The sequence below is a fragment of the Hyperolius riggenbachi genome, chromosome 8 (genome assembly GCF_040937935.1).
Source record: "Hyperolius riggenbachi isolate aHypRig1 chromosome 8, aHypRig1.pri, whole genome shotgun sequence".
Classification (NCBI taxonomy): Eukaryota; Metazoa; Chordata; class Amphibia; order Anura; family Hyperoliidae; genus Hyperolius; species Hyperolius riggenbachi.
In genome coordinates this window covers 68,331,616-68,475,794 of record NC_090653.1, presented here as the reverse complement: position 1 = coordinate 68,475,794, position 144,179 = coordinate 68,331,616, and the positions used below count along the sequence as shown (strand labels likewise).

The window sequence follows — 144,179 nt, the reverse complement described above, 5'->3', positions numbered from 1 at the left end:
GTGTTGTTTTGGCCCCGCTGTGATGTAATCTATGGTGTGTGAACTCTGAAGAAATGATTTGCATCACATTACGGTAATCCTCCCCAAACATTCAAATTTCATGAAAATTATACAACTTGAACCTGTACCACAAAAACTGACATTTATTCTCATTGGTCCAAATTCAAGCTGCATATAAAATTTACAGGACATTTGACTGTTAAGATAATTTTGCATCTCATTGATCATCCCCAGTTAACTCCACCCTTACCTAAACATTAACTCCTTCCTCTCCATGCCAGGTCAAGCTTAAAGGGAACCTAAACTGGGAGGGATATGGATGTTTCCTTTTAAACAATACCAGTTGCTTGTTGGCCCTGCTGATCTCTTTGGCTGCAGCAGTGGTTGTATCACACACCTGAAACAAGCATGCAGCTAATCCAGTCTGACTTCAGTCAGAGCACCTGATCTGCATACTTGTTGAGGGGTTGTGACTAAAAGTATTAGAGACACAGAATCAGCAGGATAAGCAGGAAACTGGTATTATTTGAAAAGGAAAAATCCATATACCTCGTGAGAGAACGCGGAAAAGCCGCCGCGTGTGCTGACAGCAAGGCGGTTGATTCCACGTCCAATGCGGCGGTTTGCACGCGGAAGCGTGCGTCTGGTAACATGGCAGAACGCGGAAAAGCCGCCGCATGTATTGACAGCAAGGCGGCTGGTTCCGCGTCCAGCGCGGCGGTTTGCACGCAGCAGCGTGTGTCTGGTGTGGCTGAGTCTGTTAGTTCACACAGGCTGAGGAATACGCACGCGCGCGCTGAAAGGCAGAACTTTTATGGTGGGCAAGGGGGGGAAATCAGCTGACCAAGCCGATCAGCTGACCAAGCCGATCAGCTGACCCCAGAGCTGGTAACTATTGGTTGATCACTTAGGGGTGGCGCCAGAGAGCACTACTCCATATATATAGTTACTGCTGGCCAGTCACAAGTTGTCTGCCGTTGCGAACACTACGGAAGCACTCAGACCTTAGTCATATCCAACAGTGTGTTTGAACCAGGAGGACCTGGGAATTCACACTGAGCCAGATTACTTGTATTATCATTCTGTTATTCTTCAGACTAGTTCCAGGGTGTAGAGACCACGGACCTCACACCCAGACTAGGCATTGTTTGATATCTGTTATGACTTATTGCTTTCCTGACTACTCCTCTGCTCACTAATAAGAAATTCCCCTTTTTATCTCTTTCTTGCTCTCAGAAGACATTTTCTTCTAGGAAAGTGTTTTATAGTTGGAATTTTTTTTTATCAGTAAGGGTTACACTGTAGTCACTTCCTGTCTGAGTCAGGACCGAGTCAGCCACTTACATACCTGATATTTAACTCCTTTAGGCAGAAGAAAAAAAAAAAAAAAAAAAAAAAAGCATAATTGTGTGCAAGGCACTGTACATACCCTTTTCTATCTCATCTCACATGTCACTTCGGGTATCCTTTAACCTTCCTGGCGGTAACCCCGAACGTAGTTCGGGGTACGCCGCGCAGGAGGTTTTCTCAGGCCCTGCTGGGCCGATTTGCTTAATTTTTTTTGCTGAACGCAGCTAGCACTTTGCTAGCTGCGTCAGCACACCGATCGCCCCTGGCCCGCGCTCGATCACCGCTATCCGCTCCACCGCGCTCCCCCTCCAGACCCCATGCGTTGCCTGGCCAGGCAGCGCTGAGGGGTGGGTTGGGACTTCCAAAGACGTCAGTGACGTCATCCCGCCCCGTCGCCATGGCGACGGGGAAGCCCTCCAGGAAATCCCGTTCTTTGAATGGGATTTCCTGATCGGAGATCGCCAAAGGCGATCGAAGCGGGCGGGGGGATGCCGCTGAGCAAGATTTAAAAAAAACTGCTACGCTGCCTCCTGGCGGAAAACATTAGACCGCCAGGAGGGTTAAAGGGCAACTGAAGTATGAAAGATATGGGGGCTGCCATATGCTTTTCCTTTTATCCAATACCAGTTGCCTGGCTGTCCTACTGACCCTCTGCCTCTAATACTCTTAACCATAGACTCTGAACACGCATGCAGCAGATTAGATGTTTTTGACATTGTCAGATCTGACAAGATTAACTGCATGCTTGTTCCTGGTGTTATTCAGACACCACTGCAGCCATATAGATCAGCAAGGCTACCAAGCAACTGGTATTGGCCTCCATATCCTTACTTCAGTTGCCCTTTAAAGGGACACTGTAGGGAGGGGGGGGGGGGTCGGGGGGAAATGAGTTTAAGTTACCCGGGGCTTCTAATGGTCCCCCACAGGCATCCCGTGCCCGCACAGCCACTCACCGATGCTCCGGCCCCTCTGGTTCACTTCTGGGATTTCAGACTTTAAAGTCTGAAAACCACTGCGCCTGCATTGCCGTGTCCTCGCTTCCCCTGATGTCACCAGGAGTGTATTGTGCAGACACAGACCATACTGGGCTTGTGCTGTACGCTCCTGGTGACATCAGCAGGAGCGAGGACACGGCAACGCAGGTGCAGTGGTTTTCAGACTTTAAAGTCTGAAATTCCAGAAGTGAACCAGAGGCGGGCCAGAGCATTTGGGAGTGGCTGCACAGGCACAGGATGTCTGTGGGGGGCCATTAGAAGCCCCGGGTAACTTCAACTCATTTAAGACTCGCATTATGTATCCGGTTAAAACCAGGGCTGTGGAGTTGGAGTATTTTTGGGTGTCTGGAGGCGGAGTCGGGAAGAGGCACAGACTCCTAATGAAATTTAAAATGTAATTAAAATAGAAAATATGATAAAATGTTCTATCAGATAATAGTCCTCTTAAATAATTTATATATACTGTAATAGCTGTGCTTAGTCCACAAAAATGAACAAAACCAATCAAAATTAGTTACTTTTGCTGCTTTAATAAAGCAGTCCCCATATTTTTAAGTCAGATATACATATCTGATTTTGACTGTACAGTATATATATATATATATATATATATATATATATATATATATATATATATATATATATATATATATATATATATATATATATATATATATATATATATATATATATATATATATATATATATATATATATATATATATATATATATATATATATATATATATATTTATTGTACACAGGAATCTCACATATACTAAACAACATCTATGCTGTAAGAATAAAGCCTGATGTGTAGCCGTGCCACTAATGTAGATGGTCAAGGAGATGGAAATAATTCTGCGCAAATGTCGATTTATGCCAATGTATGCACTCCTTTTGCTCATGAAATCAAATATTTTGATATGTTAAAATTCGGTTTGGTGACTACGAATTAAATGGTACCTGAGACGGATGAAAATAAAAGTTTTCTACATACCTGGGGCTTCCTCCAGCCCCCTTCAGGCCAATCAGTTTCTCACTGTCCTCCTCCACCACCTGGATCTTCTGCTATGAGTAGAGATGGGCCGAACCTTCGATTTTAGGGTCGCGAACCTTCGCGGAAGGTTCGGTTCGCGGAAAAGTTCGCAAACCACAATAGACTTCAACGGGGATGTGAACTTTGAAAAATAGAAAAAATGATGCTGGCCACAAAAGTGATGGAAAAGATGTTTCAAGGGGTCTAACACCTGGAGGGGGGCATGGCGGAGTGGGATACATGCCCAAAGTCCCGGGGAAAAATCTGGATGTGACGCAAAACAGCGTTTTAAGGGCAGAAATCACATTGAATGCTAAATTGCAGGCCTAAAGTGCTTTCAAACATCTTGCATGTGTATACAGCAATCAGGGAGTGTAATTAGAGTTGTGCTCCACACTGACACATCAAACTCACTGTGTAACGCACTGCAAACAGCTGTTTGCATAGTGACGGCCGTGCTGGACTGGTGCGCACCGTGGCGAGAGTGTAGGCCGTGGCGGTTTTCAAGCCCATATGGTCGCCGAGCTGTGGTAGCTCAATGATAGAACAACAGTGATTGTCCAGCTGATCAAATTTGGTCTGACCACAATGAAGCAACGACCTTATCTTTTGTGTGCCACCCCCACCCGAGACACTCAAATAGCTGGTGGTCATTGCTTCATTGTGATACGCAAGCCCCTTCACCGCGGCAAGGTAATGATCATGAAGGGGGATGGGCACATGTACATACCTTTTGTTTTTTTGTTGCAGCCGCCCGCAATGCAGCCAGAAAAATTAGGCAGGCATGTACACGCACCAGAAAAAATTAGTGTAGCGGCCGCTGCTAGCAGCAGCCTTAAAAATTCTGGAGTCCTGGACCCTGTTGCTGGTGGCGGAGAAGGCAAGTGGCCTGCAGGCAGAGATGCTGTGTGTGAGGACTGACTTAGTCTTCGGTCATGCAGTAGCCCTCCGTAATCCATTCCTCATTCATTTTGATAAAGGTCAGGTACTGAACACTGTCGTGACCAAGGGTTCATCGTCGCTGCTTGCAGTGTCTACATCCACACTCAAGGCCAGGTAGTCAGCTACCTGCCGGTCCAGGCGTTGGTGGAGGGTGGATCCGGAAGGACTATGGCGAGGAGTTGAACTAAAGAATGTCCGCATGTCCGACATCACCCTGAGATCGCTGGAGCATCCGGTCCTTGCCTGCGTGGACTTGGGAGGAGGAGGGTTACTGCCAGTGGTACCTTGATTTCGTTGTGCAGCCACATCACCCTTAAATGCATTGTAAAGCATCATCGACAGCTTGTTCTGCAAGTGCTGCATCCTTTACGCCTTCTGTTGAGTTGGTAACAGGTCCGCCACTTTGTGCCTGTACCCAGGCATGGTCGGAATAGCCCATTTCCGTTTCCGTCACAATTCCGCATTCCGTCATATAGAAATTCCGTTACCGTTCCATTCCGACGGTATACCGGGGTAATTCCGCGGAATTCCGTTTAATTCGGAATTCCGCCGGTAAAATTTTAAAATTCTCTCTCTCTCCTCCTCCTCCTCCCTCCTCCCTCCATCCATCCCATGCAGTAGGGAATTGCAGATTTTCAAAACAGCTTATATACCATAGCTGGGATTTGAACCCAGAACCTAGTGTGTAGTAGGTATGTGTCTTAACCTCTAGACCATGACCCACACTACATGTTAAAGCTGGCGGTAGCATAAACCATACTTCCATTATGATCAATTCGATAGAAAAAGTAGCATGATTAAGGATTTGTACTTTTTGAAAAGCATGCCTATATACCATAGCTGGGATTTGAACCAAGGACCTTGTGTATAGTAGGTATCTGTCTTAACCTCTAGACCATGACCCACACTACATGCTAAAGCTGGCGGTAGCATAAACCATACTTCCATTATGATCAATTCGATAGAAAAAGTAGCATGATTAAGGATTTGTACTTTCTGGCTTCCATGTGGATGGGGGGTGCTGCACTGCTATTCCATATGTGGACCACCAATATTTAAAGATGTAGCTGACTGCATTTATAAGCAATACATTTTCTGTGTGGGGGGCCGGTAAGAAAGCCTTAGGGGGCCACATTCGGCCTGCGGGCCTTAGTTTGAGGACCACTGCTCTAGACCATCAACCACACTCAGGGCCAGGCTTTAGCATGTAGTGTGGTCAGAGGTGGGACAAGGTCCTTCAGCACCCAAGGCTGAGACAGCAAAGTGCGCCCCCCCATCCCTCCCACCCCAGCTGTCACACACTGATTGCTATTACACTAAGAGGTGCCCCAGGGCCCCCCCCCACCCCCAACACCTTAATCTCTACTTATCTGGCTTGCAGTCGCTGCCATGTATCACCTTTTCTTATTTCTTTCTGCTTCAAACACAATTGGGAATGACAGCTGAATGAATTGTGCACCCCCTCCTACACTGCGCCCTGAGGCTGCAGCCTCTCCCTTACTAGTGGGTAAGACAGGTACCTACTACTATGCAGTGTGGGTCATGGTCTAGAGGTTAAGACAGATACCTACTACACACTAGGTCCTGGGTTCAAATCCCAGCTATGGTATATAGGCATGCTTTTCAAAAAGTACAAATCCTTAATCATGCTACTTTTTCTATCGAATTGATCATAATGGAAGTATGGTTTAATGGTTTATGCTACCGCCAGCTTTAGCATGTAGTGTGGGTCATGGTCTAGAGGTTAAGACAGATACCTACTATACACTAGGTCCTTGGTTCAAATCCCAGCTATGGTATATAGGCATGCTTTTCAAAAAGTACAAATCCTTAATCATGCTACTTTTTCTATCGAATTGATCATAATGGAAGTATGGTTTAATGGTTTATGCTACCGCCAGCTTTAGCATGTAGTGTGGGTCATGGTCTAGAGGTTAAGACAGATACCTACTATACACAAGGTCCTTGGTTCAAATCCCAGCTATGGTATATAGGCATGCTTTTCAAAAAGTACAAATCCTTAATCATGCTACTTTTTCTATCGAATTGATCATAATGGAAGTATGGTTTATGCTACTGCCAGCTTTAACATGTAGTGTGGGTCATGGTCTAGAGGTTAAGACACATACCTACTACACACTAGGTTCTGGGTTCAAATCCCAGCTATGGTATATAAGCTGTTTTGAAAATCTGCAATTCCCTACTGCATGAGGAGGAGGAGGAGGAGGGAGAGATTTTTGTGCTATTCCGGAAAATTCCGTCGGAATTATAAAATTTCCGCGGAATTCCGTTTGAGAGGTATAGGAATTCCGATTGACTACCGGAATCGGAATTAACCTAATTCCGGCCGGAATCACGGAATTTATAATTCCGCGGAATTTTCCGAGCATCCCTACCTGTACCGAGGGTCTAGTAGCGTGGCCACCCAGTACAAATCATTCGCCTTGAGTTTTTTGATACGGGGATCCCTCAACAGGCTGGACAACATGAAAGAGGCCATCTGCACAAAGCTGGATGCAGACGTACTCTCCATCTCCTCTTGCTCTTCCTCAGTGATGGGACACAACTCCTCTTCCTCCCCCCAGCCACAAACAATACCACGGGAACGTGGAGCAGCAGAAGCCCCCTGTGACGGCTGCCGCGGTTCTTCTTCCACTGCCTCTTCCTCCTCCACAGAAACGCCTTCCTCATCATCATCAGAGTCTGACTCCTCTCCTTCCCCACACGACTCCTCTTCTTCCTCCTCCTCCTCCTCCTCTGTTCTGCCGCAGGTGTTGTGGAAACATCTGGTTCAGATGTAAATTGCTCCCACGACTCCTGCTGCCGTAACTGTTCTCGTTTACGCTCCTCCACAGCTGTATCCACCACTCTACGCACGGCACGCTCCAGGAAGTAGGCGTAGGGGGATCAAGTCGCTGATGGTGCCCTCAGCGCGACTCACCAGTTTGGTCACCTCCTCAAAGGGCTCCATGACCCTGCATGCATTTCGCATCAGTGTCCAGTTGTTAGGCCACAACATCCCTATCCTCCCAGATTGTGTCCTTGTACTGTAATGATACAGGTACTGGGTGACGGCTTTCTACTGGCCTAGCAGGCGAGAGAACATCAGCAGGGTGGAATTCCAGTGAGTCGGGCAATCGCAAATCAGGCGTCTCACCGGCAAGTTGTTTCTACGCTGAATGTCCGCAAAGCGTGCCATGGCCTTGTAAGAGCGCCTGAAATGCCCACACTACTTCCTTGCCTGCTTCAGGACGTCCTCTAAGCCTGGGTACTTGAACACAAATCTTTGCACGACCAGATTCAGCACATGTGCCATGCAGGGTACGTGTGTCAGCTTTCCCAAATTCAACACGGAAATGAGATTGCTGCCGTTGTCACATACCACGTTGCTGATCTCAAGCTTGTGCAGGGTCAGCCATTGCTCCACCTGTTTGTTAAGAGCAGCCAGGAGAGCTGCTCCAGTGTGACTCTCCGCTTTCAGGCAAGACATGTCTAACACTGCGTGACACCGTCGTACCTGGCATGCAGCATAGGCCCTGGGGTGCGGGGGCTGTGTAGCTGGAGAGGAGATCACGACACCAGCCAAGGAGGAGGATGACGACAGCGAAGAGGTGGTAGCAGGCGGAGAGGAGGTGGCTGGAGGCCTGCCTGCAAGCCGTGGAGGTGTGACAAGTCAGTCCGCTGCGCAGCCACGTACTCCCTGCTTGCTGCCATCAGTCACCAGGTTGACCCAATGGGCTGTGTATGTAATGTAGCGGCCCTGCCCGTGCTTGGCAGACCAGGCATCCGTGGTCAGGTGTACCCTTGACCCAACGCTCTTCGCAATAGATGACACCACTTGCCTCTCAACTGCACGGTGCAGTTTGGGTATGGCCTTTCGTGAAAAATAAGTGCGGCCTGGTATCTTCCACTGCGGTGTCCCAATGGCCACAAATTTACGGAAAGACTGACTCCACCAGCTTGTATGGTAATAGCTGGAGAGCTAATAGTTCCGCCACGCCAGCTGTCAGATGCCGGGCAAGAGGGTGACTGGCAGACATTTGCTTCTTACGCTCAAATACTTCCTTTACGGACAGCTGGGTACTGCTGTGGGCAGAGGAGAAGAAACCGCTCAAGGGAAGAGGCGGTGTGGAGGAGGGTGGCTGTGAAGGTGCAAGGGAGAAAGCGGATGAAGACGATGCACCTGAAGGAGGAAGAGGAGAAGGAGGGTGGCTTGTCTTTTGGGTTCTGCTTTTCCTCAGGTGTTCTTGCCATAGCCGTTTGTGCCTTCTCTCCAGGTGCCTTCGTAAGGCACTTGTCCCTACGTGAGAGTTGTCCTTTCCACGGCTTAATTTTTGCTGCCAGAGACAGCAGATGGCTTTGCTCCGATCTGAGACACACGTTAAAAAATTTCCAAACCCTGAGCCCCCCTGGGGTGATGGCGCTACGGTGGCATCAGCAGCTGACGTTGAAGGGCATGTTGGCTGGCTGTCCATAGCTGGCGATACATGGCGCCGGACACTGCCCCCAGCTGTTTCTGAGGACGAGCTCCCTCTGATTCTATCATGGAGTAGTCTCCTCCTACTTCTCTCTGCCCTGTCCCCCTGGTCATCTCCTCTACTGGGAACATATGTGGCATCCGTATAATCGTCATCATAATCCTCCTGGCCAGCTTCGCTTTCCTCAGACACCTCCTCAACTGCACCAACTTCAGATGGTTCAACATCCCCCTCCTCACACGTTACGTCCATACTACCGCCACCTAACTCAGACGTATGAGGTGGTGTACCTGCACCTTCTTGTTGTTGCAGTAGTGGCTGGGAATCAGTGATTTCACCACCACCACCAAATAACTCCTGCGAAGTGTCAAATGCAGCAGATGTGGTGCTTGTACTAGCGCTGGTAGCACTGGCTGCGGGAGATGAGGTGTTCTGTGTTAAAAATCTCAAGCATGTCCTCACAATTTTGGGAAGTGATGGCACGTGCCTTCTTCTGAGCACTGTATTTTGGGACAGGTCCGCACGAAATCACAGCAACACCACCTCGCACAGACCTGCCGGTGCCTGGTGGCCTTCCTCTGGGTCTGCCTCTACCTCTTCCTCTACCTGGTTTATCCATCTCTGGGGGATGCTAGGTATATGCAGTGAGGTGGGTTCACTCAACACAACAGGTAGTGAGATGCAGTGAGGTGGGTTCACTGAACAGTAAAGGTACTTAGATGCAGTGAGGTGGGTTCACTCAACACAACACACAGGAGGATTCTGCAGTTTTCTTTAACATTTACATTAGTGGCTGTGGGGAGGGGAAAACAAACAAACAAAAAACAACCACCTTTTTTTACTGCATACAAACACACATGGCATGCAGAAAAACATGCTCAGAAAACTGAAAGACAAGTGTGTCCCTTTCCTTAAAGTGTACCAGAGACTAACAAATAGAACAAATCTATACTTACCCTGGGCTTCCCACAGCTCCATAAACACATCTGAGTCGCTCGCCGTCCTCTGCCATTCAGCCCCAGTAACTGGCTCAATCAGGTCCAGTCTGGGTCTTCCATGCACTGAGCCTCTTACCGGGGCTGATTGCAGCTGAACAGCAGACTGCGGCGAGGGACTCACATGTGCTTATGGGGCTGGAGGAAGTCCCAGGCAAGTATCAATTCCCTCTATTTGTTAGTCTTTGGTGTACTTTAAGGACCAATTTCAATAACAAATGTGTGCCAAGTAGTGATGTTTACTGCTGATTAATGTTCAGTGCAAGTCACCAGGATTTTTTTTTTTTTTTTTTTTTTTTAAACTTGTGGTGCGGAAAATATCCTTCATGAAATCAATCCTGTGCCCGCGTTCTGGCGTTGGGACACACTCCCACTGTGTAGGGGGAGCATAGCCAGCCTCTCACCCAGCTGAGTCACTTAGGAGTCTCCAAGTGCAGCGCTGGTTAAGAACGGTCTATGTAGGCTGGGGGAGCATACATGAATCAGCTGGGTGATTATGCTCCCCCTACACAGCAGTAGTGCATCCCAACACCAGTACAGGCACAGGATTGATTTCTGTCCACACATGAAAAAATCCTGGTGAATTGCACTCTTGTACACTTCACTGCTTGACAGTATTGTTTGTGACACTGGGCCTTTAAAGTTACATTGAATGTACACATTCACTACTACATAGAATCAGATTAAGATGTACCACCTTGCCTAGGGCCCCATTACATTTAGCACCCCTTGTGGCCTTTATGATAAGCTGTAGTGGAGAGAGGGGGGAGTGAGGTGGTGGCAGGTGGACCCCTTAACGCACATATAAATTAAGCCAGCAGGTAATTTGGGCGCAGGGTAAAAAACTGCTCACCCGCCTACTGCAAACATTCTGGCGGCATTAATTATCACTCCCCCTCCAGGTTGCAGTGGACAGTGGGGAAATACGCAACCCGGCTGCAAGCTACTGCTGACGGCCACATTTTATTACACGGTTATCAAAGTCATTTGGCCTGCGTCTTGACGGCACCCAAATTACTGTCTGAGTGCCGCTTTAGCTGTAATTCCTGTTCCGGCCTATGGCAACGCCAAAACCTCAGGCGCCATTTATACTTGCGTCACCCCTTAAAGGACAACCAAGGTGACATGTCACATGATGAGATGGACATGTGTATGTACAGTACCAAGCACACAAATAACTAGGCTGTGTTCCTTTTTTTCTTCCTTCTCTGCCTGAAAGTTAAACATCAGGTATGCAAGTGACACTTTCTGTCCGGGTCGGGACCGGGTCAGACTGGCTCAGACTATAGCATAACCCACGCTGATCGAAAAGTGTTTTATGGCTGTAATTTGTCAGTAAATGGCTTCCCGGAGCAGGAAAGAGATAAAAAGGGTCAATAATTCATAGATTTGAGCTCTAGCATACTTCAATGAAGGTGCCATTGAGCAGAGACAATGAAACAGTAAAAAACTTAAAACTAGATTTAAAATATACAATAAAAAAAACAACTGTGGAATAACAAAAAAACAAAAAAAAAACAAAAAACAAAACAAAACACTTTTAGGAGAAGGAGGATAGATACAATTGTTTTTCTCATCAGTTTATTTTCACCTTGGATGTCCTTTAAAGGGAATCTAAACTGAGAAGGATATGGATATTTCCTTTTAAAATAAATAATACCAGTTGCCTCACTCAAGCTGATCCTGTGTTTCTAATACTTGTAGCCACAGCCCCTCAACAAGCATGCAGACCAGATGCTCTGACTGAAGTCAGACTGCATTAGCTGCATGCTTGTTTCATGTGTGTGATTCAGTCACTACTGCAGCCAAAGAGATCAGCATGACTGACAAGCAACTGGTGTTTAAAGAGACACTGAAGTGAACTAAATTTCCCTATTTTACCTTATAACTCGCTTCAGTGCTCTAATGCCAAGTAATCCGCCGTGTCCCCGCCGCTAAACGAGCGCTGCAGAGCCCCCAAATCCCCAGGGGGCAATCTGTCTGGCATTTCCTGGAAGGGGCAGAGCTTTCAGTTTCAGCTCTGCCCCTCCTGACATCAATCGTGGCGATTGACGTCAGGAGGGGCAGAGCTACAGCTGGAAGCTCTGCCCCTCAGTGCAGCAAAATGCACAACCAAGTTAGACGTGGATATTTGCGGAGGGATTTGGGGGCTCTGCATCCCTCGTTTAGCGGCGGGGACACGGCAGATTACTTGGCATTAGAGTACTGAAGCAAATTATAAGGTAAAATAGGCAAAATTAGTTTGCTTCAGTGTCTCTTTAAAAGGAAACATCCATATCCCTTCTCAGATAATGTTTCCTTTAACAACCTGCCTAGGTTGCCTAGTGGAAGACCCGGTTGTGTATAGAATACTGATATTTAATGGCCTATTACATTTCCTTTTTATAAAACATATGCATGCAAATCACACCAAAACATCACAAGCAAGTGCAAGGACTGCCAGCGGCAGCATAAACATATCAAGTCTTCAAAAAAAAAAAAAAAGATGCAGAAAGTTTTGCATGCAAGTAGATGCAAGGTGTATACAGTAGCTTAAACATTTCGTTTATGGCAAGACATGACTGCAAACCAAAATACATGTCAAATTCCGCACTTGAAACATTTCTACCCCAATTGGATGGGGTGCAACTAGGAGACAAAATATAGCTCAAAATGGGAACATTGGCACCCAAAGGAATTAAAAATGGTTTTAGACCCCTATCTAACTTAAAGAGAGTCTGAAGCGAGAATAGATCTCGCTTCAGACCTCATAGCTAGCAGGGGCATGCGTGCCCCTGCTAAAACGCCGCTATAGCGCGGCTTAACGGGGGTCCCTGTCCCCCCAAACCCCCTCCGTGCAGCGGGGGAGCGCTTCCTGGTTGGGACAGGGCTAACCGCCGCAGCCCTGCCCCATGCGGGTCTGTCAGACGCGTATCTCCGCCTCTCCCCCGCCCCTCTCAGTCTTCCTTCACTGAGAGGGGCGGAGGAGAGGCGGCGATGCGCGTCTGATAGACGCGCTGGGAGGCAGGGCTGCAGCCGTTAGCCCTGCCTCCAGGAAGAAGATTACCAGCGACCATTTTACGACCAACTTTTGCGGGGGGTGGGTTGGGGGTGAAGGGACCCCCGTTAAGCCGCGGGATAGCGGCGTTTTAGCAGGGGCACACGTGCCCCTGCTATATATAAGACCTGAAGCGAGATTTAGTCTCGCTTCAGTGTCTCTTTAAGTGGGGATGAGCAAGTCTTTAAAAGGTGACCAATAATGGTACAATTTGCCACACGATTGTTTAGAAACAATTCTTCACATAAACATTCAGGAATGCTGGTTTGGGACCACTAAGACAAAAATCTCCTAACCAATTCAATCAGATTGATTGAATGGATCCAAAAATCAGATAGAGATTTAATTAACCTGATCAGATTGCTTAGGAGATTTTTTTCCATCAGTGGTCCCAAACAATCAATTTCCAGATAGAGATAATATATATTTGTTAACCTCCCTAGCGGTATTGACAGTTATACACGTCAATACAAACCATACAAAACATGCTGTGAACATTATTGATGGGGGGGGGTTGCAGCTGCCCAGAATCCCCCCTCAGACCAGGGCCAGTGCAGTGTCTGGGGACAGGCACAAGTTGAGACAACAGATTATCTGCAGGCATTTTGCAGCTCAGAGCACTGCCGCCTTTCTTTCCCAGCTACAGTTGACTTTGGATGGAGCAGCTTGTGTACAGAGCATGGAGCAGCTCTGGGGAACTTAAGAGAGTCAGGTATGAGCACAGCCCTGTGCCCTGCTGTGTGAATGCTTCACTTTCCCCTTCATTACAGATGTCAGCTGTCCTCATTATCTGTATTCAAATTGCTCCTGATCGACACAGTTGTCGATCGGTAGCAGATCGGACATTTAGGAAATAATTGTCAGATCCTTTCAGTCGGACGGGAAATTGCACTGTGTGTACCTAGCATGATGTCCTACTATATTATTATACTGTATTGTGTATGGCTGAGGGAGTCCTTTCAGGAATCCCCCAATTGAAAATCCTGGGTTTGCCCCTGGGGATGCAGAAAACACTTTTTCAGTTTCCACATGACAAGTGCCACTGTTTGGCCTTTCCCGATTACAGTGATACCTTATTTCACTACTAGCTGGGCATGCAGCAGATTATCCCAAGCATACATGTCAGTAGTGATTGGATGTAATTGCTAGGGCAACAGGTCAGGGGCCCCAGTGCTGTACATATGCATCACTAGGTAATGGCAGAGCAATGCATCTGTACAGCACTGGGTCACAAAACTATTGCCTTAGCAATAACTACTGATCACTACAGGTGGCAGTCATTAAAGGGTTATTAACAGATATAGATATTATAGGGGTAAAAAAAAAAAAATAAATAAAAAATTGTACCAACTCAAACTGATTTGCAACCACCCCCAATTAGCAGCTCTGCCAAGCAACTGGTACTGGAGAAGGGAAAAAAAATAAATTACAAAATCAAGTTACAGAATTTTGCCTGCTCATCCCTACATACAAATATGCAAGCCTGGAATATCTAAAACCAATAGAAAGTGGATTATATATCTACTAGTAAAAAAGCCGCCCAAAAATGGGCGCTAAGCTACAGGCGCTCTCCCTACACCAAGGCAACGCAAGCACAGACGTATTCCGCTTGACCGTCCTCCACCGCTGTCTGCAGTAAATGCACACAGGGAGAAGATGCATGCTTGGCTGTTGGAAAAGGTTGTTATTTTCCACAATGCAGTGAGGTTCTCCAACAGCAAACTGCCCAATGCAGTGAGGTTCTCCAACAGCAAACTGCCCAATGCAATGAGGTCCTCCGACAGCAAACTGTCAGGTCTGCACACACACACACACACACACACACACACACACACACACACACACACACACACACACACACACACACACACACACACACACACACACACACACACACACACACACACACACACACACACACACACACACACACACACACACACACACACACACACACACACACACACACACACACACACACACACACACACACACACACACACACACACACACACACACACACACACACACACACACACACACACACACACACACACACACACACACACACACACACACACACACACACACACTCTAACAGTTAGCACCCTGGTGAAAAGCCCTTTATCATGCCTAAACTGAGTTTAGGCATGATAAGTTTAGGTGTGATAAGTTTAGGCATGATAAGTTTAAGCACCAACTGCGTTAGCACTGCAGTGCACAGCTGATCAAAAGTTTTACGCTAGCAAAGACTGGTGCACTTCGTATAAAGTTTAATTGCACTGCTTTGCGTGCGGGACTTTGCAAGCGATCTAAACTTATCTAAACTTAGCATGCCTAAACTTATCACACCTAAACTGGCTTTTCACCAGAGTGGTGCAATGGTTATCATGCCTAAAGTCTCTAACTGGGTTAGCACCGCTTTGTGAATCGAGCCCTATCACTCTGACCTGTGGTTGTCCACCATGTATTCTTGATAACCTACCCCTTCCAAATAAATCCCAAGAACTTAAACACTGACAGACTGATGGTCTGTGGTCAGAAAACAGCTTACAGGCTGAGCTAATGAGCTCACCCCAGGGGCAAATGCAGGATTTTTTAAGGGGGGGGGGGGGAATTCCTGAAAGGTCCAGAAGCACTTATGTCCCCGAGTGCTTCCGAATACAGGTGGCTCCATACAGTGCAGTTTCTAGGCTAAAATGCACCCAGGGCGAGGGTGTAAAAATTGCCCCCCCCCCCCCCCCCGGAGCAAGGTATGGGTGCCCGCAGTATAGGTTAGCCAGGTCTAGTTTCACTTAGTATAGGTCCCCCCAGTATAGGAAGCCAAGAATAGGTACCCCAGTATAGGTAGCCAGGCATAGGTGAGCCAGTATAGTTGCCCCCGCTATAGGTTGGCCAGGTAGGTGCCTCCAGTATAGGTAGCCAGTATAGTTGCCCCCAGTATAGGTTAGATAGGCAGGCACCCCCGGTATAAGTTAGATAGGTAGGTGCCCCAGTACAGGTTAGCTAGGTGGGTGCCTCTAATATAGGTAGCCAGAATAGTTGCCCCCAGCATAGGTTAGATAGGTAGGTGCCCCCAGTATAAGTCATTTAGGTAGGTGTCTCCAATATAGGTAGCCAGTATAGTTGTCACCTGTATAGGCTAGCTAGGTAGGTAGGTGCCCCCAATACAGGTTAGATAAGTGCCCCCAGTATAGGTTAGATAAGTAGCTGCCCCCCCAGTATAGGTTAGATAAGTAGCTGCCCCCCCAGTATAGGTTAGATAGGTAGCTGCCCCCCAGTATAGGTTAGATAGGTAGGTTCCCCTCAGTATACGTTAGATAGGTAGGTGCCCCCCAGTATAGGTTAGATAGGTAGCTGCCCCCCAGTATAGGTTAGATAGGTAGCTGCCCCCCAGTGTAGGTTAGATTAGGTAGGTGCCCCCCAGTATAGGTTAGATTAGGTAGGTGCCCCCCAGGATAGGTTAGATTAGGTAGGTGCCCCCCAGGATAGGTTAGATAGGTAGCTGCCCCCCAGCGTAGGTTAGATAGGTAGCTACCCCCCAGTGTAGGTTAGATTAGGTAGGTGCCCCCCAGGATAGGTTAGATAGGTAGCTGCCCCCCAGCGTAGGTTAGATTAGGTAGGTGCCCCCCAGGATAGGTTAGATAGGTAGTTGCCCCCCAGGATAGGTTAGATAGGTAGTTGCCCCCCAGGATAGGTTAGATAGGTAGCTGCCCCCCAGCGTAGGTTAGATTAGGTAGGTGCCCCCCAGGATAGGTTAGATAGGTAGTTGCCCCCCAGGATAGGTTAGATAGGTAGCTGCCCCCCAGCGTAGGTTAGATTAGGTAGGTGCCCCCAGGATAGGTTAGATAGGTAGCTGTCCTCCATAATGGAGGGGGGGGGGGGGGGAAGCACCGTAGCCGCGGGGAGGCAGCCCGACCTCTCCCTCCCTCTCCCGGGCCGCCCTCCGTGCTCCCCCCTCAGATCAGGGGCGTAGCAATAGGGGGTGCAGAGGTAGCGACCACATCGGGGCCCTTGGGCCAGAGGGGCCCCGAAGGGCCCTCCCTTAACTACAGAATTAGCTCTCTATTGGTCCTATGCTCATAATAATGACTTCTGTAGATACTTTGAATAGTGGTAATCATTAACAAACTGTTCCCCATCCCCTTCTTCCACCTCTGACACTGTAGTTGCCATTGGCAGATTTTGGTGCGCCGTATAAATTGTTATGTATAGAGTGCTTGGGGGGCCCCATTGTAAAACTTGCATCGGGGCCCACAGCTCCTTAGCTACGCCACTGCCTCAGATGTATAGTGAGCAGCAGCAGCCAGGGAGGGAGCGCTGTATACAACATACCTCCCTGGCTCCAAGCGCTGTTCTCTCGTCGCCGGTCTTCTCCCATCTGCCTACACGCGTATACATACGCTGCTTCCGGCTAAACAGGAAGCAGCGTGTGTATAAGCGTGTATGCATTGCAGAGAGAAGAAGACCGGCGGCGAGAGAGCAGCGCTTGGAGCCAGGGAGGTATGTTGTATACAGCGCTCCCTCCCTGGCTGCTGCTGCTCAATATACATCTGAGGGGGGAGCACGGAGGGCGGCCCGGGAGAGGAAGGGAGAGGTCGGGCTGCCCTCCCCGTGGCTACGGTGCTTCCCCCCTGCATTACAGCGCCCCCCTCCCAACAGCGCCCCGGGCGGTGGCACGCCCCACACGGGGCTAGAAACGGCCATGGCTCCATACTGCCCATGCACAAAAGTGCGCTGGCGTATTATGGAGCTGCCTATCTTTGGAAGTACTCAAGGACACAAGTGTTTCTGAGGGCTTCTGGTATCAGCAAATTTGAACAGGGGACAGCGCTGGAACAACTCCTCGAGAGAGGAATGGGAGATAGACTTAGTTTGGACAATTCAGTGCAATATGCCACATAGGGCTTGATTCACAAAGCGGTGCTAACCTACTTAGCAAGTCTAAAGTCTTTAGACGCGCTAACCAGGGTGCTAAGTAGTTAGCACCGGATTTCTCAATCAGATCGCGCGCTAACTTTGCGCGCACAAAGTTTTACACGCGCTAAGTCCCATAGGCTTTAATGGGCACTTCACGCGGAGCGCCTTGTGCTCTGTGCAGTACGCGCGTAAAGTTTTACGCGCATAAAGTTTTGCGTGCGTAAAGTTTTATGCGTGATAAGCTTGTTTAGATGTGCTAAGGGGGTTTTCACAGGCGTGCTAACAGTTAGCACCGCTTTGTGAATCAAGCCCATAGTGTCACATAGCGCAAGCGATACCCATATGATGAAGGCATACATGCATCTGCGGAAGATGGCGGCGCTATATGAATACTAAATAATAATAATAATAATTTGCCTCACCAGGATTGCACTTTTATTTAGCTTTCCTGTATAAGAAGAAGACACAGCCAGCCAGCACTACGGGAAGAGGGGAACAAAGGTGAATGAAGGAGGGCTGGTGCACACTAAGGGCTTGATTCACAAAGCGGTGCTAACCTACTTAGCACGTCTAAAGTCTTTAGACGCGCTAACCAGGGTGCTAAGTAGGTTAGCACCGGATTTCTCAATCAGATTGCGCGCTAACTTTGCGCGCGTAAAGTGTTACGCACGCAAAGTTTTACGCGCGCTAAGTCCCATAGGCTTTAATGGGCACTTCGCGCGGTGCGCCCTGCGCTCTGTGCAGTACGCGCGTAAAGTTTTACGCGCGTAAAGTTTTATGCGCGAAAAGCTTGTTTAGACGTGCTAAGGGGGTTTTCACAGGCGTGCTAACAGTTAGCACCGCTTTGTGAATCAAGCCCTAAGAGTGCTTCTGAGCGTTTTGCAAATCGACAGTGATTTGAAAATTGCTTGGCTAATGTTACCCTATGAGGGTGTTCCCACAGCAGCGTTGTGTTTTTTTTCTAAATCACAAGTATACTGCATGTAGCATTTTTTTTTTTGAGCGATTCATTCAGAAATTGCTCTGGAAGAACAAAAAAAAAAAAAAAAAAATATACAGCAGCAGATAGCATAACAAAAACATATCAAGTGTGAGTAGAGTCCATAGAGTTCAAAGAGTTGACAGCTGAAGGGAAGAAGCTGTTCCTGTGTCTTGTGGTCCTGGTGTAGATGGACCGGAATCTCCGGCCCAAGGGAAGTTGACTGAAGAAGCGGAACCCGGGGTGAGATCGGTCCTTGATGATCCTCAGAGCTCTGGAGCGCAGTCTAGAGTTAAAAAGTTGATCCAGGGAGGGAAGAGGTTTGTGATTTTGGCGTGCACTAGCCCAGAGAGAGGAGGAGTGGAGAGAAATTGAGAATAGCCTGAGATGGAGCAGAGAGCTTACCTGTATTGCAGTCCCACATCACACAGAGGCTACTTGCCTGTAATAAGACTCCTGTCCCTGCCAGTCTCTCACACAAGTCAGAAAGCAGCCTTCCTGCAGTCTAGGGACTGTCAAAAACTTTTCACCTTGTTTAACACCTTATCCACACATGCAGTCATTATAATGATGGGGAGAGACCAGACAGATTTTTGCCCATGGACCCTCCAGGCAAGCTCTGCATCATGCTGTGTATATTTACCAGCTTGCCTGTCCTCTAATTGCACTTTTATCAGCTAGCCAAGTATTTTACATTGCCTTACAACAAACCTGAATACACCAGACAAGCCCTAAATCACTGAATGAAAGGCGGCCTGGGGGGAGATTGCCCCCTTTCAAACCCCAGAAGGGGGAAAATGATGGTGAATGCAGGAGAGAGGAGGAGTGGAGAGACTGAGATAAAGCAGAGAGCGTATCTGTATTGCAGTCCCACATCACACAGGCTACTTGCCTGTAATGTGTCTCCTGTCCCTGCCAGCCACATCCAAAAAAGCTTTATTGGCAGGACCAAATACATTTAGCATTGCCAAAGCAAAAACATTAACAATATGGTGGTGGGGGGGGGGCGGATTGTGGGAATAGGGGAAGGATATAGGTATACCGTCCATAGGGGTGTGGAGGATGTAAGGGATGGTCAGCCTCTCACATAAGCCCTCCTGTAGTTAAGGGACTGTCAAAAACTTTTCAATCTGTGAAATACCTTATGTAGCGGTCTACATGCAGTCTTTACAATAGTGAAAGAGATGAGTTTTTCCCACAGACCCTGCAGGAGGCAAGCCTCTGTATATTTACCAGCTTGCCGCCTCAGATTTCAGGGAATTTTTTGTAAAAAAAAAAAAAAAAAAAAAAAAAAAAAAAAAAAAAAAAAAAAGGTACAGGAGTCTGAAGGGGGAGGGGGGGGGGGGGGGGGGGGGGGGGGTGTGGGTCGGGCCGTTCCTTACATCCGGAACCCCCGTCTGAATACACCAGTGCACCCCCCAGTGTGCAGGGGGCAGGAACTCCCACAATGCAGTAGTAGGGATGGGCAATGAGATGCAAATACTACCAAGTTAATGCAGAATCATGCAATTTTATATGCAAATATATGCAGCTTGGAAATGGGACAAATTATTTCTGCCATGGTCCATTTTCACTCTTCATACATTTGTATGTAAAACTTGCATAATCCTGCACCAGCTTGGAATTATTTGCTTATCATTGATGATCCCTAGTCAGGGGCTCTACAACATAAACTGGCTATATTTTATTGTTTCAATTCTAAGCAGCAAACATTGCATACAATTAGCATAAAATTGACATCAGAGAATGGTTACCATTTCATTGACCAGGGGAGTTGTTAGGGTCCTGGAAGATCAGGAGCCCCTCTGCAGCGGTTTACCACTAAATAGCGGCAGTTGTGTTCCCCCACAGAAATACCATAAACGGCCACTTTCAGACAGGCGTTTCATTCACTGCCTGTCAGCTGCTCTCAAGCACCAGCTGGGCACCTGTTAGCGCCTCGGTATCAGCACTGGAGTCAGATCTAAGCGTGGCCACAGCCATGCTCAGACTCGACATGTCACGGTGCTCTGCTGCGTAACACCACTGCATGTTAGCGCTTGGCAAACGTCATCTAAGAACCGCAGCAATTCTGTGTTTGAATTGCACCTGAAATGCAATGACAGGAAGCAGATGGGAGACTGAACTACCCAACAAGCGCACGGTTCAGCCTCCTGTCTGAAAGAGGCCTAAAGGAAACCAAATAACTACAAGCATTTATACTTACCTGAGTACTTCCTCCAGCACCCCCTGTAGGCTGTGGGCTTCCTCATCATCCTCCCAGTCCCGCCCATTTTTCCACTGTCTAGCTCGGTAGTCTGGGAGTGCTGGAAATCTGCAGCCATGCACATTCTTGATCACACTCATGTGGCTAGGAGCATTCTGTGCAGGTACAGTGTGCTACTCGCCACAGAAGCACCATTAGGGGGCTGGGGAGGGGCACACACAGCCAGGTATACACATTGGATCAGGACTGCACCCGGTCATGACTTTACCCATTCCAGCCAGCGGAGGAACAAAGCAGCCCAGGAGGTCAGCGAGGGAGCCCACAAGCTTCAAGGGGCTAGAGGAAGCCCCAAGTATAAATGCTTGTACACTTGAAAGTACACCAAGCATCAGTACAGAAGAATTATTTTTTTTTTTTTCATGAACCCCGCCATAAGTGAGGTTTGCAACTCAGTATGCTGTTGGGAGGCCATAGGTTACACCATTGCTTACCTACTGGGGGCTACTCGTAAAGCCCCCATTCCATGTGATGACTGAGGCGCTACACCTGCTATTGCCGAAATTCTGTTTTGTCCCCACTTTTATTGCCTGATGCACTGTTTTTGGGGTACCTTATAATAAATGTATTTATATGAAGACAGGATCTCGTGTCTGCTTTTGAGAGGCAAGTCCACCACTTCCTCCAAGCAATTTTTAAAAATTTTATTAACTTTTATCCTGCTGGCGCCTCTGTTCTACATACAAATACCCATTCCATGTGATGTTCACTATCCCAACCAACCAGAATCCTACTGTAAAAGCACAGTCCCGGCCACAATGCATGCCAGGAGATGCAAGCGGCAATATATACTGGGAGGTGTAGTATGCATTGCGGCCAGGAGCACACTACAGCAGGATTCTTTTAGGTGCGGCCAGGTACAGCTGGGAACCATCACAGGGACAAGGGGCTACATGAACAGTCCTACAGGTAACAAATTGTGCTCCCCTAACCCCCATCAGCATACTGAGTTCCAAACCTCCCTTATGGGGAGGTTTAATTTGGCAAAGAATAAAAATTCTACAGGTGCACGTGAAGGAAACATGAGGCAAATGAAATCAGTGTAGCCTTATTTACCTGGGACTTCCTGCAGCCCCGAGAAGTCTGTGTCCCTCGCCGCAGTTCTGCTGTCACCCATTCAGCCACTCCGTATGGGTCAGCGGCTTCTGCGCATGCATGGGTGCATGCACCGCTCATGGTCACGCGTCTGGCCAGGAGTGTTCTGCACAATAGTACTGCATAGAATGCTCCAGGCAAGGCAGCACAAGCATTGCATGCACTCGTGCTTGCACAAAAGCCACCGCTATGGAGGGGACAACAGAAGAATGGGTGACAGCAGAACTGCAGAGAGGACTACACAGACTTTCAGCACTGAAGGAGGCTCCAGGTAAGTAAAGCTAAACTGATTTAAATGAACTGTAAACAAAAAATGAATAAAATTGCTTACATTCATTTATTATAGAATATTTAGTCAGCGTCTGGCCATGAAAAAAGCTTTCCTCTCTCTGATTTTTATTCTGAAATTTGTCACCGGAGGCTTTAGTTCTGCCAGGTGATCTGTATGGAATGTTAGAGAGTTCTATGCACAGAGGGAGATAGTGCTTGCTTGGCAATAGGAAGCCATTATTTCCCTCAATGCAATGAGGATCACAGACAGCAAACTGTCAGGACCATATCATGATGGCATCACACTGTGGGAGGGGTGAAACCACAATATCAGTCATACAGACAGCAGGATTTAAAAGGAAATAAACAGGTCAGCCTCCATATCCCGCTCACCTTAGCTTTGCCTCATCTATAATTTAAAAGGACAACAACTGCAACCAGTGGCGTATCTAGGCAAGACAGCGCCCATGGCAAATACTAAAATTGCGCCCCCCCACCTACAATCAACAGCATCCTGTCTAACCTTTTTGGACAGGGTAACCCCATCATGCATTCAGAACACACACAAATGCCAGAATGTAACAGTCACTATGAAATAAATGATGCTATCCTTCTGATCCTCTCCCTCTAATACTTTAAGGCAGGGAACATACTTGACTGTTTTCATACGCGTTTTCTGCACAGAAGAACTGAAAACTCATGTTAATCAAGGGGCTAGTTCACACTTAATGTGTTTTTCTTGCAATGAAAAAAAAACTGACATTCTGCATGATAATTCTACTCATTTTGTCTGTTTTCTGTATCAATTACATTAACTGTTGTGAAAAAAGCACACATTTTTCTGCATAGAAACACACTTGGTGTGCAGAAAATGTGCGCAGAAAAAGCTGAGTTGAAAACTGAAAAACAAGTGTGATCCCTGCCTTAGCCATAGACCCTGAACAAGCATGCAGATCAAATGTCTATAACACATCTGAAAAGATTAGCTGCATGCATGTTTCAGGTGTGTGATTTAGACCCTAGTGACTAGAAGGATCAGCAGGATTTCCATGCAACCAGTATTGTTTAAAAGGAAATAAATATGGCAGCCACCACTCTCATATGCATGAAAGCAATGAAAAATTTGCAGTGACAATTATAACATAATAAAGGGCTGACAACCTATTAAATATCAGTAGATCGGTACTGAGCTAGAAATATAATGCATTTTAACAACTGAGGTACACTGTACAAGAGAGGTTGTTAAATCTGGCCACAGAGATGCCAGCAGTGTAATGGTTAAAGTGCAGAGAGTGTCATAAATAAAAGTAAGTAAACAGCACACTGAGATAAGGCTGAGGAATGTGTGAATGACAGAGCTGAATGGATGTGAGATCTTGTAACCTCCAGACCAGGAGCATCTGCTGCTATCTCGGGGGACTGAGACATGGTAGGGAGTGAGGGAAAACGTCGGAGCTCACCTCTCAATAGCTTGTAATGTAGATATAAGACAAAGGCTGAGACGGGCAGGCTGCTGGATGATTGTTACTCCCTTAAGGCTCATACACACATCAGACTATGGTCTTTGGAAAATGAAAGATCACAGACCAATCTTACCACCCTTCATGTAGTATGAGAGCCATACTCTACACAGTCTTTTCTATGGAGCTGAACTCCACATCAGAAAAAAATCTTTGCAAGATGCTGCACACACAGATGCTGTACAGACACAAAAGATCAGTATCTGCAAAAGATCTGTTCCTGCCAAAAATCCATTCCTGCAAATTGCAATGATAGTCTATGAGATCTGCAGATCATCATACACACATGATTTAACTGACATTCATCTGCAGATCAAGCAATCATCCGCAGATCTGAAAATCCATCCTGGTGGATCTGATCTGCAGATGAATGTCAGTTAAATCATGTGTGTATGATGATCTGCAGATCTCATAGACTATCATTGCAATTTGCAGGAATGGATTCTTGGCAGGAACAGATCTTTTGCAGCTACAGATCTTTTGTGTCTGTACAGCATCTGTGTGTGCAGCATCTTGCAAAGATTTTTTATCTGATGGGGAGTTCAGCTCCATAGAAAAGACTGTGAAGGTATGGCTCTCATACCACATGAAGGGTGGTAAGATTGGTCTGTGATCTTTCATTTTCAAAAGACTATGGTCTGATGTGTGTATGTGGCCTTAGACTCAGGAATGCTGTCAGCAGCACTGCGCCCCCCTGATGATTGAAGAGGGAGGTCGCCTGCCCTGGGGCACGTGTCATGCCTGCATCCCTCCAGATACGCGTCTGACTGCAACAAGAGATATGGAGGCTGCAAAAAGTATTTTCCCTTTAAACAATACCATTTGCTTTTCTATACAGCTGATCTATTTGGTTGCAGTAGTGACTGAATCACACCAGAGACAAGCATCAGATAATCTTGTCAGAAGTGACAATGTCAGAAACACCTGAAATGCTGCATGCTTGTTCAGGGTCAATAGCTAAAAAGATTAAAGGGAACCTAAACTTATAAGGATATGGATTTTTTGCCTACTTTTCCGGATGATCCTGTATCTCTAATGCTGGATACACACCATGCGTTTCCGCATCAAATGTGTCCGTCGATACGATTGCCGAGCATTTCCGAGCGCATTTCGATGATTTTTAGGTTGATTGCCATGTAAAGTATGGCAAATCGACCTAACGATCCATCGAAACGTGAATCGGACATGTCGGAAATAATCGAACGCGGAAACGCCTGGTGTGTATCCAGCATAATACAGTTAGCCACAGCCCCTCAACAAGCATGCAGATCAGGTGCTCTGACTGAAGTCAGACTGGATTAGCTGCATGCTTGTTTCAGGTGTGATTCAGACACTACTGCAGCCAAAGATCAGCAGGACTGCCAGGCAACTGGTATTGTTTAAAAGGAAACATCCATATCCCTCTCAGTTAAGTTTCCCTTTAAAAGCAAGTGAGTGAGCTCAGCTACTTACTGTGAGGACAGCTGGGGCATGAGGCTGGCATCTGCTGCTGGCCCTGGTGGAGGAGGAGGAGGCATGAGGCTGCTTTTGTTGCTGGTCCTGGTGGTGGAGGAAGAGGCATGAGGCTGGCTTCTGCTGCTGGTCCTGGCGCAGGAGGAGGCATGAGGCTGCTTCCGCTGCTGGTCCTGGCGGAGGAGGAGGCATGAGGCAGGCTTCTGCTGCTGGCCCTGGTGGAGGAGGCATGAGGCTGGCTTCTGCTGCTGGCCCTGGTGGAGGAGGCATGAGGCTGGCTTCTGCTGCTGGCCCTGGTGGAGGAGGCATGAGGCTGGCTTCTGCTGCTGGCCCTGGTGGAGGAGGCATGAGGCTGGCTTCTGCTGCTGGCCCTGGTGGAGGAGGCATGAGGCTGGCTTCTGCTGCTGGCCCTGGTGGAGGAGGCATGAGGCTGGCTTCTGCTGCTGGCCCTGGTGGAGGAGGCATGAGGCTGGCTTCTGCTGCTGGCCCTGGTGGAGGAGGCATGAGGCTGGCTTCTGCTGCTGGCCCTGGTGGAGGAGGCATGAGGCTGGCTTCTGCTGCTGGCCCTGGTGGAGGAGGCATGAGGCTGGCTTCTGCTGCTGGCCCTGGTGGAGGAGGCATGAGGCTGGCTTCTGCTGCTGGCCCTGGTGGAGGAGGAATGAGGCTGGCTTCTGCTGCTGGCCCTGGTGGAGGAGGCATGAGGCTGGCTTCTGCTGCTGGCCCTGGTGGAGGAGGCATGAGGCTGGCTTCTGCTGCTGGCCCTGGTAAAGGAGGCATGAGGCTGGCTTCTGCTGCTGGTCCTGGTAAAGGAGGCATGAGGCTGGCTTCTGCTGCTGGTCCTGGTAAAGGAGGCATGAGGCTGGCTTCTGCTGCTGGCCCTGGTGGAGGAGGAGGCATGAGGCTGGCTTCTGCTGCTGGCCCTGGTGGAGGAGGAGGCATGAGGCTGGCTTCTGCTGCTGGCCCTGGTGGAGGAGGCATGAGGCTGGCAGGCAGAATGGAGGGAGGTAGGCTGTGAGCGCTCCACGCCAGACTAGATCAGCTGATACCCATGCACAGTAAGGAAGTACTACTCAAAGCTCCCACCTTTTCACATCAAATCCACGCCCCCTGCCAGTGAATGGTCAGGGGCACTGTTTCATGTGACAGGCTCAGCATCAGCCCATAAGGATAGCTGCAGGCTGAGCTAGAAGATGATGTAAGCGCCAAACCCCGCCCACAACACATTGCCAACCGTCTCTTAATTAACAAACTTTCTATAAATAGTGTTACTTTTTTGTGTCTGGGATTTCTGTATGAAACTGCAATGCCCATAAATATGCCTGCAGACAAGACAGTCCCGCCCCTCAGCCCTCCTAAACCAATCACCGCAGCCTAGCCTCAGCCTTTGTCCCTCCCATTGGCCAATGATGTCAGTTTCTTTTTCCCTCCGTATTGGCCCCGCCCCCACATGTAGTAATCTGCAAGCAGCCAGAGAGAATGGAAGGACGAGTGTGTGAAACAGGAGGATGTTATGTGAGTGACTGACTGACAACACGCTGCCCTAAGGGTTACTCTGCTCAGTATCAAAATCGTGTAGAATTACACTGCATCACGTGACATGTCCCTGGAGGCTTAGCACATGTGCAGATGCAGTATTTTTAAACTGCCCCTGAGCGCCACAGGCTGGCTGCATAGTGCTTCCTGTATTGTCGTCAGAGCCGGGACAAGGTCCTCCAGCACCCAAGGCTGAGACACCAAAGTGCACCCCTCCATCCCTCCACCCCAGCCTTCACACACTGATTGCTCTTAGACTAAGAGGCACCCCAGGGCCCCCAACACCTTAATCTCTAGTTATCTGGCTTGTAGTCACTTCCATGTATCTCCGTTTCTTATTTCTTTCTGCTTCAAACATAATTAGGAGTGACAGCTGAATGAATTGTGCGCCCCCTCCTACACTGCGCCCTGAGGCTGGAGCCTCTCCAGCCTATGCCTCGGCCCGGCCCTGATTGTCGTGTTGTATTGGCTGGCTGCAGAGTACTTTCTGTGTGGTGGAGGAGGTCACTGGTAACTGGAATGATGGCTGCAGCGCTGTTTCCTGGGATAAATGGTACAGACTGGACTGTAGCTTTTTAGAAATGTTGCTGGCAGCTTACGAGTTCAGGACATGGGATGCAATGATTCCCTCAGGGAAGGAGTCGTCCAGTCTGGCTGTGCTGGGGGTGCTCTCTGCTGCCTGTGCATCACTTCAGCAATATAGACCACATAACGTGAGTACTATGTGTACTGTGCCTGTCAGTCACTGTGGTGGTCTTACTGACATTTACCATCATAACCCCCCCCCCTCCTTCCTTCTCAGCCTGTCATCAAACACAATTACTGACACATGGATACTATATCCTGCCTAATGTGAGCACTATGGGCTCGATTCACAAAGCGGTGCTAACCCAGTTAGAGACTTTAGGCATGATAACCATTGCACCACTCTGGTGAAAAGCCAGTTTAGGTGTGATAAGTTTAGATCGCTTGCAAAGTCCCGCACGCAAAGCAGCACTATTAAACTTTATACGAAGTGCATCAGACTTTGCTAGCGTAAAAAACTTTTGATCAGCTGTGCACTGCGGTGCTAACGCAGTTGGCGCTTAAACTTATCATGCCTAAACTTATCACACCTAAACTTATCATGCCTAAACTGAGTTTAGGCATGATAAAGGGCTTTTCACCATGGTGCTAACTGTTAGCACCGCTTTGTGAATCAGGCCCTATGTGTACTGTGCATGTCTGTCCCTGTGGTAGTATTCCTGACATTCACCATCATAACACCCCCCTGCCCCCATCCCTCCCAGCCTGTCATCAAACATAATTACTGTCACATGGATACTATATCCTGCCTAATGTCCAGAATTATTTAATCTACACTTGTAAATCTCCATGCTCATCTGTAATGACCTCATGACACTCTTCTCTTCCAGGTATGCAACTGTTTCATTTTCCTGGCTGTATGCTTAAATTCTAAATTCTGCATCAATCTGCTTAATTAGAAGTGTTAATGGTACTTATCCGTTAGCCGGGCGCATCCGGCAGGTGGCGCTGTTGATGTTAATTCCAATCATAAATTACTTCACGTCAACCTGTGAATGTAAACCGCCGGATGCGCCCGGCTTAAACAGATCAAGCCGCCGGCTTGCTTCGTGTCTCGCTCTTCTCACCCTCTTGCCCTCTCTCCTATAGAACACTGGGGAGGGGACATGCGTGTCCCCCCCAGAGTCGTTCGTCGCAATGCCGCAACAAACCACTCTGGGGGGACACGCATGTCCCCTCCCCAAGGCTCATACGAGAGAGGGCAAGAGGGGGAGGAGAGCGAGACACGAAGCAAGCCGGCGGCTTGATCTGTTTAAGCCGGGCGCATCCGGCGGTTTACATTCACAGGTTGACGTGAAGTAATTTATGATTGGAATTAACATCAACAGCGCCACCTGCCGGATGCGCCCGGCTAACGGATAAGTACCGTGTTAATAATTGGGGCTTCTTCCTGTGTTACCATTTGCCTATTTCATTAGCCACAATTTGCATATCTTTAGACTGGCCCTGCCCCTGTGTGGCTACTGGCTAGAGTCTAGTGTCTAGTATATTCACAGCTGCAATCAGTCTGCTTGTTAGCATCAATCTAGTCAGGGATATATTAGCAGATCATATAGTCAGCATGACCTTGGTCAGCAGTGTATACATTTAAGGGTATAAATTTAAAGGGAATTAATTTTAAGGGTACTTTAGACAAACCGAATTATACCAGAATTGAGCCAGACGGGAACAGAAGTGAACTAGCACAAAATTCTGGGCTGCTGATTTTCTACACCCTGCATTGAAAGACCTTCAATACCATATTGAACATACACCACCTAAACATACAGCCAGCTAAATTTAAGCACTGCACACCCGCTTACCAAACTACTGATGGTTTCACCGTACCTTACCAACCACACTACTGCTGATCTTCACTGGCTGCTCCATTGCTGAACTCCCCATCAACTGATCCATCGCCGACCTCCAGACAAGCTACTTCATTACCATCCAGACACCCCATCTACCAATCACACACAGCTGGATTTTTTTTTTTTTTTTTTGCCATCATTGATGTTCTGCCAACTTCACTGCTGATCTCCTGTGGACTTCTCCTTACCAGATTGATTACTAATGCAACTTTGCTGAACCCCTTCAGCCACATCATTGGTGACATTTACCTCATTTTGGTCTAACTGCTGTCCCCCTGTCTATGCTTCCACTCTCCACACCCCATCCTACCTTACCCCATCAGTACAAAATGTTCCCTCCTGTTCACTCCCTTACCCCTCCACCATTTCCTAGCCATCTCCCTCCCCATCTCGCTCTCCCCCATCACCACATGCTCTACCTCCACCTCCTTCTACACCTTGTCCCCCTTCTGTTTCCCCGCACCCTCTCCCCTTCTGTCCTTAGACTCCCTTTTGGCCCTCAACCCCCATGCACCTCCCTTCCCCCCCCAAACTCTACCCACACACCCCCTTGGCATAACCTTATTCCTATCCATCCTACCCCTAGGCATTCGCTCAGTGTTTCCTGTGGCCTCTGGAATGCCAGGTCCACCCGCAATTAGCTGCTCTCTGGAAATCGCTCCCTCCAGCCACCAGACTCGCCCCCACTTTTAATACCTTCACACAAGCTCTCAAGACTCACCCTTTCATGCTCACATACCCCCCTACACCAGCACCATAATATGTTCTGTTAGACACCCTCTTAACAGATGCACCTATTGTCTCCACCCCCACCCTTTAGATTGTAAGCCTCTGGCAGGGCCATCTCCCTTAGTGTTTCCAGCTTGATTATGCAATTGTACTGACAATCACCCCTCTTGTGGACTAGAACAGTCTCTATTTTGACCTATGACACTATTATCAAATCATTTGCATGATCTTGTTTTGTTGTGAGTTTCCTGTATGTCCTACCTTGTATGTTAACCCTTTTATCTATTGTGCAGCGCTGCGTAATATGTTGGCGCTATATAAATACAATAAATAATAATAATGTGCGCACTATGTGTACTGTGCATGTCTGTCACTGTGGTGGTCTTACTGACATTCACCATCATACCCCCATCTCTCCCAGCCTGTCATCAAACACAGTTTCTGATATATGGAGACACCTCTGTACCCCTGTCTGATGTACATCATTACTGACAGTCCTTGTGTATCTATCATCTTATACTCTGGCTGGCACATGTAGACCCCTCTATCTTTTTTATCATACAGCCTTACTAACACATCAGTCACATCACAGTATCCCTAATTTGCCAGATGTAGCCACCAGTGTGCCCCTTATATGCCAGCAGCAGCCACCACTGTCACTACTGTGCCAGCATCAGCCACCCCAGTGGCCCTAATGTGCCAGCATCAGCCACCCCAGTGCCCCTAATGTGCCAGCATCAGCCACCCCAGTGCCCCTAATGTGCCTGCATCAGCCACCACCACTGTGTCACTACTATGCAAGCAGCAGCCACCGCTGTGCCCCTAATGTGCTAGCAGCAGCCACCACTGTGTCACTACTATGCCAGCAAATCCTGCGGCCGACCCAAGAGACTTGAACGCCAGCCTGAATGCGTGCAGTTTGACAGCAGTGCGTGACATTGTCATAACTGCCATAGACAGGGACAGATATCCCTTGCAGCGCAGAAATCTGTGTGTGTGTGTGTGTGTGTTTGTGTCTAGCAGATTTGTTCACACACAACTGGTAGTGGTGTCTGAGTCTTGCAAAGTTTGGTTGAGGGTGACAGCCTTGTTTTATCTCAAATAGGGCTGCTCCTCCTCTGGATTTGGTCAGGGCCTGTCTCTGCAGGTGTGCTGTGGGGGCAGGCTACTGGAAATCCCCATCTAATAAGGAGCTTATTATAGAGCATGGGTTAGCTACCTGTGAGCTGCAATACACTGCAGAGCTCCCCCAGCCACACACAAAGCTGCTTCTGTACAGCAGTCACTGGCACTACATGGCAGAGATCACTTTTATGCTGTAATAGAGGAATCTCATATTTCTGCCTTTCCCACCCTTGTGTTTGTTCCCTACAGGTGGATCCAGTAACAGAACCTTATCGGAGACATATACAGGTCCTCTTAATTCCCAGGATAGTACACAGGAAGATCACACCATCCCCCACCCTCTTCAGGTAGATGGAACTGAGGCTGTAAACATAACATTGACTCCATATGGAATTACTTCACTTCATCAGTGCTTGCATTGTAACAGTGTTATTTTCTGTGTTTAGGCTGAAGGAGTGACAAATGTGAAGCTGGAGGATGGAGATGATGAAGCGACACATGTGAAGGAGGAGCAGCAGTCTGCAGAGGAGAGTGACATGATGGGGACCAGTAACTCAGGGATGCCACTTCCAGGTGAACAAGCAGCCTTGCCCATTGCCATATGTAACAATGTGCTTACACCCAGGGCCATTTCCCACCTATTTAGTGCCCCAGACAAGACCATGTGCACCATCCCTCCGGCCTTCACATTGGCTTCAAATCAGAGCTATGCAGGAGAACAGAGGTGCCAAATGGATAAAAGAAAGCTAAATGAGCTTAAAAACCAAATTCTTGGTAAATAGAGGAGGTAGTGGTGGACTTACCTCCTCCAAGTAGACACACAACAACTGTAGTAAAGACTGTCGATATATTTTATTTATGAAGGATTGATCCCGCTTCATCAGGCAATAACAGAGCAATAGCTGTAAACAGAGATAATTGGCTCATAACCCATGTGTAGTCATACAGTCATTAAATTGTATAAAAATAAAATATATATATATATATATATATATATATATATATATATATATATATATATATATATATATATATATATATATATATATATATATATACACCTATAACTATAAATAAATATCAAACATTAGAGGTGAAATAAGTATTAAAAAGTGGGGGTGATTGGGATAAAGACAGTGGAAAAAGTAATTGAGAGCAGTGATGAGCAAAACTTAATATTCTTTTCGCATAAAATCTTGCAAAAATAATGTTTAATTCAAATTTCAAATAAACAATTTTGGGAAAAAAAATTCCCGTTAACTTGCGCGGTTTTCGCGTGTATTGCACATTTCCACAAAAACACACCAATCTTTCGGGCTAGAATAAAAATTATTTTAAACGGTTCGCGCTAAAATATAGTTTTGTATGTTTTCACAATAAAATATTGATCTTGTGTATTTTTGTGCTAAAAGCAAAGAATGTAAAGATAAACCTCGAATCAAAAACCGAATTCTCAATGCAAAAATTCACAAGCAATGGAAAAAAAATTGAAGGTATCATAATGAAAGAAAGCTGGGACTTACCATGTGTGGTCAGTAGAAGAGCCAGACACCTCTGTGAGGGCTCACTTCCAGGAGTGCTCATTTATACTACTTTGGGGGTTGATTGACCAATCACAGTGCTTGGTAAATGTGCTGAGTCATTCTGCACATGTGCAGATGCAACTAGAAGTTGCTGGTGCCATTTTGGAATAGGGCAAGAGTAAGGGCAAGTTCATTTTAGTGATGCAGTGCCATCTAGTGGTGGATTGTGATATATGCATAAAGGTGATTGTATGAAAAAATGCATAGCCGAGCGTAACAATTACATATTACCTGAACAGATAAAATAAGTACCTGCAAGACAGGTTAAAATGATGCGATACATGTAGAATAATAAGAAAATCAAAGAATATTAATAACACATACTATAAACATATATAAAAACATCTAAGAAAAGCATGATATAGACCACTAGGAAAGATTGTCACATCTGTGTCACTTGATGTTGTAGCATCATGATATAAAAAAACCATATTGTTGTCTATCCATCCATAGGTTTTCACAGTTTTGTGGCAATGTATTGAATGCTCATAATTTACAGTAAAAATATAAAACTGTCAAATCATAACATCAGAAATTAAAAATTCAAAACTTAAAAGAGAGGACTAGGTAAAAGTGTGAACGGAACAGTATGAATATATTGCTTAGAAAATTAATAGATTTTTTCTAGGACCTCATTTAATCCTTCTGGAGCGAGTGTCCTAAGAGTCTGGATCCAGTACATTTCTAGTTTTTTGAGTTTCTCAAATGCAGCTGGTTCTGATTCGTTAATGGTGTCTATTAAGGTGATGGAAAAAGTGTCGGGTCTGCTCTGGTGCATGAGGTGAAAGTGGCGTGAAACACTGTGCATGGGAAATGTATTAAGAATGTTCCTTTTATGTTGGCCGATTCGGCTCCGGGCTTCTTGAGTTGTTCTGCCAACATACTGGAGATGACAGGCACAAGTGATCACGTAAATAACGAATTTGGACTGGCAGGAGATGTGTTTCTTTATGGAGTAATGGGTATTGGTGACAAATGATTTAAATGAGGAGGTATTGGAGACAAAGGTGCATGCTAGTGTGAGAATCCGCTCAGCTGCCTGCGCAGGCAGGCAGCCTTTTGACCATTGTTTAGGTTTGCTTGCTGCAGGACTCTGGAAAGGAGATCTTCTGTCAGTTTTGCAGCTTGTGTTGCTGAGGAATTTGCATACATTAGTCATGCAAATCCCTTACCTGCCTTCTTTTGATGACTGGCACTATAAAAGCATTCTGCTCCCAGAATGCTTTGCTGGACATTTCCCTTTCATGGTCTGTTCCTGATGGACACTCCTGGAGTGTCAGCCATTCCCGTTTGTTAAAGTATCTTAGTGTAATTCGTGGGAATGCACTAGGCAGTTTCCCTAGTGCAGTTAGGATTGCATTATCTGTTTTGCCTGTTCCGTCTGTCTTGTGTTTGGATCGCACTCGCCCTAGCGCTAGTGCTGTGGATCCTTCTGTTCTGTCTCCTGGGATCGTGCTAGCCACTTTTCGCTAGTGCTGTGGATCCTTCTGTTCTGTCTCCTGGGATCGCGCTAGCCACTTTCCGCTAGTGCTGTGGATCCTTCTGTTCTGCTACTCTGTACCTGGATCGCGCTAGCCACTTTCGCTAGTGCTGTGGATCCTATCTCTCGCTTGTCCCTGTTTTCGTGTGTCTGTCTTGTCTGATACGAACGCTTGATGTAGGCTCGGTGAGGTAACCGTTAAGCAAGCGCTCGCGTTCCCTGTTTCGTGTTTGTCTGTCTTTGGTTAGTTAGGCGTGCTTGTCTCTGTTGTGCGTAACACGCGGAGACTGCGCACGAACGCGTGCACTGTTGCGAATGAGTGCGGTGTTCGCGTTCAGCTAGCGTTTGTTGTTTTCCTTATCTTTCTCTTTGTATGATTTTATGTGCCTTTGCTACCTGTAACAATGTGTGGTGTTTGGTGCACACTCAGAGTATTCAGATTGTTGGTGATCCGCAGTATCACCAATAATGCTGATATATCCGATTATGTGGCGATCTGCGGAATCGCCAATAATGCGGATATTTATTTGTAACTCTGGATACCGGGTATAACAACAGTGGAAAACCCACCACACTGATATCTTTAAGAGGACTGGGTACCTCTAAAAGAGAAACGCAGTGTGTGCGATTCTGCGACTAGATGACGTAACGCTAGAATCGCGTTCCCCAGCAGCAATGATATACTGGGGAACCACTGAGACCTCCGCAAGGAGGGATTCAGCAGAATAAACCCTTTAGTGGGAGAACCACTAAAGGGGGCAAAGTCAGAAATCTAGCCAATGTCAGTAACGGAAATCAGATAGGCGGAGGTACAAAGTCAGAAAGCCGAACTCGTAGTGAAATAGACAAGCAGAGGTTCGGCAACGGGAGATCAGAAAATGGCACAGATAACAATAGTGCTTGCGAATATATTGGCAAAACCAATATATGTCGCAGATCAGGAAAATAACAAATCTGACTGTTGTGGGCTAGTTACGGCAAGCCGCACTTGGCCCACGATGGTACTGACTGTCAGATCACTATCTGGCTGACTATTAGATCAACTGACTGGCTGACTATAACAGAGATCAGGTTACATACAAATATACAATAATCAGGAAAACAACAAAGACTGACTGATGAGAGACAGGAGCCTTGCTCCAGCTAGGACTGTCTCTCTCGGATCTAGCTAAGGTCTGAGGGCTATCACAAAGTAACGCTTACTGCAGACAACTTGCAACTGACAGAATGCCTGCTTTTATACTGTGCTGGGCTCAACCAGCCCGCCCAGCCAATCAGCCAATCACAACACAGTTCAAGGACCTTGCAGCACAGCTCAAGGACCTTACTGAGGTCAGCTGACCAGCTGGTCAGCTGACTCTCCTTCTAAGAGTATAAAAGGCTTTATTGCACACGCGCGCAGCCCCTACGGGGTCCAGACTGGATTGAGGATAGCGTTGGTGTGTGGCAGGCCCTGAGGCCTGTGAGGGAAGAACCGGACCACAGCCTCGACGTAAAGTACGCCGAGAGGCCTGTGACCGAACGGTGGATCGCAACGCCGATGCGGATGTTTCTCCGCGTTCCGCATGCGACCATGTGGTGGATGGTGCCGCTGATGCGGACGCGGCCAAACCTCCGCGTTCCGCTTGCTGAATGCGGTCAGGCCGCCGTCTTATTACAGTACCCCCCCTTTCAGGCGTGGCCTCCGGACATGCCTCTCCAGGCTTCCCGGGATGTGACTCATGAAACTTCTTTCTTATCTCTTTGGCATGCAGATCTCGAAGGGGAACCCATAATCTTTCCTCTGGTCCATACCCCTTCCAGTGTACCAGATACTGAACTTTATTGCGTACAATGCGAGAATCCAGGATATCCTGAACCTCATACTCCAGTTCCCCATCGACCACCACAGGAGAAGGGGGAGCCGAGTCTACCCTAACAGCAGGTTTCAATAGGGAGACATGGTATGTCCTGCCACATCTCAGACTGGCAGGTAGTTTCACCCTGTATGTCACATCATTAATCTTTCTTTCCACAGGGAAAGGCCCAATAAACCGGGGACCCAGTTTTGCCGATGGCTGTCTGAGAGAGATATGTTTGGTGGATACCCAAACAAAATCCCCCGGAACAAAGTTCCATTCAATGGAACGTCTTTTGTCCGCATACTTTTTCTGGATCTTAAAGGCCTTATTCAGATTGTACCTGACATTCTCCCAAATTTTCTTGAAGGCTCCTTGCCACTCCTGGAGAGCCGGAAGAGGTGACTCCCTGACTGGAAGCGACGAGAATTTGGGTGATCTACCGTAAACGACCTGAAATGGAGAATACCCGGAAGATGTGTTCCTGAGATTATTGTGAGCGAATTCAGCAAATGGCAAGAATTTCACCCACAGATGTTGCGCCTCCGCCACGTAACATCTCAAGAATTGTTCAAGGGATTGGTTGATTCTCTCTGTCTGCCCATTGGTCTGGGGATGGTAGCCAGACGAAAAAGACAGAGAGATGCCCAAATCTTTGCAAAAGGACCTCCAGAATTTAGATACAAACTGTACCCCTCGGTCTGAAACCACATCCACAGGAATTCCATGAAGCTTAAAGATGTTATGCACAAATAGTTCTGCCAAATCCTGAGCAGACGGCAACCCGGGCAGAGCAACAAAATGTGCCATCTTACTGAACCTGTCAGTTACGACCCAGATGACGGTCTTACCGTCAGATTCAGGCAGTTCACCCACAAAGTCCATGGAGATGTGGGACCATGGAACCTGTGGAGAAGGCAGGGGTTGGAGAGACCCGGCTGGAGCCTTCCTGGAGGATTTGCACCTGGCACAGACAGAACAGGACTTGACAAACTCCTCACAGTCGGACATGAAAGAAGGCCACCAGACAGCCCTACTCAACAGTTCCTGAGTACGGGCAATGCCCGGGTGTCCCACATTCTTGTGTTCATGAAACATACGTAGCACTTGCCCTCGGAAGCGGATGGGAACATACAGGAGACCCTCTGGTTTCCCCTTAGGAACATTAGCCTGACATGCCGAAAGCACCTTGGAAAGATCCTCCGAGATCTCAGTGGCTGCCAGAAAGTACTTTTCAGGGAGGATATTAGTGGGAGTAGCAGATGGGGCAGACTCAGGCTCAAAGCACCTAGACAAGGCATCAGCCTTAACGTTCTTGTCACCTGGCCTATACGTGATCACAAAATCAAAACGAGAAAAGAAAAGCGCCCATCTGGCCTGTCTGGGCGTTAACCTCTTAGCTTTCTCGATGTATTCGAGGTTTTTGTGATCTGTATACACTGTAAAAGGGAACTCTGCCCCTTCCAACCAATGGCGCCACTCCTCCAGTGCCAGTTTGATGGCCAACAGCTCTCGATTCCCCACATCATAATTTTTCTCCGCGGGCGCAAACCTCCTTGAGAAGTATGCACACGGATGGACCTTACCATCCGGGCCAAAAGCCTGCGATAAAACTGCGCCGACTCCTACATCGGATGCATCCACCTCCACAATAAAGGGGCGGGTGACGTCAGGATGACGCAAGATGGGAGCGGAACAGAAGGCTGCTTTCAACAACTCAAAGGCCTTAACTGCTTCAGATGGCCAGTTACTAGCATCAGCCCCCTTTCTTGTCAACTGAGTCATAGGGGCCACCACCGAAGAGTACCCCTTAATGAACCTCCTGTAATAGTTGGCGAATCCCAAAAACCTCTGCAGTGCCTTGAGGCCTGAAGGCTGTGGCCATTCCAGGACTGCTGCGACCTTACTAGGATCCATTGCCAACCCAGATGTGGAGATAATGTATCCCAGAAAGGCTACCTCCCTGACTTCGAAAATACATTTCTCCAACTTGGCGTATAATTGGTTCTCACGTAGTTTTTGGAGGACAAACCTAACATGCTGCCTATGCTGCTGCAAGTCTTTCGAAAAAATTAAAATGTCGTCAAGATAAACCACTAAGAATCTGCCTGATACATCTCTAAAGATATCATTGACAAACTCCTGAAAGACCGCCGGGGCATTGCATAACCCGAAGGGCATGACGAGGTACTCATAGTGACCGTCAGGTGTATTAAACGCGGTCTTCCACTCGTCGTCTTCTCGGATACGAATAAGGTTATATGCCCCCCTCAGGTCCAACTTGGAAAAAACACAGGCATCAGTAATCTGTGAGAATAGATCGTCGATGAGTGGGAGAGGGTACCGGTTTTTGATGGTGATCTTGTTAAGTTGTCTATAATCTATACACGGGCGAAGACCACCGTCTTTCTTCTTAACAAAGAAGAACCCCGCTCCCGCAGGGGACTTGGAAGGACGGATAAAGCCCTTCTCCAAGTTCTCCCTGATATAATCCTTCATCGCGATCTTCTCGGGACCAGAAAGATTGTACAACCGTCCCCGAGGGGGCATAGTACCTGGTCTCAGCTCAACAGGACAGTCATAGGGTCTATGGGGAGGCAACCTGTCCGCAGACCGGGCACAAAACACGTCACTGAATTCAGAATACTGAGGTGGAACCCCTTCAACGTGAACCTCAGAGGAACAGACTGATACAGACCCTAAACAATTCTCCTGACAATAGTGTGACCATGCAGACAGTTGTCCCTCTCTCCAATTTATCTGGGGAGAATGCTTCCTCAGCCAAGGGAGACCCAGGATGACTGATGAGGTGGCCATCTTTAAAACAAAGAACTGAATGTTTTCTGTGTGAAGAACCCCAATCTGGAGGGTGAGAAATGGAGTTTGACAAAGAGGTGACTTGTCTTGCAGTGGGGAGTCATCGATTGCAGTGACATAGATATGCTTCTGAATGGGGAGAATGGGGATATTGAACCTCAAAGCTAGATCACGATCTATGAAATTGGCGGCGGAGCCCGAGTCGATGAATGCAGACGTGTGACAAACTTGATTCTCCCATTGAAGGGAACAAGGCAGCAAGATCTTACTGTGATATGGAGGTAGGGTTGGCTCGCTTAGGGCGGTACCTCCAACCAGCCCTAAGCGGACAAGTTTCCCGTCCTCTTGCTGCACTTCTGCACTCGGTGACCCTTCTCCCCACAGTATAGGCATAGTCCCTCCTTCATTCTCCTAGCTCTCTCAGACCCTGTCAGATGGCCATGCCCCAATTGCATCGGTTCCTCCTCCGAGACCTCAGGAGGACTAACCGCATGGGACACCCTGGCAAGTGCTAAAGATCTGCCCTTCTTATGATATCGAATACGTCTATCAATTTTAATGGACAGTGTTATGGCCTCATCTAAACTTTTCGGTTCAGGGTGGCTTATGATGACATCAGAGATGGAATCAGATAACCCATTCATAAACGTGTCTAATAGTGTGAATTGATCCCACCTCACTGAGACTGCCCACTTCCTGAACTCTGCCGCATACTCCTCAACCATGCGACTACCTTGTTTAAGTTCCCTGAGCTTGCGCTCGGCTGTGCCGGCGATGTCGGGATCATCGTAGATAATGGCCATCGCTTTAAAGAATTCAGACACCGATGACAAGGCAGTATGACCTTCGGGAAGGCTAAATGCCCAGGTCTGGGAATCTCCCTGTAAGAGGGTCCTAATCAGAGTAACCCTCTGTGCCTCTGAACCGGACGACACAGGTTTCATCTGGAAATATGCTAAACAGCGATTTCTAAAGTTACTAAAGTCGGCCCGTGAGCCAGAAAATTTTTCCGGAAGGGGCATCTTGGGCTCGACTGTGTGAGGGGAAGGTTGAACCACTGGTGGAGACAGGGCATTAATTCTCTCTGTAAGCTGGGAGATCTGAGCTTGCTGTAAGGTCACAGTTTTGGACAGTTCTCCAATAGTGGCTGACAGCATATTCAATCGTTCCACCAGACCTTCCATATTCATAATATGGTCTGCAGTACTGTAACAATGTGTGGTGTTTGGTGCACACTCAGAGTATTCAGATTGTTGGTGATCCGCAGTATCACCAATAATGCTGATATATCCGATTATGTGGCGATCTGCGGAATCGCCAATAATGCGGATATTTATTTGTAACTCTGGATACCGGGTATAACAACAGTGGAAAACCCACCACACTGATATCTTTAAGAGGACTGGGTACCTCTAAAAGAGAAACGCAGTGTGTGCGATTCTGCGACTAGATGACGTAACGCTAGAATCGCGTTCCCCAGCAGCAATGATATACTGGGGAACCACTGAGACCTCCGCAAGGAGGGATTCAGCAGAATAAACCCTTTAGTGGGAGAACCACTAAAGGGGGCAAAGTCAGAAATCTAGCCAATGTCAGTAACGGAAATCAGATAGGCGGAGGTACAAAGTCAGAAAGCCGAACTCGTAGTGAAATAGACAAGCAGAGGTTCGGCAACGGGAGATCAGAAAATGGCACAGATAACAATAGTGCTTGCGAATATATTGGCAAAACCAATATATGTCGCAGATCAGGAAAATAACAAATCTGACTGTTGTGGGCTAGTTACGGCAAGCCGCACTTGGCCCACGATGGTACTGACTGTCAGATCACTATCTGGCTGACTATTAGATCAACTGACTGGCTGACTATAACAGAGATCAGGTTACATACAAATATACAATAATCAGGAAAACAACAAAGACTGACTGATGAGAGACAGGAGCCTTGCTCCAGCTAGGACTGTCTCTCTCGGATCTAGCTAAGGTCTGAGGGCTATCACAAAGTAACGCTTACTGCAGACAACTTGCAACTGACAGAATGCCTGCTTTTATACTGTGCTGGGCTCAACCAGCCCGCCCAGCCAATCAGCCAATCACAACACAGTTCAAGGACCTTGCAGCACAGCTCAAGGACCTTACTGAGGTCAGCTGACCAGCTGGTCAGCTGACTCTCCTTCTAAGAGTATAAAAGGCTTTATTGCACACGCGCGCAGCCCCTACGGGGTCCAGACTGGATTGAGGATAGCGTTGGTGTGTGGCAGGCCCTGAGGCCTGTGAGGGAAGAACCGGACCACAGCCTCGACGTAAAGTACGCCGAGAGGCCTGTGACCGAACGGTGGATCGCAACGCCGATGCGGATGTTTCTCCGCGTTCCGCATGCGACCATGTGGTGGATGGTGCCGCTGATGCGGACGCGGCCAAACCTCCGCGTTCCGCTTGCTGAATGCGGTCAGGCCGCCGTCTTATTACACTACCCTTGTGCGCTGTCCTGCTCTGTCTTGTGTCTCTATCGGCAATCGCCAATCTTGCGATTGCGTTCCCACTTTGTTTCCGCTGTTGTGTGTTCACTGTCGCTGGGTGGCGGCTAGTTTGGTGCACACACATACGTCCCTGTGCTCTTTCTCTTTAAGGGCTCTTTTGCCCCGTTTATCGGGTTCTGTACAATTCCCACCTGGCATCTGTGGCTGTGCAGTGGCGGTGTTCGCCTGCACTCCACAGCGCCATCTGCCGGTGGGAATTGCCCTCTGCGGGTGCATAGCACCTAGCCTGGGTTTCCCAAAATCATATGCTGGTGGAGGGTTTTCGTTGTGTCAGTGCGCGTCTTGTGCGCTGACCACGAAAACGACCCCGCCATCGTTACAGAATGTCCAGCCAAACCAAAATTCCCAGGGCAGAGGGAACCTTCGATTTGTTTCAGATGTCATTGCCTGAGGCAAAGGCATATGTGGATCCTATTATAGGTAGGATCGCACACTACATTAAAGCAGTTAAAAAGTCTGTCCTCGTTCCTGACCCCAACCCATATGGAGATTACCTAGATACTGGGTTGTTTGAACCGCCATTTGCCTCATGGGAGATTGGGGCCTTGTTGGAAGAGTTTGATTTCGATTGGAAAGCCTTTTGCGATTTTTATATCGCAAAGAGCGCGGATGACCTGAATCATTGTCTCGACTGTATGTACCTTTTGATCGATTCTGATGAATGTGATGAGTGTGATGTGGATCTGGTGATTTATGTGTGGCAGACTATTTTGGACGAATTGCACACACACCAACCAATTATTTCCAATAAAGAGACACCATTGTCACATGATTATTCCTGTCTTTCTGGGGTAAAGCAAGTGAGTTTGAACCCTGTGCGACCTGAAATGAATGGGTGTGCCTCGACTGTGGACCCCTGCGTGAATTCTGATGGAGTTTCTCCCGTTTGTTTAGAGGTTAAATCTGTGCGATCTGATGCCTGTTTCTCAGATGTTCCTGCCGATTGTGATCGGCGTGAGTGTGTCAGTTTTGTCAATGATTTGTGGGATCCCTTGTCATGTAAAAACAGATCTTCTTCTCTCAGTACTACTTTAAGATCCTCCATCTATGATCTTGCTAAGGGGAAAATTCCCAAACTATGCAGTTTCAAGAGTAAAATTAATATGATTCCTCATGTTGTTGTCACAACTTCCCCTAACATGGTTCAGTATGAATGCCCAGACCTAGTCAGGTGTGAATGGGAGCCCCCGTTCCAGAAAAAACAGCTCGAAGTGTTGGTGTATGAATTGGAGAACGATTCAGAGTCGTTTTGTGAGTACTACATTGCCAGAAGTGAATCTGTCTTGAGAGCATGTATAAGTTATGCTTCCGCCTTAAGAGAAAAAAAGGGGTGTGAATTTGACTTTGTGAGTCCGCTGATTTGTATGTGGAAAATGATTCTGAATGAATTACGTGTACGTCATTCAGGTGACGTTTGTAAAGATACATTGTCAGCTGGCGTTTCTGAGATCCAGCAATCCAGCCTAGAGACCTCAGATTCCCTGTCTTTGGAGTGTTCGGTTTCGCAACCTAAAGCGATTGTGGATTCGCAAATTTTGCGTTCTGTCTCCTCGGATTCGACATCGTTAGCCGAGTCTAAGAGTGAGACAGCACTTTGGTTTTGTGTACCTAATACTGAAGCACCTTTGCTCTGTCCAGAGAAGATGTCTCTGAGCCTGCCCTGTATCATGAATAAAGACATTATGTCCACTCGCATTGACATTTGCGAGTCTGATTCTGAAGTAAGTACTGACTCTCCACCCAGTAATCTGGATGAGTCAATATTACCTTGTTTAAAATCTCCTGCAGTGTCCCTAGAGGCTCGTCTAGGTATTGCAACCATTGTTACCTGTTTCTCTGCTATTTTGGAATTGCAGTCTGGTTTGACTGCTATGAAGGAATTTCCCTGCAGTGAAACGAAACTCAGAAGGCCAGAGTTAGTTTCACTAGATATTTCTGTGTATCCCTGTCCTGATGATGAAATTCAGTCTCAGTTTATGGTGGAACCTTCCCTGGGACATCTGCCCGGTTCACAAAATAAAGTTCAAGCTTTGCCCTGTAACATGGATAGTTCAGAATCCTTCTTAGGAAACTTGAAAAAGGATGTTCCTGAGGTCCTGTCTGACCTCCTGGAGATCTTCGAGTTCCTCCCAAAGGGTGCAGAACTTGTAGGAGACGTCACCTGCCCCCCAAGTCCTTCTGAGGTGTTGCCCACTTCAGTAGGCATTGCTGCCTTGCTGGCTACCTTTTCAGCTCTGATGGAGCTTCACGCCTGTGTAGTCAATGATGATATTGCAGTCACAGAAATTTCTGAATTTGAGTCCGAGTCTTCTTTTGAAAGTCCAGTGCCTGTGACCTCCACTCATGATGATTCTCTGCCCGGTACTGGTTTTGGTCTTGTCGTGCCGGACTCTGAGGTTGGCAGTTCCCCAACATGTCCTGAGGTTTCTCCTGTGCTGGTGTACCCCAGTGTGCTCTGTGACCCAGAAAGCCCAAGTGTGCCTCGGTTACCAGCGTACTCAGATGCTTCCTCGGTGGAGACATGCTCTGATATGGCCTGCCTGCTTGCATGCCCAGAAGTGGTCCCTGAAAGTCTTGATCTTGATGGGTGTCCTCGTAATTCTGAATCTGGAATTGTCATTGGTTCCATGGGGGTTCTTGGTAATTCTCCATGTGAGCCTGGTGATTGTTCTGCCCTCTTGGGATCTCTGTGGAGCTTCAAAAGGTTCTGGGAGATTCCGGGAGAAATTTTGCTTGGTACGCTGGATAAGATCAACGGTGGCTTTTGTGTTGTAAGGGACACTTCGAACAGGTATTGTGGCAGGTTTGGTATTTTCGGACGCTCCTTGGAAGGTGGTGGGTATTGTCTGGAGGGTGTCGATGGCTTCTTCTCTGGCGTTCACAGTCCTGATGGGTGTTATACTGAGACTGGTAGTACTGATGGGCATGTTTCGGTGGCTTCTGTTTCCGATGAGGTCGGTTTCGGGTGGACTGACTCTGTGTGAGGAAACGCGGAGGAGCCGCCGTCTCTCACAGTGAGGCGGCTGTTTCCGCGTTCAGCAGCGCGTCACAACGCGAAAAAACCGCCGCATGCCGCTTAGGCAGAGCGGCGGAATCCGCATTGGTAACGGCGGAATCCGCATCAGAGGCGGCCCCCGCACTAGATACATTGCATGACAGTACTGGTGTGGCTGGGACTGATAGTTCACCAAGATTCAGACTTACACGCGCGCGAGCACAGAGGCAGAGTTTAAATAGCTGTTAGAAGGGAGTCGGCTGACCAGCTGGGTCAGCTGACAAATTCCACTGCTCCCATTGGACCAGCAATTAGGGAGGTCCTGGAAAGGTCCTAGAGTATATATACTGCTGGTTGTTCACTTGCTCTTTGTCTGGCGTGCGATCACATACGTGGGAGCACCCAGATCCGTAGTCAGATCCGCAAGTGTGCCGGGACCAGCTGGAGCTGTAATCCTACACTTAGCTAGATTCTGTTGATAGATAAAGTACTAGTTTGATTGTGATTATCTGTTATGACTTCCTGCCTGCCTTGACTACCCTTTTGAACTCTGATCTTGTACCTCGATATTTCTGATACTCTGTTGCCGAACCCCGGCTCGTTCCTTGACTCTGCTTCTGCCTCCTGATTTTGTACCCCGATATTTCTGATACCCCGTTGCTGAACCCTGCCTGTACTTTGACTCCGCCTTTGCCTCCTGATCTTGTACTTTATCTGTCCGTGTGTGTACGACCTGGCTTGTCCGACCTCGAGAACCGACCTTACTGTTAGAGGCGGTTCCTCGTTCTGTTAAGTGACCCTTCCGCCAGAGGGTTACTTTCAGTATATCCTTCCCGCTGGCAGCCTGACTCCTCCCGCCTTGGAGAGCTCAGGTTTGCGGAAGGAATCTGTGCAGCTCTCCTTACTGCACTGAGGCCTAGTCCTCAAAGTGTTACAGTTACACCAAACACTACACTCTACTCAAGTGAACAGAGGTTAGCTAGTATATCGGATTATCAGTGATACTGCAGATCACGTATAATCTGGTATACATCTGTATTTCCTGTGATACTGCAGATCACTGGTAATCAGATCCTCTCTGTGCTTCACCGATCGTTACAGAACGCCAGACCAAAAAATGCAAATGGACGCACACACTGACCGTCTGGGCGCACTTGCCACTTCGGTGGAAAACATCAACCAAGTGCTGGGTAGCCACAAGACTATGATTGATGTCCTGTCAGGCTCTGTGCAAACCCTCCAGACGTCAGTTGATTCAGTGCGATCCTCTCCTAGTACTGACATACGTATGCCTGTACCTGATAAGTTTTCCGGCCACAAGTCTGACTTCCGGAATTTCAGGAGTAGAGTGTTGTCGTATTTCGAGTTGAGACCCCGATCCTCGGGGACTGAGACCCAACGGGTCATCTTTATTAAAACTTTGCTGACTGGGGACTCCCAGTCCTGGGCATACAACCTGCCTCCTACCAATATTGCCCTGACCTCGGTGGAGGAATTCTTTAAGGCCATGGCCATAATTTATGACGACCCTGACCTTGCTGCGTCCTCTGAGCGGAAGCTCAAACTTTTGCGGCAAGGCAGAGGCTCGGTCGAGGATTATGTGGCAGAGTTCCGTAGGTGGTCAGTCACCGCTAGATTCGATAACTTTGCTCTGATGGATTACTTCCTGTCTGGGTTGTCGGAGGAAGTCTCTGATCTAATGTTAACTGTACCCGAGCCCAAGACAGTCGATGAGGCCATATCATCGGCCATTCGAGTTGATCGTAGGTTACGCCATCAGAAGCAGGTTAGGGGTAGTCACCGCGACAGGGTGATATCTTACGCGGCACCATCCGCTACATACCTAGTAACACCTTCTCCGCCTGTCTCACCCTCTCCGGCCTTGCCTCCGCCCGAACCAATGCAGATTGGTCGTTCGAAGTTGACCCAGGTGGAGCGACGGCGGAGAATGACGGAACAGCTGTGCCTGTATTGCGCAGCAGCAGGGCACAGGGTGCGAAACTGCCCTAACAAGTCGGGAAACGACTTTGCCTAGGAGTAGTGGGGGGTGACACCCTAGGCACACAATTTTCACCCCTTAAAGAGAAAAAATTGCTTCTCCCCTGTACTATCACATGGGAGAATAAGTCCGTAGCCACTGAAGCGTTTGTTGATTCTGGCTCAGCGGCTAATTTTATGGATCTTGAATTTGCTCAGGAGTTGGGTATTCCCCTCACTCCAGTGAGTCCCCCCATTCAGGTCACGGCAGTAGACGATTCCCCTCTGCAACGGGATCGCCCACTGTCACAGACCCCGGAGGTGAAGGTCGTCATAGGGGTACTGCATGGGGAGCAGTTACGATTTTTTGTGTTACGCATGTCTACCTCCACTATTATCCTAGGCATGCCGTGGCTGCAAATCCATTCTCCGCACATAGACTGGGCTACGGGTCAGGTAACCAGATGGTCCGAGCATTGTCACCAACGGTGTTTAGGGAAGGTGACATTGGGTCGGACCAAGATTCTTGTGGAGGGGGTTCCCGAAGAGTATGCAGAGTTCTCTGATGTATTTTGTCCTAAGTCTGCTGATCAGTTACCCCCTCATCGCCCGTTCGATTGCCCCATTGATCTCCGTGCTGGTTTTATGCCTCCTAGGGGTCACCTGTATAACTTGTCCGGTCCAGAGAAGATGGCTATGCAGGAATACATTCGTGATAACTAAGCCAAGGGGTTCATCCGGCCCTCCCGGTCGCCTGCTGGGGCCGGTTTCTTTTTCGTTAAAAAGAAAGACGGGGGTCTCCGACCTTGCATTGATTATCGGGGCCTCAATAAGATCACGATAAAAAATCGCTATCCATTACCCTTGATAGACGATTTATTTACGCAAGTCACAGCCGCAAAGATCTTCTCTAAATTGGATCTGAGGGGGGCATACAATCTAATCCGCATCAGAGAGGGTGATGAGTGGAAGACGGCCTTCAACACACCCGACGGGCATTACGAGTACCTAGTGATGCCCTTCGGGTTGTGCAATGCGCCAGCCGTCTTCCAAGAATTAATCAATGAGGTATTCCGGGAGGTTTTGGGTAGATTCGTGTTGGTATACCTCGATGACATACTAATTTATTCCAATAACCTCTCCGAACACAGGGTTCACGTAAAATTTTTCCTAAACAAATTAAGACAGAATAGGCTCTACGCGAAGGTGGAAAAGTGTATATTTGAAGTGACCACGGTCACGTTTCTGGGATACGTAATTTCCACCTCGGGCCTCTCAATGGATCCTGCCAAGGTCACAGCCGTGTTGGAGTGGCCACAGCCAGTGGGGTTGAAGGCCCTGCAGAGATTTTTGGGGTTCGCGAACTATTACAGGAGGTTCATTAAGGGATACTCCACTTTAGTTGCCCCCCTTACCAGTCTCACGAAAAAAGGGGCGGATACCAACCACTGGTCTCCTGAAGCCGTGGCGGCATTTGCTTTATTGAAAAAATTATTTTGCTCAGCACCAATTTTGAGGCATGTTGACACGTCCTTTCCCTTCATTGTGGAGGTTGATGCCTCAGAAGTTGGGGTGGGGGCGGTGCTGTCGCAACGGTCTGGGTTGCAGGGCAGATTACACCCATGTGCTTATTTTTCCCGCAGGTTTTTACCTGCAGAAAAAAATTATGATATAGGCAACCGGGAACTTCTGGCTATTAAGTTGGCATTTGAGGAGTGGCGCCACTGGTTAGAGGGGGCAGAACACACGATCACAGTTTACACCGACCATAAGAACTTGGAATACATCGAGGGGGCGAAGAGATTGAGTCCCCGTCAGGCCCGATGGTCTTTGTTTTTTACAAGGTTTAGATTTATAATCACGTACACCCCAGGCAGCAAAAACGTCAAGGCAGATGCCCTCTCCAGGTGTTTTGAACCAGAAACGGCACAGCCACCCGCTCCTGAGTCTATCATCCCGCGGGAACTAGTGTTAGCCGCAACAGAGACTTGGGAGGATTGGACAGAGGTTTTGGGTCCATTTCAGCAGGACGTTCCTGAGGGAAAACCCGAAGGGGTTATGTTTATCCCTTTGCCCTTTCGTTTACAAATCCTGCACCTCTTTCACGCCCATAAGAATGCTGGTCATCCTGGAGCTGCTAGAACGCAGGATCTGATTGCCAGGTGTGCTTGGTGGCCTTCTTTGGCAACAGATTGCAAAGAGTATGTCAGGGAGTGTGCGGTCTGTGCCAAGAGTAAACCCTCCCGGCTGGCATCTGTAGGTAAGCTGCAGCCTTTGCCCACCCCGAGTGAGCCATGGACCCACTTGTCCATGGATTTTGTGGGAGAATTGCCCAGGTCTGAAGGAATGTCGGTCATTTGGGTGGTAGTCGACCGTTTTAGCAAGATGGCCCATTTTGTGCCCCTGAAAGGACTCCCCTCGGCTCAGGAACTGGCCGCGTTGTTCATCATTCACGTCTTCCGGCTGCATGGCATTCCGGAAGACATTGTGTCGGATAGGGGAGTCCAATTTGTCTCTGGTTTCTGGAGGGCATTTTGCCGCCAAATGGGCATGAAGTTGTCTTTTTCGTCAGGCTACCACCCACAGACTAATGGGCAGACGGAACGTATCAATCAGTCTTTGGAACAATTCCTAAGATGTTACGTTGCGGAAGCACAGACTGACTGGGTAAAATTTTTGCCCTTCGCGGAATTTGCACAAAATAATTTGAAGAATTCCTCATCTGGGTTCTCTCCATTCCAGATTGTGACAGGGAGATCACCCAAATTTTCCCCTTTTCCAGTCGTGTCATCCCCATTTCCAGCACTGGAGGATTGGCAAAGATCACTTAGGGACAATTGGGGAATTGTTAAGGGGAATTTGCGTTCCAGAGTCAGAAGGGTCAAGCAGACAAAAGACGATCCGTGGAATGGAAGTTTCAGCCAGGGGAGTTAGTCTGGGTATCCACACGTCACTTGACCCTGAAGCAGCCTTCTACCAAACTGGGTCCCAGGTTTGTGGGTCCATTCCCAGTAACCAAAAGAATCAATAACGTGACTTACGCCATTGATCTTCCTGCCAGCATGCGGGGCGTAAGGTCGTTTCATGTGTCCCTACTCAAACCTGCGGTCCAGGTGGGTTCCGCTCCTCCTCCCCCTGTGTTGGTAGATGACCAACCTGAATATGAGGTGGAAAAGATTTTAGATTCACGTGTTGTGCAAAACTCAGTACAATATCTCGTACACTGGAAAGGGTACGGCATTGAGGAGAGGCAATGGGTACCAGGGACGCGCATGCATGCAGACGAATTAAGGAGAGAATTTCATGCCTCACATCCCGAGAAACCTGGTGGGAGTTGTCCGGAGTCCACTCCTCGGGGGGGGGGGGGTACTGTGAGGAAACGCGGAGGAGCCGCCGTCTCTCACAGTGAGGCGGCTGTTTCCGCGTTCAGCAGCGCGTCACAACGCGAAAAAACCGCCGCATGCCGCTTAGGCAGAGCGGCGGAATCCGCATTGGTAACGGCGGAATCCGCATCAGAGGCGGCCCCCGCACTAGATACATTGCATGACAGTACTGGTGTGGCTGGGACTGATAGTTCACCAAGATTCAGACTTACACGCGCGCGAGCACAGAGGCAGAGTTTAAATAGCTGTTAGAAGGGAGTCGGCTGACCAGCTGGGTCAGCTGACAAATTCCACTGCTCCCATTGGACCAGCAATTAGGGAGGTCCTGGAAAGGTCCTAGAGTATATATACTGCTGGTTGTTCACTTGCTCTTTGTCTGGCGTGCGATCACATACGTGGGAGCACCCAGATCCGTAGTCAGATCCGCAAGTGTGCCGGGACCAGCTGGAGCTGTAATCCTACACTTAGCTAGATTCTGTTGATAGCTAAAGTACTAGTTTGATTGTGATTATCTGTTATGACTTCCTGCCTGCCTTGACTACCCTTTTGAACTCTGATCTTGTACCTCGATATTTCTGATACTCTGTTGCCGAACCCCGGCTCGTTCCTTGACTCTGCTTCTGCCTCCTGATTTTGTACCCCGATATTTCTGATACCCCGTTGCTGAACCCTGCCTGTACTTTGACTCCGCCTTTGCCTCCTGATCTTGTACTTTATCTGTCCGTGTGTGTACGACCTGGCTTGTCCGACCTTGAGAACCGACCTTACTGTTAGAGGCGGTTCCTCGTTCTGTTAAGTGACCCTTCCGCCAGAGGGTTACTTTCAGTATATCCTTCCCGCTGGCAGCCTGACTCCTCCCGCCTTGGAGAGCTCAGGTTTGCGGAAGGAATCTGTGCAGCTCTCCTTACTGCACTGAGGCCTAGTCCTCAAAGTGTTACAGTTACACCAAACACTACACTCTACTCAAGTGAACAGAGGTTAGCTAGTATATCGGATTATCAGTGATACTGCAGATCGCGTATAATCTGGTATACATCTGTATTTCCTGTGATACTGCAGATCACTGGTAATCAGATCCTCTCTGTGCTTCACCGATCGTTACACTCTGGAATTGGACCTTGTCGGGTTGCCCCGACCTTCATGAGTCTTCTGTTAGAATGGTTTAGAGATATCAGTTTTGAGGGTCGTCTGGAATTCGACCCTAGGAGGGGGGGTACTGTGAGAATCCGCTCAGCTGCCTGCGCAGGCAGGCAGCCTTTTGACCATTGTTTAGGTTTGCATGCTGCAGGACTCTGGAAAGGAGATCTTCTGTCAGTTTTACAGCTTGTGTTGCTGAGGAATTTGCATACATTAGTCATGCAAATCCCTTACCTGCCTTCTTTTGATGACTGGCACTATAAAAGCATTCTGCTCCCAGAATGCTTTGCTGGACATTTCCCTTTCATGGTCTGTTCCTGATGGACACTCCTGGAGTGTCAGCCATTCCCGTTTGTTAAAGTTATCTTAGTGTAATTCGTGGGAATGCACTAGGCAGTTTCCCTAGTGCAGTTAGGATTGCATTATCTGTTTTGCCTGTTCCGTCTGTCTTGTGTTTGGATCGCACTCGCCCTAGCGCTAGTGCTGTGGATCCTTCTGTTCTGTCTCCTGGGATCGCGCTAGCCACTTTTCGCTAGCGCTGTGGACCCTTCTGTTCTGTCTCCTGGGATCGCGCTAGCCACTTTTCGCTAGCGCTGTGGATCCTTCTGTTCTGTCTCCTGGGATCACGCTAGCCACTTTTCGCTAGCGCTGTGGATCCTTCTGTTCTGTCTCCTGGGATCGCGCTAGCCACTTTCCGCTAGTGCTGTGGATCCTTCTGTTCTGCTACTCTGTACCTGGATCGCGCTAGCCACTTTCGCTAGTGCTGTGGATCCTATCTCTCGCTTGTCCCTGTTTTCGTGTGTCTGTCTTGTCTGATACGAACGCTTGCTGTAGGCTCGGTGAGGTAACCGTTAAGCAAGCGCTCGCGTTCCCTGTTTCGTGTTTGTCTGTCTTTGGTTAGTTAGGCGTGCTTGTCTCTGTTGTGCGTAACACGCGGAGACCGCGCACGAACGCGTGCTCTGTTGCGAATGATTGCGGTGTTCGCGTTCAGCTAGCGTTTGTTGTTTTCCTTATCTTTCTCTTTGTATGATTTTCTGTGCCTTTGCTACCCTTGTGCGCTGTCCTGCTCTGTCTTGTGTCTCTATCGGCAATCGCCAATCTTGCGATTGCGTTCCCACTTTGTTTCCGCTGTTGTGTGTTCACTGTCGCTGGGTGGCGGCTAGTTTGGTGCACACACATACATCCTGTCCCTGTGCTCTTTCTCTTTAAGGGCTCTTTTGCCCCGTTTATCGGGTTCTGTACAATTCCCACCTGGCATCTGTGGCTGTGCAGCGGCGGTGTTCGCCTGCACTCCACAGCGCCATCTGCCGGTGGGAATTGCCCTCTGCGGGTGCATAGCACCTAGCCTGGGTTTCCCAAAATCATACGCTGGTGGAGGGTTTTCGTTGTGTCAGTGCGCGTCTTGTGCGCTGACCACGAAAACGACCCCGCCATCGTTACAGCTAGACAACGGATGTGGTTGCAGGACCAGGATCCTGGTGTGGAGGGGGCTTGGTTAGGTGTACTTTCAGTTTTGTGGCAGCGGAGTCTGCTGGGGGCTAGTAAGTTACGGAGGTTGGGTGCTCTTCTATAAGTGATGAGTGGCTTATTGGGTAGAAGGGGTCTGAGGTATGGGTCCTGGAGTAAAATTTCCCATCTTTTGTTGAGTATTGATCTGATGCCCTGGTGTTCTTTGCTAATTGTGTGATGAATCTGGGGGGTGGGTTTGCATCAGTATTAGGATTGGGTATGAAATGGAGGGTTGTTTAGCTTTATGGCATGCATCGCGGATGAGTTTTTTCGGGTATTTTCGAGCAGTAAATTTCTTGGTAAGTATTTTGGATTGTGCAATATATAATAATATATGTCTGTGCGGCGTATTGTTAAAGCTGCAGAGTGCTGAATTGTAAAAAATGGCCTGGTCACCTGGGGGTGTAAGCCTGTGGTCCTCCAGAGGTTATAAACACAATACAAACAACTGGCTTATGTGAAAAAAAAACAAAACTGTTACCCCCCTTGCCGTTCCAATTACTGCGGCAAGGGGGCAGCACAGCAAGGCTTTTATTCTTTATAAAGATATTCCCTAAAAAGGATTTAAACAATGATGCTGGCCAGATTCCCTGCTCTCTACACAGTTTTATTGGCAGTTGGACAGAGCAACTGCCATTCATTAAGTGCTTTTGAAAATAAATATATCCATGAGAATCCCCTATAAAGAGATGGACTAGTCCAAAACCTGTCACTTCTGTCAGATTTCTACTACCTACTGTAAGTGACAGCAACATAGGAGAAAAGTAAATTATGGCTCATTTTACTCTGGAAAAAATGTACTTCTTATTTGTATATGTTTACTTTGCACATATTTTAAATTTTACAGTTTTTCGCTGTAGTGCCCCTTTAAAAGAGCTGAAGGAAACATTTGATGGTCTGTGGCCACCTTTATATAGCTTTTGGCACACAGTGCTTTAACCCTTCAGCACTTACATTTATGTATCTATACTGGTATGATGTGTTGGGTGGTATATCTGTGATGCTATGTGACACCTTGCTGTGTATTGGGGCACCCAGTCTGTACATTACATGTGCTGCAAGGCGGGAGGCATCTGCTCTATTGTTGGGCTGGATTGATTGATGTGATTGTTTCTATGACATTAGATCTTATGGGTGGGTCGCTGTGTTGTTGTTTTTTGTTGGTTTTATCTTTTTATCTATTGAGTTTGTGTCTGACCTGGTCTTTATTATCTGTAACTGCTACGGCAACACACACGACTGCTGACAGGACAATGACTATTCTCTGTCATTATTTCTCCAACAGATTATGGTGCAGACGATAATGGTGCGCACTACATTTACCAGCAGGAAACTCCATTGCAGAAAATATACACAGCAGACGTCACCATGAGGACAAATCACCACATATCTCCAATCCTGGGGAATCTTCTGATAGATCCCATCCTGTTAGCTCAAATACCCATCCTGTTAGCTCAAATACCCATCCTTTTTTATCTTCTGAGTGTGGGAAATGTTTGTGTTTGAAAACTGGTCTACGTACACATCACAGAATTCACACAGGATAGCACCCTTTCTCATGTGCAAAGTGTGGGAAATGCTTCAGTCAGAAATCTGATCTTGTTAGAAATCTATGAAATCACACAGGAAAGCCTACTTATCCATGTTCCGAATGTGGAAAATCTATTTGTTTTTCTTAGACATCACAGGAGACACAAAGGAGAGCGTCCTTATTTGTGTTCAGAGTGTGGGAAATGTTTCAGTCAAAAAGCTAGTTTTATTAAACTTCAGAGAAGTCACACAGGAAAGCGTCCTTAGTCATGTCAGGAGGAAAGTTACAGTCAGGCAGCTTATGAAGCTATGGGGAAACAAGCACAAGTCTCCTGGAAGCACATATTATTAGAGCAGCAGCAATGACGTGGCCTCACAGTGCTGGAACTACACTATAGATGTCACCTGCTCCATATTCAGGACTTTCTCCAAGCTGGGGACTCACCCTAACCTCTCATTTCTTGCTGATCATCTCAGAGTACATATGCTAGAAGATTACTGGGGAAGACTAGAGTTATTAGTTACCTGGTAACATTGTTTCCAGTAATCTTCCAGGACAAGTGCCCCCCAGGCTTGCCTGGTCACCTGCTATGAGTCAGACTGTATGCCCATATGACTGACATATAACCCAACTCATTGTTTACAGTGGCGGAGCGCATATGGAGAACGCGTCCGCCGCTTATCCAAAGGGAGCTGAGCGCCATGCGCTCCAGTGATAGCAGAGACAGGCCGAGACCCATAGGCTTGCGCCTCAGCGTGGATCTAAGCGTTCCGCCACCATGAGCAGTCAGTGGATCTTACACCCCCGAGGACTGGAGCTCACCACCTGTGCTTTAGGCAGTGTTAACATTTGTCAAATTGCATGCATGTTTTTGCATGCAAATTTGCCTATTAATTTAAAACCAGTTTCAATCAGTGGGATAGTTAACACTAAAGGAGCCATTTTCTTTGGTTACTCTTTTGGGCACGTTCCTTTAATTTTTCATCTCCTTAGTGAACATTACATATTTACTTTATTGTTCACATTGCAGCACTGCTTTCATTCATTCGCCCAACTACAGTACTCATCATACCTAAATGATCTATGTTTTGTTTTGTTTTTAGGGCCAAATTAGGGTTTTTGTGGTTTTTTTTTTTTTTTACTATTTTCTATGCATTTTAAGGGGGTGAAATTGAAGAATGACAATGTCTTCATTAAACAATGCTATTGTAAAGAAAACTCACACATGTTGTTTGCCCATTTGTCCTGGTTATCACAACATTTAGGTTATGTTACTAGTACAATGACATTATTGTATTTAGAAATAAACGTGTATTTGTTTTCCATGTTGTGTTTTTCTCCCTCGTTGTAATCTATTAATAATTACAAACCCTTATTTGCAAAAACAACAGTAACACACCCTCATGGCAACATATTTCAAAAGCAAGGTAACAATAATTTATGACCTATACTTTTATTTACTTTTTTGGGGATGTAGGATTGAGTTTTTCCCTTCCTATTTTTATGTGACAGGGGTCCGAGCTGAAAGACACATCAACATTTATTCCACACCTCATTTTGATCACGTTAAGTCACCTATACGTCATTTGATAACAAACTTGATGCACAGCATTCCATTATTTTCAGGCCGGTTTCACACTGTATTTTGGTTTTAGCGGTGCGGCACGCCCACCGCACCATCAAAAACAGGCCTTCAGGAAATGCCGCGTTACTATGTGGTAATCCCCTTCTGGCTTCCGGCCAAACAGGAAATACAGTACGGTGTTGGGGAAGGTAGCAGGCACCTCATGGGAGGGTAGGTGGCTCAGTATGGTTTAGGAAGAGGGTAGCAGGCACCTCATGGGAAGGGTGGCTCAGTAGGGGAGAGAGAAGGTGGCACAGGAGGGTGTAGGGGGAGGATAGCTCTCCTTGGTGGTCTTGTGGCTCCACTCCCCTTGCTCTTCCTGTTGGTCCCCCTTTACACTTCCATTGATATGCCTGGGGGTTATGAGTATTAATTAGTATTTATATAATGCTGACATCTTCCACAACGCTTTAAATAGAACATAGTCTTGTTACTAATGACTTTAAAAAGGTTTGGAACCACGGACATAGATGGTTGAAGTGTTTTTATTTAAAAAAAAAACAAAACAACATAAGTAATAAAAAAAAAAAAAAAAAAACACAAACATCTTGGCAAACAAATTGGCCATGGTTAAGGCAACCATATATCTAGCGATGATGAGCCGACCAAAATACTAATCTCTCTGTAACCGAATTTGATTAGGAATCTGATTAGAGAGAGATTGATCAGCTGGCCATACACTGGGGCCGATCACCGGTCAATTTCATGCTGAAATGCCACTGTAACATTGCTGAAATTGATCACGAATTGGCCTTGTGACACTGCATCTGGCCACCTCGCTTGTGATACTATATCCCCCATAACGTTAAATGTTTCCCCCACCCCCCCATTGCAAGTTATACATTACCTCTCCGCCGCTTGTCCTCTGCTGGCTCCTGGCTTCCTCCATTCTCCGTACACGCATGCTCCACGTGGTTGCCTAGTAACATGCCCGCTTGTGTGACATCTGACATCACACGCGCGTCCTTACTAGGCAACCACATGGGTCGCAATTGTCAGGAGAACGGAGCCAGTGGAGGATACAGACAGGTAATGTATCACTTGCACTGGGCAGTGGGGGAACATTTAACATTAGGGGAGAATACGCCAGTCTCATTGTCAGTCGTGCATGCACTTGTCGCCACAGATTTTCATCCAATTCGATTATCATAATATAATTGGATGGTCGATCATCCACCAAGTCATCTGATGTATGGTTACCTTTACTCCACTTGTGCACAAGGCATTGCTACAGGTGGTGATAAGTGTTTTCCACATTCAAATTACAAGACTTCAAAGGAACAATTACAGTGTTCTCATAAATATTGTTTGAAAGTATTTTGAGGTTGCAAGTACTGTCTAGCCAGCAATTACATTTTCACACACCTTTGGAGCCTCAATGAACATTGTACACAAAAAAGTCATTGTTATGAAAATGCTGGAACCAATAACAAGTAGCCATTGTTTTGTGGCCTTTTGAAGGGACAAGTAACCTGTTTGCAACATTAGAATATGTCTGACAGCGTACTCAGGGTATGTGCACAAACACCAGCTGAGAGCACTACAACAACTGTGGAATAACTACTTGCTATGGTCAAGAGGGAAAACCAAAAGGGGAACGACTTGGTAGGGTAGGGGAGAACAGAAGCGAAACTCCGTGGCTGTGACCGTGGATGCAACAGGATCCCCTCCGTTGCAGATGCCCATCTTGCCAGGTCGTCATCGCCTGCGCAAGCACATGTCCGTGTCACTCACAATTGCGCTCGCATAATCTGGAATGATCTGCGCAGGTGAAGAACTACTGCAGCTGCACAGAACACTCTAGACTACATGAGTGTGATGGCGAGGTGGGCATCTACTTAAAGCCAATGGGAACCGGGGGTTAAGGGTGGCCACTGACGATCCAATCTTTTTCATCCAATCTTACCAAATCTATGTAGTAGAAGAGTAAACTGAGTGATTATACTTGAACAGATACTATAGGCAGGCCCTTCTATTACATAGAAATGGTAAGATTGGATGAAAAAGATTGGATGGTTAGTGGCCACCCTAAAATACAAAGCCGGATACTTACCCCAGGAGAGGGAAGGCTCTGGGTCCTTATGAGCTTTCCCTCTCCTCTCCCAGTCCTCTCGTTCAGGCGGCAGCTCCTCCATTCATTCAAATCCCCTGCTGCGCGGGACTTCAGAAGTCTTCAGGAGCTGAGTCCTACCGAAGACAGGCACCTCCAAACTGCACACACACGAGTGCGCGTGAGTGGCTGCTCGCGAATGCGCAGTGTAGAGAGGCCCATCTTCAAGAGCACTCGGGCTCCCAAAGGCTTTTCGAAGGCTCCGCTCCAAACAAAAACGCAGCATGCAGTACCAATTAAAAATCGCGGGGCTCGGGGATGCAATTTGGTATAGAGGTAGTTCTTGGGGTTCCCTCCCTACCCTGAAAATTTGGGGAGTGTAAGAGGTGTGGGAGCGGAGATATTTAGTATTTTACCTCCAGCAGCATCATACAATAGGAACTGTGGCCGCACTGTCTCTTACTGCGCATGCGGGGCAGCACAAATCCACAGGCAGCGTAATCAGACACAACAACCGGTGCTCCAACGTTTTGTCCTACGCGGCGATTTTGCCTACTTTACCTTCTGCGCGTGCTCAGTACTTTCCACGACCACGCCCACTCTGCACATGCGCATTTAGGTTTTCTCATTTCCCCTCATCGTTTTACCCTACGGGTGTGCGGAGTAATAGTCTGTGGTTAGAGGGAGTGCAGCGGCAAGTGTGTCCTAATGAGCAGGCACCTTTCTAGGGGCCGTGCAGCCGCCCTGAGCACAGATTAATCATCTATAACTGCTTACATTTTCAAACTTATTTCCATTATTACTTTATTAGCAATAACATACAGTGAAACACATATACAATCAGCCTATTTCCATAGTAGGTTATTTCGATTTGTAGGTCTCCTCGATGGAGTTTCCATCATTCTGTCATTAGCGTAGGACATTTCGACAATGGGCTCTATTCTCAAAGACTTCCCGCATGCGGTAAAGTGCATGCGGGAAGTTTGCACCCAAAATACCGTCAATTTGGAATTCTCAAAATGTTCCGCATGTTTTTTCCGCATGCGGGAAAAGTGTGGTAAAAGTGCGGGATTCATGCGGAAAAATTTCCGCAAAAGTCGGTATTTTCCGCAATAAAAGATCAATTCTCAAAAATGTTCAGGCGCATCATTTCGTCGTTAATTACCGATTTTTTATCACCTACAGTAGGTGATATATTCCGCATCCCATTGACTTTAATGAAGTGTGGAGGCTTAAGGGCTGTGCTTGCTGGACTTTAACTTTTTTTTTTTAAACACTTTTTCATGCGACCTTTTTACCGCATGATTCCCGCATGAATAATGGCTGTTTCCGCATCTTTTTTCCCGCATGCGGAAACATGCGGAAAATATTAGTGAATGTGGAAAAAATGCGGAGTTTACCGCTGGCGGGAATATAGCGGTAAAATTTTGCGGAAAATTTGGCTCTTTGAGAATAGAGCCCAATGTAAGACAAAACGTTGGAGCACCGGCCTTGATCCTGACAGGCCTCAATTCACGGAGCATTATCAAACGTTTATCAAACACTTTATCAAACGTTTGATAATTTACCTCATGGGTAAAATCCCATTTTAAATTCACTAAGGTGTTATATATTTATCGAATGTTTTACCGATAAAACGTTCAACAAATATATAACACCTTAGTGAATTCAAAATTAGATTTTACCCATGAGGTAAATTATCAAACGTTTGATAAAATGTTTGATAAACGTTTGATAATGCTCCGTGAATTGAGGCCTGTGTAATTATACTGTACGGTCGTTCCTTCTCTCCAGTTACCCTGCGTAGCTCCATATTCCAGCTCTCCAGTCATTCAAAGTACCCATGTAGTGACGTGATGAGAGAGGTGGAGTTGCTATCTGACAGCCAGAAGATGGCGCTGCCCATGCATTGACCTGCTGTGCCTGTGACACGACTTGTACACAGTAGAGATTGGTCATGGCTGTGCTCAGAGGGCTGCTACGGAGAGGTGGGTGAGCTGTGTGTGACCGGAGAACACTCTGACCTTACATGCATTCACAAAAGCTTTATTGTTGTCAGGACCAAATACATTTAGGTTGTCCAAAGCAACTCCGAGTAATGCATGGGAGGGTGTAGGAAGCAGTGTGTGGTGTATACAGTCCATGGGGCTCCTCTTAGTAATATATTCCTGCAGGTTTATTCTGCTCTTATTGCAGGTTGTTCGGTAATCTAGAGGGGATAGTGCAGCTGTACAGGACTGTGCTCTACAGAAGTCCTCTTCAGAGGCAGCAGCTGCTCTGCTTTCATTATATACATTTTATAAACATTACAGATAAACTGACAGAACTTCCTCCCTTCCAGTGTTATTGTTGTTCATAGGGGTGCTCTGCTGCAAGAAAACCTGTAATGAGAAAAACCTCCCCTGGGGGGTACTCGGGTGGGGGGAAGCCTCTGGATCTTATTGAGTCTCCCCCCCCCCCCCCCCCTCCCCCCGCCTTCCTTGGTCCCATGGCGGCGGAGATAAAGCTCTCCGAATAGCAGGGATGTAAATATTTACCTTCCCGGTTCCAGCGCAGGCGCAGTACTGGCTCTCCGCTCGGAGATAGGCAGAAATAGCGGATTGCTGTCGGCCCGCTCTACTGTGCAGGTGCAAGTCTCCTGCGCCTGCGCAGTAGGGCGGACCTGACAGAGATCGGCTATTTTCACCTATCTCCGTGCTGAGAGCCACAACAGCGCCCCCGCTGGAGCCAGGGAAGGTAAATAAATCGGTGCTTGTCGAGGGAGGATTGCCGGACACTTCGGGGGAGCCAGCGCTGGACTGCCTGCAGCTACAGGGGAGTGGAAAACCTCATTGGGACTCTGAGGCTTCCTCCTCCCAAGGTGAATACCCCCAGGGGAACTTTTTTTTGTTACATGTTCTCTTTCAGGTCTTGACAAAGAAGACAAAATTATGCTATAGGTTTAGGTCTTAAAAAGTGCATCTGAAAGAAAACCTGTAATAATGAAAAGTGTCCCTGGGAGGTACTTGCCTCAGGAGGGAGAAGCCTCTGGATCGTAATAAGGCGGCATAGCTCCCAAATGTCCCTCTTTTGGAGGGACAGTCCCTCTGTCAGGATTGTGTCCATCTTTATATATATATATATATATATATATATATATATATATATATATATATATATATATATATATATATAATATACACATATACTATAAAATGTGTTTGACTCTAAACTTTATTCATATCCTTTAAATTAATATATATACTAATTTTAAAATGTGAATATGAAGGAAAAAGAACCAGAATAGAAAGGACCAGTGTGATTTTGAATTATAAAACAAAATATTTTTCTTATGAAATCTTTATGGTATGAGTGACTAGGGGTGTGATGGGGGTGTGATCAGGGGTGTGGCTTAAGTGTCCCTCCTTTCTCATCTCAAAAAGTTGGGGGGGGGGGGGTTATGCTGTAATAATGAAAAAATGCCCCTGGGAGGTTTCTTACCTCAGGGAGGGGAAGCCTATGGATCCTAATGAGGCTTCCCCATCCTCCTGTGCAGCACTGATCCAGCGTTGGCAATATTTACCTTTTGATATCAAGTGCGGGCGCTGTACCGACTTTCCGTTTGAGTTTAGGCGGAAATAGCTGAGCTCAATTGGATCTGCTTTGCTGCGCAGGTGTCTGACCCTGGGAGGAGATGGTACTGCGTCTGCGCTGGATGCCTGGATCTCAAAGGTAATTATCACCGTGTGCTGCAGGCGCTACTGTGCCAACAAGCTTGTCGGCAGATTTTTGGGGAAGCCATCGCTAGGTCGGAGCTACACAGGAGGGCGGGGGAAGCCTCATAAGAATCCAGAGGCTTCCCCCTCCTGAGATAAGTACCCCATAGGGGCACTTTTTTTTTTTCTTCCTTACAAGTCTTTTCCTTACTTACAGGATCACATTTTGAAAAAGTTATGTGCTTATCTCAGTAGAGGGAAGACTCTGGATAAACCAGAATCTTCCCCTGTCCCTAGCGCTGGGACCCTCTGAACCTATTCGGTAAAGGTTCATGCGGCTGTACTTCTGTTCGTATATGAGTGTGGCTGCACTGCACAGGCACAAGGTGACCCACACCTGCGCAGCCTCACATGCATGGCTTTATCCTTTGAGCATCTCCAGTGCATCTGCGCAGTGCGGCCACGCATGTTCATGGACGGTAGCGATGAAGTCCCTAAACTAGACTAGCGCCTTTTTTCTTCTAAGCACTAGAAATGAGTCAAGATTTACCAGTATACTTTTTCGGATCTAAGACCAACCTTAAAGAGAACACGAGGTGGGTTTGAAAAATCCTATTGGAACACAGAGGCAAGTGCTACATATAATAAGCAGCCTCTGTGTCCTTACAGACTGCCTCCAGGCTCCCCCCAGCTCTGCTGCCCCCCTTAAAAAAAAACCGCCAGGCTAGCGACATGCAGATGGTCGCTAGCCTGCTGTTTACCTTATGGCCCATAATCACGGGCTACGAAAGTGGCCTGTCGCCAGCACACGTGAGCGTGTGCGCGACAGGCCGGCGACAGCTCCTCGCCAGGTCCCTCCGCATACACACGGCGGAGGGACCTGGCAACTATGCGGCGGAAGCTGTCGCTGCTGTTCCTCCCCCGGCCGGATGTTGAAGGGATTCCATGGGTGTTGCTGTCGCTAGTCCGCATACTCACGCGGACTAGCGACAGTTGCGGCGGCAACTGTCGCCAGGCGATTGACCGCGCCAATCGCCTGGCGACTTCAGCGACGGGCGACAGTTCGGGTTGCGCGCCCGTTGCGGGCGACAGTTCGGGGTGCGCGCGGCCCATACTCACGGGCGACCCATACTCACGCGCGCCGCGTGTTGAGGCGACAAAAGTCCCTCGTGAGTATGGGCCATAAGGCTGTCAGTCACTGCTGCTCCCCCGCCTCCTCTATAGCGTGGCTTCCCGCCTGCGTCCCTTCCTTTCCCACCTATGAAAGCCGAGGAAGCTTACGGAGTCGGGGAGGAAAGGGACACTGGCGGAGTGCCGTGCTATAGATGAGGCGGGGGAGCGGCGGTGACTGACAGACCAGTGCAAATCTGGAGCTTTTTGTTGGTGGGCTCTGATTGCTGATCTCCAAACACCCCCCCCCCCCCCCAGCCTATGAGAGCCGATGCCTATCCAGGGGACAGCCGAGTTACACAGCTGTCCCCAGTACAGTGCTGCCGAAGATCGCAGCGCTGCACCATGTAAATAGACAGCGATTTCAACATCTGCCAGTCTCCTAGTCCTAGCCGCTGGGAGACTGGTCTTTCAATTAGTGTAACGCAGTCCTGAGGAGCCACCGCGTTCACGCCAATCGTCGTGACATGGTCGTACAGAGGTTAAATGCAGCCGAATTGCAGCAGTTGTAACACCACGCGTGTAAAGCGTTGAGACGTGGTGGTGTTACTGGTCGGTGGAGGAACGCGATATGTCGAGTCTGAGCACAGCTACGACACGCTCAGATCTCACTCCATTGGGGCCGCCTATACAGCGTCAGTACCAGGCACTAACAAGCTCCCGACCGGTGCAGGAGAGCAGCTGTCGGGCGGTGACTTCACCACTTGTCAGCTGCCTGTGTGAAAGGGCCCTTATGCCTAGTACACACCCTGCAATCTCTCGCCAGATAGATGGTCTAATAGATGATTTCCAACAGGTCCGATCTGATTTCCGATCGTTTTTTCTGTATGCTTTCCCCATAAAAACCACCTCCGATCTATACTATTGCGGATGTCATCTGAGGTCATCTGGCATGCTTGGTGGACATGCCCAACAGCCCACACTTTTGGCGCTGTGGAATAAAGTCTGCTCTATATTAGATATTAACCAACCTTTTGTTGCCTTGTTGGAAAACAAACCTGCTGCAGTTACATTCCCGGCATATTGCTTCATCCAGCACGTCATGTCCCTGACTAGAAAACACCTGGTCGCTAACTGAAGATCCACCCCTTTTTAATCCGATGACATCTGCATGCCTCCTTGCTCACGTCACCAGGAGTGACGGCTCACCAGGTGTTGCACGGCTCTCAAAAGAATTGTGCCATGGTAGCTAACGATTGTATTTCTATGTAATATAAGGGAATTGCCTAAATTATCCTTTCAGTATATTCACTTAATTTACCCTTACACTCACCTAAAGGATTATTAGGAACACCATACTAATACGCTGTTTGACCCCCTTTCGCCTTCAGAACTGCCTTAATTCTATGTGGCATTGATTCAACAAGGCCCTGAAAGCATTCTTTAGAAATGTTGGCCCATATTAATAGGATAGCATCTTGCAATTGATGGAGATTTGTGGGAGGCACATCCAGGGCACAAAGCTACCATTCCATCACATCCCAAAGATTCTCTATTGGGTTGAGATCTGGTGATTGTGGGGGCCATTTTAGTACAGTGAACGCATTGTCATGTTCAAGAAACCAATTTGAAATGATTCGAGCTTTGTGACGTGCATTATCCTGCTGGAAGTAGCCATCAGAAGATAGGTACATGGTGGTCATGAAGGGATGGACATGGCCATAAACAATGCTCAGGTAGCTCGTGGCATTTAAACGATGCCCAATTGGCACTAAGGGGCCTAAAGTGTGCCAAGAAAACATCCCTCACACCATTATACCACCACCACCAGCCTGCACAGTGGTAACAAGGCATGATGGATCCATGTTCTCATTCTGTTTACACCAAATTCTGACTCTATGGAGACTCATCAGACCGGACAACATTTTTCCAGTCTTCAACTGTCCAATTTTGGTGAGCTTGTGCAAATTGTGTCCTCTTTTATTCCTATATATAGTGGAGATGGGTGGTACCCGGTGGAGTCTTCTGCTGTTGTAGTCCATCCGCCTCAAGGTTGTGTGTGTTGTGGCTTCACAAATGCTTTGCTGCATACCTCGGTTGTAACAAATGGTCATTTCAGTCAACGTTGCTCTTCTATCAGCTTGAAACAGTCGGCCCATTCTCCTCTGACCTCTAGCATCAACAAGGCATTTTTACCCACTGGACTGCCACATACTGGATGTTTTTCCATTTTCACACCATTCTTTGTAAACCCTAGAAATGGTTTTGCAGGAAAATCCCAGTAACTGAGCAGATTGTGAAGTACTCAGACCAGCCCCTCTGGCACCAACAACCGTACCACGCTCAAAATTGCTTTCTTTCCCATTCTGACATTCAGTTTGGAGTTCAGGAGATTGACTTGACCAGGACCACACCCCTAAATGCATTGAAGCAACTGCCATGTGATTGGTTGATTAGATAACTGCTTTAATGAGAAATTGAACAGGTGTTCCTAATAATCCTTTAGGTGAGTGTATATCAGGTGTTTCTGACATTATTGTCAGACCTGACAAGATTAGTTGCATGCTTGTTTCTGTTGTTAATCAGACACTGCTGCAGCCAAACAGTCAACAGGTATTGCTTAAAACGAAATAAATATGGCAGCCTCCATATACCTCTCGCTTTAGTTGTCCTTTAAGTGATCTACAAGTTGTTTTCTCTGTATGGAAGAAACCCTGCATAGGTAAAATTACTGTTATTTACACAATGATGCATTCAATTAAAAAAAAAGTATATCAAGAAATATCTGGCGAACACATACACTTTAACATAATGATTGTCGGCTGACCATATCTGCTCAATGGATTTGAAAAGAGACAGATATCTGTGGTCCCTATCTTTGGAGGTCTTTTGCAAAGTTATCTACAATGATAATCAGGAGATCGACTGATTATTCTTCAAAGACTTTTATCTCCCGTATGTGTAGCTTTATGCTGGGCTGGGGATACTGATTTCCTTCAGGCCATGTTCATAGTGGTCGGTTGCATTTCAGAATAATTCTGCGTGTCCTCACTGCCCATACAATTTTATGGGTCTTTTCACAGTACTGCGCTGTAATCGATCACATTATTCTAACTCGCTGCTTGCAGGCTGTCTATTAAAGCCTGTGGCCAGTCTCCATTGCAGTTCACACTCATATTAACACGTGAGTTCTGCAACTGATCACTGTGAACCTAGCCTCAATCTGATCGGTTTGATTAAATCTGCCAGACATCTGCGACCTCCAGCATATCTAAAAGTGGCCATTAATGATACAATCCTGCGGACGATTGATTGTTTCCTATCGCCACGGAATTGGAATGCAACATGGAGAGCAGCAGCCAGAGGTGGTGACAAGAGTGAATTAACCCCCCCCCCCCCTGCTGTGGCCCGCATGTGTAATGCTTCCATTTCTTTTGTAATTCAGAATCCAAATTGTGGAGCTGCTGCCTAATCTCTGTCTGATATTAACCTGCTGGGCACTTTGATTATGAGCAGCCGCACGGCTGCGCATAGTTTTTAATACCTAATTAGCCTAGCGCTAGCTACATGATACCCCCTCCCTGCCATATCCCTCCCACTCCTCTGATCGCCGTCGGTGTCTATGCCCGTCAGGAAATCCCGTTCTGAACGGGATTTCCTTGAGGGCTTCCCCTGTCGCCATGGCGACGAGCGGAGTGACGTCATCAACGTCGTGACGTCACAGGGACTCCCGATCCATCCCAAAGCGCAGCGTCGGGTAGCGGTGGATCGGCGGCAAGCGACGGCGATCGGGTAGGACACGCAGCAAGCAAAGTGCTTGCTGCGTGTTTTAAAAAAATGTATTAAAATCGGCCCAGGAAGGCCTGAGCGGAGGCCTCCGGCGTCTCTGGACGAGCCTAGCTCGTCCAGAACGCTAGGGAGGTTAAAAAGGACATCCGAGGTGAAAATAAACTGAGATAAACAATTGTATCTGTCCTCCTCCTTCTTCTAAAAGTGACTTTTAGATGTCTCACAGTTTTATTTTATATTGAAATCTACTTTTCAAGGTTTTCTCTTTCCTGCTCTCAGAAGTTATTTACTGCCAGCAAAGTGTTTCATGGCTGTAATTCCTTATCAGTGAGGGTTATGATATAGTCCGACTCGGACCTGACCCAGACAGAAACGGTCACTTGCATACCTAATTTTTAACTCTTTCAGGCGGAGACAGGAAAAAAGGAACACAGCCTAGTTATTTGTGTGCTTGGCACTGTACATACGCATGTCTATCTCATCTTGTCACATGTCACCTCAGATGTCTTTTAAAGGGATACTGTAGGGGGGTCGGGGGAAAATGAGTTGAAGTTACCCGGGGCTTCTAATGGTCCCCCGCAGACATCCTGTGCCTGCGCAGCCACTCACCGATGCTCCGGCCCCGCCTCCGGTTCACTTCTGGAATTTCAGACTTTAAAGTCTGAAAACCACTGCGCCTGCGTTGCCGTGTCCTCGAGCCCGCTGATGTCACCAGGAGCATACTGCGCAGGCCCAGTATGGTCTGTGTCTGCGCAGTACGCTCCTGGTGACATCAGCGGGATTGAGGACATGGCAACGCAGGCGCAGTGGTTTTCAGACTTTAAAGTCTGAAATTCCAGAAGTGAACCGGAGGCGGGGCCGGAGCATCGGTGAGTGATTGCGCGGGCACAGGACGTCTGCGGGGGACCGTTAGAAGCCCCGGGTAAGTTCAACTCATCCCCCCCCCCCATCCCTTTAAGTGTAAAGAGTTTGCTCTGGTTCTCTATATAGCTGAAGCGCGAATGCTGTTGTAGTTTTAGGGAGCACCCACATAAAGAATTTATTTGCCGTAAGTCCCAATTTATTAAGAGGAAAACATTCTTGCATTAATTTGCAAACCATTATTCAACAGCCACTATATTCTAATATGACCCAGGTGAGGACTGCAATTTTTTGCCACCTTATAGTGGACATTTTTCAAAAAGTCCAGGTTTGCTTGACCACTTAGTTTTCATCACCGTCCTTCATCCTTGCTACATCAACGCTGGGATGTAAAGCACATGCTATACCGAACTTGGCAGCAGTGTGGTCAGGCAGGGCTGTCTATGCTGAGAATCTAGTTTATGTATAGCCATACTTCATGGGTGAAAGACCTAGGGTGCCAGATTGTCTCAGCTATGCGCATTGTTCCTTCCTTTTCCCTCCTGCCATGCTTTCATCTGTCCTCCCCTCTCCATAATAACAAGACGCATTGCTAGCCTGTGGCCTAGCATTATGTCTGTACAACCTCACCCCATGCTTGCTTGGAAGTAATTAGGATGTTTATAGGTAAAATGCTGTAAAAATAGGAAAAACTCTTTTCCTCCATAGCCCCTCCCTCTGTCTTTATTGCTGAATGGCCAAGTGATAACCTCACTCCCTACCCCATGTTGCCCCGTTCACATACCTACTGCTGCTCCCACCTTGTGCTGGAGCTTGGCAACTTCAGAATGTGCCGCATACAAACTTAGAGGTAGAGAAGATGGGGGCTATAAATGAAGGCATGTAAGTAGTGGGAGGCAGCAAAGAGTACCACTTAGGGCTGTTTCAACCCCCCCCCCCCCCCCCAATTGTGATTTTACGGCATTTGCCACACTCATTCGGGGAATGAGAATTGCAGCACGATCGCTTCCAAAATGCTATATGCAGCACTTTTGTGATTGCAACACTGTGAATGCTCATATACGGAGACACTTCGCTAGCATTTTGCTGATCACTGGTGATCGGCAATCATCCTCTAATCACCCCCTAGTGTGAAATAGTCCTAATGCTGCAGAGATGCAGCCTTTACTGGCAGTGGATACGGGGAAGCATTTGTGCTTTTTTTAAAAGCTGCTATGGGATTGGTAATTGCAGCTTCACGCCACTGTGTTTGTACTATAGCGGTCCATTACTGTGAGTCACGGTTGTCAAACTCAAATACAAAAAGGGCCAAAATTGAACACTGGGGCCAAGTCATAGAGCAAGAGTATGGCCACATGAGCCAAACATAATGCAAGACGGGGAAACCACTTGTGTGCCAAATTTTATGGCTCTAATTGCACCTTCCTTCTCTTCATGTGCACCACGGTGGCGTAGAGGTTAGCACTTTTGCCTTGCAGCCCTGTGTCCCTGGTTCTAATCCCAGCCAGAGCACTATCTGCACAGAATTTGTATGTTCTCCCTGTGTTTGCGTGGGTAAACTCTGGGAACTCCGGTTTCCTTCCACATCCCAGAAACAGGTTTATTGTAATAGTTCAAAGGATGAACAGAATCCGGGCACCGGCTTGCAGATACAATCACTGTAGCCATTATTTACATCCCCATACACTTGACATAAAATGCAGTATGAATGGCCTGACAGCCGTTTCGGGAATCAGACCTGCTTATTCAGAGGCCTCTGAATAAGCGGGTCTTTGATTCGCAAAACGGCTGTCAGGCCATTCATACTGCATTTTATGTCAAGTGTATGGGGATGTAAATAAAGGCTACAGTGATTGTATCTGCAAGCCGGTGCCTGGATTCTGTTCATCCTTTGAACTATTACAATTGTCTATGTGGTCTGGAGGCACAACTAAGACACCGTCTACCCCCATCGGCTTCCGTGGTATCTAGTGCTGATCTTTACATTTGTACATACTGTCTTAGATAAGTTAATTGGCTTCACTCTAAAGGTGCGTACACACACTACTAAATGCAACGCCGGGTCCGCCGGACCCTCTTGCTGGGCGGTCTTTAGCCGACAGTATGCGCGTGTGTACGCGCTGTCGGCGGACTGATAAGGCTGTTTATGAACGATCTGCTCAGCGGATCATTCAGAAACAGCCTTATCAGTCCGCCGACAGCGCGTACACACGCATACTGTCGGCTAAAGACCGCCCTGCGGGAGGGTCCGGCGGACCCGGCGTTGCACTTAGTAGTGCGTGTGTACGCACCTTTAAAATTGGCCCTAGACTTTAAAAAAAAAAAATATATGGTTGGGATTAGATTGTGAGCTCATCTGAGGGACCGTGACAAGATTATGTACTCTGCAATGCTGGGAATACACTGCTCTAATCTGAGCCATTAAGATGGCTTGATAGATAATTTCCGACATGTCCGATCACCGACCGTTTTGACACTTGATTCACCATTGAAGCTAATTGAAAAAAGATAAGAAAAACGAGCAGACGATAAGAGAATCGATCAGGCAAAACGATCGGGTGCATAATCGAGCGCCAGAATCGACCCGTGTATTCCCAGCATCAAGCACTGTGGAAGATGTCAGCACTATATACTGTAAATACTATATAGTAACTGCTGTGTGGATGCACTCACCTTCCATTCCCCACAGACCTTGTTCTAGGAGACCTTCTGTACACATATTATTGCTCAATGATAGTATTACTGTAGTTTTTCTGTCTGACACATTTCACCTATTTTTCTTTGTACCTCCTACACTGACCTTTAGCCAGCTGACATGTTTGGCTTTTCACTGTCAGAATACTTACACTTGTCAGATCCTGCAGCAGCCATCACGGTTAAGTACGATATACCTCTGTCTTTATGAGAACACCTCTATATACTATGTGACATTTTGTCCTAGTTTACCTGTGTCTGTTCTTGCACAACAACCCATTTAGTGTATGCATGTTGTGTATTTGCTGTGATAGGTTTGTTGAATTTGCTCCATGTACTGTGAGTGGTTTTATAACCTGCTGCCCACTGTAACCAGTCAGGATAATTCGCCTTCTGACTTGCACCAGGTCCAGTTTTGCCAGTAGATGGTACTCAGGTGATGGGAAGACTAGTACTGTAATAGATTCAGCTGAAGTTTTGACAGTAGATGATTCTCAGGTGATGGGAAGGCTAGTATTGTAATAGGTTCAGGTGGAGGTTTAACAGTAGATGGTTCTCAGGTGATGGGAAGGCTTGTACTGTAATAGGTTCAGGTGGAGTTTTGTCAGTAGATGGTTCTCAGGTGATGGGAAGGCTAGTACTGTAATAGGTTCAGGTGGAGTTTTAACAGTAGATGGTTCTCAGGTGATGGGAAGGCTAGTACTGTAATAGGTTCAGGTGGAGTTTTGTCAGTAGATGGTTCTCAGGTGATGGGAAGGCTAGTACTGTAATAGGTTCAGGTGGCGTTTTGTCAGTAGATGGTTCTCAGGTGATGGGAAGGCTAGTACTGTAATAGGTTCAGGTGGAGTTTTGTCAGTAGATGGTTCTCAGGTGATGGGAAGGCTAGTACTGTAATAGGTTCAGGTGGAGTTTTGACAGTAGATGGCTCTCAGGTGATGGGAAGGCTAGTACTGTAATAGGTTCAGGTGGCAATGACGGGGGCAGGCTGGCACTAGTAGGATCTCGCCCAACATGTCTACATTCCTATACTAAGGTTGCTAACTTTATATGGTTCAGTGTTGCACAGATCTATTCATTCTGGCAAAACAGCTGTCGACCACTGCACTGGGTTGTTACTTTCCACCTTAGTTTTGGTTGTGATGCCTGTCGTTGCAATTTTTGGGGGATTACATTGAAACTTTTATGTTGGATGGGTGCTACCTCCTTTGGTTTTTCCTACACACAAGACTGCAGTAGCAGCACTCCTAAAATGATTATTGGCTAGTTTGTGCACCCGCTCTCCTTTGATTGGACAGATCTATGCAGCAACTGATCTTCCTGCGCGCTATTAATAACCTTGCCACCTTTGCTGGTCACATTTCAATAGACAATTTGATTGAAATCCGTAATCCGAATTTAGTGGGGTGCTGATTATTTGTGTTCTAGTGTCTGGCTGTTATAAAAACATTGGTCAGAATGATTATTGGAGGGAAGTATGAGTTGGGATTAATATTTAGGGTTAGGTGTCGAGAAGGAGCTATGCCTATAAGGGAATGGATTTCAGAGGAGGATAAACATAAAATGGGCCCTAGACTCTAGGCAAGATTGCATATTTTTTCCCCCTTCTGGCCGCTTGGCTTCCTAAATAAGGTAAGATGAAGAATGGTGATCAGAAAAAGTGGAAAGCCAGGGCCCTGGACACCTACCAGGCCCTAGTACCTGCCTTAGTTGATCCGGCTATAATGGATTTGTACCAGGAGCATCATTGAAGATAGTAAGAGTAAGCACATTTTGCTGATATTCTAATAATCAGGTGCTCCTATGTTGGCACCAGAAACATACATGTTAGGTTTCATAAGACCTAGAATGACATTCAGATGACATAGTAAAGTGCTTGTGCTTGTGATTGGCAGACTTGCAGAAGGCGGTGCTGGGACTAAGGAACATGGCATCCGAGGCAGCTCTGGCGTCCTATAACTATGAGACTCTGAAGGTCACATCACCGATGGATCAGGTCTTTCATGTGGAAATTAATCGCCCTGAGAAGAGAAATGCCATGAACAGAGCTTTCTGGACGTAAGACTAATATATGTTATACTAGCAGACCTAAGCCCATTAACGTAACAGGCTCTAGGCCTCACTCACAACTCCCCTCTCACCCCTGTCGGTGCGCCCGCGCACACGCCTGCCCCCCCTGTCCCCGTCCTCCTCCTATCCCAATGGCCGCCTGCATGCTAAACATGCACAGTAGTGCAAAAGCAAGGACAGGAGAGCACGCAGGGACACAGGGTTTATTGTAGAATGTACATCCTCTGCAACACTGTTGTTTTCTAATATACTGTATTCACAAGTATTTCCGAAGGTGTCCTTCTCTCTACATATACATAACCTGGTCTGACAGTTAACTGAGAATCTGGTGGTAGGTTTAACCTGCCTTATCCCTATTAGTAAATCCTTCTTAAAGGAGGCTGCCATATTTATTTCCTTTTAAACAATGCAAATTGCCTGGCTGTTCTGCTGGTCCTCTGCCTCTGATACTTTTAGCCATAGACCCTGAACAAGCATGCAGATCAGATTTTTGACTAAAATGTGACTGCATTTGCTACAGGTTTCAGGTGTGTGATTCATACATTACTACAGCCAAAAAGATCAGTAAAACTACTTACTCACCACCCCACGGTTCCAGCAACATCCCCTTAATGACGGTTATTAAGCGATGCCTCTTCCTTCTCGCGACGCCACGTGACACTACTTGACAGGTGAGAACAGGAAGTAAGTGATCGCAGTACTTTGCAGAGTCGTCCGTTTGCTTAACGAGGGGGCTAACATGCTTGTGTTAAACGATGTGTTAAACGATGTTGCCCTGACGACAGGGAACTTCGTCGTAAGTATCACCTTATGGGTATGAGGCTTAAGACTACCAGGCAACTGGAATTGTTTAAAAGGAAATAAATATGGTAACTTCCAACTCCCTCTCAGGTCACTTGTCCTTTCAAGCCCCCCCCCCCCCCTTCTGTTTTTATCAGACCTCAGACAGGTAATATCTGTCTGGGGTCTCCTGGTAATTTGCCAATCGTGATGGAGGGGGTCACATGATCCACAGACCACACTGGCTGGTCTCTGGTCATCCTCTGAGCTCCATAGAGATATGGCATCAGAGAAAAGTGTGAACAGGCCCTGAGGGCTGGAACCCACGAGCGCTTTTCTGAGCATTTAGGGAGCGCTTGAAAACGCTAGCGATTTCCAAAATCGCTCAGCTAATGTTAACGGATGTGCTAACTGGAGCGTTTGCGATTCCCAAAATCGCAAGCGCAGGACATGCAGCATTTTGTTAGCGTTAGCGCTTCAATATAAAGTAGATAATCGCTCATCAAAACTTGCACGGAGCGATTTTGCTAGCATTTTAAAGTCGATGTACACTGTAACAAAATTAAAAATAAATGAAAGGACCAATCAGACTTTAAAACGCTAATCGCTATACAACCGCTGGCAAATTGATTACACTTTCTAAAATCTCTCATGAAATCGCTTACAAACTGCTCTTACAAAACTCTAGCGGTTGAGATTAGCAATAGCGTTTTGTAGTGGGTTCCAGGCCTGAGGGCTGGTGCACATTACAAGTGTGTTTTTGAGCGCTTTGTGATTTGAAAAGCTCCTGCTAATGTTATCCTATGTGTGTGTTCACACTGGAGCGATGTGATTTTGTAAAGAAAATCGCCAGGTGGCGGAGGAGGACAGCGAGGGACTGATTAGCCTGAAGGGGGCTGGAGGAAGCCCCAGATATGTATAAAACTTTAATTTCATCTGTCTCAGGTTTACTTTCTTACACAGTAGTACTATACTCTACATATGCACTCCCCACAGAGCTGCAGGGAATCCACTGAGAATGTTGTGCACATTGAACAAAGAGGTGTTGTCTATCACCCATAAACCTGGTTCAGATTGTGCATGAAGAATGTGTAATAGAGGAAGAATCTCCTTATTCCCCTGCAGAGTACCTGCACATCACTCTTACATGTACCCACATTTACATTGCCTAGGGCCTGATAGATGTTCTTTGTTCCGGGGTCTGTACCTTTTACAAGTACTCTTACCAAGGACTAGTTTTAGTCTATGACTAAAGGGAATAAATATGTCAGTCTCCATATCCTTCTCACTTCAGCAGTCTTTTAAAATTCCTAAGCGTTGGCAGTTAAGAGACAAATTTCATGTTACATACTTTTAATCAACAAGATTGTAATATGCAAATTAGAGGAGTCGGTGGAATTCTAAACTGAGGAGTCGGAGTCGGTGGATTTTTGTACCGACTCCACAGCCCTAGTTTATAGGGAATTAGAGTATTAAAACAAAAAAGTATTTGGCTTGAGAAATGCCCTATAAACAATAGGAAAGGAACACAATTATGCAATGAGTAAAAGTTCACCTCGGATCCACTTTAAAGGGGAACTTCAGCCTAAACAAAAATACTGTCATCAAGTTACATTAGTTATGTTAATTAGAATAGATAGGTAATATAATCTCTTACCCACCCTGTTATAAAAGAACAGGCAAATGTTTGTGATTCATGGGGGCAGCCATCTTTGTCATGGGGGCAGCCATCTTTTTGGTTGAAAGGAGGTGACAGGGAGCAGGAGACACAGTTCCAACTATCCTGTGTCCTGATTACCCCTCCCAGCTGCACACGCTAGGCTTCAAATGTCATATTCAAAATGTAAAAAAAAAAAAAAATTGCACCAAAACAGCAGAACGAGAACAACAAAATCAGAAATCCCATCATGCTTTGCACAGCATCAGGGGAAAAAAGCCCGGGCAGTTTTCTTCTGTGCAGCTAAAAATTAGGCTTGTATAAGAGAAACAAAGTTCTGATGCTGTGAAACTGTTAAAGAAACACAAAGCCTTTTCAGTGCTGCTGAGTCGATTTTTAGTCCGGAGGTTCACTTTAAAGCTTGCGTGTAGCAACGACACCATCCTTTTTCTACTTGAATTCTCCAATTCCAAACACTTCTGAAGCTGAACTCAGTCGAAGAAATGAAAGTAACCACAAAGCAACATAACAAACTGAGCTGCTCAGCTGATTTTAATACATTTTTTTTTAATTGATTTTATTTTATTTTTTTAGACCTGCTGTGATAAAGAATTAGGTTTGTTCAGCTGCAAGTCCCACATGGTCTTCACTGGCCTGTGTTTTAGTACAGAGATGTCAGTAGGAGGCAATATTGCACTTAAATAATGAGTGTACCTGGCAAAATCAGAAAAGAAGATGGTTACGCCTGCAGTCCAAGAAGTGATGTGTGTAGTTAAACAACTTTATGACACTGTACACATGCTAAAATGAACAGGTTTCACAGGTGTGTGTGTGTGTGTGTGTGTGTGTGTGTGTGTGTGTGTGTGTGTGTGTGTGTGTGTGTGTGTGTGTGTGTGTGTGTGTGTGTGTGTGTGTGTGTGTGTGTGTGTGTGTGTGTGTGTGTGTGTGTGTGTGTGTGTGTGTGTGTGTGTGTGTGTGTGTGTGTGTGTGTGTGTGTGTGTGTGTGTGTGTGTGTGTGTGTGTGTGTGTTTGCCTAAGGTCAGAGGGATAGGGAGGCTGACACTGTGACCTCTTCTTACAGGTTACATGACTGACTGCTGTTCTTTTGCCTTCAGTTGTTTGAGCTAAAAACATGGAACAAGCATGCAGCCAGTGGTCTGGCAAAACCTAATGTCCATGCTTGTTACTGATGTGCATGCTTGTTATGGATTATGTTATGGAGGGTTAAAGGATACCCAAACTGACATGTGACATGCTGAGATAGACATGTGTATGTACAGTGCCTAGCACACTAATAACTATGCTGTGTTCCTTTTTTTCTTTTTCTGCCTGAAAGAGTTAAATATCAGGTATGTAATTGGCTGACTCAGTCCTGACTCAGATAGGAAGTGACTACAGTGTGACCCTCACTGATAAGAAATTCCAGCTATAAAACACTTTCCTAGCAGAGAATGGCTTCTGAGTGCACGAATGAGATAAAAAGAGGAATTTCTTATCAGTGAGGGTCACACTGTAGTCACTTCCTGTCTGAGTCAGGACTGAGTCAGCCATTTACATACCTTATTTTTAACTTTTTCAGGCAGAGAAAGAAAAAAAGGAACACAGCATAGTTATTTGTGTGCTAGGCACTGTACATACACATGTCTATCTCATCATGTCACATGTCCCTTCGGGTATCCTTTAAAATAGTATTGGAGGTGGGCTATCAGCACCACAACCACACAAGTAAAATTTTTGATTTTCAAATTGTTCGAGTTTTGCAGTTATAACTTGCAAGCAGAGAAAAAGCCCTGAAAAGAGGGCTATACAGCATAATATCTTACATATAAAACATAGAATGGAAACCATTAATGCCATAATTAACAAGTGCAGTCACAGACTCAGCAAATACGTAAACATCAGAGGGCTAGAGGAAGTACAATATAAATAATTCAGAGAGGGATGACCTGGAGAGTAATTCAAGATGTTAGCGCGCATTGAACAGCAGGATAGCCAAGGTTGCCAAGTTTTAGCAAATATTTCTAAGATGTCATTAACGAGAGCCAATAATCATTCTGAAATAAGGATATCCATTATGATGAGGTTTGTAAGATCAATCAATAAAGTAGGTTAAAGCCATTGATGAGCTATGTGCAACCTGCCAGCCTTGGGGACATGTTGGGACAATCTTTGTTGGGGGAATTTCCATCCCCATGGTTTATCACCAACAAGTAGAAATTTAAAAGGATAACTGTAGTGAGAAGAATAGGGAGGCTGCCTTATTTATTTCTTTTTAAACAATACCAGTTGCCTGGTAGACCTGCTGGTCTATTTGGCTGCAGTAGTGTCTGAATCGCACCAGAAGCAAGCATGCAGGTAATCTGTCAGAGCTGACAATAATGTCAGAAACCCCTGATCTGCTGCATGCTTGTTCAGGGTCTCTGGCTAAAAGTATTAGAGGCAGAGGATCATCAGGACAGCCAGGCAACTGGTATTGCTTAAAAGGAAATAAATATGGCAGCCTCCATATCCCTTTTATTATAGTTGTCCTTTAAGTTATTCTTTTTCCTTCATGCAGTAGGCTGGTACCTCTTATTTTCTACAGGGAGTGCAGAATTATTAGGCAAATGAGTATTTTGGCCACATCATCCTCTTTATGCATGTTGTCTTACTCCAAGCTGTATAGGCTCGAAAGCCTACTACCAATTAAGCATATTAGGTGATGTGCATCTCTGTAATGAGAAGGGGTGTGGTCTAATGACATCAACACCCTGTATCAGGTGTGCATAATTATTAGGCAACTTCCTTTCCTTTGGCAAAATGGGTCAAAAGAAGGACTTGACAGGCTCAGAAAAGTCAAAAATAGTGAGATATCTTGCAGAGGGATGCAGCACTCTTAAAATTGCAAAGCTTCTGAAGCGTGATCATTGAACAATCAAGCATTTCATTTAAAATAGTCAACAGGGTCGCATGAAGTGTGTGGAAAAACCAAGGCGCAAAATAACTGCCCATGAACTGAAAAAAGTCAAGCGTGCAGCTACCAAGATGCCACTTGCCACCAGTTTTGCCATATTTCAGAGCTGCAACATCACTGGAGTGCCCAAAATCACAAGGTGTGCAATACTCAGAGACATGGCCAAGGTAAGAAAGGCTGAAAGACGACCACCACTGAACAAGACACACAAGCTGAAACGTCAAGACTGGGCCAAGAAATATCTCAAGACTGATTTTTCTAAGGTTTTATGGACTGATGGGCCAGATGGATGGGCCCGTGGCTGGATTGGTAAAGGGCAGAGAGCTCCAGTCCGACTCAAGACGCCAGCAAGGTGGAGGTGGAGTACTGGTTTGGGCTGGTATCATCAAAGATGAGCTTGTGGGGCCTTTTCGGGTTGAGGATGGAGTCAAGCTCAACTCCCAGTCCTACTGCCAGTTTCTGGAAGACACCTTCTTCTAGCAGTGGTACAGGAAGAAGTCTGCATCCTTCAAGAAAAACATGATTTTCATGCAGGACAATGCTCAATCACACGCGCCCAAGTACTCCACAGCGTGGCTGGCAAGAAAGGGTATAAAAGAAGAAAAACTAATGACAGGGCCTCCTTGTTCACCTGATCTGAACCCCATTGAGAACCTGTGGTCCATCATAAAATGTGAGATTTACAAGGAGGGAAAAGAGTACACCTCTCTGAACAGTGTCTGGGAGGCTGTGGTTGCTGCTGCACGCAATGTTGATGGTGAACAGATCAAAACACTGACAGAATCCATGGATGGCAGGCTTTTGAGTGTCCTTGCAAAGAAAGGTCACTGATTTGTTTTTGTTTTGTTTTTGAATGTCAGAAATGTATATTTGTGAATGTTGAGATGTTATATTGGTTTCACTGGTAAAAATAAATAATTGAAATGGGTATATATTTGTTTTTTGTTAAGTTGCCTAATAATTATGCACAGTAATAGTCACCTGCACACAAAGATATCCCCCTAAAATAGCTACAACTAAAAACAAACTAAAAACTGCTTTCAAAAATATTCAGCTTTGATATTAATGAGTTTTTTGGGGTTCATTAAGAACATGGTTATTGTTCAATAATAAAATTATTCCTCAAAAATACAACTTGCCTAATCATTCTGCACTCCCTGTATATCTGTAAAATGAAGTGACCTCAAATGTATTTCTTGAATCCCGATGAACAAGATTCTGCAGAAGTAACACGTCCTCCATAATGTTTGTCTTGTCACAGAGAGATGGTCCTTTGCTTCCGCGCTATTTCCGATGATGTCAACTGCAGAGCTGTTGTTTTTTCCGGAGCTGGTAAAATGTTCACGTCAGGTAGGTGTTTTTAGAAATAACAACCCAACTGAACTGTGCTCTGGAGTGTTAGAGTAGAACAGGGGTGTCAAACTCATGCAAGGGGCCAAAATATAAAACAGTCTAATTCGAGGGCCAAATTGTTTATTACGATTTAAAGTGACACAGAAGCAAAAAAAAATTGATACAATGAGTTGTATGTGTAGTATGGATAATTACTAGAACATTAGTAGCAAAGAAAATAGTCTCATATTTTTATTTTCTGTTATTATTATTATTATTTTTTTTTTATAACATTGCATCATTCTCTAATATTTGCAATTTACACACTACTCAGTATTCTAAATGATTTCACAGTCACATGAAATTTTGAACTTTACTCTGCAGAAAACACAAAATATAGTGACAGACCCTTAAGCGACTAGGATTTGTCACCCTTACCTAGCTCATATCACTTCATACCACATCAAGAAAAAATGGACAAGCACCATCTAAAGCTTATATAAGTCAATCACTCTCAAAATGAAACCATAAGCAAACACTACAAACCAGAGAAACCGCATTTGCCTCAAGAAAACCGCACCAATCCAATGATAAACAGCATCCATCACATCTTTATTGAACAACCAACATGAATAAAATCGATTAAAAACAGAGCTAGAAAGGCGGTGAGGATGACAATATCAATCAGAAAATTATGCAAGATGGATAATGGGAAGGAACCCAATAAAGTGCGTAGTGCAATGTATGAATACATATAAAATATACTAGATCATTAGTGCTGCATAATACAATGTATAATTGTGATATTGATTATGGATATTATCATCCTCACCGCCTTTCTAGCTCCATGTTTTAAATTGATTTTATTCATGTTGGTTGTTCAATAAAGATGTAATTGATATTGATTATCATTTGATTGGTGCGGTTTTCTTGAGGCACATGCTGTGTCTCTGGTTTGTAGCATATCACTTGATAGTGAGGATTGCCAGGAGGTAGGGATGGCCCATGGCTAGGGAGGCCTCTGCCTGTATTAAGTATGCACCTGTAATAAGTGATGATAAAATGTCTGAATAGCAAATGCAGGAGCTGGATTTTGCAGGAGGCTGTTAGATGAATTGTACCATTGTCACTCCTTACGATGCTTTTGGCAAAAAGTCACTGGCCTGAATTGTTGAGGTTCTCACGGACTGAAGATCAGTGGAGAGCAGAAGTTCCATAATCCTGTGAATAGACAGGACTATAAGAATTTAGCTAATAAAATCCATTAAAAATACAGACTTTCACAATCCGATAAAGTTGGTCTTGGAGTGCTAATAATTTTGAGTTGATGCAAATTTTATCTTAATTTTATGCAGATGTTTGCAACTTGGAGCTGGACAATCAAGTGCAAAGTCTGATGATTTTGGTCCAGTTTCAAGGTGCATAAAATTAACAAACTTGACATCAACTTAAAATTATTAGCAACTCCTTGATCACTACTTTTCAGTGACATGCAAAAATTCTCAGCAGCAGGATCTGATTGGTCCGCTTTTAATCTGCATAAAATTTACTTCAGTGAGGAAATGTTTTAAAATCCTTGACCATCCCTATATTCCCTGTTATCAACAGTAGAAGTACATAACGTAGTGTCCACGAGGTGGCAGCAAAGCTTGATGTCAGCAGCAATTTGCAGACAGGTTTAAAAGGAACCAAAAGTGAGAGACCTATGGAAGTTGCCTTATTTCCTTTTAAACAATACCAGTTGCCTGGCAGTCCTGCTGATCTTTCTAGTCAGTAGGGTCTTACACAAGGCATACAAATGTCTGTACAGACACATGTTGAGCAACGGTTTGTTGGTGTGTACGCTGCAAAAGACAGACTGTCAGCAGACTGTCTGCAGACACAGCCATGTTTAAAGAGGAACTCCAGTGAAAATAATTTAATATAAAAAGGTGCTTAATTTTTACAATAATTATGTATACATGATTTAGTCAGAGTTTGCTCATTGTAAAATCTTTCCTCTCCCAGATTCACATTCTGACATGTATTACATGGTGACATTGTTACTGTGGGCAGATTATGTAGCTGTTCTGGCTTTAACAGACAGCTATAAACAGCCATTTCCTGTGTGTGTCATTGTTACATTGTGGCAGTTTGCCCAGAGTACCGTACGGTACCAGAGCCTCTTGTGGGAGGGGTTTCAGCACAAAATCAGTCATACAGCGCCCCCTGATGGTCTGTTTGTGAAAATCATTATATTTTTCATGTAAAAGTGGGTATCAGCTACTGATTGGGATAAAGTTCAATTCTTGGTCGGAGTTTCTCTTTAAGTGATTCAACTGGTGAATCTCTTGTGACTTTTGTCTCACAAACCGTTGCTTCGTCTGTTGGTGTCCTGTCTTCTACAGACAGCAGAGTCGCTACCTTAGTACTACTACTATACGTAGTCTGTGGCAGACAGATTTTGTCGTGTCTTCACTCTTTCTGTTGTCACGTGTGTACAACTGTCACAAACTCCAATTGTTGCTGCCATAAATATGCTGTTGTCTCTTGTCTGTCTGTTGTTGCCTCACAACTACAGACAAATGTTTGCCGTGTGTATGGGCCTTAAATCGCATACCTGCAACAAGCATGCAACTATTCTTGTCAGATCATAGACATCCATTGCACGCTTGTTCAGGGTCTATGGTGAGGCAGAGGATGAACAGGACAACCAGGCAATGTGCATTATTTAAAAGGAAATAAACATGTCAGCCTCCATATAACCCTCTTACCTCGAGGTTCCTAAACATCCAATACAGTGCCCGATTAGTTCATCCTTTTGCAATAAAGAAGACAAGATGAAAATAGTAACAGTGTATACAGTGAGGATTTCTTAAAAAAAAACAGCGTGTATGTGTGCATGTGCTGTTTTTTCACATTTTGTCAAGAATCAAGTCCGATGAAGGCTTATTATTAGCCGAAAGCTTACTTATTAAGCTTATTCATTTCTAAGTTAGTCAATAAATGGTATCCTGTTTCAAAACCCCTTGCTTAAAAAAAAACAAAAAAAAAAACACTTTTTTTTCATAAATGTAATGCCCATAAATTTGCAATAACAGGAATATAAAGCCTATAATAACTTACAAAATGAAAAAATACTCAATCAAACAATCCTCTGCTGAAGACACTAGGAGTATACTGTTTATGGGAAGAAACCTCTGACTGTGCAGCAGTGACAATTGGGCTGGAAAGGCAAAACAGCTGAAGTGAAAGAACACTTTTTAGACATCATCAAATATAAAGCCAGAGCAGCGTCTGATAACTGTTCATAATGCTATTACTACATGAGATGTTGCCAGTCACGGAAAGAACGATGGACACGGAATGCTTCATGTCCACTGTGGCCATCACAGCTCTGTCACAGTGTGTATGAGATTGGCAATCCATCCAGTTATGTGAATGCAAACAGTGCTGTCATGTTTCTTGCTTTGGGCACTGTGCACTCATTGCTCCATTTTCATAAGGGTTAAACAGGCTGGTATGCTGTAAATAAGCAGCGCATGTATAAAGATTACTCCTAAAGCGGTCATCTAGTGATCACCAACAAACGGATGATGGTACCTGAGCGGCTGTACGTAGATTTAAAGTAAACCAGAGATGGGGGGTGTTGGGGGAGTTTTATACATACCTGGGGCTTCCTCCAGCCACATGCGCACATGCGATATGTAGAGAGCGCAATTCCTCTTGCGCATACTGGAGGAAGTTACGGCACCCGGTACCAGCCAGTGGAGGACGTGGGAGCGATCCAGGCAGATGGAGCTGGAGGAAGCCCCAGGTATGTATAAAACTTTTTTTTTCCAGCCTCTGGTACACTTTAAAGTGAACCAGAGATGAAGCGCCCTCATGTATTTTACCATATAGATCAGTGGGAACATTACAGAAAACACCTACCCTGCTCTGTTTCATTTTTAACTGTTCAGCTTGCTTATGAGCCCTGATAAAATCCCCGACTGAGCATTCAGTCTGGCTTTGCTCAGGAATCAGTATAGCTGAGCCATTATAGCAGAGCCAGAAGGGGGCAGGCTTGGGCTTGAAAAGACATCAGATAAGACAGACTCTGCTATAAAAATTCCTGAGCAAAGCCAGACTGAATGCTTAGTCAGGGAGTTTATCAGGGCTGATAATCAGCAGGCTGAACAATTAAAAATGAAACCGAGAGCAGGGTAGGTGTTTTCTCTAATGTTCCCACTGATATACTGTATATGGTAAAATACATGAGGGTGCTTCGTCTCTGGTTCACTTTAAGCCTTGTACACATGCTAGATGGTTCTCTGCCTCCTCTGCCAAAAATCTAGCGGGCATTCGGTGGCTCCTGATCCCTTCCCCCTCTAGACTACGCTACATACACTACACAATACATACATAGACATATGACAATGGTAGGGATTCGATTGTAAGCCCCTCCGAGAGACAGCTGAGTGACAAGACTATACTCTGTGCAGCGCTGCATTAGATGTCAGCGCTATATATATACATTTTGGTATCCAAGTACAAGAAACAGCCTGCCAGTACTGATCAGCCGCTAGCAGGCTGATTGCTGGGGCTCTCGGTTTACAGTGACATGAGCTTGCTCTTGTGCCAACCCGAGCTCCCGTCCAAACGCGCTCTTCGCCAGATGACGCCATATGGCGGCGCAGAGGAACAACAGAACCACTCTACCACCGCCAATCTGTGTTAGGGGGTTGGCGAGTGGTTAACCCAGGATTGAAACTCATCCCTGTGAATAACCATTACCCTCTTTCCCGCAAGAAATGTTTATTTTTCATTTTATGAGCTCACCTCGGGCTCTCTTCAAGTATTGCATGTAGAAGTTATGCTGTCACATGTTAAATTACATGATTAGTTTGGCCAATATACTGTTTATCTTCCTTACTTTGACATTACTGCCAGGCTATAATTGTATTTCTGTATATATTTTGTGTGCAGGTATAGACCTTACAGATTTTGCTACTGACTTCCAAATGGCAGATGACGATGTAGCAAGAATCGCCTGGAATCTTCGTAAGAAAATTAAAGCTTATCAGGAAACTTTTAGTGTTATTGAAAAGGTTGGTACTTTTGTGGGCTTGTTAGTAAAGAATGGAGGGAACATTGTACCATAATGAGCTCACTTAAACGATAGCCTGTTTGTAATCAGTAGAGAAGTATTTTAAAATGGATGTGGGTAACCACAGATGTTCACTTAACGCTGAATCATCACAAATACCCTCTGTTTTAAGAAGGCAGATCACACTGAGGCCAGAAACCCACTTGGAGTGCTTTTCTGAGCACTTTGTGATGTGAAAAGCTCTTGCTAATGTAATGCGTGTGTGGGTGTGATCCCACTTGAGTGATGTGATTTTATAAAAATCTCCCATAGCATTGAATTAGAAAGAGCTTTTTCAAATCACTATCACTTAGAAAGCGCTCCTAGTGGGTTTCTGGCCTAAGCATTGCTTTTTAGTATGAGGGCTTTTTGGTCTCTTTTAGTCCCCAATACTCTCCTTGTGGTTTTGGGTCACCCCGAGCTGCTTGGTTACTCTGTTGTACTGGTCCAAGCCCTAACCCATAGAGCTCTATCAGATGCCTGCCATGCACTGATAAGGACCAAAAGTCTGAAAAAGGCTGCCTGCATGTTGGGTTGATGTGGCTCTGTAAAATTTAAAGCTGGACACCAGTGGTTCTGGATGCTAGCCTGGCTTCGGGGGCATATAAAGAGATCATTTGCATATTCAGTAGTGATGCATTGTGGGTAACCATGTTTGCTCACTTAAAGCTGAATTATTGCAAGTTCCTTTTTGTTTTAAGAAGGCAAATCACATTAAGCATTGCTCTTTAGTAGGAGGGCTTTTTTTTTTTCAGTCTCTTTTGTTCCCTTATAATTTCCTAGTGGTTTTGGGTCACCCCAAACTGCCCAAACTGCTCGGCTACTCTGTCAAAATGAATGTGGAAACCACTTTAGGTGAGAGTGAATTCCTAAAGTTCTTAAAACAAATCTGAACTTAACCTCTTAAGTACCAGTGGTCTCTGCCCCCTTAACGACCAGAGACCGCTGGTACAGAAATGATGGAATCCAGACGAATCGCCGCACATACCCATCGCAACCGCCACCGCACGTCGGGATCCTGGGCCACCAGTTCCTGTGTGCCGGTCAGGAGCCGCTTTCATTGGCTCCTGACCCTGTCTTTCAATATAAGCCAATGGGAGCGGCTTACATTGAAAGACAGGGCCAGGAGCCAATGAAATCGGCTCCTGACCCGCTCACAGGGCTCTGCTGTCATAGAAAAATACAGTGCAAGTGAGCTTCAGCGACAGACGGCGGGGATTAAGCGGCAGGAGCGACTGAAACGGGCGGATGTGCGCAGCGGCGGCTAATTGAAATCTACGCCCTGCCAGCCAGGTGACCACCAAAACAGGGCGTAGATTTCAATTAGCTCGGTCCTTAAGTAGTTAACGTAAACCTGAGATGAATGAGAAAAAATGATTTTACTTACCTGGGGCTTCCTCCATCCCCCTGCAGTCTGTCTGCTCCCTGAATATCCTTCCAGCCTGATTCACTGTGCTCCTGTGAAGTCTACAATCTAGCTCGGGTGTGGGCCACTGCCCATACTGTTTGGGGCCGCACACCTCCTCCATCCTGCTTTCCCGCTACACTCTGCGATTTTTATTTATTTTTTGTTTTCAAAGATTTTATTAAGTTTTCAATTTTTCAAAAAGATACATTAAAGCTAACAACAGAGCCAAATAGTATCGTAACAGTCAACGTAACATTGATCAGTTACCATACAATGAATGGAGTGATAACATAATCACAATGTAAACAAAGGGGAAATGCACATCTGGAAGATTTATAAAGGTGTGCCCCAGAGGATCATGTCCAACTATCTGGGGTGTGTATATGAGTAGGGGAAGGGTGGTCCCAGCCTGAGGCTGGGGAAAACTGTGACCTCCGGCTCCCGTCGTCCAGCGATAGACGGGCAACTGAAAGGTCGCTATGATGAGCTCAGCTGAGGAGTGCAAATGAAGAAAAAGAAAACAGAAGATAAAAAATGAAGGAAAGAAAGAGAAAAGAAGAGAGAGGAGAAGAAAGAGGGCCGTCCCCACTCATAGCCTCGTGATCCGGGAACTCTCCATGAGGATGCTCTAATTGGATCCATTGGATGATGATTGAACCTGCCTAAGGTCGATGCCCCAACATGGCCAGCCGATTGTAATTCTGATCACATTTTTTTTTAGCAAATCCTATTTTCTGTAACATCCTTCAGATTGAAAGAAAATATAGTATTTCATCAATCTACAGAGCCAAAGAATGTGAATTATTCCCGATAATAAAGCCAGTTGCGATTGTATCTATGAAAAATTCTGCCACGCTAACTGACAGGTCCTTTGACCACTTCGTCGCCCGGGTACAGTATATCTACGCTCCTTTGTACTTCAGTTCCCCGCCTGAAGCGTAGATATTTGAACCCCCCGCCGCCGCTCCCGCTTGCACGGGCTCGTGCACGCCGCCGCCCGCTTGCCCGGAGATCAATGAACAGGAAAAACCATTCCCGTTTGTTGATCTCTGCCCCCCAGCAATGATCGGCTGCTTCTATGAGAAGCAGCGCGATCATTGTGAAAAAAAAAAAGTTTCCCAGCCTCCCTGAACTTCCTGCAAGCGTACTTCCTACACTTGCAGGACGCATTTACAAAAAATTACTGTGGCCATCTTGTGGCCAAAAAGTAAAACTACACCCAAAAACATTTTTCATATACAAATACATTATTTTACAATATAAATTAACTCATTAACTCCCACACTCCCCAATTGTTACCAATTTTTTTTTTTTTGTAATAAAAAAAAAAAAAAAAATAGTTACCTTAGGGCCTAAAATCTTTAAATATTTATATCAAGAGAGTATAACACTGTTACTTTATAAATTATGGGCTTGTAATTAGGGATGGATGCAAAACTGAAAAAAATGCACCTTTATTTGCAAATAAAATATTGGTGCCAAACATTGTGATAGGGACATAATTTAAAAGGTGTTATAACCGGGACAAATGGGCAAATAAGTTACATGGCTTTTAATTACAGTAGCATGCATTATTTAAAAACTATAATGGCCGAAAACTGAAAAAGGATTTTTTTTTTCCAAATGTTTTCCCATTTTCCCATTAAAACACATTTAGAATAAAATAATTCTTGGCATAATGTCCCACCTAAAGAAAGCCTAATTGGTGGCGGAAAAAAAACAAGATATAGTTCATTTCATTGCGATAAGTAATGATAAAGTTATAGGCGAATAAATGTAAGGAGTGCTGAAAGGTGAAAATTGCTCAGATGCTGAAGGGGTAAAACCCCTCAGTTGTGAAGCGGTTAAGGAAACGATTAAAAACGCGTCCGTTCGCAACTGATAGAACCCACCAGCTTCTCTGTTTTCTTATAATACGATCTGAATAACCTGATTGAAAACATGCAGAAATCTAAGTGAAATTGTGCCTCACAAGGTAAACAAATGCTGGCCATTCCCAATAATCAGGGAGACAACTGTTGATGATCAGCAGTAGAAAGCAATGCAGGTTTCTATAAAGCACACAGCCATCTGTGATGTTACATTGTGAATGTGTGCGCTTCCCTAAACTGCAGCTTACAGTATTCACATTTACTGAAGTCTGATTATGGAATGTCTTTTCTCTTTCGATGATGCAGTTTTCTGCACTGTACTCTTCACCGCATTAAAGAGGAGCTGTTAGCCATTCTATATCAGAAAAAAACCCACATATACAAGTAAATACATGCTCTACTTAAAGACAACCTGAACTAAAAATTAAAAGTTCAAAATAAACATGCACACGTCATACTTATCTCCTGTGTAGTCTAATCATCAGTATCTTTCTCCTCTCCTGTGTCCTGTTTGTCCACTGTGGTCAATGTGAAAGAAGATAGTGGAGCACTCCTCTTAAGAACGTGCGATGTGCCTCGGCAGATCCAGCAACACTCCAGATCGATATATCAATGAAACGAATGAAGCCGGCACCATCAAATGTATCTATGCTCTTTTATTGCTGCTTGCCTGTCATTTGTGATTTGTAATGATCAGCATAGCTTGATAAAGAAGCTTCCGTTTTGAAACGTCGCTGTGATTGCTGTTCTCATGCTTTAAGCAATAAAAGAGCATAAAATACATTTTATTGGATGGTGCCGGCTTCATTAGTTTCATCCACTGTGGTCAATGGAATTCTCCATCCCCCATTTTTTTTGAAAATTGTGTGACTCTGCAACTTCTCAGCATGAGAAATATTGGCCAATCAGAGAGGAACAGAGGTGTGGGAGGGGAAGACGGGATGGAAAGAGGCTTTCGGCCAACCAGGCTGCATTAGTTTTGTCTGAGGGAAAAGAAAAAAAGAAAACCCAGCATGCCCTGCAACCTCCTTTGTTCAGCAGATGTACCACATAAGAGTCAGGTAAACTGGGGAATGATCATTTATCAACAAGAAAAGTAATAGTGATTTTAACTTTTAAATTGCCTAGTTAGCATCCTTATTACATGTTTAACAGATAAAAATAAAGAATTGATTTTTGATGTTCTGCCCGACAGTTACGCTTTAAATAGACCTGCGTTTGTTTGTTTTCCTCTTGTAGTGTACAAAGCCAGTGATTGCTGCCATCCATAATGGGTGCATTGGAGGAGGTAAGGTTATAGAACTGTGATCTCACATTGATGTAACTCCCATTACCACACTACATGCCACCTGTCATCCAACAGAAAAACATCTTGTGAATTCACTCTTGCCTTACACAGGGAACATCTGAAATGCAAGTGCACAAACTCCTAATATGCTGTGTATTAAAGGAATACTGTAGGGGGGTCTGTGGAAAATTAGTTGAAGTTACCCGGGCTTCTAATGGTCCCCCGCATACATCCTGTGCCGGTGCAGCAGCCACTCACCGATGCTCCGGCCCCGCCTCCGGTTCACTTCTGGAATTTCAGACTTTAAAGTCTGAAAACCACTGTGCCTTGCATTGCCGTGTCCTCGCTCCTGCTGATGTCACCAGGAGCGTACTACGCATGCACAGTATGGTCAGTGCCTGCGCAGTACGCTCCTGGTGACATCAGCGGGAGTGAGGACACGGCAACGCAGGCGCAGTGGTTTTCCGACTTTAAAGTCTGAAATTCCAGAAGTGAAACAGAGGCGGGGCCGGAGCATCAATGAGTGGCTGCGCGGGCACAGGATGTCTGCGGGGGACCGTTAGAAGCCCCGGGTAACTTCAACTCATTTCCCCCCGACCCCCTACACTATTCCTTTCATATTTCTGTGTATGCCTTGATAAAGGGGTCCCACCGTGGCCCCGTTTGTTGGTTACTGAATGGACATCTGGCACTTTGGTCATGATTCACAAAGCTTTTTCACCTGTTTTCACCTTATGTATGTTACTTTTTTAAGCTCCCAAAGAGCAAAAATATAATATAATTAAGGAAAGAAAAGAAATATTGAAATTAAGTTAATCAGAAACAACATAGATTGATTATTTTCCTTTCAATGTGCAGAAAAGTTATTTTTATCAATTAGGTGATAAATAAGTCATTTGTGATAAGTTTTGTGAATAGAGCCCAGTATGTGAATAAACAGACTTCTCTACAGTTGAGTCTGCGGATCTCTTGGCTTATATTGTACAATGCAGGTGGCCTTGAGTTTTAACAATGCACAGCACCTGTGTGTCTCTCCATTGCAGCACTGTTACCATTCAGGGACAGTGAATGGGACAGCTCTGTGGACTAAATTGCCTGCAGTAGTGCTTTCTTAAAATGCACTGCTGTGCAACACGTAAGTGGGAATGTCTGTGCATTCTGTGCCCCCGCAATATTCTTGCTTCTTGCCAGTGGCACAGCTGAGGAGCTTTGGGCCCCAGTGCACGTTTATCATTGGTCCTCTCCAATTGTACATAACAATTGGTACAGCGCACCAAAACCTGCCAAGGACCTCCACAGTATTAAGCAGAGGATGGAAAAAAAAGTTTGCTAATGATTACCACTATTCAAAGCATATGTAGAAGTGATCATTGCTAGCACAGGACCAATAATGAGCTAATACTGCTGTTGAGAGAGGGCCCCTCTGGTCCAAGGGCCCTGATGCAGTGGCATCCACTCCATCCCCTATTGCTACGCCACTGCGTATTGCACACTACTCCTTGCTAAAATGCACGTGGCAATTTATCTATTGAGTACAAGGCCTCTGTCTGTCCCTTCACTGGCTGCCTATCTAACAAAGGTTACAGTTCAAGCATCTAAAGTTACATACTCCCCACGCAATGCAGGAAGATAGATCCATCGACTCCCCCAATCCGTCTTCCGTCCAGCAGGTGTGCGTGACGTTACACAATAGGCGGCAACAAGACTTCAAGCTATCGCCGTACTTTGCGCAAGAGTTGCCAGGGAGCTTAATGATCACCGGGTGACGCTAAGCGATGTTCGCGTGATCGTGTGTCTGTACTCACATCGCAAGATCGCGGAAACCACTGCTTGTCGCTGAAGAAATCGCTGATCTTTGGGAAAATCGGAAAAATTGCGAGGTGGGTACGGGCCTCTACTCTTGGAGAAATCTTTTCAGCCTGGCTCCTCCATGCAAAACTGCACTAATTTCCAGATACCATCTCAGACACAACCTCTGTTATCCTAGATCCCACGTACAGCATTTTTAACAGGTATCTCCTGTCTTCTGGAACTCCCTCTCACTTGGCTCTCCCCACCCTTCAAATCTACAAATGCAACCTCAAAGCTCACTTCTTTACCAGAGTGTGTAACTGGACACAAAGCGGACCTGAACTCTTGCACAGGAGACAAGGAAAACACAGAGGAATTCCACCCTTTGTGTGTTTATAGAGAACAGCCTGTCTAATTCTCCCTTCTCAGCAAGTAATGAGCTAGTGTAATTTGAGCTCACAAACACTGGTCCACATGACAGCCCAGGGGCCCCAGGTCTCTCTCACTCACTGGGGCCCCCAAACCACCATGCGACACCTAGAGGGAAGTGCGGGCAAGCCCTGGACCTCTCACCTCCAGGGAACTCACCCCACCACCTCTAAACTGAATGCCAACTGCAACAAACACAATTGCTAACTTCCAGTCAGAGCAATATCCTGCCTCTATCTGGCCAGCAGACGCTTGTCAGCCAATCAGGTGCACTGTCATACACCCGTTGCCTGCTGTACCATACCTAGCAGGAATTACATAGATTAGCATTCAGGTGGGAGGCTTCGGTTGGACACAATCGTGAATTGCGTCGTTTAACAGGGACGCCCCGTGTAGGCACATCTCCCACACGGTCCCCTCCCTAACCACTCACCTGTCAACCGCATCGTAGAAGCTGCAAAAAATAAAATTTAAAATCACAAACACTGGTCCACATGACAGCCCAGGGGCCCCAGGTCTCTCTCACTCACTGGGGCCCCCAAACCACCATGCGACACCTAGAGGGAAGTGCGGGCAAGCCCTGGACCTCTCACCTCCAGGGAACTCACCCCACCACCTCTAAACTGAATGCCAACTGCAACAAACACAATTGCTAACTTCCAGTCAGAGCAATATCCTGCCTCTATCTGGCCAGCAGACGCTTGTCAGCCAATCAGGTGCACTGTAATTTGTGTAATTTGAGCTGTCAGCTGTCTGCCGACTTCTGAGCTAATATGTAAACGCAGGAGGTTAACCCTTTCTATGCTCCCATGATACCAGGAAGTAATCACTGTGCATAACCTCAGCTGCAGTACTATAAGCTGTTACAAGGAAATGTTTTTTCTTTAAAGGTTATTATGCTGTTGCTTATCTTTTAGTGCAAAGAGGAAGTTCTGAGTTCAAGTCCGCTTTAAAAAAAAGTTGCTAACCGCCATTACGCTATCCACCAGTATCATGGATGATATTGCTTTAGTAAATGAGGCATAATACATTGTGTTAGAATGGGAAATGTATATTTATGGAGAGTGGGAACAATGCCTATAAGAATAATACTGTGTGCCCCCTAGGTGTGGATCTCATCTCTGCCTGTGACATCCGCTACTGCTCTCAGGATGCCTGGTTCCAAGTGAAGGTAAAACATATTTGAGGATTCTGTGATACAGACTGGAAATGAATGTGTTACGGTTATAAGGCTAAGCTCTCAGTTGTAGCCAGTTGCCGCCTATATATGTGTGTAGAAACGGCGCTATCATTCGCAGCCTAGTTATAATCTATTCTGCCTATAGAATAATGCACCTGAAGTGCACCTGAACTCTGGGTGGTATTTGTACTTTCTATTGAAGCATAATTGGCTATATACCTTTACTTGTTTTCTGTGAAGTCCCATGTATGTGGTATTCTCACTTCTTACTGTAACAATCAGAATCCACTTTAAGCCTTAGTTCACCCTGAGAGCTTTTTCGTTGGTAGTAAAGCTTTAATAGGATACTGTGTCATTAGTCATTCCAGAGGAATTGCCTTTGGAAAGTTCACCCAGAGACCCCTCTGAGAAACAAGGAAATGGCAGCAGAGCGAGGGCTCCTTAAAGGGAACCCTAACTGAACGGGGGATAAAGAGTTTCACTTACCTGGGGCTATTACCAGCCCCCTGCAGCAGTCCTGTGCCCTCGGAGCTGCTCTGGAATCCTCCGGTCCCCCGCTGTCACTTAGTTTCGTTTTTGACAACTCACCAGTCGGCCGGCCGCCATGCGTATTATTGGACGCATTCCCTACTGCAATTAGCGCTGTTGAGGACCGCAACGCGTACAAAAATACGTGTTGCCGCATTCCGCACGCGTAGATATTCACATTGTTTATGAGACTCTGATCAACTGCAGTGCTGGCCACCAAGAGGTAAGGTAGCCATACATCTGACGATGTAGGGGCAGATTTGAAGAAGAGACCAATATCTCTCTTATCGAATCTGAACTGTCAGCTGCCCATACACTTTAATCTCTTACCAGCACAAGGAGATGGTGGGCATAGTCAGGTGAGCTGTCAGGGAAGACTGGCTGCTGCCATCACACAGCTCCTCCCGGACTGCTACCTGTTAGAGATGGTAGGAGGAGTCTGGACAGCTTTTTCTCCAGTAAAATTACACTGTTGTCTCACCAGATAATGCGACAACAGAGCCAAACGGCTTATTTTAATACGCTGCAAAAAGTACAAACATACAATGCACAAATGTGCTATTCTGTTCAGTAAAAATGAGAGGCTGAACTAATGCCTGGTACACAGCATGCAATTTCCCATCAGATTGATGATCGAATCGATAATTTCCGGAAATCAGATCGGAACTGTGAGAAATTATCAATTTGATGGGAAATTGTATGGTGTGTACCATGCATCAGGCTTTAAAGGGATTCTTAGGTAAAAAAAACATTATTTTTTACTTACCTGAGGTTTCTTGCAGCCGCTTGGGTTTATCCTGTGCCCATGATGTCATCCTGATTCCCTCTTGCCAGCAGCGGCAACCCCTGCAAAGCTGACCTATCGCCGGCTACTGCGCATGTGCGGCCCTGAGCCACGCACACCCTGATCATGCTCCCACTGCGCATGTGACGTAGCGATTTTCGCAGCTTTGCGGCAGTCGCCGCTGCTGGCCGGAGGGAATCAGGAGAACGTTGTGGGCACAGGATAACTCCAGGGGGCTGAAAGAAGCCTCAGGTAAGTTTCTTAAAAATCCCTTTATGGAAAGCCTATATTGTAATTTTTAATGTAAAAAAATGCGATATGCAACATTCACCTTAAAGTGGCTCTGAACCCACATTAAGGCCCAGTGCACACCGAATCCGCCTGAAAATCCGCATGGCTAATGTATCTCTATGGGCTGGTGCACACCGGTGGTTTGAGGTTTTTAGCAAGCCGCAAACGTGCCTCTTGCTGCACGTTTGCGATTTTCTTAAAACCTCAAACCGCCGGTGTGCACCAGCCCATAGAGATACATTAGCCACGCGGATGCGGCCGGTGGATCTCATACAAAATCCGCTCGGTGTGCACCCGGCAAATATCGGCTCTCTGCTCCCAAAACCGCTAGCGTTTTGACGATCTGCTAGCGGTTTTGGTGTGCACTGGGCCTGAGCCCACTGATGTAGTTGTGTCCGCTTTTCAGTTACACATAAGTATTACAGATGCTGAAAAGCGGACAGAAGCGGATACAACTGCATCAGTGGGCTCAGGCCCTTATAGGAATAAAATCATTCTTCTGTTCTATCTGTGTTAGCACATGTTATTTTGTCCAGGTCGCTCACAAGTCAATGTTTATTTTAAAGATTATAATAGGATCTAACATCTAACACTTTTTTTTTTTTTAGACAAAATATATGTTTATTTGTAAACGTTAATGTTAATGGTCTGCTTAAAGATACAGGTGATAAGGGAAAATTGCAAAATACGACCAAACCACCCCCAAAATTAAATGTGTCCTTGGTACAACTAGGGAGTGGAAAGAAGGCATTTAATTAGCGGGGGGGGGGGGGGTGCACATATTAGAAGCACATTTTTAAAGTAAATCAGCACACATTGTAGCTAGTTTACAGTGTAGGAATAAACTAGCACTGCAGATTATGGTGACATTATATAAATAAAGGATAACTCATGTGCGCCGTTTGAATTGTACCCTTTTTCTCTCACACACAGGAAGTTGATATAGGTCTTGCCGCTGATGTAGGAACCCTCCAGCGTTTGCCAAATATCATTGGAAACAGAAGGTATAGCGACACATTTTCCCACTGTGGCAAATAGATTGTATTCATACTGTACACTGGGAGACATCTGCATTGCAAAGTATTCTTCTGTGTAACATGTTGCATACAACGCAAAAGTATCTGTCCTGTCAGGAGAAAGCCGACTCATAGTTTTGTACCTGTGTGTTTTAGTATAGTCATGCTTGGGTTGTCCTGAGATTCCCAATATACCAGAAAAAGTCAGAGTTACCAGTAGCCAATAGTGCAAACTGTAAATGACACTTTACAAGATGGATGGTGATTGGGTGTTCATGCATTTTAGGTTTCGAGTATATGGCAACCACTTTCATTGTGTACGGAAGATTACCGCTTTCGCGTAGGTCGGGGTGTCCACTCCTGGTGGTCGCTCTCCAGATGATTAGGCTCCTCAATGTAGGGAGTGAGTTCAGACAGACTCGCCAACAGGGAGAGAAACTAAAAAATACAACCATTGAGCTAAGGTGTAATTTATAACCAATATTGGGAGGAGACGCCCCGGACCATAAAGTGCATTAAAAAAAATAAGTAAAAATAGAGCAGACTAGGTTGGCCTACATCTCTAGAAGAATGAGCCAATGCAAGCTACTGGAAAAAGGTTTTTATTGCAAAAAAGTAATGCTCAGTGTAGTTTACCTTCTTAAAACAGAAGGCATTTGCGATAATTCAGCTTAAAGTAAGCAATTGTGGTCTCCCACAATGCATCACTACTGAATATGCAAATTCAAAAATTAGATTATGCATTTTGCTTTTTGGCTCTGCTTCCTCGGCAGCAACAGGTCGTACCAGGCGGCATAGATGAGCAAGTTGTACCAGGTGGCTTAGATGAGACTGGAGCTTATTATAGCGATACTCATAATGGCAGAGGAACTGTTGAAGATCTGATGCAGTGATTTATGAGGCATTAACATATTTGGAGCTGATTTAGGACTGGTCCCAGGAAAACTGGAAACAAAAGTGGAGTGGCTGTGCTGAGCAACAATTCAGGTTTCACCTGTAAAAGGAAACCAGGATTCTGATTGGTTGGTCTTTGTACTGATTCTGGTTTTGCTTCAGTTTTTTGCACTGATCCAGATAGGCCGACACTCCACTTTCCATGGAGCTGGTTGGTGCAGTTGCCCAGGTTGCAGCTTGAATTTGTTGCATCTTCTGAAACAGAAAGGACCATTATATTTTTCCTTCACTTTTGTTCTACTTTTTATTGATCAGCCGATCTGATAAACGACACTCAATTACCCTAGCAGCAGACCAGATGGCAGCTCTGAAGATTATCTCTGAACTTTATTCACTGTGCCCATCCCCGCCCATCATTCCAGAGAGCCTGCCCTGGCTGTTATATGGCTGTGTGTTCTATCACAGTACTTGGCTTGTTCTCCTTTATAGGATCTCTGTTCCTGTTTGCAGTTAATTATTTACTGTTCAGGGTATATTCGTATTCATCTATCGTGGTTTGGCATGAAGTGAAGCAGGATGACAGAATGTGTACAATTTTGCACAAAACCGAATGGTAATCATATGCATGAGACAACTGCCATCTAAGATAAGACACAGAACATTTATAGCATGCTTTTCTCCTGGCATACTCAAAGCACTAGAGCTGCAGCCACTAGGGTGTGCTCTATAGGCAGTAGTAGTGTTAGGGAGTCTTGCCCAAGGTCTCCTTACTGAATGGGTGCTTGCTTATTGAACAGGAAGAGCCGAGATTCTAGCCGAGATTCAAACGCTATGGTCTCAGAGGTCTCTGTAGTGCCAGAGGCAGAGCCCTTAACCAGTACACTGCAAGCAATATTCTACTACTTAAAGGGGCACTATGACGACAAATTTAAAATTTTAAAATATGTGCAAACATATACATATAAGCAGTATGTTTTTTTTCCAGAGTAAAATGAGCCATAAATTACTTTTCTCCTATGTTGCTGTCACTTACAGTAGGTAGTAGAAATCTGACAGAAGCGAGAGGTTTTGGACTAGTCCATTTCTTCATGGGGGGATTCTCAGGGATTTATTTTCAAAAGCACTTAGTGAATGGCAGTTGCTCTGTCCAACTGCCAAAAAAACTGTGTAGGGGGCAGGGAAGCTGGCCAGCATCATTGTTTCAATCCTTGTTAGGGAATATCTTTATAAAGAATAAAAGCCTTGCTGAGAATCCCCTATAAAGAGATGGACTAGTCCAAAACCTGTTTCTGTCAGATTTCTACCACCTACTGTAAGTGACAGCAGCATAGGACAAAAGTAATTTATGGCTCATTTTACTTTGGAAAAAACGTACTTATTTGTCTGTGCATATTTAAAATGTTTCACCATAGTGCGCATTTAATTCCAGTAGTAAAATTTCTATAATCTTTGCAGATATTTTACTATGTCTTAACCTTACTTTTCTCTTACACAGAATCCTCCCTCTACCGATGCCTAACCCGAAGATCTCCCTGTAACGATGCTTAACACTTAACCTCCCCAACCTTAACCTACCCCAGCCGCAAAGCCATAATTTGCGGCTAAGGATGTAAATGTCTGCATGCCTCAGCACCGCGATTCTGTGGGGTGCCTCTGGGCACCGAGGCATGTAGATATGCAAATTGCAGCATTACATAGCGGGCCCTCCAAGCTCTCACTACGCCCCACATCTTAGCAGGCATGCACTCATTGTCCTGATCCAGAGCTTTGGCCTTATGAGCGCAGGACATCATTGCCAGCCGGATGACCCTGAAGCACTGGCGGGATAAGGCACCATTTTAGCAGTGATTTTGAAAACCAAAATCATGCTTTTTCAGAACAACTAAATACAGCGGAGCGGTGAAAATACTGATCACGGCAGCCCATTTAATAAGCTTTAAGGGCATACTTTTATTTTTGGAACATTTGTTCAGTTAAGATTTACTTTAAATAGATTCATTAAAGTGGACCTGAACTCAGTGTCCTCTCTGCTCTAAAAGATACTCAACAGCATAATAACCTTTAAACAAAAACAACAACAAAAAATTTCTTTGTTACAACTGATACAAATTCTAAAATAAATCTGCACTGTTTCTACTTCCTGATTCATGGAAGCAGACATATTGCTAACAGCCTGTGCTTTCACATGAGCTTATCTGCCATCTCTGCCGTGGCAGTCATGTGACACGGGAGTGATCAAAGTACAATTTGTGATTAGACAGAGATAAGGGGGAATTTGACAGGCTAAATTCTCTAAATACATACAGGGTGCATTGCTCTGTTTTCCTTCTGTCCTGTGCAAGAGTTCAGGTCCACTTTAAGATCATAGGCTGACTAACATTCACATGACCTGATAATAGGCGCTAACTGTCATTATTTGCTTTCTCCACAGCCTGGTGAATGAGCTGGCTTTTACTGCTAGGAAGATGATGTCAGATGAGGCCCACAGCTGCGGCTTAGTCAGGTATAAACCTTCATATAATACAACATCCCATATTCTGTGTATGCTTAAACACAAAGGTCAAGTCTCTCTTTAAAGGACACCCGAGGCTGAAATAAACGATTGTATCTATCTTCCTTCTCCAAATAATGATTTTTTTAAGATATTCCACAGTTTTATTTTGTTTAAATCTACTTTTTAAGTTTTAACTTTTTGTTTTTTCTCAATGACACATTCATTGAAGTATGCCAGAGCTGAAATCTATGATCTGTTGATCCCTTTTATCTCTTTCCTGCTCTCAGAAGCCATTTTCTGCTCGGAAAGTGTTTTATAGTTGGAATTTCTTATCAGTGAGGGTCACACTGTAGTCACTTCCTGTCTGAGTCAGCCACTTACATACCTGATATTTAACGCTTTCACGCAGAGAAAGAAAAAAAGGAACACAGCATAGTTATTTGTTCGCTTGGCACCATACATACCCATGGCTATCTCATCATGTCACATGTCACTTCGGGTATCCTTTAACTAGAAACCAGGAAGTAAGAGAGGAAAGCCTAACCATTATTTTTAAAATACTGTTCTTTAGGATCTCAAGGGAAGGCCAGTATAGGTTTCCGGTCAACAATCTGAGCACTGACATGCTGAAGTCCCTTCAGGCTCCTGTTTTCACTCTTCTGTCTCCATTTTTTTCCAGCCGTGTGTTCCCAGATAAGACTTCCCTCTTGAGTGCTGCATTTGACCTGGCCTCTGAGATCGCTAGCAAGAGCCCTGTGGCTGTTCAAGGAACCAAAATCAACCTCGTCTATTCCCGGGATCACTCGGTGGAGGAGAGTCTGAATTTCATGGTGAGTGCTCAACCCTGGAGAAGATTCCTCTGGACCCTTCTCTTATTTCATCATTGACATAACTATGTTCTATCTACACAGGCTACCTGGAACATGAGCATGCTGCAGACCGAGGATATCATCAAGTCTGCTCAGGCTGCCATGCAGAAGCAGACTCCAAAAGATGTCACTTTCTCTAAACTGTAGTAGCAGTCCTGCAATGGCATTAAGAAAACATGGAACGTGTAACAAATGAAAACATAACTAAATTAACAATTTTCACACCTAGGCGGCGTCTGCATGTGTCGTTGGTAATCCTCAAATAATTTCCATACACCTGGACAGCTCTGGACATCATAACACCTAGACCCTTTTTCACCATGGTAGCCTGAAAACTATCAGCCGTGATTAATTTGGGTGACCAACCCCGTGCAAACACACGGCTTGGTTCTCTGCCTAGCAGCCTGTTCTGCACTATGGAAAGGGCCTTGAGGAACAAGTTGTGGTAGGAAATAATTCTGGCCTGGGGAGGTCTTCCAGCAAGCCTAATCACTAACAACCAGTGTTCTACACACAACAAAAAGTGCACCACAAAGGGCTGCCATCTTCCACAGCACTTCACAGAAAGTCTATAGTCATGTCTTTGACAGGCATTCTGAGGGGTTCACAGTCAAAATCTTCACCATGATGTGATAGGAAAGTGCCCAGAGAAATCCCACACACACATGTGGAGACCACACAAACTGCACACAGATGGTGTCCAGTGCTAACCAGAAAGCCCATGTGCTCTCTTTGGTGGCATGTTGGTTTACCATATCAAAGCCATGCACCTTGCTCATTTTAATTTGGATGCTGAAGCCTACTCTGCTGTCATTTCGACTTGAGAAGTAGGAGACAACATTGGATTCTCTGTCTTCTAAGAGTATACCAAATCTAAAATACTAGACTGAAATATGATCTGGCACAAACTACTAATGCTATTCTATAGTGATTGTCGCACAACAACATGGTTGTGGTCCAATTTTGTATAACGCTGGCTCAGGACAAACCTGTGAAATCCATTCTGCTTTAAATGGAACCTGTAGTGAGAAGTCTATGGATACTGTCATGTATTTTCTTCTAAACAATACGAGTTGCCTGACAGTCCTGCTGCTAAACTTAATTGCTTTAAATTGGAAAGCCTAATGGACTGACACGATTTGTGATTAGCAGGATCCTGAAATCGTCTTTTTAACCACAACAAGCTCAGTTTTGTAAGCTTATTTGAATGTGTGGAACATAAACCTATTAATTTGTTTTTATAACCAGTTATTAAAAATTTAGTTTCTGCTACTGTTGTTGGAGTGCAGTTTCTGCTCCGTTTTCTTTCAGTGAGCGAGATCATTGGATGAAGCAGATGAGAAATTAAATGTCATGAATTTTCTGGTTTCTGTGTTTAGAATCAGTTTTCTATATAGATGTATGGGCAATGAAAAACCACAAAAACCACCTTAACCCTCCTGGCGGTTTAAAAAAATCCGCCAGGGGGCAGCAAAGTAGTGTTTTTAATTTTTTTTTTTTCATGTAGCGAGACAAAGTCTCGCTACAAGATAGCCGCTGCTCAGCGGCATCCCCCCAGCCCCTCCGATCGCCGCCGGAGATCAGGAGATCCCGTTCGAAGAACGGGATCTCCTGGAGGGCTTCCCCCGTCGCCATGGCGACGGGCGGGATGACGTCACCGACGTCATCGATGTCGTGACGTCAAAGGGGACTCCCATCCACCCCACAGTGCTGCCTGGCACTGATTGGCCAGGTAGTGCACGGGGTCTGGGGGGGGGGGCGGCCGCAGCGCGACGAATAGCAGCGGATCGGCGGGTAGCGGCGGCGATCGGATGCTACACACAGCTAGCAAAATTATGCAAATCGGCCCAGCGGGGCCTGAGCGGTGCCTCCCGGCGGCATAGCCCGTGCTCAGCATGGGCTTACCGCCAGGGAGGTTAAACATCAGGTATGGAAGTGACAGTTTCTGCCCGGGTCAGGACCGGGTCAGACTATAGCATAATCCTCACTGATAAGTAATTCAAACCCTTAAAACACTTTCCTGTCAGTAAATGGCTTCTGAGAGCAGGAAAGAGATAAAAAGGTTCAATAATTCATAGAATTGAGCTCTAGCATACGTCACTGAAGGTGTCATTGAACAAAGATAATGAAACAGTAAAAACTAGATTTAAATATAAAATAAAACTGTGGGACATCTAAAAAAAGTCATTTTTAAGAGGAGGAGGATGGATACAATTGTTTTTTCTCATCAGTTTTTTTCACCTCGGTTGTCCTTTAAATGCATTTATTACCAGCATTTGACTCTTGTTTTTAAAAGGAGATTTCCACAGAGAATCAGGCTGGGTATTTAAAGGACAACCGAGGTGACATGTGACATGATAAGATAGACATGTGTATGTACAGTACTAAGCACACAAATAACTATGCTGTGTTCCTTTTTTTCTTTCTCTGCCTGAAAGAGTTAAACATCAGGTATGCAAGTGGCAGTTTCTATCCGGGCCATACTGAGTTAGACTATAGCATAACCCCCACTGATAAGTAATTACAGCTATAAAATAGTTTCCTTTCAGTAAATGGCTTCTGGGTGCAGAAAAGAGATAAAAAAAATGGTCAATTATTCATAGATTTGAGCTCTAGCATACTTCAGTGAAGGTGTCATTGAGCAGAGACAATGAAACAGTAAAGACTTAAAAGGACTCCAAGCAGTAACAAAAATCAAAATCTGAACTTACCTGGGGCTTTCTCCAGCCCAGTGTAGGTCAGGAGGTCCCTCTGGCTCTTCTCCCAGGCCCTGGTCAGAAATGGCACCCTGGCGACACTGGGCCAGAGTTTCGGGCTCCTTCTTCCTGAAAGGTGACGTCAGTCGTCTCCACGCTGGCCACCTTGCGTCATCACGGCGGCCGGTGTGACAGTACTGCGCATGCGTGATTAAACTGCGCATGCACAGTACTGTCACGCCAGATGTCATGATGACGCGAGGTGGCCGGCGTGGTGACGACTGACGTCACATTTCGGGAAGAAGGAGCCCGACACTCTGGCCCAGTGTCGCCGGGAGCCGCCGGGGAGCCATTTCTGAACAGGGCCTGGGAGAAGAGCCAGAGGGACCTCCTGACCTACACTGGGCTGGAGAAAGCCCCAGGCAAGTTCAGATTTTGATTTTTGTTACTGCTCGGGAGTCCCTTTGAAAACTAGATTGAAACATAAAATACAACTGTGGGATATCTAAAAAGTCATTTTTAGGAGCAGGAGGATAGATGCAATTGTTTTTCTCATCAGTTAATTTTCAGCTCAGATGTCCTTTAATAAGAATACAATTTGTACTTTTATATGTTTTTTTTTCCTGGTTTCCTGCAAAACATAATCCATGTCCAGAAATCTGACTAAGGCTCCCTGCACACTGCAAATCCGTTTTCCGATTCCGATTCCGTTTCCGATTTTCCTTGAATACATTCAACAGAAAAACGGATCAAAAAACGCAGCATGCAGTTAAGATTAAAAATCTGAATCGGAATCGGATGTAAAAACAGATTAAAAAGCGGAATCTGAATCTGAATTGCTTGCAGTGTGCAAGAGGCCTAATGCTTGCAAGTCTGATATAATTAGAAAAACTGTTAGACTGATGGATCATAATAAAAAAATCAGCGTGTACATCAAGGAACAATAATCTGCGAGACCATGCCTATGTTTGTTAGCATAGCAACCGATATAGAAGTGCCTTTTAAAGGTGACCATACATCAGTAAACTTGATTTGGTGGCCAATCGCCCATCAGATTCAATAATTATCGAATCTGATTAAAATTGGTGCTGCTAAGAGCATGCCTGATCTACAATTTGACCAATTTTGGGAAAAAATTGGTTGCATGTACCAATTGGGCCTGCTGGGAAATCTCGGGCCGACAAGCTTGATTGGCTGCGCGGTGGTATGACCAACGCAATGGAAACCCCTAGCCTCGTCCCCCCAAATGTAGGAGTAAACAACCGCTCCGTGCCTTAATACTGGGGCGCGTGTGACATCACACACCTGCCCCACATGCAATACGCTGGCAACCTCGTGGGGTGCGAGAGACAGCGAGAGACAGCGGCGGACACCAGACAGGTAACGTATTAATGCACGGGCATCGGGAGGGAAAGGGGGTAACGTCTACATTTGGGAGGACAGAGGTGACGAGGCAGCATTGCTAAGCCGATTCCTAAAAGATTGAATGTTTGAAATTGGTCTCTCTGATTAGATTCAATCAGATAAATCTGTCTCTTGGTCGATCGGCCACCAAAATTGCTTGCTGTATGGCCACCTTAAGGATTTTTTCAATATTTTAGAGGATGAAGAAGATTTAAGTGACCCTTTGAATCGGATGAACAAATGTGTTTGAGAATTAATTGCAAATACTGAGTTAACTTGGGATGTGTGTGTGTATATATATATATATATATATATATATATATATATATATATATATATATATATATATATATATATATATATATATATATATATATATATATATATATATATATATATATATATATATATATATATATATATATATATATATATATATGTATATGTAATCTCTCTCTCTCTCTCTCTCTCTCTCTATCTATCTTTCTGATACACTTTGAAAACAAACTAGACGCAGGTTGCGAGCTTTTGGGGTAGTGGTGAACTGCAGTGGTTGGATAGTGTACTGGTCAAAGGCCCTGACGCTGGAGTCCAGGGTTCAAATCTTTACTTTTCCTGTTCGGTAAGCCTATTCAGTGAGGAGACCTTGGGCAAGACTCCCTACCACTGCTACTGCCTATAGAGCACGTCCTAGTGGCTGCAGCTCTGGTACATTGAGTCCACCAGGAGAAAAAGCGTGATATTAATATTCTGTGTCTTGTCTACATTGACAATTGCATAAAGCCTGGTATACAAATCCAATTTTGACTGTATGTAAACCCTCATACTACATGGAAGTGGTAAAATTGCCCAGTCACTGGCCAATCAAAATTGGATGTGTATCAGGCTTTTACCTTGTGCTGCATTCTTTCTATCTTGCTGCATTCGCAGTACGTTCCTGATTGCATTGAACTCATTAGGTGGCTTGTTACTTGAGACAAAATGCGAAGTCAGAACTAGTGTACACAAACCCTTGCTACTTTAGTTTCATCGGCCTAGTGGTTGGCTATAAATGTGCTGGGTTGATTGCCTTTTGTTCCTTAGCGCTGATATATCAACCTGCTACCAGATCTCCCACGTATATAAATTTAAATATATGAATTTATTGTGGTCATTATGGAGTCATGATGTGGTCATTCACTATCATGACATTGAGAGGCTAGAGCAGGGGTAGGGAACCTATGGCTTGGGAGGCAGATGTGGTTCTTTTGATGGCTATATCTGGCTCACATACAAATCAGTAGGGGCTTATTCACTAAGCTACACTGCTCAAGCAGCACTGCTTAGTGTGGCAGCACAAATAACATTTTTTGCTGTAGCAAGCACTACTAACTTACTCACGCTCCCAGCAAAACTAACAGCTGCTCCAATTGTCCCACTCTGGACCCTGTCAGGTCCAGTGACTTTGTAGGATGAGATCCCGGCACTTTGATTGGCCCAATAGGCGGACTGTCAATTGACAGGCAGCCTATTGGGCCAAAGTGCGGGGATCTCGCCCTACAAAGTGAATCAACCCCCAAGTCAGCTAGCTAATTGTACAAGCTGTTAGTCAGTATTTCTCCTGTCTGGGTCTCGGGGAAATTGCTGATGTTGCTGAAAACCAAGAGAAGCTGAAGACATGTCTGACACTTCCGTTGTCTGGCGGATCAACTGTATACACTTCACCATGGCAACAGGAAGGTGAGCCCTACTGTCCCAGTTTGAAAAACATTGTATGGCTCTCATGGAATTACATTTTAAAATATGTGGCACGTATGGCTCTCTCAGCCAAAAAGGTTCCTGACCACTGGGCTAGATTATATACACACACAAGGGAAAAAACTATGGAGTATCCTACAAGGAGATAAAATGCTGTATAAGCTAGGTGACTATAACCGGTTCAGCGCCGCAGTGCCGAAAATCTCATGCATCCGAGCAATGTTCACCTCCCATTCATTCGCCTATAACTTTATTGCTACTTATCACAATGAATTGATCTATATCTTGTTTTTTCCGCCACTAATTAGGCTTTCTTTGGGTAGTACATTGTGCTAAGAATTACTTTTTTCTAAATCCATTTTAACAGGAAGTTTAAGAAAGAAATGAAAAAAATTCATTATTTCTCAGTTTTTGGCCATTATAGTTTGAAATTAATATACGCTACCGTAATTAAAACCCATGTATTTTATTTGCCCATCTGTCCCGGTTATTACACCGTTTAAACGATGTCCCTATCACAATTTATGGTGCCGATATTTCATTTAGAAATAAAGGTGCATTTTTTCAATTTGCGTCCATCACTATTTATAAGCTTATAATTTTAAATAATATAATAACATACTCTCTTGACATGCATATTTAAAAAATTTAGATCCTTGGGTAACTATTTATGTTGTTTTTGTTTTGTTTTTTATTGTATTTTTTTTATTTATTTTTTTTAATAAAAAATATATGTGGGTAATTTTTGGTGTGGGAGGGAAACTGCCTATTTTAAATGTAAAATATTATAATTGTTTAATTTAAAATGTTTGTTGGTGCAGTTTACTATTTGGCCACAAGATGGCCACAGTGAAAAAAGTCCAGGATGCGAACGATCTCGCATCCAGGAACTTAAATGCAGGGTAGATGTTTCCTGGGGGCAGAAATACCACGCTCTCTGGATAGAAAGCGTCGGTATTTCTGCGGGGAAGTTAGATCGGTGAATGGGATATATTCCCATTTACTGATCGGGGGGCTAGCGGCAGGTGTGCGCGCGGGCGCGCGCCCGATCGCGCGCACCACGCAGGGAAAGCAGCAGTGCCTTTCTGGACGAGAAAGCTCGTCCAGAAAGGCCGAACTTGTATAAATAGGTGACTATTTCTTGGACCCAAGCTTTTTGTTTGACCATTCGGACCACTATCGCAAAAATCGTAAAATTTTAAATGTATGCAAACACATGCACATAAGAAGTACATTTCTTCCAGAGTAAAATGAGCTATAAATTACTTTTCTCCTATCTTGCTGTCTCTTACAGTAGGTAGCAGAAATGTTCATGGGGGATTCTCAGCATGATCCTTATTTATAAAGACACTCCTTGAAAAGTATTTATGCAAAGATGCTGGCCAGCTTCCCTACTCACTGCACACTTTTTTGGCAGTTGGACAGATCAACTGCCATTCATTTAGTGCTTTTGAAAATAATGAAAACTCCCCATGAGGAGATTGGCTAGTCCAAAACCTGTCGGTTCTGTCAGATTTCTACTACCTGCTGTAAGTGACAGTAACATATTTTTTTCTCTGGAAGAAATGTACTTATTTGTATGTGTTTACATGTATTTTACATTTAAAATTTTTTGTGATCGTGGCCCTTTAAGGCCCATTCACACTGGGGCAGTTTGTGGGTGCTTTCCGCAGATTTCAGAATTGCCGGCAATTGCTAGCGCTTTGAATAGCGCTAGGGTAAATAAAAGTATATAGCAATGATCTCGCTGCTGCGATCTCTGGTGATTTGCAGCTTGCGGAACACATGATGCATGCAGTGCTTTTTAGCGATTTTCAGAGTGATCGCGATTGAAATATTAAAAAAAGTGAATTGCGATTGCTCAAAAAAAAGTGAAATTTTTCCAGTGAAAAATATGCAAAAAAACCCCAAAAGAATCCTTGTCACAAAACGCCAGCGATTTTGCTAGCGTTTTGTGATGCCCAGTGTGAATGGGTCCTTAAGGCCTGGTTCACACCGAAATCGCTAGCACTAGCTAAACGATTTTGGACTTCGATTGTTAGCAATTTTTAAATGAATGAATGAATGAGCGTTTTTGCACATTCATGCTGAATCACCCAAAAAAATGTTGCATGCAGAGCATTTGCGATTTAAAAAAATAAATAAAAAAATCACAACCCTGCTGTGGGAAGAGCCTCCGAAAGCAATCTAGAACTACCTGCCCTTGGGGTTTGCAGCTAATGCTGGATGGCTTGACACGAACCACTGTTCTAAAGCTGCATTGAAATGTAAACTGAAACAAGCCAGTCACCCTATTCATAAAGATGTGATAAGGCATGTTGTATATGCCACATTCTGTCTCCTTGCCAAAATAACAAGTAATAAGTGACAAAGGGGTGTATTCAGTGGCATAGCAATAAGGAATGCAGAGGGGCTGCACTTGGGGTCCTTGGACCAGAGGGGTCTACTAGGGGCCCTCCTTCATCCATCTTATTAGCTTTCTATTGGTGCTATGCTGATAATGAAAACCTATATGTTCAATGAATAGTCGTAATCCTTTACAGACCATTTTCTTACTCTGATTACACCTCTTTGACACTGCAGCTGCTCTTTGCGGCTCCATATCAATAGAGTGTTTGGGGCCCCATGTAAAACTCATACTGAAGCCCCATATTAAAGAGAAACCGTGACCAAGGATTGAACTTCATCCCAATCAGCAGCTGATACCCCCTTCCCTATGAGAAATCTTTTCCTTTTCTCAAATGGATCATCGGGGGCTCTGCATGGCTGATATTGTGTTGAAACCCCTCCCACAGTGTGATGTCAGGACCATGGTGCTGACATCACACTGTGGGAGTCATGTTGCATTGTGGGAAGTAACAGCTGTTTCCAACCGCTAAAAAGGCAAGCAGCAGCTACTTCCACTGGCATCACCTGCCAGCAGTAAAAATGTCACCATATGATAAATGTCAATGTAAATCAGTGAGAGGAAAGATTTTACAAGGGGCAAACACTGACTAAATCATTGATGCATAATTATTGTAAAAATTAAGCACTTTTGTTCATTACGTTATTTTCACTGGAGTTCCTCTTTAACTAAACTGCATTCATGAGAATGACATGTATCAAGTCTTACATATGAGGAGTAGAGTGTATTGTATTGCGTGAAATGTATTGCATTTTGCTCTACTCATCATGCAGTAAGATTTTATACATATTATTCTCATTACCGCAGTTTAGTGAATACACTCCAAACACCATTAGGCAGGGGGTCATACTTTGTATTTTGCTGCAATCACATGAAAACTAAACTAATGCTTTCTTATAGGGGTGCTACATTTTGAGGAGCCAAGAAAGATTCTGTATTGTGTAGAAAAAAAAATGTAACCTGCACTGCAAACAAGGGGGCTGTGGAGGTCTGTGACCCCCTACCACACATATCTGATCTGCAGTCAACACCTGGCCACCAATTCCACCTTTTTGTTTTACTGAAGCAGTTGGGTGTTTTCCCACTCTCTCAATGACTGTCCGGATCACATGACCTTTCCAAAATCATGTGACTAACTGGCCAATGAGGAGCTGGCAGCCAGATGAGGATACTGAAATTAATAAAATCAATCTTCATTGTTTTATGAGTGTTTAGTTTACAGCAGGCAGGACAGTTGCAGGTCAGAGAAATTGCTGTAAGTGTGCTATGTTCAGGCACCACCAGTTCAGAAATCTCCTCAGTGTGTTGGGGGAACTCTCCTTTTTCTTCAGATACCATTATACAATGGGAAGCTGGCAGCATGGGCGTAACTACAAATCATGGGGCCCCCTGCAAAACTTTGATGATGCCTTTAATGTTCTCAAACCTTCCTTTGCCTCCCCTTGGTGACCCTCACAGCCAGGGGGCCCATCTTATAAGCGTCATAAGTGTGGCCATCAGGATCATCACACCCATAACGTGTAGCCACAAGCACGTGATCTGGAGTGTCAGAGGGAGGGAACGTTAGTAATCAGGGCCCTCCACACCTCTGGGCCCCCAGCAGTTGCAGGTAGGGTGGCCACTTGCAGAACCCTAAAAAGGAGGACATCTTACCGAGGCACAATAGTCCACATGGTGGAGGGCCGGTGTTCCGACGTGATAACCTACACGTCGAGTTTGCCTTCATCCACTATCAAATGTATACCAGGAGGGTTATGGTTGGGGTAGGGGAAGGGATAGTAAAAGTCTATGGGATGTAGGTTAGTTCGACGTGTAGGATAAAGTGTTGGAGCACCGGCGGCCGACCACAAAATGCAATCTCATAGGCAGCAGATTTCCCCACAAAATGCAATCTCATAGGCAGCAGATTTCCCCACAAAATGCAACCTCATAGGCAGCACATTTCCACACAAACTGCAATCTCATAGACAGCACATTTCCCCACAAACTGCAATCTCATAGGCAGCACATTTCCCCACAAACTGTAATCTCATAGGCAGCACATTTCCCTACAAACTGCAATCTCATAGGCAGCACATTTCCCTACAAACTGCAATCTCATAGGCAGCACATTTCCCTACAAACTGCAATCTCATAGGCAGCACATTTCCCCACAAACTGCAATCTCATAGGCAGCACATTTCCCCACAAACTGTAATCTCATAGGCAGCACATTTCCCTACAAACTGCAATCTCATAGGCAGCACATTTCCCTACAAACTGCAATCTCATAGGCAGCACATTTCCCTACAAACTGCAATCTCATAGGCAGCACATTTCCCCACAAACTGCAATCTCATAGGCAGCACATTTCCCCACAAACTGCAATCTCATAGGCAGCACAGCACAGAACGGCGGTCAGCAGGCCTCTTTCACTCCGCGTGACTCACTCACTACTGTCTGCTAGTACTGCTGCTGGCTTACTTACTAGCATGTAGGCCTAGTGTTGCTGGTGGCACTGGCAGGCCAGGCACTAGTGCAGAGGAGCGGAGCGACTGACTGGCAGACAGTGGGCAGCTAGTGGCTGGCTGGGTGCGGACGGAGAGACTGTCTCTGGCAGTGGCTAATGGCGGCTGGCTGCTGTGCGCTGCGTAGTTATGGGTGCGGCTCTGGCTGGGTCGCGCTCGCACGATGTCGGGTCGGCTCCTCCCCCCCCGCCTATCACGGACGGGCTGCCTCTGTTGTCGGCTACGTGTGTGTGTGTCATGTGTGACATCATCACAGGCAGCGCCACTGCGCCTGTGCACCACCAGCGTTAGGGAGATGGAGGAGGAGGAGAGGGACGAAAAGGAGGAATTTTGGCTGTCCTCTCTTGGCCATCCGTCCGGATTTCCGCCGGACAGTTCGGTTTTTGGACCTGTGGTCCTCCGTCCGGCGGAAATCCGGACAGATGGCCACCCTAGTTGCAGGTGCCGTTACCCTGTTGTTACGCAGCTGGAGCTGATGAGCTTTGTGACTGGTAAGTCCAGTGCAGTAATCCCATGAAACCATGCAAGCAAGAACTCTTGGATGTAGGACTGAGATTGGGATTCTGGGTAACTACCAGTAGCTATTGTCTCTGTTCCCATACGCTGTGGCCTTTTCCTTTATTCAGTACAGAGACACACCCTGTGTAAGGCAGAAGCAGTGTTTTCCATTCTATTGCAGTTCATTGAACCATACCTGAAGCGAATAAAAATCTTATGAAATAATGAATTGTGAGTGTAGTATGGATAAGGAATAGAACATTAATAGCAGGGGCGTAACAGTAGACCCTGCAAGGGATGTTGCCACAGGGGGCCCCAGAAGCTGCAGGGGGGCCCATGGGAGGAATAGGTTATTTTCCTCCCTGTACTGAAAGACTGACAACTAAGGGCATGTAAAGAAAAAGCATTCTGATCTCTGCACAATTGTTCTAACGACCGCATCTGCTCAGCCATTGATAAGGAATCAAACAACGTTTTGCAGACAAAGATTTGTAGATAGTACCTATTCAGTGTGAAGCAGGGTCGATGCTGGAGTCTGCAGAGCCCATTCTGCTCCATCTGAGGAGGACAGAGTGAGTGAAAAAAGAAGCTGGGATTAGTCTGGGAGAACACTCCTCTGTCAGTTTTCTGTATGCCTTTTCTGCACACCATGTGTATCTGTATGTGTGAAAAATGCACATTTTATCACAGAATCTAATGTAATTGATAGAGAAAATGTATGCAATGCTTCACTGCTGTCTGTAGGCAATTGAAGAACATTGGTTCTCAGTTTACTGCTTTATCTGTGCCAAAAGCGAGGGGTAGAGGAGGGGGCCCTATCCAAAGTTTTGCAGGGAGGCCCAGTAATTTCTAGTTACGCCCCTGATTAGTAGCAAAGAAGAGTCACATATTTTTATTTTCAGTTATATGGCTTTTTTTTAAAGTGGATCTGAGGTAAACTTTTACTCATTGCATAATTGTGTTCCTTTTACATAGTTTATAGGGCATTCATCAAGCCAAATACTTTTTCTGTTTTGTTTTAATAAACTAAACAAGCCTCGCCCACAGCTTTTCACAGTGCCTTGGCACTGTAGCAAGGGCTTATGGGAGCTTAGTCTGGGCAGGAGGAGGAGGTTACTAGCCATTGATTTCAGAGGAGGGAGGAGGAGAGGGGACTGAATCTAAACACTGGCAAGCTGATAGCATCTCCAGCCCTCAGTCTGTGGCAATGTGACAAACAGAACATGGCTGCCCAGATTGTATCACAGGAATAAATAATCATAAACTTTTGAAGCTGTTTGCAGCTAGATATGCTGTGTAAACCATCTAAACTTTAGATAAGATATATAGACAAGTTACTTGTTATAGTTAGTTTTCCATCTCTGATCATCTCTGATCCGCTTTAAATAACATTGCATCATTCTGTCACAGTTGCAGTTTTACAAGCACACTCTCTTTTAAAGGGATACTGTAGGGGGGTCAGGGGAAAATGAGTTGAACTTACTCGGGGCTTCTAACGGTCCCCCGCAGACATCCTGTGTTGGCGCAGCCACTCACCGATGCTCCGGCCCCGCCTCCGGTTCACTTCTGGAATTTCAGACTTTAAAGTCTGAAAACCACTGCGCCTGCATTGCCGTGTCCTCGATCCCGCTGATGTCATCAAGAGCGCACAGCGCAGGCCCAGTATGGTCTGTGTCTGCGCAGTACACTCCTGGTGACATCAGCGGGAGCGAGGACGCGGGCGTGCAGGTGCAGTGGTTTTCTGACTTTAAAGTCAGAAATTCCAGAAGTGAACTGGAGGCGGGGCCGGAGCATCGGTGAGTGGCTGCGCCAACATAGGATGTCTGCGGGGGACCATTAGAAGCCCCGGGTAAGTTCAGCTCATTTTTCCCCGACCCCCCTACAGTATCCCTTTAAGCTATAAAACAAAGCAGAAAAAATGACACTTTCCTGCAGTAAAACCTTATCTGAAGCTGTCTCTCACTGTTTATTTGCTGTTTAAGTTCTTCAGAAAACAGGACTGTATTTGACCCAGTGGGTCGGAGAGCTCAGATAAGCTCTTTTGCATAGATAACTGAAGTTTTTTTTTGTTGTTGTTTAAACTCCGGTACTGAAAAACAAGATGACTTTTTTTTTTCATTTTTTCTCTGCTACTAATGTTCTATTTCTTAGCTGCACTACACATACAAATTATTAACTAATACGTTTTTTATTTCTGCTTCAGGTTTGCTTTGATGATCATTGATTGCTGTTCAGCTAGCGTCTGCTGCCTGCCTCATCATTTTACAGAGCTACACTGGTAGGTGACCGCTTGCAACTTGTTGTCCCTTTTATACTGGAGATGGCACCATATGGTACAGTCCTATTATCACCTGGCGCATGTATATGTCATGCATTAGTTACTGCCTGATCGACATTTACTGCATGGGATTTTCCGGCCTCTCCTTGCTGATAAGACAGTTTAATAGTAACTTATTTCCAGCCCTGCCCTACACAACACACCTGACTAAGTAGATATAATTACTCTGTGGTCACAGAGAAGTGAGATTTTATCAGCTGCGCCATCTCTGCCCCCATACATCACATGATGACATACCAGTCACTCTGTGAACATGAGGGTGACGTGTAGCTCTGCAGACATGGCCGAACCCAAATTGAGAAATATTTAAACATTCAAATATATTTTCAGAGAGCCGGACACAGGTAGTTAATGGATAGTGGACTTTAGCCTGATCGCAGAATGGTGCCCCAGGTTTCTGTATGTCTTGCCTCCCTCGCTGCAATCCATCAGTCATAGGAGCAGGTTATACTGCACTTTAGCACAGATTCTACAACACTGAGTGACAATAGAGCTAATTTATCAAAGCAAGTGCACAAAACTCACTGAAGCAAAAGGGGAGCAATCAATTGAGTTCCACCTGTCATCAATACAGTAACCAAGCAGCTTGGGGTGACCAAAACCACAAGGAAAGTATAGGAGACTTAAAGAGACCGAAAAGCCCTCCTACTAATAAGCAATACTTGGTGAAATTTGCCTTCTTAAAACAGAAGGAATTTACAATAATTCAGCTTAAAGTGAACAACTGTGGTTACCCACAATGCACTGCTACTGAATATGCAAATAATCTCTTTATGCCCCAGAAACCAAGCTTACATCCAGAAGCGCTGGTGTCTAACGAGCCTATAACTTTAAATTTTATACAGCCACATCAACCCAACGTGCAGACAGCCAGTTTCTGACTTTTCATCTTCTTCAGTGCATGACAGGGATTGATGGGCTCTATGGGGATAGGGCTTGGACCTTTTAAGCTGAATTATTGTAAATTCCTTCTGTTTTAAGAAGGCAAACCATACCAAGAATTGCTTTTTAGTAGGAGGGCTTTTCGGTCTAAGTCCCCTATACTTTCCTTGTGGTTTTGGTCACCCCGAGCTGCTTGGTTACCGTGTTGTATTGGTCCAAGCACTATCCCATACAGACACCAGCGGTTCTGGATGCAAGCTTGGCTTCTGGGGCATAAAGAGTTCATTTGCATATTCAGTAGTGGTGCATTGTGGGTTACCACAGATGTTCACTTTAAAGAGAACCCGAGGTGGTTTCTAAGAATGATATCCGCACACAGATGCTGGGTCTACCTATACAGCCCAGCCTCTGTTGCTATGTAGTGTCCCCCCAGGCCCCCCCCTGCTCTCTGTTATGCCCCCATAAGTCACTTAGAAACCACCTCGGGTTCTCTTCAAGCTGAATTATTGTAAATACCTTCTGTTTTAAGAAGGGAAACCACACTTAACACATCTGTTAGCAATGAAACAAATATCCTGATTAGCAGGGGCACGTCTCTAGGATCTGGGATGATCCAGGGCACCCCCTTTCACCAAGCAGTCAGACCACACTTCAGAACACTTCCAACTATGAATTAGTATTATTAGGGTGACCAGGTGTCCTCTTTTGCCCGGACAGGTCCACTTTTTCCAACCTGTCCGGGGCGTCCTGGCGGGTTTTTGAAATGTCCGGGTAGTCGGTAGTGAAGAGCCGTTTGGGAGCCGAACACGAGCCGGCTCTTTAAAGGGAGCCGAGCGGCCAAGCGAGCCAGAAGAGACGATGCTTTCTAAAGAGCCGGAATTCCTATCACTAGACTGAGTCTCAGTCTACTAGACTGAGACTCCCTAAGAGCCGGCTCGTTCGGGTCCCAAAACGGCTCTTCATGATGGGAACCAACCAGACCGGCGCATAGCAGCCGCAGGGTGGACTTTAAATGCTGGGCGTGACCGATGATGTCCCTTCCTGCATTTAAATTCACCGGCGCGCAGCTGGTGTGGACGTGTTGGCTGACTCGGCTCCTATCTCCTGCCGATCTGAGGTGTGTATGCTGGCAATCTCCTTGCACCTGTGGGGAAATCTGCTGCCAATAAGATTGCATTTGTGGGGAAATCTGCTGCCAATAAGATTGCATTTGTGGGGAAATGTGCTGCCAATCTCATAGCATTTGTGGGGAAATGTGCTGCCAATCTCATAGCATTTGTGGGGAAATGTGCTGCCAATCTCATAGCATTTGTGGGGAAATGTGCTGCCAATCTCATAGCATTTGTGGGGAAATTTGCTGCCAATCTCATAGCATTTGTGGGGAAATGTGCTGCCAATCTTATAGCATTTGTGGGGAAATGTGCTGCCAATCTCATAGCATTTGTGGGGAAATCTGTTGCCAATCTCATTGCATTTTGTGGGAAATCTGCTGCCAATGTCATAGCATTTGTGGGGAAATGTGCTGCCAATCTCATAGCATTTGTGGGGAAATTTGCTGCCAATCTCATAGCATTTGTGGGGAAATGTGCTGCCAATCTCATAGCATTTGTGGGGAAATGTGCTGCCAATTACATAGCCAGAGGCCGACATAGGCCCGTGCAGCCGCTCAAGGGCCCCATGTCCTCTAGGGCCCATGCAATTGAACCAGTTAGGGCCTTATTATCCTCTAGGCTATTTCACTCTGAAATTCAAGACAAACCGTGATAATAACTTGTATCCCAGTCATATACAAGTTTATAATGTGTGCTACATTCAGGGGCGTAGGAATAGACCCTGCAGCCCCTGCATTTGCAGGGGGGCCCCTAGCAAGTCAGGGGCCCGGAGGAGGAAAGGCTGTCACCACCGGCGTACCTACCGGGGATGCGACTCTCTCAGCCGCAGGGGGGCCCTGCCGCCCGGGGCTGCTCTGGGGCCCGCTCACTGTGCGTGGGGGGAGCGCTGCTCTGGACCCCCCAGCAAGGTGCTCAACTGGCCGCAGCGTCTAATAGACGCTGCGCCAGTTCATTCCCCGCAGCTCCGCTCCAGCAGCCTGCATAGTCTCCGGCAGGCAGAGCAGGGCTACGGCAAGACTATTTGTGTCTCTAGTACAGGGCTTCGGCAGCCATCTTGCCGTAGCCCTGCACTCTGCCTGTCAGCGCGGGAGATGTGCTGCAAGAGGACTCGGGGAGCTGCGAGCCAGATGCCGGGAGAGGAGAAGACTTCTGTCAGGTAAGTGAATTGTTTTTTTTTTTCCACAGGTGCATTTTTTTTTCTAGTGTCTGCTGCCCACATTGTGATTTTCTGGTCACTGCTGCCCACACTGTGATTTTCAGGTGTCTGCTGCCCACATTATGATTTTCTGGTGACTGCTGCCCACATTACGATTTTCAGGTGTCTGCTGCCCACATTACGATTTTCAGGTGTCTGCTGCCCACATTACGATTTTCTGGTCACTGCTGCCCACATTGCGATTTTCTGGTCACTGCTGCCCACATTGCGATTTTCTGGTGTCTGCTGCCCACATTATGATTTTCTGGTGTCTGCTGCCCACATTATGATTTTCTGGTGTCTGCTGCCCACATTATGATTTTCTGGTGTCTGCTGCCCACATTACGATTTTCAGGTGTCTGCTGCCCACATTGCGATTTTCTGGTCACTGCTGCCCACATTACGATTTTCAGGTGTCTGCTGCCCACATTACGATTTTCAGGTGTCTGCTGCCCACATTACGATTTTCAGGTGTCTGCTGCCCACATTACGATTTTCAGGTGTCTGCTGCCCACATTACGATTTTCAGGTGTCTGCTGCCCACATTGCGATTTTCAGGTGTCTGCTGCCCACATTGCGATTTTCTGGTGTCTGCTGCCCACATTACGATTTTCTGGTGTATGCTGCCCACATTAGGATTTTCTGGTGACTGCTGCCCACATTGCGATTTTCTGGTGACTGCTGCCCACATTGCGATTTTCTGGTGACTGCTGCCCACATAAGGATTTTCTGGTGACTGCTGCCCACATTAGGATTTTCTGGTGTCTGCTGCCCACATTACGACATTCTGGTGACTGACTGCTGCCCACATTAGGATTTTCTGGTGACTGCTGCCCACATTACGATATTCTGGTGACTGCTGCCCACATTAGGATTTTCTGGTGACTGATGCCCACATTGCAATTTTCTGGTGACTGCTGCCCACATGGCGATTTTCTGGTGACTGCTGCCCACATTGCGATTTTCTGGCTTACATTACGTTTTTCTGGTGAACACTGCCCACGTTACGATTGTCTGGTGAATGCTGTCCACGTTACGATTTTCTGGTGAACGCTGCCCACATTACGATTTTCTGGCCCACATTACAATTTTCTGGTGAACACTGCCCAAGTTACGATTGTCTGGTGAATGCTGTCCATGTTACAATTTTCTGGTGAACTCTGCCCACATTACGATTTTCTGTCCCACATTACGATATTCTGGTGAACGCTGCTCACATTACGATTGTCTGGTGAATGCTGCCCACGTTACAATTTTCTGGTGACTGCTGCTCACGTTACTATTTTCTGGTGACTGGTGCTGCCCACTTTACAATTAATTTACAGTGAAACGCTGCCCCATTACGTTTATTTGGCACCTATGGGGGGGGGCCCTATCCAAATATTCGCAGGGGGGCCCAGTGATTTCTAGTTACGCCCCTGGCTACATTAATACAGTGCCTACAGAATGTGACCTAGGTTCATGTACTTTTATCTTATTAGTGTTGTTTAGATCCAACCATGATCTGTTATGGCCATGCCCACTCACATGGGGCTTCATTTATTCTGCACAGGGGCCCATCATTGGCTTTGTCCGCCACTACTCATAGCATTTGTGGGGAAATCTGCTGCCAATCTCATTGCATTTGTGGGGAAATCTGCTGCCAATCTCATTGCATTTGTGGGGAAATGTGCTGCCAATCTCATTGCATTTGTGGGGAAATCTGCTGCCAATCTCATAGCATTTGTGGGGAAATCTGCTGCCAATCTCATTGCATTTGTGGGGAAATGTGCTGCCAATCTCATAGCATTTGTGGGGAAATCTGCTGCCAATCTCATAGCATTTGTGGGGAAATGTGCTGCCAATAAGATTGCATTTGTGGGGAAATGTGCTACCAATCTCATTGCATTTGTGGGGAAATGTGTTGCCAATCTCATTGCATTTGTGGGGAAATGTGCTGCCAATCTCATTGCATTTGTGGGGAAATGTGCTGCCAATCTCATTGCATTTGTGGGGGAATATGTTGCCAATCTCATTGCATTTGTGGGGAAATCTGCTGCCAATCTCATTGCATTTGTGGGGAAATCTGTTGCCAATCTCATTGCACTTGTGGGGAAATCTGTTGCCAATCTCATTGCATTTTGTGGGGAAACCTTCTGCGAATCTGATTGCATTTTGTGGTCGGCCGGCCCTCCACTATGTGGTCTGGAAAAAAAAACGGCCCTCCATGCCCACGAAGTTGGACAGCACACTGCTAAGGTCTTTTATATTTGGCCTCACCCATGACCACGCCCACATGCTGTTGTGATTGTCCTCTTTTTTGGAAATCAAAATATGGTCACCCTATTATTATAGATCGGAGGGAACAGGTCCTTGCAGTCCACTGACTCCATGTACAGCTGGGTCACCCAGCTGTAGGCGGAGTTAGAGGACTGCAAGGATCCATTCTGGTTTTTTTTTACACATTATAAGTGTATTTCTAGCAGGGTTTGATCATCAACTAAGGGTATTAACTCTGCTAACACTAGAGGTTTTTGAAGCAGATTTTCAGAGCAATTCCTAGGCATGTTTAGGCCCCATTCACACTTACAAAACGCTAGCGCTTTTGCTAGCGTTTTGCTCTGGCGTTTTTTGGTGAGTAACGCCATTCACACTTAGGGCAATTTCCCAGCAATCGCAATTAGTGCTTCTATAGCACTAAATGCAATCGCCTGGAAATCGCCTGAAAATGGTGCAGGATACAAATGTTTTGGGGCGATTTGCGTTATTCGCCGGCGATTAAAGCAAATTGCCCAAGTGAGAACAGGCTCACAGGTTATTATTGCACTAGCGCTTTAAAAAGCGCTAGCGCTTGTGCATTTTGCCAAAATCGCCGGCAAAACGCTCTAGTGTGAATGGGGCCTGTGAGAGGTTTTGTAAACATACCTAGCATTTTTTGGAGCGTTTTTGTGTAGCAGATTTCAAATATTGTTGCAGTAAAGCTGTTACTGAACAGCTTCTGTAACAAAAACGTCGCTCTGATCTAGCATTTTTCAGAGCTGTTTTCCACTTTCCTATACTTTAACATTGAGGCGGAAACGCCTCAGAAATCAAAAAAATGCTGCAGCCCCTGAGTTTGCTTTTGTGGAAAAAACGACCCGCTCTGGTGTGCACCATCCCATTCACTTTCATTAGCCAAGCGGTTATCCCCCTGCAAGCGTTTTAAAAAATGCTTCAGAACCGCTCTGGTGTGCACCAGCCCTATGAGAGTGCTCATCTTGTTTTTTGCTTGTGAGTAGGGGACCACCTGTACAACTTGGCTCCAGAAGGTGCCAAGAATGCTAAAATAATGAATTAAAAGCAGGAGGCATTTGGCCTATTTGAATTTTCTACTGGGCTCCATACCTTCAAAATATGTTGTAGATTGAGCTAATAAAAAGATTTTGCCTATTGCAGGTAGTGTGAGTTTTGGAGGCCAGCCCCTACTTCCCCCCCCCTTTATTAGGTTTTAAATTTTATTATTGGTGCCCTGTAGAAGCAGTAGAAGATTCTGGTTGGTTGCTCTGGTCAACAAGTTTTCTTTGCGGTTAGCACTTTCCCTGTTAAATCGGCACCTTTATTCTGCAGAAGTCAGTGAAGTCACTGCCATATACTGGTCTATTTGCCATCAGATCCGACCAACAGATAGATCCCTATCTGATCAGAGAGGGATCGTATGGGTGCCTTTACTGCAAACAGATTGTGAATCGATTTCAGCATGAAACCGATCACAATCTGTGAAGCTGCCGCCGCCCCCCTTCCCCCGCATACATTACCTGCTCCGGCCGGCGCGTGTCCTCTGGTCTCCGCTGTCTTCTCCGTGCTCGGCTCCTCCAGCTTCACTGAACTTCCTGCCGGGGAAGTTTAAACAGTAGAGGGCGCTCTACTGTTTAAACTTCCTGCCGGGACAGGAAGTTCAGTGAAGCTGGAGGAGCCGAGCACGGAAAAGGGACAGCGGAGACCAGGGGACACGCGCCAGCCGAAGCAGGTAATGTATTGCCGCTAGCCTCGGGGCATTTGAACGCCGCTATCGACGCACTCCCGACCCACCGGCGATCGAGCAAAATCTTCCTCATGGACGGATTGATGGGAACGATTGATTTCGGACGGAAATCGATCACTCTGTCAGCGTTTGCGCAGCGATTTCACAGAAGATCACCGGCATCTGATAGGCTAAAGCCTATCCCATCAGGCGCAGGACGGAAATCCGTCCTGCGCCGCTCACAGGGGGAGGGAGAGGGAGGGAAGGGGAAGGAGGCCAGGAAGCGCTGCGGAGGGGGGCTTTGAAGAGCCCCCCCCCGCAAGCGCAAGCAGCCGGCGGCGATCAGACCCCCCCAGCAGGACATCCCCCTAGTGGGGAAAAAAGGGGGGAAGTCTGATCGCCCTGGCTGCTAGCTGATCTGTGCTGTGGGCTGGAGAGCCCACGCTGCACAGATCAGCATAAAATAACATGGTGTGGAAGTGGTTAATGTTGACCAAATACTGTTTTGCTTTTATTAGTATTTTTTTTTTTTTTTTTTTGTAAATATTGTTTTTACAGATCAGGGAAATAGAACCATTCACCATGCCCATTCAGGTGTTGTAATAAATTATCAACAAAATCAATCAGGATTTGTCAATCAAAAGAAAACTTTTATACCACTTGTTTACACACAATCACTTTATCAATAATCAATCAGTTAGGTTGCATCATGTATAGCCTGGTTGGGAAACAACTTGCCGGCATAAAAATGAAGCTCACTGGATACCTTTAGGCCATGTTCCCATTGCGTTCCGATAGCGTGTACGTTCGCGTTGGCAGTTTTTTTAAAGCATTTTTTTCGTTTCCCGGCACTTGGGTGGGCGATGCGTCTTTGTTAAAAGCGCTCTTCCATGCGCTTTTCCAGAGCGTTTTTTTAATTTGCTCCCTGACGCAAGTCAGGAAGTGAACTCTTTGATCCATACAAATATAAATACAATGTATTTATTCTTAAAAAATGCTAATGTAATTGCTGCACAAAGAGATTTTGTGAGCGTTTTGCGTTTTTCCTATACCTTCCATTCAGGGCAAATCGTCCATGCAGCGCTTATGTCAACTGACAGTGCACAGAACGCCCCAATCTGAACTACACCGTAGGAAAGCATGGTGAAGCCGCATTTAGGGCATTTTTGAAAAATCGTCAGCGCTTAAAGTCCAAAAACACCTCTAGTGTGAACGAGCCCTTAAAGGACAACTGAAGCAAGAGGAATATGGAGGCCATATTTATTGCCTTTTAAGCAATACCAGTTGCCTAGCCATTCTGCTGATCCTCTACCACTAAGGGCTGGTGCACACCAGAGCGGTTCTGGAGCATTTTTTAAAACGCTTGCAGGGGGAAAACCGCTTGGCTAATGAAAGTGAATGGGATGGTGCACACCAGAGCGGTTCGTTTTTTTCCACAAACGCAAACTCCTGGGCTGCAGCATTTTGTAGATTACTGAGGCTGCATTTCCACTTGTGCGGTGCGAATCGCTGCGGTAAAAATTTGCATGCGGATGCGAATTTCGCATGCGTGTCTATGCGAATTTTCATGCGAATTCGCATGGATGACGATGTATGCGAATTTAACCATGGCAGTGCTGGTGTGCTTTTCCATTGTTTCTATGCGAATTCGCATTAAAATTCGCACACCCAAACCTCATGCGAATTTCCTATTAAATACATTGTATGCGATTTGCATAGCGGTATGCGAATTCTGATGGCTCTGCCATGCAATTTTTTTCTGCACAAAAAACGCAAAGGAATTCTGACAAGTGGAAACGGTCCCATTCACTTGTATTGCTATGCGAATTTGCGATAGTGGAAATGGGCCCTGAGTCGTTTCTGCCTCAATGGTAAAGTATAGGAAAGTGGAAAACCGCTCTGAAAAACGCTAGATCAGAGCGGTTTTCCAGGCGTTTTTGTTACAGAAGCTGTTCAGTAACAGCTTTACTGTAACAATATTTGACATCTGCTACACAAAAACTCTCCAAAAAACGCAACGCAACGTCTCTAAACATGCCTAGAATTGCTCTGAAATCTTCTTCAAAAACCTCTAGCGTTTTGCAGATCTGCTAGAGGTTTTTGGTGTGCACTGGGTCTAATACTTATACCCATAGACCCTGCGTAAGCATGCAGCAGATCAGGTGTTTCTGACAGTATTGTCGGATCTGACAAGATTAGCTGCATGACTGTTTCTGGTGTGATTCAGACACTTCTGCAGCCAAATAGACCAGCAGGACTGCCAGGCAACCGGTGTTGTTTAAGCGCTGTTTCCACTAGGTCCGAATTCGGAGAAAATTGCCAGCATTTCCATGCATACGAGAGGGGCAGGGAAACGCTGCCTATACCTTCAATGTGCTGCCCGTCCGAGTTGCAATTCTGGACAGCATTATGCAGATTCATGCAGCACGCACCCGAATCCCTATAGCCATGCGTAGAATGGCTTAGTGATTCGAGCTGAGTCTTCGCAGCATGACGGGACCCCCGGCCGAATGGGAAACGCCCATGGCTCCTAGTGGATACCTGCCCTTAAAGAGACTCCGTAACAAAAATTGCATCCTGTTTTTTATCATCCTACAAGTTCCAAAAGCTATTCTAATGTGTTCTGGCTTACTGCAGCACGTTCTACTATCACCACCTCTGTAATAAATCAACTTATCTCTCTCTTGTCAGACTTGTCGGCCTGTGTCTGGAAGGCTGCCAAGTTCTTCAGTGTTGTGGTTCTGTGATGCATCTCCCCCCTCCAGGCCCCTCTCTGCACACTGCCTGTGTATTATTTAGATTAGGGCAGCTTCTCTCTTCTCTCTTATAAGCTGGATAAATCCTCCTCTGAGCTGGCTGGGCTTTCACATACTGAGCAATTACATACAGGCAGAGCTGTCTGCACTCTGCAGGAAGAAACAGCCTGACACTTCAGTGGAAGATAGCTGCAGGGGGAAAGAAACACACAAATGATCTCTTGAGATTCAAAAGGAAGGGTGTATACAGCCTGATTGTGTATGGATGTATTTTCTATGTCTGGACATACTGTACATCAACCTACTTCCTGTTTTGGTGGCCATTTTGTTTGTTTATAAACAAACTTCTTAAAACTGTTTTTAACCACTTTTAATGCGGCGAGGAGCGGAGAAATTGTGACAGAGGGTAATAGGAGATGTCCCCTAACGCACTGGTATGTTTACTTTTGTGCGATTTTAACAATACAGATTCTCTTTAAAGAGACTCTGTAACAAAAAAAAAGTCCCCTGTGGGGTACTTACCTCAGGAGGGGGAAGCCTCAGGGTCCCAATGAGGCTTCACATCGACAAGAACAAAGTAGAGAAGGCGGGCACCAATGCTCGTGTTGCCATGAAACCAATTTATTGGCAGCAGATATTTTTGCAGATGGTGGTGTTAACTCAGAGGGCCCTATAAAGTCAGTGCATGCAGGGAGGCTGGAGTTTAAGTGGGCTAAGACAGTAGAAAAAGAGGTGAAATTGTTCTGGTTCAGTAAGACATTTCAACAATATGAAGATAAGGGATATGTTTCCAGAGGGTTTAGAAGATACTATGAACCCCTAGAATATAAAGATGACCCTGCATTTGTTGAAAAATGGAAAGATTTTATCCTGCTCCATTGGAAAAATCTTACCAGTCTGGTGAAAGAGAGAACAGCACAGGAACATATAAAAGTGATGGAAGAAGGGGAAAAGTTGCAGCAACAACTCAAAGAGGTGGTGGGGGAGGAGAAATTTAAAAGCATATCGTCAAAAATTAATGAAAAAGTTGAGAGTTGAGAAAAAAGAAACTAAGGAAAGAAAATTGTCTAAATACTTGAGAGATCAGAAGGACTTTCTTAATGGCAAGGTTTTTGAGTGGTTTCCAGCCCCCCAGCGCCCCCCAAGGCGATTCCCTAGACGCCATCCGAGGGAAGGTTGGACAACTGATTCAGGGTCCGACTCAGGCAATGATGGAGGATTAAATAAAAAGAAACCCAATAAGAAGGATAACCCCAAAAGAAAAGATGTCCCTTTAGGAGTAGAAGGAGAGGGGGCAGGCGAAGGGGGAGGAGGAGAGAAGAGACAGGTAACCTGGAAGGGGCTGCCACAGGAAGAAACAAGGAAATAATGGGTTATTTTCCCAATACGGAAGAATTACAAATAGTTAATATAAGTGGAGAGCATATACCTGATGAATGTCTACAGACTTTGAAGAAGGATCTAAACTTTGCAATTGTCCAACAATTCGAGTACTTCAGATTTGAGGTGGACCTATATATGGCCATTAGACTACTGAACATTGACAAGTTTTTTGCCATGAAGCAGTCAAAGGGTGAAGCATGTGAACATGAGGGAGATCCCATTATAGGAAATCTAGGCTTTATACTTCCAGAGTTATCGAATACCCAGGACTTGCAATGTTTGCAAGTCCTGGAAGATCTACTAAGAGAGAATAAACAGATTGAGGAAGCTCAGCAAGCATTTAAACCATGTAAATCTGTTAAGCCCTTCCCAGTAACAGCGGGATCCTCTCTTGACATTTTTCAACAAACTGTGCTGAGGGAAATGAAGGCTTTAATATATCCAGAAGATAAACCAAACCTAACATCTACGGAAGTTAAGGAACTGTCCTGGCTTAGATCACGGGAGGACAAAGGCGGAAATATTGTGATCATGAGTGTTGATTACTATAAAAAGGAAGCGTATCGGCAATTAAACGATACTGATTGCTATGTTCGATTAAAATCGAGTCCAACCCTGACCTACCAGAGACAGCTTAGATCCTTCTTAAGATTAGGGGTAGAGCAACAAGTGATTACTAAATCTGTCGGTGAAGGTTTGCTCCCAGTTTTCCCTATGTTTCCAGTGTGGTACTTCCTCCCTAAGATTCATAAGTCCCTGGTGGAGCCACCGGGCAGGCCGATCAGGCCGGTCTCTTACGGAGCCCCTGTCCCGATATCTGGACCACACCCTTAAGCCCCTGCTGTCTGGAGTCCCATCTCTATTGAGGGATACTATGGATTTGCTGGATAGAATTAATGAGTGGCCATAAGAGGATGACTGGTCGGTTGCCAGCATTGATGTGGTGAGTTTGTACAGCCGTATCCCTCAGGTGATGGGGGTTCGGACGGTGCGGGGCCTCATGCAGGGGGTGGGATGGAGTGAGCAGTTGGTGGACTTTGTAGGCGGTGGCTTGCCATTCGTCTCGGAGCATAACGCCTTTCAATTTGAGAATGTATGGTACCGGCAGATATTTGGCACAGCAATGGGGACCTGTATGGCCCCCACATTTGCTAATCTCTATCTGGCCGAATGGGAGAGGTGTTATGTTCTTAGCGATGCCAATCCATTCCGTTCCTCAATTAGGGTGTGGTCCAGGTATATAGACGACGTCTTGGTCGTTTGGTCATCCACCAGGGACCGATTTGACGAGTTTTTGAATTATCTTCAGGTTAATGACATGAATATGCAGTTTACTAATGAATGGGGGGGGGGGGGGGGAGGAGGTGCCATTTCTGGACGTGGTGGTGGGACTGTCACCTCAAGGTTATTATACAAGAGGTTATCGTAAGGAAACCGCAACGAATGCGGTCCTTCATTGGAATAGTTACCATCCGGGCCATACAAAGAAGTCCATTCCCTTCAGTCAGTTTATGAGATTACGTAGGAACAATAAGACGGATGAAGATTTCCTGATTCAAGCATATGAACTGAAAAATCGTTTTTTACAAAGAGGATACCAAGAGAAAATAGTAGAGGATGCTTTACAAAGAGCATGTAGGAAACCAAGGAACTGGAAGAGGGTGAGAAATCAACAAGGGGAAAGGGGGAATAGATCCTCCAGGAGATCATTCTTCACGTTTGACTTTTCTCCAAGGGCAGGAAAGATTAAAGAGGCTAATAATCGAAATTGGACAATGTTGAGAGATGATCCATTCTTAAAAGATAAGGTACGGGATCCCCCAGTGATTTCGTTTAGAAGGTGCAGGACAATTGGTGACACAGTAACGTGTAGTGAATTTAAAGGTAAAAACAAGACTACTTGGTTGTCAGGTTATGTACCGAGTGGAAATTATCCATGTGGGCACTGTTCAACCTGCCCCTTCACCGAAAAACGTAAAAGCATTATACTGGGTGGACAAAGTTTTGAAATCAAGGAATTTATTACCTTTAGTACGAAGTATGTGGTGTATGCACTCTACTGCACCTGTGGCAGATTTTATATAGGGATGACCACCAGAGAGATGAGAGAAAGGCTCCAAGAACATAAGAGGTCTATTGGTTCAGGACACGGCTGTCCGAGGGTGATAGAACATTTTAATGAGAGTCATGGTGGAGATGTTACAGCAATGAAAATTGTGGGTTTGTGTACTGTGAAACCCCTAGCTAGGGGTGGTAATAGAATTAAAGTACTTCTGCAGAGGGAGGCAAAAATTATTGCTGTGACAAATGCGGTAGGGAATTTAGGACTAAACTATAAAAATGAGTTACCGGTAAGTTGTTTTTTGGAGCCCTATTGACTCTCTCTGGTTGTCATCTATGTTGGATTTTTTTTTTAAATGAATTCTTTTGGAAAATATATCTTTTTGAAAAAACATTTTTTGAATTTTTTTGATTTTTGGTTAGTGGATGGACTTACTTACTGTACAGTGTAGTGTTAGTAGATTATAAGTCTTGCCTTTCTGAGTTGCCTTGTCCTCTTTTCTTTTTTTCCTCTCCCACCCCCTTATAGGTGATTCTATGGTATAATATAGGGTAGGTTACTGTATGATACAATGCATGCTCCCCGCATCTTCTGCACTAGTTTCTATGCTTCTTTTAAATGTTAGTGGTGGTTGGACTGTTAGATGCTGTGTCCACTTGCACTCTGGCCTCCTTGTATTTGGCTGTATTATGTGGGAGATCCCTTCCTCCTATGGGCAATGTGTACCTGTTGTTGCCATAGCCACCCAGCAGGTGGAGTGAATTGGGACGCGTTGGAGTCCATACAAAAAGCCGCATGTATCACTCGTATTTTGCGGCTAATGATTGGTTGATCCTTGTCCCGCCCCCCGGAAGGATAGGCGCATTCTGGCGCTACGTACAGTGTACACAAAGTGCCCAATTGGAGGAGGGGAGAACCTTCACATACGGTGGGAGGAGCGGGCGGTGACGTCAGACGCGCGGCTCGGATACATAGTGCGGCCATTATTCAGCGCAGTCACCGGCCTCTCTGCACCCCTGTAAACTCCTCTGATGAAATAACGTTTGTTGTGAAACAGCTGTCAGGTAGGGGGGAGCGCTCCCCATCGGGGGCCTCCTCTGGTTTTTATCATCTGCTGCCAATAAATTGGTTTTATGGCAACACGAGCATTGGTGCCCGCCTTCTCTACTTTGTTCTTCTCGATGTAAAGTTATGCTATGGCGGTTGCACAGTGTATGTGAGCCTATGGAAGCCTCTTGAATATAATTGCTGCTGGTCATTCGCAAGTCTGAAGTGCTAGTCATTCCTTCTTTTTGTGGAAAGTCCCAATGAGGCTTCTCCCACCCTTGTAGCTGCAGGCAATCCAGCGCTGGCTCCCTCGAAGCGTCCCGCAATCCAGGCTCAACAAGCCTCACCAGGCCTCATATACAGTGGGTTGCAAAAGTATTCGGCCCCCTTGAAGTTTTCCACATTTTGTCATATCACTGCCACAAACATGAATCAGTTTTATTGGAATTCCACATGAAAGACCAACACAAAGTGGTGTACACGTGAGAAGTGGAACGAAAATCATACATGATTCCAAACATATTTTACAAATAAATAACTGCAAAGTGGTGTGTGCATAAATATTCGACCCCCTTTGATCTGAGTGCAGTCAGTTGCCTATAGACATTGCCTGATGAGTGCTAATGACTAAATAGAGTGCACCTGTGTGTAATCTAATGTCAGTACAAATACTGCTGCTCTGTGACGGCCTCAGAGGTTGTCTAAGAGAATATTGGGAGCAACAACACCGTGAAGTCCAAAGAACACACAAGACAGGTCAGGGATCAAGTTATTGAGAAATTTAAAGCAGGCTTAGGCTACAAAAAGATTTCCAAAGCCTTGAACATCCCAAGGAGCACTGTTCAAGCGATCATTCAGAAATGGAAGGAGTATGGCACAACTGTAAACCTACCAAGACAAGGCCATTCACCTAAACTCACAGGCACAAGGAGAGCGCTGATCAGAAATGCAGTCAAGAGGCCCATGTTGACTCTGGACGAGCTGCAGAGATCTACAGCTCAGGTGGGAGACTGAGAATGTTTATGGCAGTAATGTGACAAAATGTGGAAATCTTCAAGGGGGCCGAATACTTTTGCAACACACTGTATTTACCTTTCCTGGCTCCAGCGGGGGCGCTGTTGCGGCTCTCAGCACGGAGATAGGTGGAAATAGCAGATTTCTGTCGGGTCCGCTCTACTACGCAGGTGCATGAGACTTGCGCCTGCGCAGTAGAGCGGACTGACAGCGATCGACTATTTGTGCCTATTTCCGGGCTGGGAGCCGATACTGCGCCCTGCACTGGAGCCGGGAAGGTAAATATTTACATCCCCGCTAATCGGAGGGGCAGACAGAGACCGCCGTGGGACACAGGAGGACGGGGGAAGCCTCGATAGGATCCGGAGGCTTCCCCCTACTGAGGTGAGTAGCCCCCAGGGGAACTTTTTAAAGTTACAGGTTTTCTTTAAAGGAAATAAATATGGCAGCCTCCATATTCTTCTCACTTCCGGTGTCCTTTAAAACATGCATAAAAGTTCTTTTGTAGCAAAAATAACAAGCACATTTCTTATTGCTTTGTTTGCCTCAGCATGGTCTTGGAAAAGATAACAGAAAAATCCCATTACATTGGTAAAATTACCATTTACTATATGATTATAGACTTGCAAACTCCTGATAACTATCTTTATGTTTTTGCTCAGTATGTCTCATCATGAGTTTTTATTACATCTTTGTGCAGAGCCTCACTGGACTATGTCACACTGTTTATCTGACGAGGAACTTGGACCAGGTGCTAATGGTGCTTGTATTCATGATGGTGATTCCTGCTGAATAAGGAAATAGGATATGTAGAGGCTTTCCACGTGAGGTAACCGCATACAGATTATCAACCAGGAGAATTGGAAGTTTCATAATTTATTGTTAAACCATTTACAGACAAGATCACTTCATGTTTTTAGACTCAACGGTCTCTTTATCAGGGTGAGGCAATGAGATACACAAGTGACATGAATGTCGTATGTATGTATGTTTAGTGTTCACTCTCGTATGTCTTTGCTTCTGGATACTGGAGTTCAGTACCTGGGTATTATCGGAGTTCAATTCCAGATGTCCTGGATGCTATTTGGGTTCAGTGAAGAATGTTGATGCATTCCTGAATCCTGCTATAGCCAGTTTGAGCAGGTAGTCGTGGGATAATGGTGCATGAGATACACAGGCGTACTAAGTAAGCCATTGTTTTCCCATACAGTGAGCACGAGATGTACACACTCGGCTGTGTTGTATTGGGCAATAGCGGATATCATAGATTTGTACTGTGATCACGCGCCTACAACAGCGACCGAATATGCGCTTGCGTGTGTTATGGTTTAGGGAGTATAATTGGGTTGGGAAAACGCCTGGACTCCGGGGCTTTCGGAGGACAAGCATACGTGCCGTCCGTTTGAGTCGCCAGGTATTTTCCCCTCCAAGGTCGCTGAGGTCCCCTGATCTTCTCTGGTAGATGTGTTACAATTCTTGGTAAGAATATTGGTACTCACTTATTACTCAAATACAATTTAACTATGATTCTGCAAGCCTAGATGATTATTATAACAGGATTGTAGCTCAATAAATATTATTATTGAACCTTTCCTCATGTTTTGCTGCAATTCATTTTACCCACTACGGTGGTGAGCGAAGTTAGAAGGTTTAAAAACCCTTCCCGTGAGGCAAAACAGGCAACCATTCAATATCTATAAAGGTGGCCATACATCAGGCAAGTTGACAGGCGATCCACCATTCGATTTGATTACTGTAATCAAATCAGATAAAAATCGGCGCTGCCAAGTGCATCCCGATGGATCATGCAACCAATTTCAGGCTGAAATTGGTCAGATGAATCTGTTGGACATGCTGCAAGATGTAGAGTCGATCAGGTGCGTGGCGGTAACAGCGAGCGATATTGGGATGAGCGATGAAACCCTCGACGCTGTCCTCCCCTAATTTGCCCCCCAGTGCACTATACATTACCTGTCCATGGCCGCCACTGGCTCCGGGCGCACTCCATACACGGGGCCCACGTGGTTGCTGGAGCAATGTGGGTATGTGTGTGACATCACACACGTGCAGGGGCGTACCTAGAAAACCCCGGGTCCCCCTGCAAAAAAAAAAAATCCCCCCCCCCCCCCCCCAGGGCCCGCTCAGGGCCCGCTCAGGGACTTTTGGGGGCAGGAGGGGTCGCAGCATAAGAGGAGAGTATGGCAGATCGGTGGGGAGGGGAGAAATTCCCCCCCCCCCTCCCTCACCTCGGGCTCTCCTCTCAGCGCTCCCCCTCCTGAAATCATTGGTGGCAGCGGGCAGGCAGCAGCAGCAGCGGTGGCGGCAGGATGATACATTACCTCCTTCTCGCTGGAGGACTTCTGTTCTCTAAGAGCAACTTCCTGTTAACAGGAAGTTGCAAGAAGCTCTTAGAACGGAAGTCCTCCAGCGAGAAGGAGGTAATGTATCATTCTGCCGCCGCTGCTGCTGCTGCCACCAATGTTTGCAGGAGGGGGAGCGCTGAGAGGAGAGCCCGAGGTGAGGGGGGGGGGAATTTCCCCCCTCCCCACCGATCTGCCACACTCTCCTCTTATGCTGCGACCCCTTCTGCCCCCAAAAGTCCCTGAGCGGGGCCCTAGGGGGGCCCAGGGCCCCCCCGCGACGGCAGGGGTCACATCCCCTATTGGTACGCCAATGCACACGTGCCCACGTGTACGCCGGCAAACACTTGGAGTGCATGTATAAACCAAGGACCTGGAGCCAACGGCGGGCACGGACAGGTGATGTATAGTGCACTAGAAACCATGGGAAGGGGGGGGCACATTGCACATTGGGGGGACAGCGTCGGGCTGGCGAGGCGGCGTATGCAGTTTCACAAGGCTAATTCTGAATCGATTTCACCATGAAATTGATCAAGAATCGGCCTTGCAGTGTATGGACTGCCGACAGATCTCTCTCTAATCATATTCGAGAGAGTAACCAAGCAGCTCAGGGTGACCCAAACTACTAGGAATGTATAGGGGGATAAAAGGAACCAAAAAGCCCTCCTACTAAAAAAGCAAAGCTTAGTGTAATCTGCCTTCTTAAAACAGAAGGAAATTTGCAATAATTCAGTTGTTATAAGTGAACATTTGTGGTTACCCACAATGCACTACCACTGAATATGCAAATTATCGCCATTATTATTATTATTATTATTATTTATTGTATTTATAAAGCGCCAACATATTACGCAGCGCTGAACATTAATTTAGGTTACAGACAATATTTAGGGGTGACATACAGCAATATGACAATACAGGAATACAAGAAAACCAGATCACACACCATAGTATGAGTACCAGGTAATGCTTAGTCAGTCACTGGATGGAGCATGGAGATTAGGCAAGTTAGGTTCACTCAGATGCATAGCATGGGTGCACAGTAATGGAGGTGCAAGATCAGGTAGGACACAAAAGGAGGAGGACCCTGCCCAAAGGCTTACAATCTAGAGGGAGAGGTAAGGACACGAATGGTAGGGGACCAGAGTTCAGCTGTAGGTTTAGAGCACTTGTGAGGTGTGGTAGGCCAGAGTGAAAAGGTGAGTTTTGAGGGCTTTCTTGAAGATGTTGAAGGAGGGGGCTGCCCTAATGGGTGGAGGTAGGGAGTTCCATAGTGTTGGAGCAGCTCTTGAGAAGTCCTGGAGGCGTGCATGGGACTGGGTGATTCGGGGGGCGGTTAGGCGAAGTTCATTGGAAGAGCGGAGTGAGCGGCTAGGTGTGTACCTCTGAATAAGATCGGAAATGTAGGTTGGACAGGTTTTGTGGACAGATTTGTAGGTCAGACACAGTATCTTGAATCTGATTCTGGACTGGATAGGAAGCCTTGTTAAGCCAAGCAAGCATCCAGAACCACTGGTGTATAGCAAGCCTATAGCTTTAAGTTTTACGCAGCCATATCAAACCCACATGTAAACAGCCTGTTTCGGACTTTTGGTCCTCATCAGTACATGGCAGGGATTGATAAGGCTGTATGAAATAGGGATTGGACCAGTACAACAGAGTAACCAAGCAGCTCAGGGTAACCCAAACTACTAGGAATGTATAGGGGGATAAAAGGAACCAAAAAGCCCTACTACTAAAAAAGTAAAGCTTGGTGTAATCTGCCTTCTTAAAACAGAAGCAAATTTGCAATAATTCAGTTATAAGTGAACATTTGTGGTTACCCACAATGCTCTACTGAATATGCAAATTATATTCGATTAGAGAGAGAAATTTCTCTTTTGGTCCAATCTGCCCATCATCACTATGGGCTCTATTCATAACAAATTTGTGGTGAAAATACTCGTGGAGGGAAAATACCGCATCGGTATTTTAGACTTCTGGGTGGGCATTCATAAAAATGTTGGCAGCTGCGATCGCAGAGCGGAGATCTCCCGCTGAAGGCTGGCGGTAAGCTGTCGGAAGGCATGCGGAAACACTTAAGCCGGCAGAGTCCCTCCGTGCGCTGCTCTCTCTGGGAGGTCTGTCCCATTCACTTGTATGTAATCCGCAGGCTTCTTGCTACATCCGAGGAAGCGGTATTTCCCGTCCACATACCGCTTCCTCTAATCTTTATGAATGGACATTTTGTTACTTTTTTCTAGATAAATCTAGAAAAACACCGCACAAGGTGGAAATTTGTCGCTCTGCTGGGGAATTGTAACTTTTCTTGCGGAAACAGCCTTTATGAATGCCCATTTTGCTAAATGGACGGGAAAGTCCACTGTTTTGAGCGGAAAACTTGCGGTAAAGTTTTATGAATAGAGCCCACAGTGTATGGCTACCTTAAGGCACACGGGCCCATATGCAATTAACTTTTTCTCCTGCGTTTTCTTCGACGTGATATTTTCAAACTCAATTGCACTGAAAAGTTATTCTAAATAGAATGAAATGAAAATGAAAAATTATCTCCTAGTAGAAAACTCAGGAGAAAAAATGAATTGCATATGGGCCACGGAGCCATATGCAATTCACTTTCTCACCTGTGTTTTCATCTTTAATTTAAAGAGTTCAAGTTCACTTTAATGAGGCCATTCTGAGCTGTGGCAGGACAATGAAGTCCTCTAATAATGAGGCCCTTCTGAGCTGTGGCAGGACAATGAAGTCCTCTAATAATGAGGCCCTTCTGAGCTGTGGTGGGACATCGAAGTTCACTAAATGGGCTCGCCTGAGCTTTCCTGGAATGCGGAAGATCACTATTGAGAGTCTCTGATCACTTATGAGGCTCTCCTGAACGTAGCAGGACCCTTAAAGAGACTCCGTAACAAAAATTGCATCCTGTTTTTTATCATCCTACAAGTTCCAAAAGCTATTCTAATGTGTTCTGGCTTACTGCAGCACGTTCTACTATCACCATCTCTGTAATAAATCAACTTATCTCTCTCTTGTCAGACTTGTCGGCCTGTGTCTGGAAAGCTGCCAAGTTCTTCAGTGTTGTGGTTCTGTGATGCATCTCCCCCCTCCAGGCCCCTCTCTGCACACTGCCTGTGTATTATTTAGATTAGGGCAGCTTCTCTCTTCTCTCTTATCTTTTACAAGCTGGATAAATCCTCCTCTGAGCTGGCTGGGCTTTCACATACTGAGGAATTACATACAGGCAGAGCTGTCTGCACTCTGCAGGAAGAAACAGCCTGAAACGTCAGTGGAAGATAGCTGCAGGGGGAAAGAAACACACAAATGATCTCTTGAGATTCAAAAGGAAGGGTGTATACAGCCTGCTTGTGTATGAATGTATTTTCTATGTGTGGACATACTGTACATCAACCTACTTCCTGTTTTGGTGGCCATTTTGTTTGTTTATAAACAAACTTTAAAAAACTGTTTTTAACCACTTTTAATGCGGTGAGGAGCGGCGAAATTGTGACAGAGGGTAATAGGAGATGTCCCCTAATGCACTGGTATGTTTACTTTTGTGCGATTTTTAACAATACAGATTCTCTTTAAGTTGAATGATGTGGACTGGCGGTGGCTACAAACCAAACTACTTGGCCTTCACCTCACACCATGCATTGTTGCAGAAACCACGTAATAAAAGGTGACCAGTGAGTGGAAGTGGACATGCCCAGAGCAGGAGAGGGCAGATTGGCACTTTGCTCTGTCACTGGTCACCACATATTTTTTTTTTATTTTCTGCATCACCGCATGGACCTCCAGTTGCGTTATCTGCAATCCTCTTAGTTGGGTTGTCTCAGTAAGTATTCCGCAGAAGTTGGTAGTCATGGTGTGTGTGCTTTCTAATCTGTCTCCTTAAGGAATTTTTGTCTTTGGGGTCCCCTTCTAAAAGATGCAACAGCTATTCTGAGACTTATCCATTTACCTGCCAAAATCAGACTACAACATCAACAATGAGAAGATACCACAGAAGAGAAAACACTGACTGCAGGGCCTAACATGAAGGTACACATATGTAGGGATGGGGGTGGTTGCATGTCCACAGAAGAAGATATCACTGGTCTCCGTATCCATGAGTTGTACCATAATGACCCTCTATGCAAAAAAAAAAGTGTGACAACCCTACTAAATACAGTTCAGTTCAGTTAAAAATAATAGCAGTCAGACATCACTAACCTGATCAATCACTGCTTTTGGTAGAAATTATATTTCTACATAGCAAATAATTAACTAAAAGGTGTAGTAGAGTAATAGAAATCCAACAGACCCAACAGTCATGACATGCATGCTGCTGATTCTGTGTAATTGAATGACTAATTGAAAGGGGCGTGTTCAAAATAATAGCGGTGTGGAGTTCAATTTGTGAGGTCATTACATTCTTTGAAGAATAGATTGCAATTATTTTCCATATTTAAAGAGGAGCTGTTAGCCATACTGTCTCAGAAAAAAACACATATTAGTAAATACTTGTTCTACTTAACATATGTATTGCACTGTCCATATGTTGATTTCAGTGAGTTTTATATAGTAAATAAAGAGAATCCTGTTTCTGTGAGTTTCCATCTTAGAACCTTTGTGTCTGAAGCCAATCCTGATGTAATTTCCTCCCTTACTCTGTTTCCTCTAATCTGCCTGATTGTGTATATATGTATGTATGCCCTCTCTCAGGCACTCCCACACAGCTCTGCAGCTGCATACATCCTCGCAAATCATTGTGTGACTTTGCATACATGGTTTATCTGTATGGATCCGATTTAAACTTTCTCGGCTTCTCAGCACAATAAATATTGGCCAATCAGAGAGGAAGAGAGGTGTGGGAGGGGAAACCGGGAGTGAAAGAAACTTCAGCCAATCAGGCTGCATTAGTTATGTATGAGGAGAACAGGGGAGGAAGAAAAACAACCAGCATGCACTGCAACCTCTCTTTTGCAGCTGATGTACTAAACAAGAGCCAGGGGACCTGGTAAATGATATTCTATTGAGAAGAAAAGTAAGAGAGATTTTTAACTTTTGGATTTCCTAGTTAGCATCCTTATTATTTATTTACCATAAAGAATAGAGAATTGATTTTTGATTTTATGCCTAACAGTTACTCTTTAACCACTTGAGGACCACAGTGTTAAACCCCCCACAAGACCAGGCCTTTTTTTGTAAAATAGGCCACTGCAGCTTTAAGGCCAAGCTGCAGGGCCGCACAACACAGCACACATGTGATTTCCCCCCCCCCCCTTTTCTTCCCACCCACAGAGCTCTCTGTTGGTGGGGTCTGATCGCCCCCACGGTTTGTTTGTTTTTTTAAATAAATATTTATTGTATTTTTTTTTTAAATAAATTTTTTTTTCTCTTTTATCTTTTCTAAAACGCCAGTTTATTGAAAAAAAAAAAGTTTAAAATCAGCTGTCAAAACAATGGCACAGACCACAAGGAGAGAGAGGGTACAAGCAAGCTAGAGGTTGACAGCTGTTTCGCACCCTCAAGTGGGGTGCTTCATCAGGACCATTGATGAAGCACCACATTTGAGGGTGCGAAACAGCTGGGTCTACTTCCAGCTTGCTTGTACCCTATCTTTCCTTGTGGTCTGTGCCATTGGTTTTTAGGCCTGGTGCACACCAAAGGAGTTTTTCTGAGCGGTTTGAGTTTTTAAATCTGCTGCTAATGTTATCCTATGTGTCTGTGCACACTGGAGCAATGAGGTTTTGTAAAAAAAACCCATAGCATTACATTGGGAAGAGCTTTTAGAGGTTTCAAAAGCTCTTCCCAATGTAATGCTATGGGTTTTTTTTTACAAAACCTCATCACTCCAGTGTGCATAGACACATAGGATAACATTAGCAGCAGATTTAAAAACTCAAAACGCTCAGAAAAACTCCTCTGGTGTGCACCAGGCCTTAGGGCTGGAACCTACAGGAGCGCTTTTGGCAGCGTTTTGGCAGCACTGCGATACGCTAGCAGTTTGCCAAAACGCTGGGCTAATGTTAATGGATGGGGCAACTTCCACAGGAGCGTTTGCGTTTCCCAGAAACGCAAACGCAGGACCTGCAGCATTTTGGGAGCGTTAGCGCTTCAATGTAAAGTATTGAAACGCTAGCAGAAACGCTCAGCAAAACCTAAACTGAGCGGTTTTGCTAGCGTTTTGCGGTTAAGCACACTGTAACAAAATGAAAAATAATTCACAGGACCAATCAGGATAAAAACACAAAACGCTAGGCACCCGCTGGGGAAAAAAATACAATGTTGCAAAACACGACCAAAAACGCGCATGAATCCGCTTGCAAACCGCTCAGACAAAACGCTAGCGGTTGCGTTTTGCGTTTGCGGTTTTCAGTGGGTTCCAGGCCTTACTGCTGATTTTAAACTTTTTATAAGATGTTCGGAGTACATTCTAATTGTCTACAAATGCATTTTTAGTTCCAGGACTGGGCACACATGCTGAGGGGCTGCCTGTCAATATATACATCTATAAATACATACCTGCCAAAGTATTCCTTTCTTCTGGCCCCACCAGTTATTTCATATTCTGTATAGAGGGAATCAAAAGGAACAATATCCTCTGAGGTTTGCCACAACACCCATATACACTTTATTCCAATACAAGGATATGTATATCAAGTTCATTGAAGAAACTTGAAAAATATATATATAAAAATACAATAAATCTTTATTGAAGACAACACTTGTGCAAAAATATTCATAAAAAGTATCCTTCAAGGAACATTTTCCATAGGAAAGAATGGCAAACATACAGCAGTGATTAACATCAAGATTAGTGCAAATGTAAATATTGACTTGTTTCGGGATAGACCCTTCATCAGGCCTCCACATGTAAAGATAAATCTGCATAGTTAACACTTGTTCTTAAAAAAACATCTGGACAATATGAAGCCAGGTATGACCACTCATCCAATATTCAAATACAGGAACCGCACATGGCAGGAGCTGGAGGAGAATGGCCACCAGTTATTTCCACTGTTACAGAAGTGTCAAAGTTCAGGTGTATGAGACATCCCTAATTACTGCTCTTACGCTAGACCTGCCTTCCTTCCACTTGGCTGATCCTCCTGCATTTGTGCAGAGGGTGCCACAATAGCCTCCTAGTCTCAGTTGTCCCTGTGCATGTCACAACAAGCCCCCTCCAGCCATGGCTCTTCTCCTGCGTTGGTGAACAAGGGAGGGTGGATGTGCCTTGACTGTCTAGTTGCCTCAGCCATTTACCCAGTTAATGATAATGTAATTTATTAAATGCCCTGTTTGAGCCTGTTAACGGCAACAGGACGCTTTAATAAGTCGCTCGTTCCTGCCGCCGCTCCGCACGTGTGCGCGCCTTCCCCCCCCCCCCCCCCCCATGCCGTTACCCGTCGGGGCTCTGTGTTCCATGTTTGGGGAAGAGGACCGAGTGGTCCTCTACTCAATCGCAATGCCTGGAATGAATGGACATCCATTCATAAAACAGGAAACAGTCAAAGTGTAGTAAAATGTAAAAAAAAAAAAAAAAAAGCGAAGACTTCCTATAAAACGGGAGAGTGTTCACTAGCGCCATCTAGTGGCCAAAAAGTAAAAGTACACATACAGGCATATACTTGCACATACTATTATTAAAATTAACTTACACTTCCAGAGCCCCCCCCCCCCAAAAAAAAAACACTTGTAAAAAAAAAAATCGGGGTAAAAAAAATTACATAAATAGTTGCCTTAGTGGCTCAGCTTTTTTTAATCTATATTTTATAAGGGAAAAATTAATTTTACTTTACTACATAAAGGCTTGTAATTATGGACCGGACAAAAAAAACAAAACAGAAAAATACCACCTATATATCCAAATAATATATTGTCGCCATAAATTTTGATAGGGACAAATTTTACATGGTTTAATGATCGGGACAACTGGTCAAATAAAATGTGTCAGTTTTATCCACATGAGAACGTTCAATTCTAAAACTATAATGGCCGAAAACTTAGAAATAATGAAATGTTTCCATTATTTTCTTATTTTTTCCGTTAAAACGCATTTAGAATAAAAAATTCTTAGCAACATGAACCACAGAAAGCCTAATTGGTGGTGAAAAAACGAGGTATAGATCATTTTGTTGTGATAAATAGTAATAAAGTTATTGGGGAATAAAAGGGAGGAGTACTGACAGGCGAAAATTGCTCTGGTCTGTTAGGGTAAAAAACCCTTGGGGGTGAACTGGTAAGCGAACCACAACGGATGTGTTAGGAAAGGAGTGTGCTGAAATGCTAATGTGCAGCCATATAATAATTAATTGGACCAGGACAAAGCCATGGACATTTATTAAACTTTTCATCCATACTTGTACATTTATATGTGTAGTGCATAATTTCTTTGGCTATCCTATTCAGTGGTGGCTTGAGTCTTTTAAACCGTAACGGTCAGGCATAAAATCAAAAATCAATTCTTTATTTTTATGTAGTAAACCAGTAATAGGAATGCTAACCAGGCAATCCCAAAGTTAAAAATCACTCTTACTTTTCTTCTCCATAGAACATCATTCCCCAGTTTCCCTGGCTCTTATTTGGTAGTGGTACATCTGCCACACAAAGGAAGTTGCAGGGCATGCTAGGTTTTGTTTTGTCTTCTCTACTTTCCCCACAAACATACCTAATGCAGCCTGATTGGCTGAAGCCTCTTTCCCTCCCATTTTTCCCTCCCACACTTCTGTTCCTTCTCTGATTGCATTGTCTCAGCATGAGAAATATTGGCCACTTTCTACTGCAGAGCTGGATGGGAGTGTCTGAAAATTGGGAGGAGGGCGGGCAATGATATGCAGACAGAGTAGGGGAGGAAATTATGTGAGGATTGTCTTTTAAAATAGACAGTCAATATGGAAAAACCTAAGAAGGATTTTCTCTTTTTTTCACTATAGAGAAATCACTAAAATCAAAATGTAGATAGTGCAGAATACATACTGTATGTTATGTAAGTAGAGCAAGTATTTAGCAACTTATATATGTGGGTTTTTTTCTGAAATAGTATGGCTGACAGCTCCTCTCCAAGACTGGCCACACCTAGGGTCACAGAGAGCACTGCAATGAATGGCATTTACTAGTGTAAACACTGCATCTTGCCAAGAATGGTGCTTACAGTAGTATAATTATATGGTTGTCCTAAGATGATCCCGACACCAAAATCTCGAAAGCACTTGCACAAAAGACGTTCTCTCAGTCGATCATATTTACGAACAATTGTTAAAGCAGACCCAAACCAAACATTTTTTTAATTCAAAATATTTAGTTGCATCACTCTGACACATACAAAGATAAATAAACGCTCCTTCAAGCCTATGAGCATTTCAGTGCATGCTCTTCACCCTTCTCTGTTCATAACTAGGGTTATACAGGTGGCAGCCATTAGCAATTCCTCCTTTGCCGGACACCTCCTACTCCACCAGTCTGCCAGATTCTGTCCCGGCAGTATGAAAGGAAGGGAGGGGTTCCTCCAATAAATGTAAAATATTTTATATTTGTCATCATGCAGCTAAAAAAAGGCTGCTATTTACTATTATAATTTAGAAAATAGATTTTATTTCTGAAACCTTGTATTTTTAATTTGGGTCCACTTTAACTATTGTACAAACAGTCATGTGTCATCATTCATTGTCTTCCAAGAATCATCCAAACACACACAGTCACAAATTGTTGTTGCTGAAATTGTGGCTTGTCTCACACAGGTGTACTAAAACCACACGTCAGTTTTGATCCTTTGTTCCCTACATGTACAAATGACAGGACATCAATGTCATCTGAAAATTTCCAGCACATCACATCCTCTTTTCCTTTGTTCTTTTGTCACTGACCCTTCTGCATGCTTTTTTGTGATTTCTGGTTGACAGATCTTATGAATATTGAGTATTTAAATGGTTTTAGCTGCAGGTGTGCACAGGCCTTTAGAAAAAACAAAAATGTGACAATTTGTCATTTAACTCAAGGACTAAAGCCCCTACATACACGCTCAGCCAAACTGCCTGATTGTCATCTGATTTTGGTCTGTTGGACGACAACCATGCATGTGTTCTCGTGGCAAACGACTAGACGAGCGACTGATAAAGTGGTTTGCCTGATCCATCAGGCGGATCAACTCACTCGAATGTTGGGCTGATATTGTGTGTACAACGTAGTTTGAACGACACACTTGTATTCAATGTGGCCATGTCGTGCAGTCTGTTTTGCATGTATGTACATGGGTTGGTTGTTCAAAAAAAATATAGAAGATGGCACACCACAGGCAGGAACTTGCGTTCACTTTTAATGGCTGTCGATACACTACATGTTTCGGGCTCCAGCCTTCATCAGGCGTGACTTCCTACCACCTCCATCCACTATTTCAGGTGGTAGTAAGTCACACCCGATGAAGGGCGGAGCCCGAAACATGTAGCCATAGCCATTAAAAGTGAACACAAGTTCCTGCCTGTGGAGTGCCTCCTTCTATATTATTTGTGAACACTGTGTGGAGTAGCGTTGGTGAACCTACTTGAAAGAGTACACCGGCAACATTGAGCTCTCCTAACACGAGGATTGAGCCACTACAGGAGTGCACAACTTTTTTTTTTTTTTTTTTTATTCAGACTGGCATAGGTGTCAGCACTCTTTGTCTTGCCACACTAAAGTCAAGGGTCAACTCTGTCTGAAAACGATCTGCATGGAGTATGGGTTCTCCCTGTCTAGTGCTATCACACTATGATAAGCATGCTATGACTATGGTGGGGATTAGGCTGTGAGCTCATCTGAGCAAAAATGAGTGGAAACTATGGACTCTGTAAACTGCTGTGGAAGAACCAGTGCCATATAAATGCATAATAATAAAAGGTGCTGTTTTATGACTTCACTGTCCTTGAACTGAAAATGTTGGGTCAAAGACAGTATTAAGGACCTATTTACATTTAATACATAGCATGTAGTTGCATCTCAATACATCCGATTTGCCAAATTGGGATGCGACACAACTCAATACAACGCATTAAGTGTAAATAGGGCCTAAAGGAAAAGGGTACATATAGTGCACTATCCTAACTTTGTTATCCGGAATGAAATTGAAAATGGCCATAGATGTTGTTATGCAGATATATTGAAGAAATGCCACCACAGTTTAACAAAATAACAACAAAAAAAGTCCAAACATAAGTGTCAGCACCTCTTGTCCTGAAGTAGTTGGAAGATGCAGCAATAATATACACAGCGTCACTTGCGTCCTGCAGTGAACCTAAAGTGAGAGAAATATGGAGGCTCATCAGGCAATACAGGGAGGAGTATCAAGCGATCTGCACAAGGATTCAAGTTAAGCGCCTCCCTGTATTGCCTGATGAAGCGGGATTGAGCCTGCGAAACGCGTTGCAATTTTAAGGTAAGACCACCACTTCCTCCTTCATTTTTGCCAATTAAGTTGGTTTTTAAGCTCATTTAATCTAATTTTATACTTTTGGCGCCTCTGTTCCTTATATACAATTTGGAGTCCACCCTGGGTGGAGGGTTGAACCCCCTTTTCTCCTGTTTACAGAGAGCGACTTCTTAATCCTGAGTGGGGTCAGGATAATCTCCCCACCTGCCTTTACAGCGGTTGCCTGCTGGTGACCCTGACTTGTGAGTATCTAGCAATACGAATTTTTTAGCACCTTATCCAGTACATATTACACTATTGGGGCTCTTGGTGTTCCCTGTTTTTATGTATATATATGACTATTTGTGTCGCTATCCTGATTCCCATAAACATTTCCAACCAAGCCCCATGGTAGCTGTGGTACTCTAAGTGGGTTGCTATCCACTCAGAAATTCGGGACATGTCTCTATTAAATAGCACATATGGAGGTTGATTCACTAAAGAATGTTAATCTTAACATGTGCACAGGCCCGGATTTACATCACAGGAGCCTATAGGCACAGATGTCCTGGCACCTTAGACTTCACCCTCCATGGACCTACAACCCCCCACCAAACTGCACCGCAAGTGTGCTGGCTGGCCCAGCTGTCATTTCTCACTTACTTCCCTTGCCCATCATAGGTTGCTACAGGTGCCCCTTAGTATTAGGTAGCCAGAGTTATCCTCAGTATTAATATTAAGCTATTAGCTAGAGGTGCCCCCGACTGAAGAGAGATCTTGTCAGTGGAATGTAGAGACCCGGATGAGTAACCACTCATTTATACTTTCAGGACTCTGTATATAGAAGGAGGGAGGGAGGCATTCGGGGAAGGGATAGTGCCACCTTTTCATCATCAGGTGCCTGTAGGCATGTGTCTACATTGCCTTATGGTAAATCCGGCCCTGAATGTACAGATAGCGCATGCTAACATTATCGGTATGTACGCAATTTGCATAGCGGTGTACTGCTTATAAGCCAGGAGAGCACAATTTTGTATTGGTACCATCCTGTATATGCCTTGATAAAGAGGACCCGCTGTGGCCCCAAAACGTAATGTTGGTTTGCTGAATGAACATTTGGAATATGATAAAATAAACAGCCTTGTCTGAGCTTATGTGCGAACCTTTTAAAATGTTCTGAATTTGCATAGCGGGTTACATAAATTGCATAACACGTTATATCCATGCACCACTTGCGTTGCTTGAGTAACATACAGCGTAATTGGTGCATGTATATAGCACATTACGCAATTTGCGCAATTGCCGGTAATCCAAATTAGCGTGACCTGTATACGTTAGAGGAACTCCAGTGAAACTAATGTAATAAAGTGCTTCATTTTTACAATAATTATGTATAAATGATTTAGTCAGTGTTTGCCCATTGTAAAAGCTTTCCTCTCCCTGATTTACATTCAGACATTTATCACATGGTGAGATTTTTACTGCTGGCAGGTGATGTCAGTGTAAGGAGATGCTGCTTGCTTTTTGGCAGTTGGAAACAGCTGTAAACAGTTGTTATTTTCACAATGCAACAAGGCTCCCACAGTGTGATGTCCGAACCATGGTCCTGACATCACACTGTAAGGGCCCTTTTCTACTACAGAAGTGATGCGAATGCGGCTACTTTGCTGCATTGCATCACTTCTGCTTGCTTTCACGTCACTTCCGTATTTCTCCCGATGTGGAAATGAGTGGACGAGATGGGGGGGCGGATGCAGGTGGATTCAGCTGTGCGAGAATCTGCAGTATGCTGCAGATTCCCGGATCGCTCTGCACGCAATGGAAACTGTTCAATTGCCGTTCATTGGTTTCAGGACACCCGCAGTGCGATGCGGCTATTTAACCGTATCGCACTGGATGTAATGGAAACTGGCCCTACAAGGGGTTTCGCCACAATATCAGCCATACAGAGCCCCCTGATTATCCATTTGTGAAAAGGAAAGGATTTCTCGTGGGAAAGGGGGTACCAGCTACTGATTGGGATGCAGTTCATTTCTTGGTTTAAGATCAATATTTTTTAGTACTTTCACTGATTATTTTTTATGATGTTCCTAATTGTTATTTTTCTTTTTTCTTCTTCAAAATATGGAATTGAATCACTGTTCACTTTTTTTTATTTTTTGTATTGCTTTTAGATGTTTCCTCCCTTCCTCTCCCTGTGAAAGTGTGGGAGATTCCAGCAGAAGTGCAGCTGAAAGTAAGATCCAGTGGGGAAACCTGTTCAATGGCGAGGTTAGCGATCACACAGCTTCCTGTTTTATGTCACTCACACTGCACAATACCTGGGGAGATGACGGCAATAAAGAGCTGTTCATACTTCAAACCTTGGTCACCTGAAACCATCTCTTCTGTTGTTGAAGCTGGCAGCTTTGAACCAGTCACCGTACAGACACATTGTTCAGCTCCCAGCTGTTATCAGTATTTCCTTTTTCATGGAGAAGTGAGAATGACCAGGAGAGAGCTGCTGGTACCTACAGTGGTCCATAAACTGCCAATCGGGCATGATATGTCAGCTCCACTCCAAATAATTAGCTCATCCCTCTACCAGAGTTAACAAAAGTGGAAACCACATTAACACAATCCACTTAAACACAATCCCACAGGTACCCACAAATCATTTTAAGCATGTCCAATCTCTACAGAGTTCTTATCTGACATTGGGGTACGTCTGTACACACTTTTAGAATGTGATCAATTGGCTCTGCAAACTTTTGATAGAATTCCAGATCGGTCATTTTGTACTGCCTTGAGGAGTCTAAAAAGCAAGTAGGGTATCACATAGTGTTCACTGTCAGATTTAGGAGAAATGTGTTATGGAATAAAGAAAATAATAATTCTGCTAGTTCCCATCTGTACTGCCAAATGTGACATCACTTCTGCCCTTTTTGGGTTTTTT

General features: G+C 45.5%; 1 protein-coding gene and 1 long non-coding RNA gene across 3 annotated transcripts; both read left to right on the top strand.

Moving 5' to 3' along the window:
- The first annotated feature begins 59,382 nt into the window (after positions 1 to 59,382).
- ECH1 (enoyl-CoA hydratase 1) lies at positions 59,383 to 99,780 on the top strand. Of its 2 annotated transcripts, none has more exons than XM_068250615.1 (10): positions 59,383 to 59,608; positions 71,662 to 71,824; positions 78,488 to 78,576; positions 83,506 to 83,627; positions 88,184 to 88,232; positions 91,559 to 91,623; positions 94,169 to 94,239; positions 97,577 to 97,648; positions 98,319 to 98,469; positions 98,551 to 99,780. In XM_068250615.1, exons 1-10 carry the CDS (start codon positions 59,578 to 59,580, stop codon positions 98,653 to 98,655), a joined length of 918 nt encoding a protein of 305 aa, XP_068106716.1. In that variant the 5' UTR covers positions 59,383 to 59,577; the 3' UTR covers positions 98,656 to 99,780. The 2 variants fall into 2 exon arrangements, with proteins under 2 accessions (XP_068106716.1, XP_068106717.1); XM_068250616.1 differs by lacking the exon at positions 59,383 to 59,608 and adding an exon at positions 69,908 to 69,955.
- An 8,165-nt stretch (positions 99,781 to 107,945) lies between these two features.
- Positions 107,946 to 128,348, top strand: LOC137528189 (uncharacterized). Its single transcript, XR_011023313.1, has 3 exons — positions 107,946 to 108,007; positions 111,961 to 112,035; positions 128,226 to 128,348. It is a non-coding gene; the product is annotated as an uncharacterized lncRNA (long non-coding RNA).
- The last annotated feature ends 15,831 nt before the right edge of the window (positions 128,349 to 144,179 follow it).

What these genes read in the sequence shown, in the direction of transcription:
- ECH1 (XM_068250615.1), top strand. Translation starts at nt 59,578, where the DNA reads ATGGCTGTGCTCAGAGGGCTGCTACGGAGAG. An exon ending in TAATGGGTGCATTGGAGGAG is followed by an intron (nt 88,233 to 91,558) that starts GTAAGGTTATAG and finishes TGTGCCCCCTAG; the next exon opens with GTGTGGATCTCATCTCTGCC. An exon ending in AATATCATTGGAAACAGAAG is followed by an intron (nt 94,240 to 97,576) that starts GTATAGCGACAC and finishes CTTTCTCCACAG; the next exon opens with CCTGGTGAATGAGCTGGCTT.